General features: G+C 45.9%; 1 protein-coding gene across 2 annotated transcripts; it reads left to right on the top strand.

The window, feature by feature from the left end:
* The first annotated feature begins 61,049 nt into the window (after positions 1-61,049).
* On the top strand, positions 61,050-128,875 carry TAF1B (TATA-box binding protein associated factor, RNA polymerase I subunit B). Of its 2 annotated transcripts, none has more exons than XM_080813835.1 (15): positions 61,050-61,125; positions 62,500-62,598; positions 67,237-67,324; positions 69,631-69,728; positions 71,564-71,659; positions 76,763-76,916; positions 83,199-83,355; positions 89,517-89,616; positions 112,987-113,134; positions 114,990-115,167; positions 115,712-115,758; positions 117,399-117,489; positions 121,709-121,779; positions 122,539-122,761; positions 128,431-128,875. In XM_080813835.1, the coding sequence occupies exons 1-15, from the start codon at positions 61,108-61,110 to the stop codon at positions 128,630-128,632; spliced, it is 1,770 nt and encodes a 589-aa protein (XP_080669961.1). In that variant the 5' UTR covers positions 61,050-61,107; the 3' UTR covers positions 128,633-128,875. The 2 variants fall into 2 exon arrangements, with proteins under 2 accessions (XP_080669961.1, XP_080669962.1); XM_080813836.1 differs by having other exon boundaries at positions 127,764-128,875.
* The last annotated feature ends 12,756 nt before the right edge of the window (positions 128,876-141,631 follow it).

The following is a 141,631-nucleotide window of genomic DNA, read 5'->3' as shown; positions in this document are numbered from 1 at the left end:
TGGGATCTGATCCCAGGTCGTCTGTCTGGACACAACACGGTGGCTGAACAACCCTCGTCCAAAGAGGTGTTTCTTTATTACTTTGTCAATTCTAATTCAGGTTAGAAGAGCGGTACGGCGTTCTAGAAAGTGTGGGGAAAAGAAAAAAGCGTCCCCCACGGACCCCACTCCCCATGGTGGCTGCGTGATGTTGGCAAGTGGGGCTAGAATCCGGCCTGCCTCCCGCTCACCGCACTATGCGCCGTGGGGCTATCCAGAGGCATGTCCTCCCCTAATTCACACAAAAGGATCTTACGGGATCTCTAGGGCCATGACATAAGGAAAAGGAAACCGACGGAAAGGATCAGCAAAATGTGGGAGGTAAGAACAGGCTGCGGCTCGAACAGAAGTTCTCTGCTTCACCTCACTGGCCATGGTTGTCTTTAATTGTCTCACGGGGAAAAGCAGGAATTATTAACGAAATTAGCTGTATTTTATATTCTTGATGCGTTGTATATATTCATGGCCAAGTCAACTGGTGCATAAACTCGACCTACGTCTCCTAGAGTCCGCGCGCAGGCCTTCCCTATGAATCCCCTGCAAGAGGTTTTTTTTTTGGTAAAGATTTTATTTATTTATTTAACAGATAGAGATCACAAGTAGGCAGAGGCAGGCAGAGAGAGAGAAGGGGAAGCAGGCTCCCTGCTGAGCCGAGAGCCCGATGTGGGGCTCGATCCCAGGACCCCGGGATCATGGCCTGAGCCGGAGGCAGAGGCTTTAACCCACTGAGCCACCCAGGCGCCCCATTGCAAGAGGTTGTTACAGAAAGATCTCTTCACAGGCTGCCTCTTCCTCAGAGCTGGACTCAAGGTCACCGTGTGCAGACCAGCTGAAAGCCATAGACAACCCTCTTCCAGAATCCTGCCTGCTGTGCCACCCAAGTAGAAGCAAGGTTACCCTTTTAACTATCTTTCCCCTTGTTTTCTCCATACGCATGTTTACACAATGATTTCATCTTGCATATCGCTTTTCTCGCTTGGCATATGCTAAGCATTTTCCATAATGCCACAGAATTTCCACACCTGTCATTTGTGAAGCATAACTGTATAGAACCCCACTGAGCAGTGCTCTGTAGTGTGATTAATAATTACCAAATAGTTTACTTAGCAGAGAAATTCATTGATGAGGGACAGGTTGAGTCGGGGGCGTACTGAACAGAGGCAGCTGGACGTGTCCTTCCGGCCCCACGATTCTGGGGTTGGTGAGAGAGTTGGGGTCTTCCCCACATTCTTTAGACCCGCAAGTGACCTGTTAACAGATGGTTAACAAATCCCTGGGGCGGCGCCTGGGGAGCTCAGTCGGTTAACCGACTGACTGCTGGTTTCAGCTTGGGTCTTGGTCTCAGGGTCCTGAGTTCAAGCCCTGCACTGGGCTCCATGCTGGACATGAAGACTACTTAAGAAAAAAGAAAGGAATGAAGGAAAGAAGGAAGGGAGGGAGGGAGGGAGGGAGGGGGGGGGAAAAAGAAAGAAACCCCTGGAATAAAATTTTTGTCTTGGGCTCTTCCTTTGCAAATCTTCCTTCCTTTCTTTCTTCCTTCCTTCCTTCCTTCCTTCCTTCCTTTCTTTATAAGAGAGAGAAAGAAAGCAAGAATGGGGAAGAGGCAGCGGCAGAGGGAGGAACAGACTCCCCACTAAGCAGGAAACCCGATGCAGGGCTTGATCCCAGGACCCTGGGACCATGACCCAAACCGAAGGCAGAGGCTCAACTGAGCCACCCAGGCGCCCCCAGCCTCCAGCTGAAGCAGCAAAGTTTGCATTTTCTGAAGTAAGGGACCGTTCCCACTTGCGCAGTGGCTCTCCTCTCCAACAGGTGGGAGCAGAATGCACAGGCCTCTGTGACTGTCCCCAGCTTGGTGGGGACCTGAGGGAGGCAGACATGTATCTCCCAGGTCCTCTTGGGGTGGGGAAGTACGCCCCTCCAGAGAAGGATGGCATGCCATTTTCCATAGAACGGGTTTGCTTTGTGAACCGGGTTCCTTTGGCTCAAAGTCCACACAAGCAGAGGGGGATAGAATTTTCTAGAAATCAAGTCTCCCCTGAACCCTGAACAGCAGGAACATCTTCCGGGAGCCCATTAGAAATGCAGACTCTCAGGCCCTGCCCGGACGTGCCGAACCAGAATCAGTATTTTTAACAGAATCCCAGGGGGTCCATAGGTACAGGGAGGTCTGAGAATCCATCTTCTATGGACTTTGGTGTGTGTGTGTGAGTGTGTGTGTGTGTGTGTGTGTGTGTGTGTGTGTGGTCATGTGGTCTCCTGGTCCTACTGTGGGATCTGCGGGGGAGCAGGGTCAAAGTTTCATTTGCCTGTGAATGAAGCAGTCAGTGGGTGCTTGGGAAGTTTTTAAGGAATAAGCTCATTCATGAAATCCCTTTATAGACAGAATTGATGTTCCTAATTCTTTCCTTCCACTCGTCACCTGAGCAATGCAACGGCCTTTCCTTCTTTTCTCCTCTCCCAAACCACGGGCACGGGGGGCGGGCCCCCATGCAGGCAGCACCCCCCACGGTCCCACGCACACGCTCGCGGGCGCACAGACCCTCTCACCCGCGCCTGGTGGAGCAAGCGGAGTTGGGGGTCCCGGAGTTGGGGTCCCGGCAGGTGAGCTGAGTTGGGGGCCCGAGAACCTGCGGGCAGGTGAGGCAGAGGAGGGCAAGCGGTGGGCTGGGGCCCATCAGGACGGTCAAGCTGCAGCCCAGCAGGGTGGGAGCCCCCAGCTCGGTCCAGAAGCTTCCATGCCTGGCCTGGGCACAGCCTCAGGGCAGCCTCAGGCCGACTCCAGGCCTTCGGGGCCAACTCTAGTTAGATCCACTCAGAAATGTCCTTCCTGCCGCTGCCTCCCTCCATCCTGCCTCGCTTGCTGCTTCCTCTCTCCCCACCTCACCCCTCACCCCCTCCCGGAACAGGCCTGACTCAGCTCTGTCCTGGGCTTGCCCTCCACCTCCCACTCATTTCCCAACAGTACCCAGAGAAAGTCTTTTATTTTTTATTTTTTATTTTATTTATTTTTTTTTTTTTTGAGAAAGTCTTTTAAATAAGACTTCGGTCAGGTCATTCTCTGCTTAAAACTCAACAGTAGCCCATTATCCTCAGCAAAAAGCTCACGTTCAGCCCAGAATCCTAGAATAACCCGCTCACTAATCACTATCTCCAGGCTTTCACGTGTGCTAACATGGATTCATTTTTTAAACCCCACAACCACCTCCTCCAAGTAGCTACTAGGATTATCCCCATTTTGTAAGTAAGGACACGAAGGCATGGTGGTTTGGGACTCACATTCAATTAGGGGCAGATCTAAGTTCACACCGAGACGGTGGGACGGCTGAGCCCTCACTCGTGGAATTCAAAGCACATCCCAGACCAGGCCAGGAGCATGACCTGGGTGCTTGTGAGAAATGCAGAAGCTCAGGCACCCCCAGTCCGGCTGGGCCAGGACGCACACGCACACGGGAGTCCCAGTGACCAGCGCGCACAGGAGGTCCGAGCACCGCAGCTCCACACCCCTGCTCAGAGCCCAGGAGCCTCTTTGCTCCCGCCCTGACCCAGCACCTGTCAGCCCCAGCACACCCCCCCCTTCCCACCTCCTGATCCGGCTCTGAGGCTTCTGCTTCCTGCACTGCCCTGAATCTGAACCTCGCCTGTCCCCTCCCACACCCCCCTGCAGTGAAGTCCTTGATCTCGTGACTCTGTGAGTTATTACGCATCAGCCTGGAGGAGCATGACGGCTCTGCCATTTTTCTTTCCCTTCTGACATTTCCCTCTTTGATTTATGGCCCTGTCGCCAGCAGGGGTGAGCCCGGGTCTCCCAGCAGAGCTGGCTGGTGCCCTTTGTCCCTCTGGGCCGAGCATCCGCGGAGGGAGAGGGCTGGCCCTGGCGCCTGTGGGCAGAGCGCCAGGGCGAGCAGGTGGGAGAAAGAAGCGAAGGCTCCGGGTCAGGCTGATGGGGCTCAGCCCCGCCTCCGAGGCCGCCCGGGGGACTTCACTTCTTTGTGCTCTCATTTCCTCCTCATCGGCTGGAGAGAACGGACAAGCCAGAGGGCTGCTGTCATGAAGAGGAGAGGAGATGCCCCGCGTCGAGAGAATGGAGTATTTAGACAATTGTCATTTGATGGAATTCTGGGTAGTCAGAACTAGAAAGTCCATGAGAAATCATTAACAGGGAAACTGAGGCCCGGAGACACCGTGTCCGGTGCAAGGTCCCACGGCCAGTTGTGAACAGAACCAAGACCACATGTCCCTTCTCTCCTGACACACGACCGTGGCCCTTTCCACGGCTTCATTCTTGTCACTGGAAGATGGAATCTGGAGGTGGCTCAGGAGAGAATAGTGTGGAGTCTAAGAGCCAAAGACCAGCATCTTGTGTCCGTGGATGAACTCCCGGCCCTGGGGAAGAGCACAGCAAAGACGGCCCTGCGCACCCCTGCTGGCCCCTGCAGGGCCCCGGACTTCCGAGCGAACGGGCCGGAGCTGGGGTCCTTCTCCTGCCGCTGGGAAGGTGCGGTGAGAGGAGCTGCGGTCCCTGAGTCTCTGGCACAGACAGGCAGCTGGACCGGCCCCTCCCAGCCTCTGCCAGACACATGGACCCACAGACAGTGCCCAAACCCCGAGGGGCACAGGCACATTGTCCCACACAAACCCACACAGAGGACACACACACAACACACAGTGAGGCACTGCCCATCGCCCCTGGGCTCCGCAGACCAGAGTTGGATGACAGCACCTGCGCCTATGGGGCACGCGCACACACACACACACACACACACACACACCCGTGCGCAGCCCCGCCCAGATGTACACACCCCCCTCAACACACACACTAGCGCTCTGCCCTGTGGGGGAGGGAGTGGGTGCACAAGTGAGCGCCCAGTCTTGGCCTGAGCAGGTGCGTGGGTGTCCCCTCGACCCAAAAGACCCAAACGGGCAGCGCACAGCAGTCCTGCGGTCCTGCGGGGGTGGTGAGTGTTGCCATGGAGATGAGAGCCAGAGATGGGAGGCGGTTTCTGTGTAGGTGGCAGAACACCACAGATCCGCAGGTCGTGGGTAGGTAGGGCAAGGCTCAGAGGGGCTGGGCGGGGATGGAGGTGGGGTCCTAGGGGTCGGGTCGGGGGTACTGAGGTGCTCTGAGATGGCAGGACCAGTTGCCTGAGTTATAGGCTGGATAGGTCTCTGGCCGGCTGCACAAAGCCTGACTAGGGGGCCTCTGTCCTCCCATCGGTGCCACACCACCCCGGCCCCATTCCTTCACGGCAATCATGCCGGGTCCAACGCCAAGGCCAAGCCCACAACGAGATCAGAGCAGGGGCTTGGAAGGGCAAGGTAGTAACTAGCTTCGGGGAAACAGCAATGCAGTGAGGGTCTGGCTGGCTCCCCAGCCTCTCTGTCCTCTTCCCTCCTGCAGGCCAGTGGAATGGAAACCACACAGGATCAGAATCAGATAACAACTCCGGAGACAGTTGCTGCCAACTAATTTGGAGAGTGACCGACCTGCCCACCGCTGCTGAGCCCGAGACTTCACAGCTGTGAGATGGGGTGAAGAACACTGACCCCCACCTACAGAGTTGCAGGGCCCATCAGTGGCTCTGAGCAGAGCCTGTGGTTGGTCCCCGGTGAATTCAACTTGACAGACAATGAGCACCTACTATGAGCCAGCGCGGCGTGGAGCTCCCGGGAGTCAGTAGACAAGAGTGATGCGGCGCTCGGCTCTCGTCACGCTCACCAGCGAGCAGGGGAGAGAGCAGCACGTCAGTAACAGAGTACAAGGCAGCTTAAATGGACTCCGCTCTCAGCCTATTTAAGCAGCTCCCGGAGAGCACCTGCTAAGCGCCACGTGCATACATAGAGGCCAGAGCAGCTGTAGACACTCGGGTGCTCCATGGGAAGCAAAACACAGAGAAAAACAATGATAGTCTGGGGAGCCTCTCTCGAATGCATCCTGACCTGTTGTACCAAGCCAGGAGGCCCTTAGTCTGCGTTACCACCATTGTACAGGTGAGAAGAACGGAGGTTCAGGGAGAACCAGTAAATGACCGTCCCAAACTCAGACCCTACCCCGGTGAGGGTGCAGCTGGGGTTCAGCTCCCCTCTGGTAGGGCCCGAGAGTCCCTGCCCATCAGCTTCTCCCGTCCTCACCGTCCCAGCGCCCCCCACCCCCCACTGCTTCCAGGAAGGAGCATGTGAGCCAGCCGGGCCCTCCTGCCTGCACGAGAGGGGCTCTCCTGGCTGCTTGTCCCCGGCCTGGCCTGGGTCGGGCCATTGCCCTCCCCCAACTTCAACCTGCCCCATTCCCTCCTCCTTGACGGCCTCCGCCAAGGCAGGGAGAGGCTGGAGTCCAGGGATACAGATGCTGAGTGTTCAGAATCTGACAGATCGGCTCCCTACTTCCTGGGCCCCGCTTGGGTGAAGTCACCTTGCCTCTTCGCTGGTCAGAGAGTCAAGAGGGTTGATGAGGTCTCGGTCCACATATGGGGAGTGTGGGCACCATGGGCTGTACCCTTGCCCAAGTCAGCGCCGCACGTTCACAACCAGGCGCTCGGTCCGCGCTTCCTGATGGGGCCGTCTGTCTCCCCTTTCTGTGCTAGGGAAGGTGGAGTCCGGCCTGCAGGATACTGGGTAGAGGCTGGGCCTCGTCTCCACAGAGAGCAGGGTTCCGATCCCGTCTCTGCCACTCCTTTGCTGTGTGTCCTTGGGAAAGCCACTGGACCTCTCTGAGCTTCTACCAGCAGATTCCTTTTCTTCCCCTTGTTTCTCCCTGGCCTGAGACCTTGTCCTTTTCCAGGTGCCCCTTCCTGGCTTCTGTCACGTGAGGCCAGCGGGTCCCTGGGAGATGAGGGAAAAGGGAAGCGAAGCAAAGCCCCAGGAGCTGGCGGGTGGTAGAGTGAAAGCAGCCTGGGCAGGCCTGGGAGCCCTGCACCTTCCCCTTTCTGGGCGAATGTTTCCTGGCTGAGGATGGCGGGGCTTGACTCCCCAGTGCTGAGAGCCTGGGGTTGGGGTGCCCCTTGCTTACGCAGGGCGGGGCTGAGGAGAAGCAGGCTGAAAGCAGCTTTGAATAGGGTGGCATGGAGGAGCCCAGCCAAAGGCCCCGGAGGGAGAAGGGCTGGCCTGGGCTCAGGGGCTGGGGAGGCGGGTGTGCGGTGCGAGGAGGGGGCAGTGCGCTCGCAGACATCCACTGGGGTTTCTGTGGAAGTGTTTGCTGTGGCAGAAAAAAAATTCTGTCACCATGGCAACCTAATGTCTTCTTTACCAAGCTGAGTCCCTTTCAGGGGGAATAATCTCAGAGATGCCAGGAATGGGTAAATTTAGGGGTTTCCTGGGCACCGGCCCTAGAGCAACCAATAACATCCTTCCACCCCCCTCCTTCAAACACCCACTCCCTCACTCATTCACTCATCAACCACTTATTGGTCCATACCAGGCACTGTGCTAGGTCCTGGGGATGCGGAAATTCATCAAGGAGGTCACAGTCTGCTGAAAAGACAGGTGCGTAAATGACGAGGATTTGCAGAGTAAAGACTTTCACAGGGAAGTGGGAGAATGCTGACGGAGAGTGGGAAGGCTTCCTGGAGGAGGTGACCTTTCCAGGGAGAGCACCCCAGGCAGAGGGAACAGCGAGTGTGCAGGCAGAGAGGAAAGGGGGCGCTGACAGCTCCAGGAAGTTGCATGGGGGGAGGGGGGTCTGAGGCCCTTGTGGTGAAGGAGGTCAGCTTGGGAGCCCAGCTGGCTGTCCACACTTGAACTCCAGCTGTGTCACTCCCAACCTGGGTGACCCTGGGCAAGGCGCTTGGCTCCTTGGCGCCCAATTTCCTCATCTGTAAGATGGAGATCATAACATTAGCCACTGTTCGGGATTGTCGGAGGAGAAGTGGGACTGTGTCCACCGCTGCGCAGGCCCGGCCCATCGTGATATGATTATCAACAAGCACTCGCCTCCTTCCTGCCGTCGGAGCTGCTCAGAGAACGGGTGAGCGGGAGGGAGAGTCTGAGCCCAAGGGCAAAGCGTGTGGGATGAAGAGAGAGAGGGCGGGGAGAACCGAGACGGAGGGACCCCAGGAGGCTCCTCCAGCATCTGGAATCTGTGGAGACCATCCAGCCCAGCCCCTTGCCTGGTCCCCACCCACTCTACAGATGAGAACTCTGAGGCCCAGACTTGCCAGGGCACACAGCAAATTAGTAGCAGTGTGCTGGCAGGGTTGGTGTTCAGGAAATTAAAGGAGGCTTTCTATCTGACCCGAATGAATAATTTATTTCAGGATCTTAATAATTTAAAAACCTCCATTTCATTGGCGCCTCACCCAAAATAGAAGCTTTCTTCATTTTTGATTCCAGTTTTCTTTTTAAAGTAGCATGTGGGGGCAGGGGCTGAGGGAAGGGTTTTGGCTTCGTGGCAGCGGCGCCCCTCAGACAGTCCCCGAGCCCCAAAACTCTGGCTGGAAAAGTGACAAGTGGCCCTCCCTTCAAGCCTCCTCCCTCCTTGGCTTTGGTCAGTCCCCACTCGTCCCAGGAAGGACTGCGCGAGAGGACTGAACCCTCAGGAGAGCTGGGCAAAGAGGCCTGGGGCCCTGGGGCCGTGGAGAGAGGCAATGGTCAGACCCTCTGTCCCCCGACCTCCCCCAGCCCCCCTTCCCTCTTGGGCCCACGGGGGTCACGACACCGTCCTCTCAGAGTTACCAGGAGAGTTCCTCGGGTCCACACCCACGGTGGTCCTGTCTCTGCCCAGACATGACACACAGTAGGCCCACAGCCCACAGCCCACCGGAATGTTTGTCCCTCGGGAACAGGCTTTCGAGAAAAGTCAGGGGAGCAAACGGCCCAGAGGCACAGGAGGGCAGGAAACTGCTTGAGGGAAAGCGATCCCGATCCCGTGGCCTCTGGATCACCTCCCTTAATCTCCACCAGCCAGGGGCTCTCCTCTCCGCCCACCACAGCCCGCAGCAGTCCCTTTGCCATGTCACAAAGCTGTAGGTCGGAAAGGACCAGGGTGTTTTCCAGGGGAAGCCAGCCAAGCAGAGGTCTCAGAACATGGCCCTGGGAGCAGCCAGAGGGACGATCTCTCCGAGGCACTCAGCACCCGCCTCGTGCATTTAGCCCTCACGCTCAGCGGACTTTTCCTGTCCTGGTCCCCTCCCTGGAGCTTCCCCGGAGGGTACCCACAGCTCAAGGTGTCCCTCCTGAGCCGGGTCACACCCACATGCGCCCCTCCTGCTTCCCTCACCTTCCACCCAGACTCCCGTCCTGAGCGCCCGCGTCTCCCTCTAAGAAGGTCGTCAGGCCCTAAGCCTTTGGCCCTGAACCTGTCAGCCTGTTTGGGGCATTCATTCCTTCCCTTGTTCGCACATTTGGCTTCGAGGGTCTGTTGGTAACAATAACCCCTAACCCAGCACCCCCACCTGCCCCCGGAGAGCTCTGCCGTCTTAAAATGCTTTCTATCAAATTAGCCCCCGCCCCCATGAGTCCTGGGAAGTAAACAGTATTATTAAGTAACTCGTCTGAGGACACCGAGCTGGTAAGTGGCAGAACCAGGGCAGAAATCAAGGTCTGCCTCCCCACCTGAACTCCACACCCTCCCACTCTCTCCTGGCCTCCTTTAACCAGTTGGACCTGGACAGCCCTGGGGAGAGGTGGTTACCCCACTCTATAGATAAAGAAGCCTAACGGGCACCTGGGTGGCTCAGTGCGTGAAAGCCTCTGCCTCCGGCTCAGGTCATGATCCCAGGGTCCTGGGATCGAGCCCCGCATCGGGCTCTCTGCTCAGCAGGGAGACTTCTCCCCCCGCCCCCCCGCCTGCCTCTCTGCCTACTTGTGCTCTCTCTCTCTCTCTCTCTCTTTCTCTCTCTGTCAAATAAATAAAAAATATCTTTAAAAAAAAAAAAAAAGAAGCCTAGCAAAGTCACGTATGTGCCCAAGGTTCTGGAGCAACCTTCGGGTCATTAGCCGGGGGCAAGTCGTGGTCACCCCTATTTCTACCCGGAGAAGCCACTACAAAGGTCATAAGTCTGACCCCACAAAGTTGCTTCCCCAACTAAGAATGCCTCTGTGCTAGGTTCAGCTTCTCTGGGTTTAAAAAAAAAAAAAAAAAAACCAAACCAACAACAAAAAAAAACTCTCCTTAAAATGAGGTCAGGTTGTAAGTGAGCCTGAGTTTTCGTTCCTGGGACAGATGGCAGTGTGGGAACCCACGGCTGGTCCCCAACACAGGGCAATTCCCTACAGAGACGCTGTGTATTGGCCCCAACCCCTAAATGCAGGGTTTAGAGAAGAGGAAGAGAGAAGTCTTTTCCAACATATATAGGGGGTGCCCCTTCGCCTTTTCCCTGGGGGGCAGGGGGGCAAGACGGGAGCTCAGAGATAGACCCGAGCAAATTCAGTCACCATGCTGCCCGTGGTCCCAGGCGTCAGGCGTGCGGAGGGAGAGCTCGGGGATTCCAAACTTAGTGACTTCAGGCAACGATGTTCTCTCTCTAACCCTGATCCCTCATCTGGGAAAGTGGAGGTAACTCCTGCCCAGCTCTTCCCCGGGGTGACTGGGGAGACCAGTAGGGGCTGATGTGAAAAGACGCCTCCACCCCAGGGCAGTGCACCCAAGTGTCAGCTTCGGGGGGGGCCACAGGTGCAGCAGGAGGACAAAGGGCCACAGAAACCGTTTTGATTAGAAGTGGGGACTCGGAGGTCCAGAGAGTGGAAGGTGCTTGAGCAGCAGATAGGGGCAGTGCAAGCAGGGGTCCCAGACCGGCCATTGCCCAGGCCTGGCTAAGTGAGCCTTCCTCTGGGCTGGGGGGAGCCTGCTTTGGGCTGCAGAGATGCCCTGGGGCTCACACCCTGGGAGAAAGGCGCTCTCGGTGTGTTTGGAGACATATCTTGCTGACACTTGCTTTGGCAAGGACAGGCCAGATGCCGCACCAGGTTCCTAATGAGACACACCAGTGGGGATTGAAGATTGCTTCTACCTCCCCAGGAAGTCCAGCAGGATTTTGGGTAGATCTTGCAAGAGTTCTCCCTCCTTACCCCAGAGGGCAGCCACGCCATCCTGTCCCCCAGGCCTTGGCCAAAAACATCCCCTCAGCTGGTTTTCCTTACCTACTCCCCTGCCTGGGGAAGGCCTATTCACCTTCCAGCCTGCCCATGGCCCCCTGCTCCAGGAAGCCTGTCTTGACTGCCCCGGTGGAAGGAGGTGTGCCTTTCTCTCCCTGCCATGAAGCACGGAGCTGTGGGAAGAGTGAGACGCAGCTGCAGAAACCTGGCTTCACCTCTTGTGTCACCACTTACTAACAGTGAAACTGTGGGGAAGTCACTTGGTCCCCCTGGGCCTGTTTTCTTATCTATAAATTAAGGATAATGATACTTATTCTGGTGGTTGCTGGGGGAGGAGGATTTAATTCCTGTGCTGAAATGCTTTTGAGCACCTATTAAGTGCCAGGCTCAATTTTAAACATTTAGGATGCAGTGAATGAAACAAAGTCTTCATGGAGTTAGCATTTAGTGTGGGAGAAAGACCGTGGACACGGACAAAGGAAGACAGTGAAATGGACAAAGTCATGAGTAATAACAGAGTAGGTTAGGAGCATAGAAAGTTGCTCACGGGGGTTAGTGTGCACTCTTTTAGATGTAGTGGGGACTCAATAAATGCTGACTGGATGGATGGATGGATGGATGGATGGATGGAAAGATGGAAGGAAGCAGGGCTGGATAGAAGGAAGGATGAAAGAAAGGAAGGATGAATGGACATATGAATGGATGGATGGATGGACGGATGATGGTAGGTGGATAAATGGATGGATCCAAGGATGGAAGTCTGGGGGGATGGATGGATGGATGAATGAGTAAATGATGGATGGATGATGAATGAATGGATGATGGATGGATGGATAAATGGGTGAGTGGATGGATGGATGGAAGTATGGATAGATGGAAGGGAGGGAGGTTGGAAGGAAGGATGAATGGTTAGATGAACGGATGATGGATGGAAAAATGGATGGATGCCAGGATGGAAGAATGGATGGAAGATGGATGGATGGATGATGGATGATGGACGGATGATGGGTGGATGGATAAACGGATGGCTGGTTGGATGGATGGATGAATGGATGGAAGGCTGGATAGAAGCTTGGATGGATAGAAGGATGAAGGAAGGAAGGATGCATGGGTAGACGGAGGGATGATGGGTCGGTGGGAAAATGGATGGAAGCATGGATGGAAGCATGGATGAATGAATGGATGGACGATAGATGGATGGATGAATGGATGATGGGTGGATGGATGGATGAATGGATGATGGGTGGATGGATGGATGAATGGATGATGGAAGGATGATGGAAGGAAGGATGATGGTAGATGGATACATGGGTGGATGGATGGATGAATGGATGCTACATTATGTTTCCCTCACCTTTCATAACCAATACTGCCCACGGTTGTAGCCCATTTCATCCCCCTTTTAGAGATGTTCTTGAACCCCTAAGACTGGCTCTGGAGAGACCAGAAGGGACCTCTGGAGTAGAGGCGGGCCTACCTGTCCTTCCACACTGCCTCCTTGTCTCATTACCATCTCGAAGCAGTCTTGCTTGCATGGAGACTCTTGTACACCTGGAGAGCCAGGGCAGCCTGACGGGGCAGAGAGGCCCACACACGGCTCTGGAAAGAGCTACTAGCAGCACACAGCAAGAGCGCCAGGCACTGTGCCAAGGGCTTTTTACGCTTTCCGGACTGGCCCTCACAACAACATGTCAAGAGGACCTTATCTCCAGAATGGGATGCTGAGAGGAGAGTTGAGGGGAGAGGAACAAAGACCATCTCATGGAGTCCTGGGCCATTAGAGTCCTCAGGATCTTTAAAATCCTCTGATCTGCCTTCGTGTTGCTACAGGGAGAAATGGAGGCCCAGCGAGGGAGAGGCCTGGCCTAAAGTGGCACAGGAAGTCAAGGATGACAACGGGGTCCCTGTGGGCGAGACATCTTTTCACATCAGACTCTGTCGATCACCACCTGAGTCCCCGCCCAGTTTACCCGTGGGAGACCCAGCTCTGCCCAACATTTCTTTAGCTATACCCGGCCCTTGGCCCTGACCCCTGACATCCTCCTCATTCATCTCCCTACATCCCCTCTTACCTAAATCACAGGTCGCCCGGCTTGCGTCCTATGTCCTAAGGCCTACTGTCAACCATGGTGATGACAGCTGGCAATGCGTGACTCCTGCTTGTGACCTAAGATCAGACACAGCCCCGCCCACTCCAAATGGTCTTCTCTAGAGGGCTCCTATCTGAACCAGGGTCCCAGGAGCACCGCTGGGGGCGGTGGGCGTGGATGGAGAGGACAACGTGCCTGGGGCAGGCAGCACTTCCCAGCGTCCCGTGAAGGAGGGGCTCTGCTCTTGCCTCGGCTCGCCAGCCCAGGCCCCACATTTTTCCATCCTGCTCCCGGACCTTCCCAACATACTCTCTCCCCATCTCTGCCACCTCACACGTGACACCTGTCTGGCTGAATAGAAGAGCCACAAACCAAGCCTTCCCTCCGTTCCAGGAGAAGTCGCAGGCCAGAGGGGTTGGCAGGAACCCAAGGGGCTGATTCAACACAGCACGAATCAGAGAATTCTGGAATCACTGACTAGGAGGTCCTCCAGATCACAGAGCTCTAGAGACGCGGGCATTTCACAGCACAGAGTCATGGAATCGTGAATCCTTAGAATTACCAAATCAGATATTTTGGGGATTCCGTGGATAAAGTGGTTTGAGGGTAAGAGAATGTCTGAGCACGTCGCAGCTTGGCGAAGGGTACACTTGTCCCGGCTCTTCCCCATGGATGTGTCCCCAGCCAATGTTCTGATGCCTGGAAGTCAGCCTCACGCACCTTCTGGTCCACTGCTGCCTGCCAGCTGGTGACCTTCCGACGCACAGCCACAGAGACGGCCCCTCCTGCTCAGAAGCCTCGACGGGCTCATTCTCGTTGAGAGGACACGTCCGCAGGCCTGACATCCAGCCCACCCTGTCCTGCGGCGCCCCCTGCCTCCCCAGCCACACTCCAGGCATCATAAACAGGAACTAGCACACAGCCTGATACACACTTCTTGTTTGCTGTTGACTACGTCCACGGCAGCCCCGGGGTGGGTGGTCTTCTCTGGGGTGGCTCAGGGCTCCCAGGGACAATAACCCAGAGTGGGGACATGGAAACTACTGGCCTCTCCGGGCCTGGCCAGACACCAGACCCGCTCTCCTTCTGCTGTGTTCCATGGGCAAAGCCACCCTAGAGCATCGCGCCCAGATTCCACGGAAGGGGACACACACCTCACTCCTCAATGGGAAGAATGTCAAAGGATGTGTGGGGGTCACTGGTGCACCACAGACAGGGCTGTCCCAGGAGTGGGACGTGAGGTCCCGGCAGCTGGGGCCAGACGGAGGGTCTGGGCAGGTAGGCGGCATTTGACTACGCGACAAGCCCTCTGGGGATGCCGGCACATTTCCACTTGCTCCTCCCAAGCCCGGGGGCTTCCCTCTAGGTCTTAGACCCTGCGGGGCGGATGTGAGAACATCTGTCAAGTTCCCCGTTCTCAGCTCAAGGAGTCATGGCCGCTGTTTCTGGTAGAAGCATCACAGCGCCTGGACCACATCAGAGAAGGGCCAAGCACAGACTCTCCGGAGCTCAGGCAGGATTCTCCACCCTTCGGGGGCTCTTGGCTGCAAAACCAGAAACCCATGCTGGTGGTCTGCCGCCAAGGGCTGGTCTGTGTGTGTGTGGCGGGGGTGGGGGGGGTCGGGGGTGCTGGTTGGGAGGGTTTGTTTTGGTTTTTGGCTTCCTTGTTGTTGTTGCCATGTAGGACTGTAGAGGGGTCACAGAGAGGCAGAAATCGAGGGAGCCCCAGGGAGATCAGCCAGACACAGCCGCAGCCTGGCCAGGCCCTGCTGCTGTCACACCCTGGTCTCTTCTTCTGGGTCACGGTCATGGTCACGGCCAGCACTGGATGCCAGCATCAGGGCCTGGGTCACACCGAAGGTCCGCCAGCAGCTGGAGGCAGCAGTCGGGGACTTCTACCTTCCTGTGCCCATAGCAGGAGGCAGGCGGGTGCTGGGGACGGCCACCGGGCACGGGGAGGGGTGACGGAAAGCCCGGAGGGAAACATCAGTCCAGGGCTGGACCCTGACTCTATTTAGTGGGACATTTTTTGGAGAAATGGCTCCTCAGCAACCGGTTCTGGGAGAATGAACACAGTTTTTCCAGGAAAAGGAGGGGGAAAGGTGCTCAGACAGTCCTTGTCAAGTGATAGGAGTGAGCCCCTCTGAATGGCCTGAAGGAGAGGGTTGGATGGGGTCTGCGGTGCGGCTCTGGTTTGCCAGCGCCTGTCTCTGGAAGCTCGTCTCCTCCCTCAGAGCAAGGCCGCCCACAGGGGACACCATGTCTCAACTGCTTCTTTAAAGACACGAGCGTGTCACCCAGCAGGTCACCGCAGGTCAGGGGTGTGGGGGGCAGGTGGGGAAGGCAATGTTGTATGAAACAAAGGACCACGGTGGCAGATGGGCCGGCCAGCAGCAGCTCCCACCCCTGGCCCAGAGTGGGGGGCCCCAGCTCCCCTCTGGAAAGGACGGCTGGGAGGTCTACTTCAGCGTTCATTTCAACATGTCCCCCAGGAGTGGTACCCTGTGGCCTGCCCCCAACCCACAGAGGGGTCCCTGCTGCCTGTAGATCAGAACAGGGTGGTGCGCGGCGGGGGGCCCAGCACAGCGCCCCTTTCCAGGAGTAAGAGACGGAGACCAAGGCTGAGAGAACTCTGTGCAGCAGACCCCAAGAGGACGACCGCCCGCCTTTAGTGTCCCCCGTACACCTTCATCCTTTTCCATACTTGCCTCGCTTTACTCAGCAGGTAACCACTTAGGTTTTGCTGCTTTTTTTTCCTATGGGTCTCCCATGTACCTACAAATATCAATGTGCTTTTCTCCCATAATCCTTGTAGGTCGATTTAATTTTTAGGCCCTGCTGAAGACCTGAGAGGGGAGAGGTCAACTTTCCCCCCCACACAAGGACACAGGCCAACCGCAGGGGCTGCATGGGACCCCTGCAGAAGTCCAGGTGGGGCCTCGGGACCAGGACAGACCTCAGGCCCTGGCTGAGCAGGGAGAGAGCAGACAGCACGTCCTCCAGGCTCTGACCTCACTCAGGCCGAGCAGGGGCAGGCAGGGGTGGGGCGTGACGCTGGTGGACAGAGGAGCCCGCTGGCCATCCCCACGCAGCCCGGTCCACTCAGTTCTGTCCTCTGACCCAACCCTGCAGACTCCAGGTTTCCAGCAGCTGGTGGACGGTTGGCAGACAAGGGAAGGGGAGGTGGGGAGGCAGGAGAATGGGGAGATGTCTCCGGCAGCCCCAGACTGACCTCCACCGCTAATAAAGTCCACAAAGAAGCCTGTGCCCATCCGTCGGAAGGATGTTTCCCACGGGGCACCGTCAGCAAACGAGATCTGCGGAAATCCCTACCCCATTAAAGGCAGCCAGTTCAAGTCCTGCCCCGCCAATAAATGATGCGGACTTTGGGCAAATCAGCTCTCCTGTTGGGCTTTCATTTCCTCCTCCATGCAATGAGGGGAAGTGGGTTTTCCTCCCGGATCAGGGAACATCCCATTTTTAGGCTCTCTGGTCTCATACTGCTGTTAAAAATAAGCAATTTCTTCAAGAGGCGAAATTCTCTCTGTTGAGTTCTTCTAGAATATAAAAAGAAAAATTAGTCAGCAAGTGCGGAAATCCTGTTTCTTGGGCAAATTTCCTTTGGGTTCTAAATAAGCAGACCTCAGCGGAAGAGAGCCCGCACGCTGGGGCTGGGAGGCCCACACCACATTGCACCACCCTCCTGGAGGGAAGGACCCACGGGCCCACGGGAGGCAATGTTCCTGTTGACTGCTGTTGCCAAGGTAACACGAGGCCCGGCTGCAAACAGGTAGAAGCAGCTGGTTCTTCTTACTTACCTTGGAAATCACCAGGAAGCTGATTAAATTTTCTCAGCATCACAGCTGGGAGCCGAGGAGCCTTCTCCTCCTCCAGGCAGCACACCTGGCTTCTCATCTCTGTGCTGCCATGGATGTTGCTCAGCTATGGGACAAGTCACTGCCCCTCCGTCTCCCCGCCTGCAACACGAGGGGTCGGAGGTGTCCGTGGATAAGTCCTCAGGCTATCAGGACACACTTCACAGGGCACTATGGTCGTGAGGCTGACTTTCATCCATTTTTCCCCCAAGGGGGGAAACAAAAAACTTTCATTTTGAGCGCATAAAATGTAGAAGCCGTTCAGCAGCAATGAAAACCCTACATAGAATAAGGAAGGTTGAAAGAAAATCAAACACGAGGTGCTGATGATGGTAAAATGTTAACTCCCTTCAGTTAGTCCGTGAATTTACAGCGAAACCATTATAATGATTGACAGGTTCAGCTGGGGGTGTCATTGTGGTTTTGGGGGAGAGTTACGTGGCTTTTAAAACTCATCAGAATCTACTGAGGTGCCTACATATTTCTTCTAGAAACTCATAGCAAATCGAAACAGTTTATTGTTTCTCCTCTCCATCTGGGCACCTCCAAGTTCCAATACGGTTTAAGTAAGAGTGGATCTTTGCTTTCTTTGTCCTTCCTTCTTTCCCCTTTTATCTTTCTCTTTCTTTCTTTCTTCCTTCTTCTTTCTTCTTCCTTTCTTCTTTCTTTCTCTCGTTCTCTCTTTCCTTTCTCCCTCCTCCCTCCCTCCTTCCTTCCTTACTTCCTCTCTCCCTCCTGCCCTCATTCCTTCCTTCCTTTCTGTCTGTCTTTCTTTCTTTCCTTCCTTCCTTCTAAAGGAGATGGACATTTATTGAGTACACTGCAAGGGAGTGGTGGGCAGGACAGCAGAGAGGCTGTCTGCTGGACCTTTGGTTTCAATCAAAATACAAGCCTTATCCCATCTAATTCTAGAGGGACCAATCAAGTAGAAAGAACACATTCATAATAATTATACTAGAATCATCTATACTTGAAGAACGCTATCTTAGGAAATACAATTCTATCGGCCTTCAATAAGAGCAAGTGTGGCATCAATAAAATGGCAGCAATTAAACTAAAAATACCGATCAGAATTACTTTTTTTAAAAGATTCATTTGTTTATTTTGGGACGGGGAGGAGCAGAGGGGGAGGGGGAGGGACGAGCAGACTCTGGGCTGAGCACGGAGCCCGAAGTGCATCTTGATCTCATGACCCCGAGATCATGACCTGAGCTGAAATCAAGTCAGACACTCAACTGACTGAGCACCCCAGGCGCCCCGATCGAAAGGGCTTTTGAGAGAGAACCGAGTCCAACATTCTGCTGTGTGGACCTGCGGGGCCTGCTGCTGCGAATTGCACCCACATAAGGCCTCGGTCCCTGAGCCCTTGTGGCTCAGCCGGCCTCTTCCCTTGGGGACCTGAGGAGCCCCCAGAGCCCTGGGTCCCCCCGCCTCTGTCCTGGGCTGAGTTGGGGGCGCAAAGGCCACGAGGGAAAAACTGGGCCTTACGTCTGCCTTTACCAACTTGTGTCAGTGTGATCTTACCCGTTGAGCTGGACAGGGCTGCCCACCACCTTTCTGGATCTTTCTTCTCCTTTGAGAGAACAAGAGGTTGTAATAGAAGGAGGTGGTTCTTTCCAGATCTCCCTCCAGGTCTTCGGCCGTCTTCCCATGGGAGGCGCCCTTCTGAGGGCTGCTGACGTTGCCACGCGGCGGGGGAAGGATGTTCTCCCTTGCTCAGTGGTCCATTCCCTCCTCGGCGGCGGTGTCTCCTCAGCCTACGTCCCCTCAGAGACCCTGTCTCCCTGTGCGCCTTCTCTCCCAGAACCTTCTGCTGTCCCATGGCTTTCCCGAAGATGGGTGTTTGCATCCAAACCTCCACAGGCTCGTCTCTGAAGTTGTTCTACATTCTTCTGAGAGGCTTTCAGGAAGTTTTTTGGCATCAGGCCCTCGGGATGGGAGGGATTTCAATGCATCAACTGTGTGAAGGCAGCCAGCATCAGTCCTTGGAACAAAGCCTCGGGGGTCACTTTTCTGCTCTTTTTCCAGAAGGTCGACTGTGTCAGGTGAAGAGCTGGGTCTGTTGGCATCTGTGCAAAGTGTTGCCGAGCACGTAGTATGTGGCTTCCGGGGTCCCCTTGACTCACCACAACTTTCAACTTGGGCAGAAAACCTCTTGGCTGGCTCTTTTCCCTCCTTAAAGTATGTTGGTTCTTTTACTGTAAAATCAGTCACAGCGCTGCATACCAGAAGCTCCCAGGGAAACCCAGAGTCTCGACCCCTGCCTCAAACCAGCAGAGCACGGCACACTGGCTCCAGGACCAGTGGGAAGGGATTTTGGGGGACTGTCATCAGGCCCCCCTCAACTCCAAAGGGCCCTGTAGCTGTGTTTGCTGTATCTCTCTCTATAATAGCTAACCACAAGGAACCCTGAGGAATGTTCTAGAACTCTGACCCAGGCAAGTGCCTCCCCCAAACCCAGACAGACCCCTGGTGGGTGAGGGAGGGGAGGCCAGGTTCTACAAGACAGGGCCCTCTGCCTCTGTCCTGGTCACCGCCCAAACAGAGCAGCACTGTGTCTGGTGCATGAGGGTGGTGAACGGGGCAGCTCAGCCACCTCCAGCTCCAACTGGCCCTCTGGGAAGCCTAGGGACCAAAGCAGGGCCACACCGAGACCCGGGCGCTGCTGGTGAGCATGTCAGGGTGTGTGGTGTGTGCACTGCGGGAGGACAAATGTACCACATTCCCTCCTGAGGTTCCTTCTCCGGGCTCAGAGATTCCTTCGGCAGCTGGAAGCCCAACCTGCCCACCAAGGTCATGGGGCTTCCTTCTCTGTCCTTGCAGGCTCTACCCTGGTTCGTGTCTGCTACCTCCTCTGCGCAGGGGCAGAGGACTAAAGGACCCGACCCACGGGATTCACTTTTGACCTGCTTTCTACTCGGAGGAGGTCAGGAGAAACTCATCCAAATGGCAAAGTCTTAACCTTGCACAAAGGTTCGGTGGAGCCCCTTTGCCCTGGTCAGGCCCAACACTCCTGGATGGGACTCCCAGGTGCAGAGGTGGGGGCGGGGGGCAGCGACCCAGGGCCAGGTTCAAGTGCGCCTCTGTGGGGCTCAGCCCGGCAGCAGTCCTTCTCTCACCAAATGGGCTTCAGAAGCATCTCACGGTCCTGTCTTCTCTCTGGGAGGTTCAGACCTAGCACCTTCTCGTCCATCACCCAAATCCGCCATAAGCCACTGTCCAAAGTGCCTTTGCCTATGGCTGGAGATCCCCAAGTAGATACGGGGCTCCAGGGTGGGACCAGGCCTGGAGGGCAGGGGATGTGTGGGTCAAATATCTGGTTGGGCCGAAGTCTGCGCCCTCCCTTCCCTGCGCTTCACCCGGTCCCTCCCTGCCCGAGGAGGGGCTGCCGGTCCCTGCGCCAGCACCTGGTGCTCCACGGGGCCGCTGGCCATTGATGGTTTTCTATCAGGTTTGTGCGTAAGATTTCATTTGCGTAAATGTTACCTTAGCTATAAAAACCCATCGCCACTGAACAGAACACTTAAACATGGTTAAAATGGTAAATCCTGTTTCTAGTTTACCATAATAGGAGGTCTGACCAACAGCTGGGTCAGATCATCTCCAGGCCCCTTCCGGCACCGGATTCTACCCGCCGTCTGCTTTGCTGTGCTCCTTCCCTCATCCTCCCGGGGCCCCCCCCTTCTGCGGAGCACTTTGGAGCAATGCGGGGATTCCGTGGTTAGACAGGGGAGCAGGGCCTGCCGAAGTCCTGGGTCCCTGGTGAGCACTGCAGCCCAGAGTGGAAAAACGGGTGGGGACAGAGGGAAGGGAGATGTTTTCGCTAAAAACTAGAGAGCAGCGCTTCCCCCTGGTTTTCATTGTCTCCAAACACAGTCTCCCACATAAGATAGAAGTCAAAGGAGGAAATAGATACAAAGGTTAAATTCAAATATTACATAATGAGGTGAAAAGGATGTTTTAACATCATTTTAGCAACTGGTATCATAATGCCTCTTGGCGTAGGGGGAAGGACTGTCTTTGTTGCGGGGGGCGGGGGGGGGGTTACCTCAAGTGACCCCAGGCCCCAGGGCCTCCAGGACGGTGGAAGTTGTTCTGAGCAGGACAAAGGGGAGATTTGAGATTTTAGTTCTGAAAAGGAGAGAAGGGATAAGGGAGCCCCCTGAGGTGGGGGAGGGGAGAGAAGGGAGCCCCCTGAGCTGGGGGAGGGGTAAACAGAGGAGACACAGAAGCTGGAAAGGTGGAGAGGTGGGCGGGGAGCCGGCAGGTGAGAGGAAGGGCTCTAGGCAGAAGCTGTCTGAGCTGCTCAGGGAGGCTTCTCACCTGCCAGAATCTCAGAGAAGGGCCAAGACTCACTTGGAGGGGTAGGATCCCCAAGGCTCCCCAAGAGGGGAAATCCCGCCCCACCCTGACACCCCCTGGATGGCTCTGTTGTTTCCAGAGGGGAAAAGAGGGGACCAGTGGGAAATAGAGGGTTTTTCCAGGCCCTTCCGGGCTTACCCCTCAAAAACAAGCCAACAGACCTGCACAGCTGTGGCTAGACCCCAAATAACCTCACCTCAAGGGCTGGCAGAGCCTCCTAGTTACAAATACCTTGCAGCCACGGCCATCAGGACCGAGCCAAGGGGCCCCCAACCAGGGCAGGCCTCCCTGCCCCCCGGTGCCTGTAGGAGCCCACCAGAAGTCAGCGAGCCTGACAGCGGACACAGAATGCTTACGGAGCTGGGTGCCACTCCCAGTGAGACCCCACAACAACCCATTATTACCACCCCTTCGCAAAAGAGGAGGCATCTGCACAGAGAGGTTCGTGAACCAGCTCAAGATCACACAGCTGGGGAATGGCAGAACCAGGACTCAGACGTGGAAATCCTGACCCAGTCTGTGGCTCCAGATGTTGCCTTTTCCTCCCTCCGAGCTGGGAAAGCAGCGAGGAGTCGAACACTGTTCCCTCTGCCCCTTGGGCGAGCTGCCTCTCAGTCTTACTCTCCTTAGGAAAAGTCAGGTAAGAGGCTGAGGAGCTGGAAATCTAGGCCCGGAGCTGCCTCTGTGTCCCTTTGCTGCTCCCTCCTGGTTAAAGCAGCCACAGGCCAGTCCAGACGCAAGCAGAGGCGAGAGACTGCACCTTTCGAGGTTGGTGTCCTTGTCTCCATCCTACGGATTGGAAGATCGAGGCTCAGAGCGGCGAAGTGTCCAGGGTTATAGAACTTGGGAGACAGAACCAAGGTTCACACCCAGGACGGCAGCTTGGTCTGCGTGGGTCTGAGGCCTGGACTCCTTTCCCCGCCCCCCGCCCGTCTCGCACGGCTGACTTCAACATTGAACCCCGGGGGTCCCCAGCCCGGGCTGCAGCCTCACCTCTGTACTTTAAAATCACAAATTTTGGCCCTGCCTCCTGGAGTTCAGCTTGAAATGGTCTGACGTGGGGCCTGGAATTGGGAATTTTCAAAGCACTCAAGTGATTTTCATTGCAGCCAAGGTGGGGGGAGGACACTGTTTACACCAAAGAGGCTCCCTCCCTGCCTGTGGCCTGCATGGAGAACCGTCCCCGGGACAGTCCTTCCCTGACCCTGAGCATCCCTGTTTCTCCCTCCAGCTCGGCGGGGAAGAGGAGAGACCCCCTCGCCAGTCAGCTGCCCCCATGGAGGGGTGGACTTCTAGGTCCCCGTGAAGCTTATTTGTCAAGGTAAGAGGCTGGAGCATGGTCTAATAGTCTGTGAGCCTGATTTATAACTTTTGAATGTGTAGACATGGAGTACATGAGCCTCCAACGGCCCTGGGTCCTGACAGTGTTCTGCAAGGTCTGCAAAAGCCCGTCCTCTGAAAACAGCAGCCTGGGAACCGGTCCAGGCCGGCCTCGCGCGTGGGTCTGCCTGGTCAGTTCCAGTTGTCCCCTCGAGTGTCAGCTCAGATTCCTGACTCCCCGGGGCGGACGGAGGCTCACAGGGAACTGGAGCCTGCTTCCATCTCAGCGCTCACTCGCCAGTGCCACGGGGACTGTGGGGAGGCCCCGACCTTGGCCAACACCCCACGAATTTCCAGACCCTGGTGCAGTGGCTGCTCAGGAAAAGCACACATCACCCTGAAGCTCATCACCCGCCTTAGTCCAGGAGCTCGAGACACCCCCACTCCTCCATCCGCAACGTGCACCCCCATCGGCGAGGCTCTTGGTAAAGTGCAGACTCTGACTCAGTGGGCTCTGCGCTCGGGCTCCAGGCTGGCTCGGCCACGGCTCGCACGGCGTCCTCGGGGGACACACCCCTTCCTCCCGAGCCTCTCCAGCCGGCCCTTAACCATCTTGTTCCTTGGCCTCTCCAGGGTGGGGCTGGGTTAAGACAGTGAGGAGTGGGACCCAGCCCGAGCACCCACGGGCCCTGAGGCTCCTTGGCAGACACAGCTGAAAACCTCACTCAGATGTCCCCTCTGGCTCTGGGGCTCTGGCCTCAGAGGCCGGCTTCAGAACCCACTCCTGGGCCCTTCCCACCCTTGCTGGGCGGCCCAGGGCTCCAGAGCGGGGGCTGACAAAATGTTCCTGGATCTGGCGGGACCTTCAGCAGGGAAAGGCTCCTACTCATGAATTAGGGGCTACGCTGTCCTAAAACAGTCCTATCATGCGACACCTCAAACTCCACCCCAGCCGAGTCCCTTCCTCATTGTGTTGTCAGGGTCTGCTTCTCCTCTAGACCATGCGCTCTAACACACGGGCCATTTTCCTCTCTCTCTGATCTCGAGCTCAGCGCCCGGCACACAGAGGGTACTGAACGGACCTGTGTCCCGCTGCCATCAGACACGCACGCTCCTGTGCGGTGGTGACGTTTCCAGATCTTGCCAGCAGAGGGCAGGGGCACACAGCAGCTGGAGCGCCCGCAGATCCGTGGGGACAAGGTGGGGCGGGACGGGTGCCTCAGACCCCAGGATCCAAGCCCCGGCCCTCTGGAGGGAGGAAGGCCAGGTGGGGCCAGTCTGGGGTGGGGAGCATCTCAGCCCTTCCCGTGCTGATTGCAGCCCGAGCTCCACAGGCCTCCCCTTCCCTTCCTCCCCTCCCCACTCCCCTTCTCCCCTCCTGTCTTGCCTCTCTGCCCTCCAGGTTCCTGACTCAATCCTGACCTTGTGTGCCTTTGGGCCAGACACCTTTCTCTCTTAGTTTTCTCATCTGTAAAATGGGAAAATAACATGCGTCTCTCCCCCCTGGGGATTTGGGACCCTCAGCACAGGCCTCCCACTCCCCTCCTGGCTGAACTGGGAGCTGCTGCAGCCACTCGAGGACATAAGCTGGGTCTGCCCTGTTCCCGAGCAAGGAGCAGGAGGAATAAACAGGTGGATAAAGGTATACATGAGAGAAAAACTCACGAATTGTTCAGAGCATTCTGTTGGTAGCAAAGGTATTTTCATGCCCACTGCCTAAAGCCTTCTTAAACTTCTAAAACTTCTTGGAGCTTGGCTTCAGTCGGAGTCAACTCAGGGCCTGTCCCTCTTTTGAAGCTCCTTGTCTCTGTGGGACCCCCAAGGGCAGCGGTCCTAGGGGACCTTTGGCTGTGGTCTAGGCTGCCCTAGAGAGGCTGGGGATAAGACTTTTGAGACCTATGAGGTTTTACTTGTCCCGCTGCAGGACGAGCCCGCCAGATTCAGAGGAAGTCGCGGCCAGCGGGGACCCTAAGATGTTCTAATCCAAACCCCAGGGCATGGAGGACTCTGTGACAAAGTCAAACCTGGGCGACTGCTAAGCCCCTGTCCTCTCCTCATGCTGCCTCCACAGAAAAGGTTTCTGGGCAGGCACGGAAACGAGATGTGTCACACCAGCGGGTTCTCGGTCCCCAGCTGAGCTCACGGCTTCCTTAGAGCCGGGCCTGTCTCTCCCGGCACCGGGGGCCACCTGTAGGGACTTGCCCGTTGCTGACCCAGATTTCCAGGCCGCTCTGTCAACACCTCTGGGGCAGGGCAAAGCGTGGCTTCTCAGAGGCCCGGACAGAATCCGTGACCAACCTCACAGAGACACGGCCTGCCACGGGAGCACCTCCACCTGTCCCCGAGGAGTCCGGCTTCACACGGGGCACGGAGAGCGGCCACGGGCTTCCTGGTACCTGCCCACCCCCGCCCCCGCCAACTGTCCTCAGTGCAATGAATGAAGAACTCTGTGCCAGATGCTTCTCAGTGAGTAGGGAGTGGGCAGCACCCCACGGAGGCATTGGGGGGCCATGGAAAATTTAAGAACCTGTGATGCAGGGTGTCACGTTTGTGTCGGGGCCCGTTCTTCCTCGTGACTCCTCCAATCCCCGCTCCCCCCCCCGCCGTCCTCCTGCTCTCCTGCTGCTCTGGGATGACTCAGAGCCTCCCCATTTCTGCCGCAACCAACCCCCCCCCCGCCCCCACCCTCGGCACAACCAGTTCTCTCAGGATGGCTGATCTCGTTGCCACACAGCCTAGAAAATTCTGCCTCTGGCCTGGGGCTCCAGTAGCTGAACCAGGATGAGACATGAATCACAGGGTTGTGTCAGAGAAACTACACGCTGAGGAGTGGCCAGAAGCTGCCCAGAACCCACAGACCTCGGAGCCTCCTCCGTCAGGCCCGTGCCCCGCCCTTGCCCTCCCCGCTGGCCGCCCTCGGGCCATGACATCATCGGGCTTCTCTCAGCTCCTGTCAGCCTGCGGCAGCTCCAATGGCCACGCCTGATCAGTGCCCTCAGTGCAGGGTGGGGCCCCTGACAGTCCATGGTGGCCCCCCGCCCCAAGCCCCCCCAAACCCCCCATTATGAGAGCTTCGCTTGGATGGTCCAGAACATGCAAATGATATTCCTCTTAGATTTTTCTTGGAGTACAAGCGCCCAGTTAAAATTCTTTGTCAAGAACTCTTGGACCCCCAGATGGACTCAGGAGGACCCCGTTTGAGAAACGTGCAGAGAACGCAAGTCGGTGACGGGGGACGAGCCTGGCGTCTGGTTTGCTGCCCGCCGCCCAAGTGCCCTCTCCTCCTCCAGCGCGGACGTCTTTGCCTCTGGGATTCCTCGGACGCACCCCGGGCCCTGCGGCCCCCCGGACATGGGCTTCAGGCTCGTGGCTGCGTCCGGAGGGGCTGCGTGGCAGGCTGGCCGCCGACAGGGTCCTCTCGGAGCAACGGCGGGGCTGTGGGGGCGGGGCCGGGGCCGTGACCGGGGCGGGGAGGCAAAGTCACCTCTCTGCGGCAAAGTCACCCCTCCATCTCCAGGGAGGTCTGCACGGCGGCAGGCCGCTTTCAGAAACGCTCCGGATGTCCCCCTCCAACACCGGAGGGGAGCCCGGGCAGCACAGGGGGCTGGCCTCCGCGGGAGGCCTGGCCTGGGCCAGCAGGTGCAGGATCCCCAAGAGGGATGCCCGCTGGGTCCTCCTGGGTCCTGGCAGAGAAGTCCTGACAGCCTGTTGCGTCCACTGCGCCAGACCGCCCTGAAATGGGGCCTGGGCTCCCTCCCTGCCGGCCGGAAGGGTGCTGCCTTCGTTTTGTAAGCGATTAGGAAAGGGGGCGGGGGGGGGGGCTCATCAGCTAGAGCAGCGGCTCAGGACGCCCAGCCCAGAGCTCCCCGCGCACACTGCAAGTGTCAATACTCAGACCAGAAGGTGTTGAGAGCTCATTGGCCCAAATGTTCCCTGTGAGGGAGGCCTGGCCCCGGCCCAGGGCTTGACCAGAGGACGTCCAGCCCCCATGGGCCTGCTGGCTCCCAGCCAGACATCTGGCTGCTCAAACCGCAGGCCACTGGAGCGCCTCTGAGCCTCAGAGTCCACATCTGGGCAACCTGAGAACCAGGCCATGAAGTCAACACACACGGACCGAGAAGAGGGGTGACAGCCTCTTAAGGGAGACAAGACTGGACATAGTTGCAACCTGCCCCCATTCCCTCTTCCTCACGGTTCCCCAGTGTGCAAGAGGGGAGTGACGTCGCCCACACACGGCACGTCCTGGAGGCACCGCCCCACTGCCTCCCGCCTAACCCTAACCCCCTCCCCCTAGGATTTGAATTTTGAGAGGGACAAAACTTTTGGACATAGAGGACCAGCCCTCCCGGGAAGCTGCTCGCCCCTTAGCCCTCTTAGCCCCCCTACCCTGATGGTTCCCAGTCAGAGGGGAGGCCTGTTCCAAAGCCTCTAGAACCGCCTTGGCTGTTGCCTGAGCCTGATTCTCTATTCTCCTCTGAATTTGTCTCTGTGATGGGTTGAATTGTGTTCCCCCCAATTCATACATTGAAGTCCTAACCCCCAGGACATCAGAATGCGAGCTTATTTGGACATGGGGTAATGGCGGATAGAATTAGTTAAGTGGGACCCTCATCCACTGTGACGGGTATCTCCATCAAAGGGAAAATTTGGGCACAGGCACACGTATCAGGAGAAGACTGTGAGAACGAGCAGGAAGGCAGCGTCTCTGAGCCAAGGAGAGACACCCGGAGTACACTACTCTCCCTCAACCCTCCAAAGAAACTAACCCTGCTGACACCTTCACCTTGAACTTCCGGCCTCCAGAACTTAAAATATGAGAACAACACCACAGACGGAAGGAATTCCCCTCAGCTGCCCATGAGAGGGGCGCCAGGGGGGCTCAGTCGGTGAAGCGTCTGCCTCCAGCTCAGGCCATGATCTGGGGTCCTGGGATCGAGTCTGGAGTTGGGCTCCCTGCTCAGCTTCTCCCTCTGCCTCAGCCCCTCCCCACTGCTCTCTATCTCAAATAAATAAAATCTTTAAAAAAAAAAAAAGACTGCCACAGAGAACTGCAAAACCTGAACTTGCCAACCCCCACAACCATGTGAGACAATTGCTTAAAAGAAATCTCCTTCTCCCCCCACCCCCTCTCAGCCTCATCTGTTGCTCTGGAGAACCCAAATACAGTCTCTCACATATCCTTCCGATAAACTAACTTTTGCTTATGTTAACCGAACTTACACCTCTTATTTCTTTTTTCTTTTTTTGAAGATTTTATTTATTCAACAGAGAGAGACACAGCGAGAGAGGGAACACAAGCAGGGGGAGTGGGAGAGGGAGAAGCAGGCTTCCTGCTGAGCAGGGAGCCCGATGCGGGGCTCGATCCCAGGACCCTGGGATCATGACCTGAGCTGGAGGCAGACGCTTCACTGACTGAGCCACCCAGGCGCCCTCACCTCTTATTTCTTAAAAGAGCTCATCGGCAGGGCGAAGAGCTTATTCAACTGTGGAAACAGGAAAAAGAGAAACAACGGGGGCCGGGCTGGCCACATCCCTCAGGCACCGTCCAAGGAGCTGAGTTAACCCAGCTCGGGACTGTCTGGCTGGCAAAGCCCTCCCCGTCGAGGAGCAGACTCCTTCGGCTCGAACAGTCTGATGTTAAATATCCAGGCGGTCCAAGCCCCCCATTCTGATTCCAGTCTCATCAAGGGAACTTCTGTTTCCTAGAAATAAAAACGCACTAATCACGCCTATGCAAAAAGCGGGTCTTCGGGACGTTCGTTTCTCACCAGAACAGGACGTGTTGACATTTTATCCAACAGTCAGGTGAGCGGGGTCAGCAGGACTCCTCCTCTGAGGGAGGGATCCGTCTCGGCAAGTGGGCAGATCTGGTTCTGAGCCTGCAGGCCCGGCGTCCGGAGGCTCTGGTGGGTAAGTCCTGTCCGGCTGAGAGGCCCCGCAGCAGCCTTCCCGGGGGGCAGCAGGCCTGTCTGTGCCGGCGGTGCCCTGCCCGCACCGGCTGTTTGCTCCGTGTTCCTTCACTCCGTAGGATGAGTTAAGGTTGGGCTTCGTAGAGGCTCCCGCTGTGGGCTGTGTGTGCCCGCAGGCTTCCCCTCCCCACCACGGTGCAGTCAAAGATGAATCTTCATGGAACTCTAACTCGGTCTCCCACAGGGGCAGAGCCCCTGGTCTCCAGGCTTCCCCAAGGAAGGTGGGCCATGTTTCTTACCCACATGTCCCTGGTGGCTTCCTCCAGAGTGACACCCCCTCGAGCCCTTGGAGGATCCGTCTCACTTTCTTCCTGCTCTGTGACCCTGTGCTCGCTGGCCTCCTCTCCCCAACCCACAGCCTTTGCTTAGCCTCCCCTAGGGCTGTAGTGCCGACCTTGACCAGGAGCCGTCACGGAGGGCTTCTGTGCCAAAGCAGAGCTCGCCCTCAGTCCTGACCACAGGGGGCACTGCTTCTGCCGTAGTGCCAGGACACTGTTTGCCAGGCCTCCCGACCCGCTCGCACACCTCCATCTCTCCTGTGTCCCCTGACCCCCTGCGTTCGACTCCTGAGGGCCTGGGGCTCCATGGCTGACCCCCTGCCTCCAGCCTCCTCAGGCACGCTCCTCCGGGATGTGTCCTGACCCCACGGCCCGAGGCCTGGCCTCCAAAGGGGGCCCTGCCCAGCCACCCTGCCCCAGCTTCTGCGGACTCCGGGCTGGCCGGCCTGGCCTACCCACTTCTCAGGCTGGCCTGGCAGTCACGTGGAGACTCGGCCCTCAACCCTGACTTCTCCCTCAAGCCCTGTCTCGGCTTGACTCAGAACCTTGGCTCCAAACCCCAACTCCTCTCCTGCTTCTGACCCCGGGATGGGCCTTGGTCCTGGGCAGGCTGATGGGAGAAGAGTTAGGGCGCCAGATCCCCGTGCGGCAGCGGATCCGGCCACGTGCATATCACCCACGGTTCCCCCAGCCCCCGGAGGATGGCGGAGACACAAAGACAAAGAGAACAGTGAGTGGGAGTTCACAAACTAGAAGCAAACGAAGGCAAAGGGACGGACGTAAAACCAAAGTTTCGCATAAGGGCCTGCAGAGCAGGACAGCAGCCAGGAGACTGTCCCCTCCCTCCCACGGGAGTCCACAGTAAGAGTCCCCTAAGAGCCCAACAGGCCCAGGCTTGGAGATGGGCTGGGAGGGCAACGGGGATCAAGTCAGAGTGGGGGCCCGTTGAGGTCCAAGGATTAGCCTGGCCGGCCCCTGGCCCTTTCCTCAGCTTTGCTCCCCGTAATAGACACCATCTGGGGTCCATCCAGATGCCCCTGGGCCCCCTGGACTCCTTCTGGGTGCCCCTCGTTGGCATCTGCTGCTCGTGCTTTTCCTGGCTTGCCCCTGCCGCTCAGCTCGGAACCCTGGCCTTGGGCTCCAGAAGCCACGTGGTGGACACTCAGTCCCCAGGGTCGCCACTGGCTCCAGACTGGCTAGTGGTCGTTCTCTCCCAGGGTAGGACCGAGGAGCTGAAATCTCCAAGAGGCCATGGGGTACAGCAGGCAGCCCCGCTTCACCACTTCCTGGGCTGGGACACATCGGGCAAGGGACTCCGCCTCTCTGCGAAACCAAACAGGTAATTCCTGCCTCGCGGTTGCTGTTGACTAGATGAGCAATAGTGTCCGCAGTGGGCGAGCACACAGGCCCTCAGAAACAGCAGCTCATGTTCCCTCACCCGACGAGATAGTGTAACTGAGAAACAACAGCCTCCCACACAGGCCACAGACTCACCCTGATCCTCCCAGAATGGGGGCCGCCTTCACTACCTCCCTCCTTCAGCAAACCCCGCCTGGAGACCCCTCAGACCTGTGGGTGAAAACCAGGGGCTCCCACAACCCCCAAAGCTCGCCGGCTTCGGGGAGCAAAAAGGGATCCAGACTGCTTGGACCCAGCCTGGCAATGCTGAGGAGGACGGGACGAGGCTGCCCAAACCCCCAGGGAGGGGAGAGGGTGTCCAGGTGTCCCAGCCTGGATTCCCCCCGGGGGCTGGCTTGGGAAAGGCACGCGGCAACCTGGCAGGTGCTCACGTCCACAGCAGGTGTCCCGGCTTCACCCACCCTAAGGAAACAGATTATGGGAGGGGCCTGGCCGGATGGTGAAACTGAGTAGGACAAGCAGTTACGGGGCTATTGGGCGGGGGGGGGGGGGGGGGGGGGCGCACACGCTACCCAGCCTCGCCCACACGCTGACAGCGCAGTTTCCCCAGCGCCTCCCCCCACCACGTGGTTGCACGTTTGCTCCTCTTCAGGGCACAGGGACGCTTGTCCCTGTGTATGAGCTTCCTGCAGGGGCAGGGGTGTATGTCATTGGGTGGCGAATCTCCTGGTGCAGCTAGGTGCCCGGGGGACGCTTGCTGCGTGGATGGTGGGGAGGGGGGTTAGGGTGGTGAAGGCGCCTCTCTAACAAGGAACTTCAGGTAGAGACGCCCTTGGTAGTGACCGGAAACCACTCTCTAAAAAGAACCCACTTAACGATCTTTTAAGCAACCTCCAAATAACAAGCAGAACTAGGAACCGTGCGCCCCCTTCTTTTCACACAGACACTTGGAAGGGCGTTTCTAACGTGAGTATTTGGGAATATAGTAATTGAAGATGGTGTGAGTGGGTTTTCCTTTCTGTCTTAATGGAAATGTTATGGGTTTTGCCGGGCAGAACACTGTGTTTATGTTTCGGAATTCGTGGAATTGATTTTCTCCACAAGTACCCAAATCCTTCTCCCCAGTGTGGGAACGCTGGGAGGGCACGCGCGCTCTCTGCCGTCCTCTTATCTCCCCTTGGTCGGATGTGAATAGTAGAAAAGCTGATCAGGCAACCAGAGAACTGAGTTCTGGTCCTGCCCCTGGTCAATTAGGATGTGACTTCAGCAGCTTGTTAACCACTTTGAACCAGTTTCCTCTTCAGTTAAACATCCTGGCCTTGCAGGGTTTGTATGGGAACTAAGTGAATTTACGTTGGTTTATACTTTTCCAACTGGGCCTTAAATTCACTTGAAAAGGTTCAGAAATGCTTTGAAGGCTGGTCAAGCCATAGCTAAAGAAGTCCCTTCACCAAAATGTCAAAGATCTGAAGAGATACTACTTCATATCAAAACAAACATGAACTTATAATAGCAAAGGGTGTTAAAAATATAGGGATGTTTAAGACTAAAAACTGAGACTTCAAAGAAACGTCAAATCTGGAACTCACAGCTCCAACCTCTGTGCCTGATCTCACCACAGCTCAGTTTCTTCCCTATTATGGGGTTGGACTGTGCCCCCCACTCCCGAAAGATATGTTCTTATCCTATGAGTGTGACTTTATTTGGAATAGGGTCTTTGCAGATGTAGTCCAGGTTAAGATAAGGCCAGGCAATTTGGCCCTTAATCTAGTGTGACTGATGTCCTTATAAGAGGAAATGCCATCTGCGACAGAGACACATGGAGACAGTGCCATGTGGCAGAGACCGGAGTGACAGCAGAAGGCCACAGAGGGCCGAGGATGGAAAGCCAGAAGATTGCTAGAAGCACGGACAGATTCTGCCTCCCAAGCTCTCCCTCGTCTCCCACCCACACTGCACTCTACTTGGTGGCCACAGAGTTGGTGCAAAGCTGTGGTGTCGGGGAGGGGGAGGAGAAGGGAAAGGCATCACTACCTACAGGAACAGGACCAACAAATGAGACCTTCCCCTTCCAAGGGCTAAAACCATCTTTCCCTGGAAGGAGCCCCTGCACACCCCTAGTGGCCTGTCCTGATAGGGGTGGGGTGTCAGAAGAGGCGGGCTGGCAGAGCGGGTCTTCCCACCCAGTATCCTCGGACCCCAAGCTGTAGGATCCGCAGACGGGTGGGTCATGTCTGCGTTTGGTGCGATGACGGCGCGTGGCCACCAGGTGGTGCCCGCGTCCCCCCGACCAGAGCCAACCGAGGCCACCTGTACTGGGCGACCAGCCTGGAGGCTCTAGGCTGAGACCTGAGAATGCTGGGGCTCAGTGAGCCGGGTGATGGGGGAAAGGATTCTCAAAGCCAAGGGAGCCTTGTGAGAACCTAAGACTGAGAAAGTGTGTCTTCTCGACAGTTCCCAAGGCTGATGGTCCTGAGCCTGGATTCGTAGAAAGGTCTTAGTTTAAAATCGCAGTTCCCCAGTCATCGTGATACCTTGTCCTTGTCATTTCACATGCCTCAGTGTTGTTCAGGGACTAGTCCTAGGTCTGTGGGCAAAACTGGAGGGACAAGATCCTAGACAGACAGACTCGACAGGCCAGGGTGTGGAGTTTGCTCAAAACATGGGAAGCCTCAGAAAGGCTACATGTGAGGGAAGGAGGGGGAGAAAAGGCAGGGGACTATGCAAGACGTCGTGTCCTGAACTGGGGCACTGGGTGAGGAAGGAGGCAGAGAGAAGTCAGCAGGGACTGTACCTATCCCCCTTTTCCCAATGCCCTTTGGTCCACCTCTCTGATTCTGCTGCCCACGTCCTTCTCTGGATGGCCACACAAAGACACAACCTCCCCAGTCACTGCCTCAATCAGTGCCTCTCCAGTCCTGAGCCCATGCTGGGTCTTCCCATCAAAGTGTGTCCTCCGTACATCCCGTTCCTTCAAAGCTCTGCTAAGAGCGAGCTGACGAGCCCTCCCGTCAGTCTGTGCCACTCTGTTAGCAAGTTAGGCATGCACACACAGCACTGTCTGGGGCTGGGAGCCATTTAACAGGCATTTTAACCCCCCACGTACAGTGTTCTAGTCCAAAGCAGTGACCTAATAATGAAATATCGGGTAGGGCGGCAGACCCCAATTGGGGGATGACCAGCTGTGGAAGCTAGAAGCCTTCTGAAGTGCCTCAAATCCTATCAGAGAAAGCGACCCACAGAGTCACCAGTAAAAACAGCTTCCTTGGACCCCAGGACTCTTCTTCGGTTCCCAAGGCCATCTCCTGCTTAATTCACAGGGGACAGCGTGTTGACCAGCTGGCCTACTATCAGCGTTCAGCTCCGCCCTGCCCCAGATCCTGTCCTGAAACTGGAAGGCGGGTTATAGTCTGAACCCAGAGCAAGGGACCATTTTGCGGCTCAGTGAGATGAAGTCACTTACTCAGGGTTCTGTGATAAATCTTCATCAAGGCCAGCTCAGAACTGTGCCTCTGCAGCTCTAAGACTGATCATATTTGCCTCTTACAAAGGCAACTGTATTTGGAGGAAGTCTTCTTGTCCATTATTTGCCATAATAATTTCAGACAGAGGAGCAGATTAGCTCAGGCCAGAATTATTGGCATTTGACAAAATCTAGTGAAGCCAGTGTTTTGTTTGCAAAGGATTTAACCAGGATGTTATTAATGCCTAGCCAGCTAACACTCCAAATACTATCCAGATGCAGTCTTCAAAACCGATAAATCCAACTACGTAAATGTCAAAAAAGAAAGAAAAGAAAGTTTTATATGACAAGTATAAGGAAAGTCACAATGACATACTAGGGGAAAGTATTTATAATATATATCAAAGATAAAAGACTAATATAGTTAATAGCTAAAGAACTCTTTAAAATTTGAAAGAGGAGCATCTGTGGGGCTCAGGTGGGTAAGTGTCTTTCTCTTGATCTCAGTTCGGGTTAATTTCAAGGTCGTGAACTCAAGCCCCACTTTGGGCTCCACGCCCAGTGTGGAGTCTACTTAAAAAAAAAAAGAAATTTAAAATTTGGAGGAAGGATCAAAATTCCGATAGCAAACTGGGAAAAAAAAATCATGAACATACGATTCACCAAAAAATGAAATAAAATGGCCCTTGAAATCCATGAAGAAATGTTCAACTTCACTCATCATGAGAGAAATACAAATTGTAACGACGCTAAAATGGCATCTTCACCCACCAGGCTGGCACACTGTATGGGAGAGGCCACGGAGAAGTTGCGTTCTCATACATTATGGGTGGAAATCAAAATGGTAAAGACTTTTGGGATGATTTGACAGTACCAAACAAAGCTAGTTATATATTTAACCCTTGCCTTAGCAATCCCATTTCTAGGCATTTATCCTGAAGATATGCTTCCAACAACATGAAAATACATATGCACCTGGATATTCATTGCAACATTATATGTAACAGCAAATTCTAAGATGGCATGAATTAAAGGTGGCATTCCCACTAAATGGAGTATGAGGCAGCTGTGAAAACAATGAAAAAGACCTCTAAAAACTGTTAGGGAATTATTTCCAAAATCTATTAAGTAGAAAAAAATAAAGTGCCTATGTGAAATGCTAGCTTTTGTGTAAGAAAGAGAAATAAGAAGATATAGATATAAATCTGCTGCTTTTTGCAAAAAAGAAATGCAGGAAGGGTATACTGGAAACTAATAAAACAAATGACCTAATGGGGTGGGTCAGAATGGAGTGGGAGGGAAAGGAGAGAGAATGATAGTTCTCTGACTTCATAGTTTTAACAAACTTTGGAAACTTGTTAATGTGTAACACATTCAGCAAAAAAGATTCAATCGGTATGAAGGGGGAGGTCAGCCCTCAAATTGAATAAAGCCAAAACAACGGAACTAACCTCTATAGCAAATGGATAACATAACCACACAAGAAAAAGAACTAATTTAAATAATTTTGAACACGGTACTTTATACCCTCAATCTAAACACGAAAAGAACTGGAGGGGCACCTGGGTGGCTCAGTCAGTTGAGTGTCTGACTCTTGATTTCAGCTCAGGTCATGAGCTCAAGGTCGGAGATCGAGCCGTGCATCAGGCTCCACACTGAGCTGGGAGTCGGCTAGGGATCGTCTCTCTCCCTCTTGCTCTGCTCCTCTCCACTGCACTCTCTCTCTCTCAAATAACTATGTCTTAAAAAAAAAAAAGACCTGGAAAAAAATCTTGAATTTTACTTAATTTTGTGGTTGGGAGAGATACAAGTATAACAATTCTGCAACAATTTCTGTGTATCTTGACTGAGAACATGGGTAAACACGTTGACATCAGGAGCTGGAGTTTTCACTGTGGGAGAAAAGAGCTGGAAGTAAGGAATGGAGAAAGGTCAACGGATTGTTTCCCAGGCGACTTGAATGACGTACCACAGACAGGGAGCTTGAACAACAGACATCTACTGTCTAACGGTTCTGGAGGCCGGAAGTTCAAGATCAAGGTTCCTTCTAAGGGGCTGAGAGAGGGAATCTGTTCTGGCCTCTGGCCCAGCTTCTGGTGGTGTGCTGGCCGTCGTGGCCATTCCCTGCTTATAGAAGCATTTCCTTCATTTCTGTCTTCATCCTCACGTGGTGTTCTCTCTGGGTCTGTGTCTACATTTCCTCTTTGTGTAAGGACGCCAGCCATATTGGACTGGAGTCTACCCTAACCACTGCTTATGAACTTCATCATCTGCAAAGACCCTCTTTCGAAATAATGTCACATTCACTACTGGGGGCTTCAACATCTTTTGGGGGGAAATAGTTAAACCCATAATGGTAGTGAAAAACCTTGTGATATTGGATGGGGAGGAGAGGTATCAGAATGAACTCATGCTTTTATTTATTTTTTAAGATTTTTATTTATATATTTATTTATTTGACAGCATGACACACAAGCAGGGGGAACAGCAGCCAGAGGGAGGACAGACTCCCACTGAGCAGGGAGCCCGATGTGGGACTCGATCCCAGGACCCCAGGATCATGAGCTGAGCCAAAAGCAGATGTTTAACAGACTGTGCCACCCAGGAAACTGGGTCAGTCAACTTTTAAAACCAAAAAGAAAGAAGATTGACCTTACCAGAAATTAAGACAGACCACAAAGCCGTTTTAATAAAAATAGCAGTAAAAGAGATAAACCAAGGCAAAAGCGTGGAGTACTCAGACAGACCCATGAATATTTGGCAACCTAGCTCAAGAATCTGGCATCACTATCAATAGGGAAACGATTATATATATATATATATATATATACACACACATACACATGTATGTATGTATTTAGGTAAATGGTATTGGGAAAACTGGTTCCCTATATATAGGGAAAAAAATAAATAAACTCGTTCCTTACCTCACACCATATAATGTTTTCCAAAGACGCACTCGCACTTTACAAGAAAGAAACCTGGAAGGCGAGCAAGCATACTCTGTTAAATTCATCAGCAATCAGAGAAAAGGAAACCAGAAAAACAAAATTTTGGTTTCCCACACCAAAGAGCTGAAAAAACCAAGCGCTGGGGAGGGGCAGGAAGTGGGTAAAGGCTCTTTATGCTGTTGGCGAGAGTGTGTATTTGTGCAGCCATCTCCTGGAATGATCTGGAACGTGTTTTTTTTTTCAAGATTGATTTTATTTATTTATTTATTTATTTATTTATTTGAGAGAGAGAGAGAGAGAGCAGGCATGAGCAGAGGGAGAAGCAGACTCTCCACTGAGCAGAGAGCCAGATGGGGTACTCAGTCCCAGGATCCCGAGATCATGACCTGGACTAAAGGCAGACGCTAAGCCCCCAAGTGCCCCTGAACTGGAAACTTTTAATCGAATCATTTAACCTACTTCTCAACGAGGTTAACCCAGTGTATGACCCAGGCCTTCCAGCCCTCCCCCTGGACAAGGATGTTCTTTGCAGTCTTGCCTGTGGTTCCGTCCTTGGGGAAAGTCACGATGGATTCCAGGTCGAAGTAGGTCAGATCACAAGGAAGCGAATGAAGACATGACTCAGGTTAAAGGACGGCATCCAACCTAAAGAAACCCCTACAGGCCAGAGATAAGACGATCTGCACATTAAAAAGGTTGATCACCAGACCGATGAAAACAATCCAATGTGTTTATATTCATGAGTTTTATAATCATACTAAAAGAACAAACACTGCCAAGACAGTACTGATTCCCCCTTAGACAATGCTAGGAAACTGCTTCATCATTTTGAAAATGGATAAATAAGGGGAAAGAATGAAGTATTTTTCCTGCTTTTCCTGATATGAATTATACCTCAGAGTTAAACCAAATAGGTGATGAAGAAATGTTTCTCTTTAATTACTTATTCCAACTAATAAACAAACAAGGAATGATAGAAATTAAAATATCACTGTTGTGGCCTGAATTTTGCACACACACACCCCCCCCCCCCTGCCTCCAATTCTCATGTTGGAGCCTGGCCCTCAGGGAGATAGGGCCTTCATGGAGATAATTAAGGTTAGATGAGGGCATTAAGGTGAGGCCCTAATCTATTAGGACTAGTGTCCTTATAAGGAGAGGAAGAGACATCAGAGATCTCTTTTATCATCTCACAGAGGGTAAGGCCTCCTGAGGATGCGCTGAGAAAGTCAGCACCGTAAACCAGGGAGAGCCGTCTCACCGGAAACCGACCTTGCCAGGGCCTTGATCTTGGACTTCCAGACTCCAGAGCAGTGAGAAAATACATTTCGGTTGTTTAAGCCACTGAGTTTGTGATTTTTTTCTAAAAGATTTTATTTATTCATTCATTCATTCATTCATTCATTCACTCATTCATTGATTCGAGGGAGAGAGAGTGAACGGGAGCAGGCGCGGGAGGGAGGAGCAGAGGGAGAGGGAGGAGCAGACTCTGTGCTGAGTGGGAGCCTGACACAGGGCTCGGTCCCACGACCCTGAGATCATGACCTGAGCCGAAATCCAGAGTTGAGCCACCCAGGTGCCACTGGTTTGTGGTATCCTGTTATCACAGCCCGGGAAGACTAATTAACACATGCAGCATTTTCTGCATGAATTAACGGATCTGGACAATGATCATCAGGACTGATCACACCCACGAAAGAAAGAGAACCAGGTCTGGGTACCTCCGATGGTATCGGTTAGGTAGTGGTCTTCCCCAGACCAACAAAAACAGCAAAACAAAGCAAAACAACCCTGAGTCTGAAACACTTTCAGATCTAACCAGTAATTTACAGGAAGTACGGGGGTCAGAGGGACCTGTTAACCAATACCACAGGATGCAATTAGCAGAATCCAGAGTGTGGGAAGTTGGACAACAAAAAATTACCAGGTTTTTTCAACAAAAAATTACTAGGAAAATAAAATGGAGGAGATGCCAATGGATTGGAAGAGACTGAAAAAAAAAAGTAGCAAATAATCACAATGGAGGAAGTTTTAAGAAAACATTAACAAAGAAAAAGAATCTTAAGGTTATCAAGGAACTACACTGACTAGGTTTTTAATAACATGAAGGAATTGCATTTTACTTTATGCGTTGTAAATAGCATTGCATTTATTCTTCCTGAGGAGCGGTTATCTTTTAAAGATACATACGGAATGAAATATTGTGTCTGGCACGTGTATGAAATAGTAGGTCCATGATTTGGTTCAAAATGATCCAGAGCGTCTCTCTACTTTTAAACACCTGCAAATTTCTATAATAGAAACAATTTTGTGTGCAGAGTTGTTTTGGTTTTTTTGTGAACGAGAGAGAGAGAGAGACAGAGCGTGCGAGCGTGCGAGAGCACACCAGCTGACATGGGGCTGGATCTCATGACCTGAGCCGAAATCAAGAGTCAGTTAACCCACTGAGCCACCCAAGCACCCCTTGTGGTGAATAGTTTTAAACATAATAAGCAAAATTAGATTTTTTTTTTTTTAGCTGATCTCACTTAGGTAAATGAAACATCTATACACAAAACAGCTCACACTTTCCAAGAACACAAAAGTGATAGCATCTAACAGGTGAGGGTAGGGAACGAGGATAAAGGGAATTCATTTTTTTTCGGTTTGTTTTTTTTCCAAGTTTCTACTGAAATTCCAGTTAGTTAACGTACAGTGTAATAGTAGTTTCTGGTGTACAACTGAGTGATTCAACACTTCCAGGCGTCACCTGGTGGCCTGCAGGACAAGTGTGTTCCTTCCTCCCCATCACCTGTTTTCCCCAGCCTCCCCCACCCTCCCACCTCCCGTAACCATTGGTTTGTTCTCTATAGTTAAGAGTCTGTTTCTTGATTTGTCTCTCTTTTTCCCCTTTGCTCCTTTCTTTTGTTTCTTAAATCCCGCGTGCGTTAAGTCATCTGGTGTTTGTCTTCCTCCGACTGACTGATTCCAGTGAGCATCATACCCTCTAGCTCCATCGTAAAGGAAGCTCAAGACAGATTTTTTAAAGACCAGTGAGGACTGTCTACCACGGAGCGAGGAATGGATCGATGTCATCCTCGGCACCCGGAGTCCAGGGAAAGAGAGAACGTGGGAGATAAAGCAACGCACGATGCACCAGAAGCCCCTGGGCCCCACCACTCAGAAAGCAGCATCGTTGACATTTTGGTGTTTCCTTCTAGTGTTTTCGCTACACGTACATAACATGACCCTTTCCTTTTCGCTCGTTCCCCGGCTTCAGAGACACGTAGAAATGCATTAAAATTCCACATTTCCCGTTTTACTAGTGGTGATGTTTGGGCTGCTTTCTCTTGTCTGGTGTGAATCTTCTCATTCTGAAAGGCAGGAACGATCGCAACCAGCCTCTTAAGATTGCCTGAGGAGGAAGGAAAACCATCACTGTGAAGAGCATCTGACCTCAGTGGGAACCCGGCAGGGACGCGGTAATTCCAGCCCCTTCCTCCCTAGAGGGGCACTGGGGCGGCTGCCCCCGGGGACTTCACACACCGTCTTGCAGACAGACGCCGTGGGTCAGTATTTGTCAGACTGAAAGGAACTGAATGGTGACACAACCAGACCTCACATTTGGTTTTTCATCTCAAAGCATCTCCCTTTCCTGCCAGGACATAGACAACAAAAAAGAAAAACAGGAGATCACGCCTGCTGAGTTTTTTTTTTGTTTTTTTCCTGGGTTCTCTTCTCTGGGTTCTGTGTACAGGCAAAGGAGCTCACTTACTGGGGCTCCCAATTCGCACGGCAGTGGTGAGACACCCCCTCATTTTTGTTGTTGTTGTTGTCTGCAGCATTTTCCAGGGAAGAGTTCAGAGATGTGGAAATTGATGGAAATGCTGTGAGAAATCTTGAAAAAAGGCTTCCTGGCTGCAAGGAATATGCAGGTTCACTCTTGAGGACCCGTAGCCTCCTGGAGGTGTCCTGCTCCCAGAGTCTGTGTTTCACATGAGCTCTTCTGGAAGCCACCACACAGGGTAACGTGTCACTTTCCTGACACACGATGGGGTGGCCAGGCACAGAGCTGGGGACAGGTGCCCAAACCCGTCGTGACCCCGGCAGGGCTGCGGGTCTCCCAGGCCTCTGCAGCAAAGCTGAGCTCGCCAAAAGGCCAATGGGTCCTGTGAATGTTTTCAGTCTGTGTTTGGCATTTGTTGTTAGGAAAAGTTGTAGGTTCTGTCAGCATTTGTGAATCACAGACTTTTAGAAGTTTCTAGAACTTCTTTGCTTTTATTATTTTTTTAAGATTTTACTTATTTAAGAGAGAGAGTGTGCACGAAAGAGCACAAGCTGGGTGAGGGGCAGAGGGAGAAGCAGACTGCCCCCCCGAAGCAGGGAGCCCAATACGGGACTTGATCCTGTGACCGGAGATCATGACCTGAGCCAAAGGCAAATACTTACCCATCTGAGCCACCCAGGTGCCCCTGGAGTCTTTTCTTATCTCTGTTGAGCAGGTCTTCCTTCTTTGGTGTGTCTGCTTTGTTTGGTTCTCGTCATCATGATTTTCGTGGTTGCTTCTCCCCGTAAGAAAGCCATGATAGCCGATGCTTATAAATCACTCCAGAGCTCTGGTCCTGGACAGGTGGCTCGGTCTTTCTTAGTCTGGAAAGAATTTTTCCTGAGGGCCGTAGTTGGATTTCAAGGAAAGAGCCCTGCCTGACTTGCACCCAGCTTGTTCACACTCACAGAGGACCAGCTAGGGCCAGGCTCTGCTTGGTGTGGCGGGGGATGGAGTCGAGTGGGAATTCCTTCTTCCTTAGAGCGATCCCAGCTGATGCAAGTAACACACATGTAAGCTCTAGTTCCAGTGCTAACTAGTTGTTACTAACTAGCAGGTGCCCTTGGCAAGCCACGTCCCCTCTTGGGGCTTTAAGAACCCTCCGAGGAACGAGAAGGCGGCCCGGACAATGCAGGCGGCTCTCCCGACGTCCTTCCAGTTAATAGGGGCCGTGGCCGGGCCAGCCCGGAGGCTGGTTCTTTTCTGGGTCATCTCTGTTTGAGACGTAGACAAGGAATAGACTGCCCAGGGCTGCAGAGCCATCTGCAGGGTCGGTGTTACTGTAGTCTCGTTTCCTATTTTTAATAAATTTTATATTAACATTAAATATTAATATTAATATATAAATTTTATTTATAAATATATAAAAATATATAAATTTATAAATATAAATAAATATAAATAATAATAAATTAATATTAAAATATTAATATTAAATAATAAATATTTAATAAATGCTGAAGAGCAAACCCCGCACCCCACCCCCCAGCCCCGGGGCGGTGCCGGGCCCCGCTGATGGCTGACCCAGTACCAGCCTGCCCATTAAGGCCACGAGTGCTGGGAACAACAAAGCAAAATCAAATCTCAGTAAAAAATCATGGGCTCTCTGGAGCACAAACCTCTTTCAAACCCCAGTCTAACTGGTAACATTTCAGGATACGCAGAGGCTTTTCCTTGAGTTTTGGAGCCGCAGGGAGATTTAAACCAATCACCATTTGTTGAGTGTCACCTGTGGTGGATAGTTGGCGGTGACTGAGCCTCAGCCCCGTACGGGAATCAGACGGGGCCTACATTTGAATAGCACTTTCCAGTTTCCAGAGCATAGTCACGGGGTCTCAGATAACCCTTCCTGTAAACCTGGGAGGTTGCTGGGAGGAACCAGCAACCCAGAGAGGTGAGGTGACTTATTCAGTAAGGAGAGGCCTGTGTTAACCAGAAAGGCCGCTGCTTCGGCCTGCGTCATGCGACACAGAAACAGTTAAATTGCTTGGAGACACAGCCTGTAGAGTTCAAGAAATGTATTATTGTTGTCCTTTATGAAAGGTTCTTGGAGGTGTTAACATCTGATATAGGTCTTAAGATGAGTATGATTTTCTCCCCCTTTTTACTATTTGAATAGGTCATCATAGATTTGGAAAGCATGATAAACTAACAAACAAAACAAAAGACTTCTAATCCCAGTACACAGGTGTTGTCACTGTACATGACTTAACATTGTTCCCTCCAGCTTTTTTCTTGACATTTTTTTTCTTTAACTGGTTGAAATCACACTCTTGATGTAGTTTTGAACTGTTTTTCTCTTTACCTTACATTTTATCACATGCATTTTGAGTGGGCTGAACTCTAGTGGGAAGCAATAGTGTACGGCTAGGGAATGCCGTGCTAAGAACTTAGCTGGAGAAAAGGTGTGGGGACAGGGAAAGGCAGGGCCTACTCAGGAAATGGTGAGTAATTCTCTGAGGCTAACCTTGTGGTTCAGGGAGGATTTGCAGCGTAGCAGGAAGGCTGGGAAGGCATTCAGTGTCAGATGGTGGAAAGCCTTGAATGGCCCCTTAAGGAATCTATATTCTCATTAAAGAACATACAGGATACATTGTACACACTTAGAAACATACAAACAAGAGCATTTAGAAATAATTCACAATCTGCACAAATAGACTTGCTATTAATGTCTGATACATGTATAACCTTTCAACGTCGTTCTGTACACATATATCTTCTTTTTTCCCCAAGGACACAACACACTGATTCTTCTCTAATCTGATTATAAGTCCACAGATGTCTTTCTTGGTCATTCAAAATTTTTGGGCAATAATGATTTTTTAACATTTGATGCACTGGGAACTCTGTGTTTAAACAAAATCCTACCAGGAACCGCAAAAGCCAGAAAGGATAAAAATAAGGCTACTGTGATCAGAGCATGAGTGGAGACTCTGACGCCGGCCTGACCCTGGAAGACACCCTGACCCCATTCTGAAAGCCACTATTGCATCATGTTATTTTTATGGCTGCATGGTAAGAATACAGCACCATCTAGTTAATCAGTCTGCTCGGCTGTTCCCAATTTTCTCCTTTGTAAATTGATACTACATTCTTTGAGCACATCCCATAATTATTTCCCAATGAAGGTTTTTGAACATGGGCATGACATAATCAGAGCTATTAGTGTGAATGCCAAATACAGTAAAATCTGACTTAACTGGAATTCAGCTAACCACAATCCTTAATTACCCAATTTTCTTTTACTCAACTTTGGGAAACATAGAGGAAACTCCCTCTCTTCCTCCCTCCCTCATTTTCTCTCTCTCTCTCAAACATACACACACACACACACACATACACACACACACAGGAAAAGAGAGAAAGAAAATTATGAAATATGGATAAATTTAACAAATATGTGCAATAAATGTATTCTGGAAAGTACAAAACATTACTGAGAGAAATTAAAAATAAGTATAAATGGTGACATATACCATATTCATTGACTGGAAGATTCAATATTGTTAAAATACCAATTCGTACCTCTACCCCCCAAATGCTAGTTCTCCTGAAAACTCATTTATAGTTTAAACACAATGAGATTCAAAATATGAACAGGGTTATTTTAAAATTCAGTAAGCAAAATTTAAAATGTATGTGGACAGCCAAAATAATATCGAAAAAGAGCAGAGTTGGAGGACTTACACTATCTAGTTTTCAGATCTACCATAAAGCTAAGAGTAATCAAGATAGTATGGTACTGAATTAAAGGTGACATATAATATAAACCAGTGGAATAGAACAGAAAGTCCAGAAAGAGGTCCCCACAAAAATATGGTCAACTGATTTTCTAGAAGATGCCAAGACAATTAAATGGGAAAAGGATAATCTTTTCAGTAAAGGTGCTGGAATAATTGGTTGGTTATATGCACAAAAATGAACTAAAACTATAAACCTTATTTTGAAAAAACAGCAGAAAATCTTAATGACCTTGAATTAGGCAAAATTTTAAAAATAGGACACATAAAAAAAATCAATACTTTGGACCATCAAAATTAAAAATGTGTGATTTTTGAAAGCACAGTTAGGAAAATGAGAATGCAAGCCACAGACTGGGAGACTATGTTAGCAAAACATACATAAAATAAAGGATTTGTGTTCATAAGATATAAAGAGTACTCACAACTCAATAATGAGAAAAGATACTTAAAATCAGGCAAAACATTTGAGTAGACATTTTACTTTTAAAATACAGATGCCAAATAAGCACATGAAAAGATGCGCAGCATCATTAGTCATTAAAGGGATGTAAATTTAAACCAAAGGGAGATACTATTGCATATCCCTTGAAGTGAATAAAGCTTACAAGATTGACAATGCCAAAGTTTGGCTATGATGTAAAGCCACAGTTTACATTTACTTACAAAGTTAAACATTCCTTTACCATATGACTCAGAAATTCCATTCTTGGGTATTTTTCAAGTGAAATGAAAACATTATGTCCACACAAAGATTTATACGTGAAGACTCATAACCGCTTTGTTCAGAGTAACCCCAAACTGGAAGCAATCCAAATGCCCATCAGTTGGTAAGTAAATAAAGAAAAATCTGTATCTTAATGGAATCCTGCTTAACAATTAATAGGTATGAACTACTGATAGACCCGATACCATGGCGGAATCACAAAAGCATTACTAAATGAGAAAAGCCATATCTAAAATGAATACACAATGTATGTTTTTTTTTAAGATTTTATTTATTTATTTGAGAGAGAGAGACAGTGAGCAATGGGGAGTGGAGGAAAAGAGGGAGAGGGACAAGAAGATCCTGCACTGAGCACAGAGCCTGCTGCAGGGCTCGATCCCACAACCCTGAGATCATAACCTGAGCTGAAACCTAGAGTCGGATGCTTAACCAGCTAAGCCACCCAGACACCCCTACACACACTGTATGGATTTATACGAAGTTCTAGAAAAGTTCTAGAAAAGGCAAGTCCAGGGGCGCCTGGGTGGCTGAGCCTTCAGCTCAGGTCATGATCCCAGGGGTCCTGGGATAGAACCCTGCGTCCTCAGGCTCCTGCTCAGTGGGGAGTCTGCTTCTCCCTCTCCCTCTGCCTCCTCCTGCCCCCCCCACTCACGTTCTTGCTCTCTCTCTCTCTCTCTCTCTCAGATAAATAAAATCTTAAAAAAAAAAAAGGCAAGTCTATGGTGATGATAGTAGATCAGTGTTTGCTAGGGGTTTGGGGCTTGAAGATGGGAACTGACTGCAATGTTCTAAATCAAATTTTTTGGTAGTGGTTGCATATGTGTGTATATATATATGTACATACACACACACATATACATATATATATATGCCAAAACTCATCACGTACACTTAAAATCGGTGAATTTTATTATAATAAATTATACTTCTAGTGGGATTTGGATTCATCTTTGTTCACTTGTTTTTTGTCATTCGTGATTCTTCTAGCCATTTAGCTGCACGTGTAAAGGTTCAGAATTGCAGTGTGTTCTAATGTCCAGGATAGAATCTGTGTTTCTGTTCATTATTTTCTTTGTTGTTTTGAGGTAGTTTTTGAGAAAGAAAGAAGTAGGAATGTCTTCCTCTCACCATCTTAAACTTGGAAGTCTTACAGATGATATTTAAAACCATGGGACTGGAGCTATCCATGTTTCTTAATGCATTACTTAACATTTCAAGATGCTATACTGAGTTCCTACAATGATAAATAAGGACTGAGATCTCCTATACCTCCCTACTTCCCCTTCCCTCCCCCCAACACAGTTATAAAACAATTTTAGTTATATAGTCGGTATATATACTTGATCATGACTACACAAATGACGTTTACTAGAGAACCACATTAACACCATATTCACACCAAACTTCTTATTCAGTTCCTCACTTTTACTGGATTTACTCGTTTCCTCCTCTTCTTTCCATATGCCTGATTTTCTACACATCATTCATTCTTCCTAACATTCTAACAAAGTCTACCTCAATTCTATCAATAATGTTTTCCATAATCTCCAATATGTCGTATACTCTACTCCCAGAGACTGTTGTCTCAGAGCTTCCCTACCATGCTCTTCAGTTTAGACTGGACACTATACAGATGCCATCTGGAAATTTCCATTCACCATCATCACAGGGACTCTTAAGCTTTAGAGTCCTTGCTTCCTTGATTCTATGGGTTCCTTCCTTGGTTTACTCCCTTCTTTGTTGGATCATCACCTTTGGTAGTCCACTAAAGGTACAAGGAAAGGGAACAAGGGAAGGAAATGATATTAGATCTTGCATGCCTGACATAGTTTACCCTATCTGATGGACAGTTTGGCTGAATATAGAGTTGTAGGGTGTGGACTGGAATGCTCAAGTCATTGGTCCCTTGTCCACAAGATTCCAGTGTGTTGTGGAGAGGGCAATAGATTCTGATTCTTTTCTTTTTCTCCTTAGAAGTTTACAGCCTCTTCTTTGTATCTCTGATATTCAAAAAGTTCCCATGGTGTACCTGACTCTGGGCCTTTTTCATTATTTGTGCTAGCTCTTTTGAGTTGGAGATATATGCTTTAGTTCTGAGAAATTTCCTTGTATTATTTCCTTGATAATTTTATCCCCGTGGCTCTCTATGTGGCATTTCTACCAGATGGTTTTCAACCCTGCAGACTTAACTTTCTTGCTTTATTTTTTCTCTACTATTTTCCATCTCTTTCATCTTTTTGTTCTGGAATGATCTCAGAATTTATTTTTTATATTAAGTTTTTATTTTGAAGCTGTCTGATTTCTCCCAATTCTTTTTTCTACTTGTTATCTGCTTTTCAAGTTAGAAGCCTTTTCCCACATCTGGAGATGCTGGGCCATCAGCTCTCAGGAGCCTAGAAAGCTCTTTGCACATAAGCCAGATGTGGGCCTGAGGGCTTCTGCCTAATAGGACAGAGTTCAAGCCCACTCACTATGAAGAATCCTAAATGGTAGCTTCTGAAATTTAGACCAGAGAAGACTCTCGTCTCCTGCCTGGGGAGCTGTAAAACTTGCTACTGACATTCTGGAAAGGAAGTTAAGAGCAGTATTCAGATGTCACTCAATTCCCCAGTTTCTAGTCTGTGATTCCTCCTGCCCCACCCGCCCACTCTCCAGTTCCTCTCCAATTACCATCACCTCCTCCTTCCACTTCCTTGGTCCTTGTGGACTTGGCCTTTTATGTGGTTGTTACTTTGGTAGAAATCGGAAACAATGCATTATTCAGCCTGCTCTGTGTTGTTTCAGTAATAAGGAGACTGAAATCCAGAGAGGGGTTGCCTTCTCTGTGGGACCCCATGACTCCCCAAGTCACTGCTTCTGTCCACTTCTGCCTGGATCTCAACTTCCTCATCCATAAAATGGAAGAGTAGTTCTCCGTGACTCTCGGAAACTTTATATTCTGGAATTGTATGCTTCAAGAAATCAGACCCTGATCTCCATGGCTATTTAAAAAAAAAAAAAAGATTTATTTATTCATTTTTAGAGAGGGAAGGAGTGTGTGCACAAGTAGGGGGACAGGCAGAGGGAGAGATTGGTGGGGGAAGCAGACTCCCTGCTGAGCGGGGAGCCTAACTTGGGGCTTGATCTCAGGACCCCGAGGTCATGACCTGAGCTGAAACCAAGAGTCAGAAGTTTAACCAACTGGAGCTACCCAGATGTCCCTCTGCAAGTATTCAGTCGGTCCTATTTTTGGTGGTTTCATGATGTCCCACCAATCCCCTTCTTTTTGGGGGCGGAGAGGGGGAGAGGGAGAGAGAGGATCTTAAATAGGCTCCACACCCAGTGCGGAGCCCAGACATGGTGCTCGATCTCACGACCCTGAGATCACGACCTGAGCCGAAATCCAAAGTCTGACACTGAACTGCCTCAGCTACCCAGAGCCCCGTCCACCCAATCCCCTTCTAAGATTTCTTCTCCCCTCTCCCAAATCAAGGACTGCAGGCAAAGGCTGGCTTCGTGGGCGTGCGGCCTATCCGGTCACACAGGACCTTATACGCTTATTTAATGATCTGCTGTCGCCCTCTGAAAATTCTTACTCATTTTTGAACCAGGGGTTCCACTTTGATTTTCTGCATAAATTATGTAGGTAGTCCCGGCCACAGGATGGTCACCAGCCGGGATTTCTCTTCCAAGGATTTTCTAGCCCATAGCCCAAGCTACAAGTCCTGCGGCTCTGCTGAGTTCGCTTCCTGAAAGGGAGGGAGCAGGGAGAGGAGGGCCCCAGGACTAGAAATGGGTGAACCAGCCCTCAACAGGTTCTGCAACTTGCCTGAGATCTTATCACTCAAGAGTCTGGGAAACTCCTGAGTTATTTAAGGCAAACTCTGAGCACCTCACACAATCTTAGAAGGTTGTTTTGCTTCTGTTTCATTGGGGCTGTGCCTTCGGGCAGTTGATGTCCTTTGACAAGGCAGTTTTGGATCCAGAGAACTTTATTTATTTATATGCATCTACTCATTCACGAAACGAACCTTTAGGAAGCACCTACCCAGGGAGCAGGGCGAGCAGGCTCTTTGGGGCAGACAGAACTGAGTCAGAGTCCCCCTCGTCCTCCTGCTGGCCGCGTGACCTGGCTCGACCTCCTGAGTCTCCATTTCTCTTCCTGTTTGATGAGAAGAGAACAATTAGCCCCCTGCTCAATGACGGGATGACCTGTGCAATGGGTCTGGTGCCGAGCCTGACACACCATGGGCCCGCAAGTCCTCATTCCTCCAGCCGTCTTCCCAGCGCTAGGCAAACCACAGAAGATTTCAGCTTTGGTTGTGGACAGACCAGGCCGTGAGCAGGCCTCGGAACACCCAGAAGGTCCGTTCGTTGGGGGATGTGCTAGAGTCTCTCTTCCTATCAGCAGAAATGCTGATGGGAGCCCAAGGAGGAAGGCTCATACATCTGAGAAGTGTCCAGACGGTGTTTGCTTTCAGGAACACCCCTGTGCTTTGTGATTAACATTTAATAGGTTCCAAGAAAGCTTTGAAGTTAATAATATGTCTCCCCTCCCTTTCAACCTATGATGATCTTTCCACCGATGATCTTCAAGTGATACACTTAGGTCTGTAATGAAATTTGGAGGGTCTTGCAAGCAGCAAGCTAAAGACTTCCTCTTATCTTTATTGAAAACAAAAACTTAAAAGTCTAGTTATGAAAATCGAGCCCACAGAGAGGCGTGGCCCAGGAATGTGTCCTTAGAAATGCCTCTTCCGCAAGCTGCCTGTTCAGGGAGATAAATGGGGGAATGGCCTGGTAAATTAAGCCTCATGACCATTTATGGCATGTTTTCACTTTCCAGTTTACAGAGCTTTGACAAATTCTTTGTGCATCTGTTACCTCCTTTGTACCCTACAGTCTCAGAAGGCGTTTTGTTGAAACACTGCAGAAGAGAAAACTGGGCCCTGGAGAAGTGACTTCCAGGTCACGTAGCTACCCCGTACGTATCAGGGCCAGGATTCAAATCTACTCTCCTTACAGAGTCTCTGCTCTATTGCATCCTTGAAATGATATTTAGCTATTTCCATGCTTAGTAGAACCTCCTTAAGTGAACTTGCAGTGGAGGTGTGCTGGGTTCCAAGCCCTGGGATGCTGGCAGCATTAGGACGTCGGGACGAGGCAGTGGGGCCAGCTCTAATGTGGCCACTAGGGCCCCCGACAGGGGCCCTGCCTGGTGGAGTGGTGGTCACATTCCTGGAGTTGCCACAGCCTGGTCAGGACAGAATAATGCAGCCCCTCAGGCTCATCAGGGGCCAGATCTGTCCCTCTCATCCACTCAAGGGCTTTGCCTGGACTTTGCCTGTAATCTCCCCTCTCTCTCCTGCTAGCCAATATTGCTTTTCCACGAGCACACGAACACGCTGCAACCTTCCATGTTCAACCCCACTGCGTCTCCCTGTACGGCTGACCAATTCCTTACTCTTCCTTTCAGCAAAATTCCCACAGGCCTTGTCTACTCTTTCCTGCCATTCTGCCTTGAATCCGTGCCCATCAAACTTCCACCCTTCCTGCTCGACTGAAACCATGTCGTCCGTGATGACTACCTTGCCGGGTGCTGGGCTAAGCTCACCCACCTTTTGACCCACGTTTGACCTTTCTTCCTTCCTGAAACTCTAGTCATATGGCTCTGGTCACTGCCCTCCACTGGTTCTCTCCTGCCACCCTCTTTGCTGGATTGTTCTGTTCTGCCTAACTTCCCCCTGTTACGGTGCCCTCGTCTCAGCCCTGGTCCCTTCCCCTCATCGACCATCTACTCTCACTCCCTAGGTGTCTGCATTTAGTCCTGGGCTTTAAAACTCATGTCTACACCACGGCTCTGAAATTCACATCTCCAGCCAGAACACCTCCCTTGAACTCGACTCATTTGTGCCAATCCCTATTCAGTATCTCCTCCTATATTTCTCACGGTCATTTAACATGTCCCAAATCTAGATCCCTGCCCCCCACTGACCTGCCCGTCACCATCCCAGTGAAGGGTTCCACCATGACCTCACTAGGCCATCTTCGATTCCTCTCTTCTTCTCACAACTACACCCAGTCCTTTGTTAACTCCACCTTCAAAGTGAATCTACTTCTCCTTGCCCACTGTGGCACCCAAAACCAAGTCCTCGTCCTCCCAGTGAGTCATCTTCATGCCTCCTTCTCCTCTGTGGTTCGTTTCCCACAGAGACCTGAACAGTACTTCAAAGTGTAAATTAAACCTTGCCACTCCTCTGTTCAAAATCCTTCAACGACTTTTCAGCACACTTAGCATTAAATTGAAGTGTCTAATCGTGGCCTCAGAAGGAATATTCAAAACACCCATATTCAGTGATATATTCATGTATAAGAGTCTGTATAAATGGAAATTTAAAAATGTATTCCCTTTTAATTTTTAAATAACCCAAGCTAAATCTGTTTATAGAATAAAACTTGAGCACCTGGGTGGCTCAGTCAGTTAAGTGATCAACTCTTGATTTTGGCTCAAGTCACGATCTCAAGGTTATGAGATCAAGCCCCGTGTGGGGCTCTGTGCTGGGTGTGGAGTCTGCTTGAGATTCTCTCTCTCCCTCTCCCTCTGCCCCTTCCTCACCATCTCTGAAATAAATGAATAAATAAATATTTTTAAAAAGAATAAAACTGCCAACAAAGTAAATTAGAACATTCACCAAATCAGTCTAATAACCTCTAAGTCATTTGTTGGTTTTCAGAAATTATTGGTGTGAGCTTTTGATATGTTCTCACAAATTAAGTAATGCCCTTATCGGAGCTATGGCTTGGCAGAGGGAAATGCACCCAACTTCTCCAATAACTTTCTCAATAAATCAGTAGCCACTAGGTTAACTTGTAGTCTCAAAATAGAGAATTTCTCTCAATAACGATATTGCTTGTGGTAATGAATTGTCTCTCAGCTGTTATTCAACCAAGAGCAATTATGTTCAAATATTTCCTGATCCTTCCAGTGTCATCTATTCTTTCAGATTCAATATCTTATTGGCTAAGTCACGAAAGCCTTTTGTGGAGCACCAGGTCTAATGGCGTTGAGCTCAATCCTTCCTGAGAGGCTCTGGGCATGGCGGCCAAAACTGTGGGCCCTACTAGGCTACTTGGTTTTGGTTCCTGGCTTAGACACTTACACAAATTTTAGATAACCTTTGATTTCATTTTCTTGTCTGGAAAATGGGGCTCATCGGTAACCAGTCTAGAATGGTGCCTGGCTCAGAAAATGTTAGATACACATTAGCTCCCACTTTACTAAGAAAACCCGGTGGTTAATGCCCTTGAGTGGAAGGCCTGTGAGGAGTTTTGACAAACATACACCCTTCAATGCAAGTGAAATTGGGTACGAATGGTGAAAAATGGGAGCTACAGTCCAGAATCCTTGGGCCCTTCCTTCCTTGCAGCCTCCCACCCGTGGAGGAAGCACTGCTATTCCAACAAAGCCCCAAATGCTTGGCTAGTACTTGTGTGGGGCCCCCACTTGTCTGCTCCCCCAGGCTCTCCCCAGCCTCTCTGAGCCAAAATTCCATGAAGGCCATCATCCCCACAGGCCGGCACCCGGTTAAGTGGGAAGTACAAGGCAGCCATGCCCTGCTGACCGGCCCCCCCTTGACCATGAGGTGTCCCTTCTCCCTTCCTTCTTCCCTGGTGGGAGCCAATGTGGTAACCAGGAGGTGCGATCTACCAGGAACCTCTAGTATAATGCATGGGACAGACTATGGATGTATTGGCTGATATCAGTCCCGTGTGGCCAGGAGACCTCCAGGCAGTCAGGGCCCTGCCCAGTGCTCTCACCCTGAGGCCCACAGCTCTACCTCTTACCCATTATCCTGGCCACACTGGCTTCCTTTTGTTTCTCAAACACACCAAGCCTAGTCCAGCCGCAGGGCCTTTTCACTCTCCCTGGAATACATTTCCCCACATTCCTGCATGGCTCTCTCGGCATTCCCAGCTTAGGTCGACGGTCCCTCCTTTGGAGAAGTCTTCCTCATGACCCTATAAAAATTCTATTCACTTCACCCCACCCCAGTCACCCTATATGCTTACCTGGCTTTAAAGCACGTATCACTCCCTGAAGTTATATTTTATATTTATCTCTTTTCTATCATTCTGCCATGATAGATATGGTGGAAAGAGCGGATGACAAATACTGTTGCAAATACTTTTAAAAGACGCAGAAACTGCTGCAAATTCAGAAGAAAATGAGTGCTAAATGTCTCAGGTTTGGGGCGCCTGGGTGGCTCAGAGGGTTAAAGCCTCTGCCTTCGGCTCGGGTCATGGTCCCAGGGTCCTGGGATCGAGCCCCACATCGGGCTCTCTGCTCGGCGGGGAGCCTGCTTCCTCCTCTCTCTCTGCCTGCTTCTCTGCCTACTTGTGATTTCTGTCTGTCAAATAAATAAGTAAAATCTTAAAAAAAAGTCTCAGGTTTGCAATGTGAAGGTCTGCCATCCAGCAGGAAGAAATATAGATATTTCCAACAAGTCCTTGCTCCTGGTAGTGGCTGGATTCCATTTCAGTCACGGAACATGGGAGGGGCCGTTCTTCTGAGGGGCCGTTTGTGGGAAGGTGCATCAGAGAACGTACGTTCTCCACAGTAAATCGCATCTTTTATACAAGAGCACCTCGGAGATACCATGTCCATGGAACTACCCGCTAGAACCACTTTGACAAAATGGCGGAAGAGCTCTGGGATGAGGCTGCAGACCGCCGGGGAGATTCGCTGGCACCTCCTTCGCCAGCAGTGCAGGGCAGTGGAGGCAACAGGCAGAGGGGCGCGCGTGGCTGTGGAAGGCCTGGGCGTAGTTGATTTTATAAACTCAGGACCTTTCAGATGTCAGGAGATCCTTACCGTAACCCATAATGGCCGAATGTCCACAAACGTCCTTTGTTCCACACAGAAGCCCGTTGTCTATCTCGTGGCAAAAGACTCAGAAGACCCGTCAGACTTACAGGGGAGTTCTCTCTTTTCTCGTGAAACAAAAAGGCGAGTATTCCTGCAGTGACGAGAGGCTGTCAGTACTAACACCACTTGGCAGGTGTTTTCAAAATTGTGAATACACTTAATTTGTCCCTTCGGGGGTAAAGGGGTTGTTTCGACAAAGTGAGCAGCCGAATGGCTGGGTGTGTTGACTGGCCTTATCTTTACATTTACGATCTCAGATGTCCAGGGGGGCCCCTAAAGGTGCCTGACAATTTAGCAGATTTCTGATTTAACTCCCATTCCCCAGAGGTATTACACCTCTGACCTCTCCTTGGGTCTCGAGCAACCCTCCTGACTCTCACACTCCGCTCATGACCTCCTTGCCGTCTCACCAGAAACAGTCAGAGGAGCCCTTTCCTCATGTCCCCACCGTGCCTGTGCCACAGGCCCTCCCTTCCTGGTCCTGTCATGGTTGAATTGTCTCTGCTCCAGCCAATCCCTCTGCCTGAGCTGCTGACCCAGCCCCTCTCCCCAGCTCGGTGAGAGCCCCTAGAATCATTCCCTGTCTTTCCATGTCTGAAACAAGAAAGCCAAGAAACCAAACCAGACAAGCAAAAATCTGCCTCAGCTTTACGTGGCCTCCCAGTGATGACATTCTCAGCCTCCTCTTTGCTCCCTACTTCAGTATGTCGGAGCGGCCGGGTCTTGGTCCTTGGACCTTTCCAGCCACATACCCTTGATGATTTTATCCACGCTCCTGACTCCCAGCCGTTAGCTTCCCCCTGCACATCAAACTCACCTACTCAACAGCACCATCAACATCCCTGCCTGGATACTGAGTGCGCATCACTAACTTAAACATCCCAGCAAACTCTTGATTCTGGCCTCCACTCTGTCATTAAGCCCACACGTGCCTTCCCGGTCTCCACAGATGGCAACTGCATTCTCATGCGGGTTCAGACCCAGAACTTTGCAGTCACCTTCACTGTCCTCTCTCTCACCCCCCGCCCCACATCCGATCCATCAGGAAGACTGTCCACGCCTTTGAAATCTGTCCAGAGGTTGACTGTTTCTCCTCAGTGTCTGCCCCTTCACCCTGCCCTCAGCCCACACGTGAGCTACTTCAGTGGCCCCTTAAGTGATCTCCCTGCTCCCTCCTGCTCCCTACATCCCTGACGTCCCCCCTACTCCCCCTTTACTCTCCTTATCCCTAGAGAGATCCTTCTAAAATATGAGTCAGCTGCTGTCACTCTTCTCTCTTCCATCTCACTGAGAATAAAACCTGATGTCCTTCCTATAATCCCCAAGACCTTATATCCCTGATCTGGCCCGGTCCCCTCTCTGACCTCATGGTCTCAGCCACAGACCTCCTTGTTTTCTCAGGGCCACCGCACTGTCTCAAGGGCTTTGCACCTGAAGTGCTGATCTCCCACCTATCTGCATGGCTCAGTCCCCCACTTCTTTTAAATCTCCTCTCAAATGTCACTTTCACTTGACCAGCCTTCCCAGACCATTCTGTCTCAAAGAGCAACTCCCAGTGTGCCTGGATGGCTCAGTCGGTTGGGTGTCTGACGTGATTTCGCCTCCGGTCGTGATCTTAGGGTCCTAGGATGGAACCCTGTGTCAGGCTCTACACTCAGCGGGGAATCTGCTTGGGGATTTCTCTCCCTCTCCCTCTGCCCCTCCCCTTTCTCTAAATTTAGTAAATAAATCTTAAGATAAAATAAAATAGCAACTCCCACCTCCAACCTTTCTTCCTGTCTATTCTATTTTCATGTTCTGCTTTCTCCTCATGGAAGTTTTTAGCCTCCTGACATATTTTTTTAGTAATTTGCTTATGTATTTAGTGTGTCTCTCTGCCAGCTAGAATGTAAGCTTCATGAGGCAGAGACTGTTTCTGTCCATTGCTTTATTCCATGTGCCTAAAACAGTGTCTGGCACATGCTAGGCTCCCCATTGCTTAAGGAATGAAAAAGTAACCACTTCTTTGGAAGACATGTGTTCTATGGAGAACTGCATTTTGAGAATGAATGTTTGCAAATGTTTCCATTGGCGTGAAAATATTTTCTGTGTCTTTGTGAGGTGTCTTTTTCTGTTATGATCCCTTTAAAAAGAAGTACTAAAGTAAACTAAATTTAAGACAAGAACTACAAATCTCTGTATCACGTAGTGTTAAGACAAGATTAGTTTAATAACAATGTTCCTAATACTTTCACTGAAAGGGAGGTTATTTACATTAATAAGTTATATTTTGGCTTATATTGATATTTATGAGTATCCTATAATATACATCATTATATGCTCAAAACTCTTTTCTGAGAGGTTGCTGTCCAGAGGAGGAGGCTTTTGGATTGGATTAGTTCTGGGCGTGTATTTTAGGGTTTTGTTATAGAACATTCTAGTTTGAAAACCAATTCCTGTGGCTTATCCATTACTTTGCAACAAACCACTAAGTATTATAACAAAGTACATCAGATTATTGGCTTAAAAACAACCACCATTGTGTCAGTCAGGAATTGGGGCAGGACTTGGCTGGGTGGTTTTCTGTTCCACGTAGCATGGGGCAGGGGCTGCACGTAGCTAGTGACCGGCTAGGCTGGGAGATCCCAGAAGACATCACTCATACATCTGACACTTCAGTCCTCCATGTCACCTCCCTAGTACACATGGCGCGATTGGGCTTCCGGACAGCATGGCTGTCTCAAGGGAGTTGGACTTCTTGCTGCTGGCTTTCAGGACAGCACATTTGAGGAAATGCAAAAGCTGCAAAGACACTGCTTGGAAGTTAGACAACACCATCGACTCAGCATTCTGTGGCTCAAAGCCGGCTACAAGACGACGGCTGATTCAAGGGGCAGGGAGAGGGACTGCATCTTCCAATGGGAAGACGGCAAAGGACATACATCTACTTTAAATCCACCACAGGCTTCTTTTGCAGGTCATAATTCTGTGAGATGCATCCGTGTTGTTGCCTGTAGCACGAATTCATTCTTTTTTTTTTTTTTTAAAGATTATATTTATTTATCTGACAGAGATCACAAGTAGGCAGAGAGGCAGGCAGGGGTGGGACGGGGACAGAAGGCTCCCTGCTGAGCAGAGAGCCCGATGCGGGACTCGATCCCAGGACCCTGGGATCATGACCCGAGCCGAAGGCAGAGGCCCAACCCACTGAGCCACCCAGGTGCCCCAAATTCATTCTTTCTTATTCCTGTATAGGATTCCATGGTATGACTATCACAATTTGCTATTGATTCTCCCATTGATGGACATTTGGTCGTTGTAATTTGGGGTTATTATAAAGAAAGCATAACAAAGATACTTGCATGTATCTTTTGATGAGCATATGTACTAATTTCTCTTGGGAATGTATCAAAGGGTAGAATTGCTGAGTCGTAATTAGCATACAGTTAGCATTTCCTCCAAACAATTTTCCAAAATATTTCTGCCAATTTATACTCCCTTCAGCAATGTAGAAGAGACTGAGTTTATCCATGTTTTTGCCAAACCTCGATATTGTCATTTGAACTTTGGCCATCCCAGTGGATGTGTTGCAGCATCTCACTGTGGTTTTAATTTGCATTTTTCTGGTGAATCATGATGTTGAGCAGCTTTTCATGTATTAATTGATCTTTTAACTATCCTCTTTGTGAAATAGTTGTTAAAGTCTTTTGCCTATTTTTTATTTATTTGTTTATTTGTAGGAATTTATTTGTAGTGGTTCTAAGTCTTTTGTTGAGTTTATCCATTGTAAATACCTTTTCTCAGTCTTTGGGTTGCCTTAACAATGTCTTTTGATGAACTAAAGTTCTTAATTTTAATGAAGTCCAACATAGCAATCTTTTCTTTCATGAATAGTGCTTTCAGGACTGTGCTTTTCAGGAAATCTGCCCTGTCTCAAGTCAGAGAGATACTTTCTGATTCTTTTCCTAGAAGCTCTATAGCTTTACTTAGTACATGTGGGGCTGTGATCCATTTCAAATTAATTTTTGTATTGCCCAATATAACTAAGGACTTGCATTCAATTTGCTGATATTTTGTTTGGAATTTTTACATCTGCTTCTGAAACAGAACGGACTTTTTTACTTTCCTTCAAATATCCTTGCCACGACTTGATGCCAAGGTTATGCTAGCCTTATAAGATGTTCTGGTAAATGCACTCACTTTTCCCATTATTTAGAAGTCTGTGTACGGGGATGCCTGGGTGGCTCAGTTGGTTGGACGACTGCCTTCGGCTCAGGTCATGATCCCGGAGTCCCGGGATCGAGTCCCGCATCGGTCTCCCAGCTCCATGGGGAGTCTGCTTCTCCCTCTGACATTCTCCTCTCTCACGCTCTCTCTCACTGCCTCTCTCTCAAATAAATAAATAAAATCTTTAAAAAAAAAAAAGAAGTCCGTGTACGATGGGTACTATTTCTTTCTTAAACATCTGATAGAATTTACTATCTCTAACTCATATGAAATTGGGGTTTTCTTAGTGAGGTTTTTTAATATATAGAATATACTTCTTAAGTAAATTGTTCAGATTTTCTATTTCTTTTATATACCTTTCAGTAACTTGTATTTTTCTAGGAATTTGTCCATCACATCAAAATTTCAAATTTCTTGGCCTAGAGTTACTGGCTCTATTACAGAATTGAGTAATGATTAGTGCTGGTTTCTGTGTCTGTTACTTATGTGGAACCTTGGGTATAGCAGCTTCTTGTGCATAATAGCAGAGCTGGGGTCCTTGCTAGGATTTAGGTCCACCTTTATTAGTTTTGGAGGGTTAAACATATTTCTTTCTGATGTACACATTCTTTCTTTAGACATGTTAATACATTCAGTCAAGGTGTTCAGTAAAATACTGGCCCAGACTCCTCAGTCCCTTTAAAGATTTATTATCTCTGTCCTAATTTTATTTCCCTGTTTCCTCTTCTTGGGGTTACCTCGATATTGCTCCACCATACCCCTCTATGTAGCTCAAAAGTTTTCCAGAAATTTACCTATAGGGCACCCGAGTGCTCAGATGGTTAAGCATCTACCTTTGGCTCAGGTCATGATCTCGGGGTCCTGGGATGGAGCCCCCTGCGCAGCAGGGGGGTCTGCTTCTCCCTCTCTCTCTGGCCTCCCCCTCATGCTCTCGCTCTGGCTCTGCCTCTCTCAAATGGATAAATAAAATCTTAAAAAAAAAAAAAAGAAATATACCCACATTCAAGCTCACCTGCGTCATAAGGCAGAATCCAGTTCACTGAGCACTTCCACCATTGATAATTTCCATTAGACCAAAAAGAAAAAAATATCTGTGCCAATCTGATAAGCAAAAATGGCACCTGAGCCAGAGGTTTTAAGAACTGCATACTAAAGCTTTTCTGCTAAAACCGTCCCTTTAAGTCTTATAGTCTAAGAAAACATTTTCTTCCAAAGGGCTGACTTTGCTCAAAACACTCAATTTTTTTGTGAAGGAATGGCTGGAAAAATCTGTGATTCATTTCTGTGAAATCACATGTCCAAAGTCTCATATCAAGGTATGTCATCTGTTTCAACCATTTTGCATATACATGAAAATCTTACAAAGTCATTCATCCACTCAACAAATATTTATTGATCACATCCTGTTAGCTAAGTACTATTCCAGGTCCTGGATATATTAGCAATAAACAAAAAGACAAAGATTCCTGATCTCATATTTTAGTTCAATACATTAACTCTTCAGCTGTGCATTCAGTACTGTCCCTTCCTGTTCTAATATTTCAACATCTGAAATCACGAGAGATCTAAAAAATAAAAGGTTTATCACCAAGCTATTCTTAGGGCAATCCTCATGCTGTAAGGATAGGGAAGGTTTTTCAGAAAGAGTCTGAAGTTGCACAGAGCCACGCCTCGCAAATGACATGGGTGACATAAATGGACAGAACATTTGTCTAGTGCCATGCTAAAATAATGAGACGGACTTCTCCACTGGACTGGGGGGGTCTCCTGAAGACTGGGACTCTTTAGCTCTCATTTCCCAATTGCCCGCACGGTGCCTGGCATGCAGTGGGTGCTTAATTAACGTGGGGAAATAAATGAATTGACAAGTAAATGAGGAGTGAGTGAACAGAGAGCCAGTCCCTCTCTATACGCCTCTAGTCTCATGACTTTAAATACCATCTGGACAGAGAGAACTCCCCAGTGTACATCTCCAGTCCAGAATCCACCTGAGAATGCTGGACTCCAATGTCAGATGGTCTTTTCATCCTGCCTGGAGGTCTTAGCAGCATCTCTAACTTAGCAGGTCCAAAATCAAACTCCTGGTTCCTCCTCTACCCTACCCCCAAACGGTCCCACCCACAGCCTGCCCCTACTTAGACCTCGCCCTTCCAGAGCTCAGGGCAGAAATCTTGAGGTCACCCTTGCGTCTTTCTCCTACCGCCCTCCTCCTGTCCATCACGATACCTTATGGCTTCCCCTTCACAATCTGTATTCCCAGAATCTCTGTAATTCTCACTGTCTCTAGTGCTTTCACCTGGTTCAAGCTACCACGGGATCTTGTCTGGGTTATTTCACTCGTCTCCTCATTTGCCTTCTGCCCTCGCCCCCGTCAGTCTTCTCCCCACAAGGGTCACACTGGTCTCTCAAACGTAAGTCGGATCGTGTAATTCCTCCAACAGCTTCCAAGTAAAATCCTCGCCCAACACGAGTGCTCAGTGGCGGATGCTTACAGAGGAGGAAACTGAGGCACGGGGAGCAGGAAACGGTGACTGCACCCAGGTCTACCTCAGCAGCCTTGTTCCTTCCTCCAGAGCCCCATGCCTCTCCCGTGCCAGTGAGAGCCGGGACGGAGCGGACTCGGGGAGCCGCCGCCGTCCAGGCTGGGGCCGGCGGGCAGCCACCGCCTCCCCGGCAGCGTGCAGGGGAAGACGGTCCCGCAACACGCCGAGCGGGACCGAATCAGCTCCGCAGTCGGCGCGCCGCGTTTCTTCCCGAGGTCGACTCCAGTTACCTGGACTGGGGAAAGGCATGAAGTCTGGGAGGGGGCTGCAGGGGTGGCGGAGCTTCCTCCCCGGAGCGAGCGGAGACGACCCCGCGTCCCCAGGCGTCCGGAACCCGAAGCCGCGGCCTCGGTTTCCGCCCGGCGGGCTCCTGCCGGCGCTCCCGGAAGCTGCGCTCGCTGCCCGGGTAACGGGCCCGGCGGGGGCGGCGGCGGCGGCGACGCGGTTATGGACCTGGAGGAAGCGGTGAGCGAGCCGGGCGCCCTGCGGGCCCGACGGCGGGGCGGGAGGGGAGTGAGGCCGAGGCAAGAGGCTGGAGGACGCCGACTGGCTGTGGGGGCGGCCGCTGGCCGGAGGAGGGCGGGCGGAAGGCCGCGGGGCGGGGAAAGGGATGGGGCTGGCGCGCCGGGTGTGCGCGCGTTTTGGGGCGAGAGGCTGGAGTTTCTGGCTGGGTGAGGTTGTGGGTGAAGGGAGGGCGGGGCGTTAGTCCCTGTGGGTGTGTTTCAGGAGGGGGATGGAGTTGTGGGTTTTATGGGGTGGCCACCCACGAGGCCCATCCCCTGTGGACCGGGCCACCCACAAGTTCCCTTTGATCCCGGGGTGGGCGTGGGAGGGCCGGGCTGGAACGGGCTGGCCTCTGAGTAAGTGCCCCCACCCCCCCGCCCAGTGTCTCCGCGGATCCCCGCCGCGGTCTGGGGAGGGATTCCAAATTCGGGTTTGACTCACTGCAGGTAATGCTCCGGAGTCATTGCAGACTTTCCCGACTTGGTGAAATAAATTCGGCGTTCAGTTTTGACAGACGACATAAAGTGCTGCATTCTCTGGCCGTATTCGGCAGTTAGATCAGCGATGAGGTCAAAGACCGGAGAGCTCGGGACCAGTAGTGGAGTGCCGGTCTTTGTGCGTGCAGACGCATTGCGGTGGTAGAAGGCCTTGCTTGTTGCAAATGTTCAGTAAATGTTTATGGAGTGATGGATGACTGACGTCTGTACGTGCTGGGTTAATGACATTAATAGTTATATCTCACCGCTGACCTGCATTTGCTGTAGCAGGGATCGTGTCTCTTTTGCTCACCACTGAATCCCTGGCACCTAGTTAAATGCCTAGTGCATACATAGGCGATTTTCCTTATATTGCTGAATGAATAAATTGAAACTTGGAACAACCCCAATAAAAAGCTGGTTCTTTTGTGGTATGTGTTTTTAGTGTCATTGCGAAAGGTCCAGATGGTATGCAATTTTTATTTTTAAAGTCTTCTCTTTTCTTAAATCTCGTCCTCTTTTTTTCCTCAGGGTACTCCCCAGGAGTTTTATTAACTCATCCTTTTTTCCATTTTACCCCCACCACCTTTTCTTCTTTTTTTTTTTTCCCCCTCCTCACAGCGTATTTTAGAAACTTTTTTAATCGTTTCATTCCATTTCAGACTATTCAGAAGACTGAACTGTTCTTCTCTTTGTTTATAGTTAGTCTCTCTGATACATTTTTTATTTTCTATGTTTTTGTTTGTCTTTTATCTGTAGGGGTAAAATTGCAGGGAACCCTTTAGGTAGAACTGCAGGGTTTGGGTACAATGTATTGGATATGGTTTACTGGTAACACCTTTCCTGTCTTCTCCTATAGAAAGAGTTCAAAGAAAGATGCACTCAGTGTGCTGCTGTCTCTTGGGGTCTTACTGATGAAGGCAAATATTATTGCACTTCTTGCCACAACGTTACAGAAGTAAGTAACATATGTCATTTATGAATCTGCTGAGGTTTTTAAAATTACGGTTTTAGCCTGATAGTTGGCATAGTTGCCAAATAATCTGTTTTTGTCACTCTTGCCGTGCCCAAACTCCAAGAATAAAAGTAGTCTTCCAGGTGCTTACACGTGAGCTAAGTAGTGAGCAAATTAGATGTAGGATGGGTTTTTGAAATGATGTTGGGCCTCATTTGTAAATAATTTCATGATTCAGACTGTGTAGTAAGAGGGAAAATGATTAAAGTTATACTTAGAAGGTGAGGCAGTTTTTTTATTAGTTAATACTCATGGAAGAGTTTTTAATATATTGGTAGCTTAAAGGTTTGGAACATAGAATGTTAGAAAGATTGAGGACTTTTGGGAGTGTTGGAAATAAGCTTCATTGTCATTTTATCTTTGTATAGTACCTTAGAGATTACAAAGTGTTTTCTTTATCCATTATTTCATTTCCTCCTCACAGCCACCTGTGAGACACACTATTGTGCCTGTCCATCGATGGGGCAAGTAGGCCTCATGATGCGTGAGCTTGCCAAAGTCACACAAGTATAAAGTGTTGAGCCAGGACGTGAACCTGAGTCGTCCGACTACCATGGTCATTTTACTCCATCACACCTGCCTCTTAAACTAGAGATTGTCGTTCTGTCTTGTGTATAACCTTGGTAGAGAAGGCCACCTTCTCTAGGAGTGCTGGGTCCTGTTCCAGTTACCACACGTTCCAGGCAGTATAACCAAAATAATCGAGGGGTGTGAACAGTCTGCTACTAGACAGGCTGAACGGGCCAGGACTCCTCTCTGGAAAAAGATTGGCTCCAGGTCTGTAGAGCCCGGAAGGAACAAGTATTACATTAACCATAGAGACTTCAGAAAGGCAAATTTGGGACAGAGGAAAGTAACCCTGTAGACTTCTGCTTTTGGTCAAGGTGGAGTAACAGGAACCAGATTTACCTTCCTACCTTAAACAAACAAAAACTTGAGCAAAATATATAAAACAACTAAAGAAAAATTTCCTTTGAGGAAAAGTGGCTAATTTACGTTGTTGATCACACAGAGCTTTTCTTGAAACAATCATCGTTCTTCAGTATACAGCTGCAGTCCTTACGCCCGCTTCCCACTTAAGTCACACAGAATGTTAAAAAAGTGCTAGCTCAATGAAATTTTGTGGGTGGTGGATATTTCAGTATCTTGATGTGATGGTTTCATAAGGATGTGTAGGTATGTGTAGATACACATGCATATGTATACACATGACCTTGTACACTTTATTTTTTATTTTTTTGAAAAGATTTTATTTATTTATTTGACAGAGAGAGAGAAAGACCACAAGTAGGCAGAGAGGCAGGCAGAGAGAGGGGGGAAGCAGGCTCCCCGCTGAGGAGAGAGCCCGATGCAGGGCTGGATCCCAGGACCCTGAGATCATGACCTGAGCCGAAGGCAGGGGCTTAACCCATTGAGCCACCCGGATGCCCCTATTTTTTTTTTTTTTTTAAGATTTTATTTGCTTGAGAGAGAGCATGCACACATGCAGGAGAGAAAGAGTGCGTGGTGGGGGTGCAGGGGGTGCAGAGGGAGCAGAAGCAGACTCCCTGCTGAGCAGGGAGCCTGATGCTGGATCCCAGGACCCTGGAACCATGACCTGAGCCGAAGACAGATGCTTAACTGACTGAGCCACCCGTCGCCCCTATACTTTTTTAATTATTTTAAGATTTATTTATTTATTTTAGGGAGAGAAGGTGTGTAAGCATGAGTGGGGGGTGGGGCAGAGGGAGAAAATCTCAAGCAGACTCCTCGCTGAGCGTGAAGCCTGACCTGTGGCTCCATCCCATGACCCTGAGATCATGACCTGAGCTGAAATCAAGAATCAGACCCTCAACCTACTGAGCCACCCAGATGCCCCAACATGTACACTTTAAACATGTGCAGTTTGGCCCTCTCTGCTTTGATGCAAGGGAGGCACTAGCAGTGTTACCCAGGATTGTTTCTGTAGCAGCAGTGCAAACATAAACCCAACAAGGGATGGTTGTGTCTAATTGGACTATTTGCCATTAGTACGTGAAGTCAGCGTGCTATTTTTGTGGAAATTAAACTGCATTAACTAATTGCTTCTTTTATTTCTGTCTTTGATAATGTTCCTGTTTGATTCTGATAAAATCTACTGCAGTCATTTTAACTTGAAAGATCCTAATAGCACTACACTAACTAGTTCCACATTTGAAAGACAGCCTATATAGAGTAACTTGTCAAGAATGTAGCATTCTTTCTTTTTTTAAAGATTTATTTATTCATGTTAGAGAGGGAGAATGCGAGCCGGGACAGGGGAAGAGGGAGCGAATCTCCAGCAGACTCTGAGCTGAGCGCGGAGCGCGATGTGGGGCTCAGTCTCACGACCCTGAGATCATAACCTGAGCTGAAACCAAGACTCCAACACTTAACCACCTACACCACCCAGATGCCCCAAGGATGTAGCATTCCTAAAGCTGGGCGGAATCTCTATATAGGCCAAGAACCTAACTCAGGGCCTTCCGTATGATAGGCAGAGCTATGATTGTACAACTCCAGTGGTTATTCTTGGCTTCGTGGTACCCCAGGCATGTTCTTTGTATAGCATGTGATGTGATCTGTGCTGCCTGGAGTGGGGTGCTGTGTGCCGGCCGTGTTGATATCTAGTGGGTGGAGGATGGCCAATGAGACGTAGTCCTAGCTGTGTAGAGTAGAGGTCATGGTGCAGGTTTCTCTGTTTTTCTGTACCCTCATTGCCCTCCAGGTGTTACCTTGTTTGTAATTCTCAGGCTGTGGATACTTGCTATAATCTGGAAAAAGGCCTTCTGAATTAGTCAAAGAATAAGAATGTTACATTGGTGTATTTTAAATAGGAGAACCTTTTTCAGGTCTTAAATCTAGCCAATTTAGACAATGGATGTTCTTGTAGATATTTTATAAAGGTGTAGGCTAGAATTGTGTGAGTTCAATAGATTTTTATGACTATAACATTACATTTATTGTAGAAAATTTAGAAATTAAAAAATAAATGAAATAATTGCATATGCTTTCAGAACAATGTATATATCTGTCTGTAATACCTGTAGAAAATGTTCATAACAGCTTGTTTTTAGGCTTTTAATAATGTTTATTGATACCTGAAGAAATCTGTCCATAAAAATAAAACTTATGTACTATTTGAAAAAAAAAAGAAAATTTAGAAATTATGAAGATGAAAGCTAAAATCACCAGTAATCTTGGGGTACCTTGGTGGCTCAGTCAGTTAAGCATCTGCCTTCAGCTCAGGTCATGAGCCCAGGGTCCTGGGATCAAGTCCCATGTGCAGCTCCCTGCTCAGCGGGGAGTCTCCTTGTCCCTCTCCCTCTGCCGCTCCCCCTGCTTGTGTTTTCTCTCTGTCAAATAAATAAAATCTTTAAAAAAAAATAAAAATAAAATTACCAGTAATCTCAGTAGTCAACATTTTAATTGCTTCCTTTTAGGCCCCTTTTTTTTTCTATGTATGGAAGGGAAAGGGGATGTGGGTGAGCACTTTTGAATCTCCTATCTTAATTAAATATTTTCTTGTGTTATTCTAAACATTTGTGTACTGTCTTTTTGCCTATATAAATATCCCACAATATAACCATTCAGTATTTTAATTAATTATAGATCCAGTTTTACATATTTAGTTTTTTCTAGCTTTTAGTTATTTCACATTTCATTTAGTCCAGATTTTAAGCCTTTTTATCCCTGTTTACTCTTAATACATTGTACCCATCTTTGTAGGGTAACTGCTTTGGTATGTATTATTGTGTCTTCTGTTTTCAGTGTGGCCAACCCAGTGCATCAGAATGGCTTCAAATGTGGTTTTTGTGACTAGAGGAAATACATTCCCCAAATCCTCTTGTTAAAGATGTTTCTTTTACTCTTAATGAAGGCTGAAGATAAACTTCATTCCAATCTCTTAAGCTTAGAGAAATAAACAAATCTTGCCTGTTTTCTAAAAATCTTCACCTCTCCTCCCTTATTAAGACTTAATTCCTTTATTCTGGTTGTGAGAGAGGCAGAGTACGAGGTACCAGCCCTTGAGAGCACTTGGAGTTGAAGACTGTGGGATGAATTATACTCACCATTTGGTCATTCTAAAGTTGTGTAGGTTTGATTAAAAATAAAAAGTAGTACTTTCATAATTTCAGAAATGAAAACTGTATTATCAAAATATGTAGAAAAGCAGGATGAAATGAATCTGTATGTAGCATAGTCATTGTTGGTTTTAATAAATACAGTTCTCTTAATTCTGGAGTGTGTTTGGATGGAGGAAAGAGGGAACAAATTTGATTTTAACATTAGGTTTTGTTTGAAAAAATTAGAAAGTGACTTAAAATGAAACTTTATTTATTTGCCAGACTTTCTTTAGTGTTTACTGTGTTCCAGGTACTGTTTTAATTAATGAAAAATTTTGAATGAAAAAGCAATGTAAAGGTTAACCAAAATGTTACAGTTGATAGAGTTTTCCCAAAATGTTACTATCCTTAATCCTGGCACTCACAGTTTGGTTCATTATACTTCCCAGAGCATGCTTGGAAATACACTTAGGGAGATGTAAAACTACTGTTTTAATGGTCTGTCTGTCTCCTGCAGAGATCTAAGGAAGTCATAAACACTGGGGCTATTCCTAATACTAAAATACAAGCCATCAACCGAGGACTTAAAAGAAAAAGAAAACTTGGTAAGCCCTTGCTTCATATGTGCTTAGGGATGTGCAATGGAATTCTAAATAGATTCTCAAGAAGTTGCCAGATTTGTAAACCGGTCATCCAGAGTGGAATGAAAGTGGGTAATTGTTGATGGTAAAATTGGAAGTAAGTGTCTTTAAGCATATTCTGTTTTCATCCTGCTTACGGTTGTGAGTTGCTTTTCAAGTGGAACAACTATTATGCAAAAAATAATGAAGTGTATTCCCTCTTATCTGTTGGCACGTTTCTGTTCTTGTGATCTATTCGGAATATGATTTTTCTGTGCTTTTAAAGAAAAATGCTTACTTTCTGAAATGATTCAAGTATGGAATTGTCAGGTTAGGCAAGTTTAACGTGATGTTCAACTTTTAGAAACCCATTTCTCACACTCAATTTTGAACACACCCTTTTAAAATAGGAAAATTATTTTCCTTAAAATAATCTCAGCAGGGGTGTGCTGTGAAAGGTAATCTACTTCATTAATCCAGTGAGTACATATAATTAGTCATGATTGAGAATAATCTGAGGTAAAGTCTAACTGATGCTTTTTATTTCTGTGACTATGTAGGGCCAGATTCTCCAGTTTGAAAAAGGCTAATGATAGAGGGGATTCTTGTAGGTGAGGTAGCTTTAAGGATGCACACACATGAAATACAGATATATCAGTGTTTGTGAAATATCTCTATGAAATACATTGTTATTCTTAGATGAATAACAGACAGAAAGCCTAAATGCTAACTTTTGTTTCTGTTTAACCTTTAATAGTGACTATTTTTGTTAGGCTAGAAGCTGGTTACTTTTTTTTTTTTTTTTAAGATTTTTTTTAAATTTATTTGCCAGAGGGAGAGAGAGAGAGAACACACAAGCAGGCAGAGAGGCAGGCAGAGGCAGCGAGAGAAGCAGGCTCCCTGCCGAGCAAGGAACCCGATGCGGGACTCGATCCCAGGACCCTGGGGACCATGACCTGAGCCGAAGTCAGCGGCTTAACCAACTGAGCCACCCAGACGTCCCGAAGCTGGTTACTTTTTAATTAAATTTTATTAGAGCAGAATATTATTAATTTGGATGCGACTTAAGTAACTAAAATGTAGATTTTCAACTTAAATTGCTGCAGGAAATTTAGGTACTTCAGATTAGCTGTTAAGTGCCTTCCATTCAACTTCTTTGACCCTGCATAGTTTCTAAGTCTATAAAATGAGAATGTTAATACCATTTGTTATGAAAAATAGAAACTCTGAATTTAGAATATGCCTTACCAGTTGCAAGAGCAGTGTTCTGGAAGAAGAGTGCACACGGGCACAGTTTGAAGAGTTTTGCTCAACTTTAGAATGCATCAGAAGCAGAGGCTTTCTCCTTTACTCATATATGACCCAAGAAACTGAGGTAGTGAGCGGGGAGCGAAGTAGGAGCCCTGTGCAGGGAAGGGGGATCTTGGAGTCCTAGTGACAGACTTCATAGGCTAAGTGTAAAAGGTGCAGATGTCATGTTTTTCAGAGAGTTGTAGTATTTACCCAGCAGAGAGGAGTGAAACATTAGGCTCTTAACAGATTCTAATATTTTCTTTACTTTGTAGCTCTCTTTAAACAAGTAGCTCTAGCTGTGGTGGTGGTACATTTCTTCACAGTCTCTTAGGGTTATTCTGAGGATTAAAGAAAATAAACCTATTTAAAATACCTACTGCATACCTGATGCCCAGGCAGGGCTCAGTAAGCATTAGTCTCCTTGCTTCCGGTGTCTCCCTGTAGTCTAGAACTATTTCCAGAAAAGCAGAGTGCCGTTGAGCAGTTTGCTTTCTCTGAGTGTTCTCACTGCCCTTTCCTATACTCCTGGACCATCAGATCTTGGCTTTTGTTTATTCATTCTTCAAATACTCATTGTTCTCTTTCTTTGTGAGTTGGAACAGAGGAGGGGAGAAGCAGAGGCTGAGTACTGAGCCTTCTTTTCCTTAGGATTCTGCAGGGTATTGTCCAGTACAGTACATTTCATTGTCTAGTACATGTTAAAACTTACTTCATTTTTTAACTTGGTGACTATTCATTTTTCTGCCTTTTACGTTAATATTTCAGAAAAATTGCAGATAATTTAAAATATTTAAAATCTGAAAATTTATAAAAATGGGGTTTAGCTTTAGCATTTGTGTCCATATTTGCTGGCTAGGAAACAGGAGAGTATAAAGATGGAAATCCTCTTCAGGAATATAAAACACTTCGTGCTGTAATGTGTAAAACACAGTGTAACTCTGTAGTAGCATGTAGTAAATAGGAGTACAAGTGTCTGAACCGTGTTATCTGTCGTCTAGAGAAAGGCTGGGATTGGTATGTGTGTGAAGGTTTTCAGCAGATACTTTATCAACAAGCAGAAGCCTTAAAGACCCTTGGAGTAGCCCCAGAATTAAAGGTAAGTCCATCGTGTCTGGATGCAGCCTTATGTTTTGTTTGGAGAACAGTAAGATTTGGAGTGAAACTAAGGAGACAAGTCGGATTATCAGTAATGATACTAGGACTCCTGGAGGAATCATCTTTTCTGATGTTTTTGCTTTGCTCCTTGTATTGGGTTGATAATTCTCAGAGTGTGTTCTACAGGGTATTAATAAGCAAAGAACCAAAAGAAAATTAAAAAGTTTTTAATCTTCAGATATTTAGGAAACATTAAGTTAAATAAAGTAAATAACTTTGCAGACGTTTTGGTGTCTTTTATGTGTTAATGTGCTTGTTTCATTTCCAAGGGGATGTAGTATCCAGTATTCACAACTTGAGAACAAAGTCCTTTAGTGTGGTATATACATGTGTAGCATTGATCAGGATTTTGAATTCCAGAATGTGCTTTGGGGAGTGATAGATTAGGCCAGTGGTTCTCAATCTTGAATGTGTACCAGAATCACCTAAACACAAGTTACTGAACCTCATTCTAGAGTTTCTGATTCAGTAGGTCATTTCTGACAAGTTCCCAGGTGACACTGATGCTGCTGGTCCAGGGACCACCCTTGGACTTTGCTGCCCCTCCAGAGTACCACAGTATTCCTGCTGTTATGTGAACTTCATGTTTTTTCATCTGGTTGAAGACATTTCAAAAATTCTTTAGAAAGCCATTTGGTTCTCGTATACTTGCTTTGTACCCATTATTGGAAACGGGGTGTGAAGAGAGCCAGCCTAGTTGGAGAGAGGGTTTTATACATGTGTGGAATGAGTAAACATGAAATGATAGGACAGTGTGCTCATAAGTGTCATTTAGGGCAAAAAGAGAAGGTGGAAAGATCAATGCGGATTGAAGTCACCAAGGAAAGATTTGTAAAGGAGCCTTTGTTGTTCAAACCAGTGTTTGGGGCAAGCCAGCAAGAATGCCCTCTAGAATGATGCATGGCCTAGGAGGACTCTGGGCCTACCCTGAGAAGTAGTATAGGATTTAAAAATACAAAAACATGAGTGGGGCACCTGGGTGACTCAGTTGGTTAAAAATTCAAAAATGTGAGAGACCAGATGGCACCCACAGTGGTGATCTGGGGGTTTGTGAAATCTGGGGGTTTCTTTCAAGTCATCCTATGTTATAAATGCTTTGTAATTTATAGTTTCATATAGTTATACCAACCAACTACAGTAGGGTTTACTCCTATATGGTTTTCTACCCACTTCATCAGGGTTAATCCTGAAAACAGTTCTGTCTGAAATTAGCCAATGAACATACCTGTTTAGACCTGACCATTTAAATGGCACAGGAATGGCATTATGCTAAGAACACAGGGTTTTCTATTTACCGGGTGGGTCATTTTGGCCAATTTACTCAGTTTCTTCAGTGGTAGAATGGAGATGGTGGCTATCTTGCAGTGTTGTGTTCGAACTAATGGATACCTCATATCTAGTAGGTGATGAATAAATAGAAAAGTTGTTTTGTTATCTTATTTTACTTCCACTTGGACCCAATAGCAGCTTTGCCTCTAATTAGAAGTGTGGTCATATAGGAGTTGCTTTTTTTCTCTCATTCTTAATATACTAAACAAAAGGAAGGGATTCAACTAGGTGATCTGTTTGGAATTAAGCTCTTCTTTAAAAATCTAAGGTTATGAAGAATTTATTCAGTGTTTCCCACATACCTGATTTTGCGATGATAATTCTTTCTGAGAAATGTAAGTAGGAAGGTAAGAAGACATTTAGATGGAGGGCAGTGTATAAAGTGTAAGTGGTCTGGATGGACCAGTGTGCTTGCCGTAATCACTACTCATTTCCCTTCTACCTTAGGATGAAGTTTTGCATAACTTTTGGAAGCGCTATCTGCAGAAGAGCAAGCAGGCCTATTGTAAGAACCCGGTGTGTACCAGTGGAAGGAAAGCTACGGTAAGTCACGAGTGAGAAGTGGGACGAAAAACCATTTCTGGTGTGACGCAGAGATGAAGACTGGTCCAGTCTCATCTGGATTTATGATGCTTGTCAGAGAATTGTCAGGGAAGAGGTTTCTCTTGTGTCCAGAAGGAAAGCGTCACTGAGCTAGACACTGGAATTAATTTTGACTTCTTATTTGACTAGTTGAAACAAATTTGTAGTTAACTTCTAAATAGAAGCTTAAGGACTTTCCATGAATTGTAGTATTAAAAGTTTTTTTTGCATTGTTTTTCCTTTTGCTTGGAATACCCACTTAACTGGCATTTCATGACACAGCTCAGTTATCTCTGCTCAGCAGGCTTTATGTGAAGAAAAATAAGTCTGGATGCCTCACCACCCGCTCCCACCGCCCCCCAGAGCATTTACATTACTAGTTTGCTTTTAACTGCGTTATGGATGTGCCGTGGGACATTTCTTTGGGGATATGGGAAGATTCCGCCTCTGAGAAAAACACGTTTGATAAACTGTGCTGTGTTTGATGTGTGGTACTTACTCTCCAGGGCTGAGAAGAGTTTCCAAATCTATTTGACATACATTTCTTAAGAGCTTGGAGACTTGGCCCATTGGATCCTTGTTTGGTTGGAGTCGCTGGGGTTCCACATGCAGAGCTGAGTGATCCAGGCCTGAGAAGTCCAGGTCTGAGTGAAGGGAATAGGTCCTGAGAAGGAGAAGTTTAGAGCAGTGGAGGCGTGTGAGAGAGAATGATGGAAGGGGCACTGACCTAAGCAATTCGTTTAGGAAACTTCCTTTTTGCACCTGGGACGGTGCATTTAAATAAACTCAAGAGGAATAACTTGAACAGACAATTTTACAGTGATGAAGTTATGAAATACCATCTTCTCTTGATGCAGGAGGCGGGTGCTGCTCAAGAAAACAAAAGATGCCATGTGGGTCTTAGGTAACACTTTGAAAGAGAAAAGAAAAGAAAAGAAAGAGCCATCCAGGCTGTTAAGAATCTGATCTTGGGGCACCTGGGCAGCTCAGTCGGTTAAGCATCTGCCTTCCGCTCAGGTCATGAGCCCAGCATCCTTGGACCGAGGCCCAGGTCAGGCTCCCCACTCAGCAGGGAGTCTGCTTCTCTGTCTGCCATTCCCCCAACTTGTGTATGTGTGTGCGCGCACATGTGCGCACGTGCTCTCTCTCTCTCTGTGTCAGATAAATCTTTTTTTAAAATTTTAATTTTTTTTAATGAAGGATGGGTCATCTATTTTATTAGTGTTCTCCATTGGGATTAAAATCAAAATCCATTAAAATCCTAGAGGAGAACACAGGCAGCAACCTCTTCGACCTCTGCTGCAGCAACTTCAAGATAGACACGTCTCCAAAGGCAAGGGAAAGAAAGGCAAAAATGAACTATTAGAACTTCAGCAAGATAAAAAGCTTTTGCACAGTCGACAAAACCGAAAGACAGCTGACAGAATGGGAGAAGAGATTTGCAATTGTCTTATCAGATAAAGGGCTAGTATCCAAAATCTGTAAAGAACTTACCAAACTTAACACCCAAAGAAAATAATCCAATTGAGAAGTGGACAGAAGACATGAACAGACCTTTCTGCAAAGAAGGCATACAGTTGACCAACAAACACATGAAGAAAATGCTCAACATCACACAATCAGGGAAATACAAATTAAAACTACAGTGAGATACCACCTTACACCAACCAGAGTGGCTGAAATCAATAAGTCAAGAAATGACAGATGTTGGCGAGGATGCAGAGAAAGGGGAACCCTCTTACACTGTTGGTGAGAAAGCAAGCTGGTGCAGCCACTCTGGAAAACAGTATGGACGTCCCTCAAAAAGTTGAAAATAGAGCTACCCTACCACCCAGCAATTACACTACTAGGGATTTACTGCAAAGATAAGAATGTAGCGATCCAAAGGGACACCTGCACCCTAATGTTTATAGCCTCAGAGTGTCCACAATAGCGAAATGATGGAAAGAGCCCAGATGTCCATCAATAGATGAATGGATAAAGAAGATGTGGTTTATATATACGATAGAATATTATGCAGCCATCAAAAAATGAAATCTTGCCATTTTTAATGAAGTGAGTGGAACTAGAGGGTATTATGCTCAGTGAAATAAGCCAATCGGAGAAAGACAGTTATCATATGATCTCATACATGGAATTTAAGAAACAAAACAGGATCGTAGGGGAAGGGAGGGAAAAATTAAACAACATGAAATCAGAGAGGGAGACCAGCCATTAGAGATTCTTAATCATAGGAAACAAACTGAGGGTTGCTGAAGAGGAAGGGACAGGCGGGTGGATGGGGTAACTGGGTGATGGACATTAAGGAGGCACGTGATGTGATGAGCACTGGGTATTATATAAGACCGATGAATCACTGAACTCTACCTCTGAAACTACCAATACACTATATGTTAATTAATTGAATTTAAATTAAAAAAGGATTTAAAAAAAGAAACTTAGTCTTCTTAAATATTCAGTAATTCCTTCATTCTTTGAATGTGACTGAACCAAGAATAGTAAGAGGTCTGCATCTGAATCCTGGCTCCAGTGCTGTGACTTGTGTGATCTTGGGTGAGATAAATTACTTAAAACTCTCAGAAAAAATGAGCAAGCGATTATTAAAAATCAGGGTAGGATAAGGGAGATGGAAAATGGGGTGGCAGGAAAGGGTGTTATTTGTGGTGTGATCAGGGAATCTTACGTGGGAGTGAGCCATGGGGATATCTTGGGGAAGAAATGCAGAATTTCAGGCCTCCCCCAAACCTACTGAATTAGAATCTGCATTTTAACACAGTTCCTAGGTGGTTCCTGTGCACACTAGTTTGAGAAGCCCTCTTCCAGATAAGACATGGTGGTGGCTGGGATAAGATGGTAGCAATGGAAGTTATAAGGGCTAGGATTCTAGATAAACTTAGGGTAGGGTCATCAGAATTTCCCGATTGGTTGGATATAGGGTGTGAGAGAAAGAGAGGAGTCATCAAGGATGACTTAAGTTTGGGGCCTCATACAGCAGGTGGAACGGGAAGAGCTATAGTTTGGTTTTGGACATATTTTAAGTTTGAGACAGCTGCTGGACATCTGAGAGGAAATTCCAAGTACTTAGATTTCCAGGTCTTCAATTCAGGAGAGAGGACTACGTTAGAGATAAAAATTTGGATGTTGTTAATGTACATTATAATTTATCACATCTCAAATGCCATTGTTTGGAAGATGCTCCATTATTTTAAATATCCCCAAGAATGAAAATAACACCACACATCAAACTGTGACATGCCATTGGTAATAAGATGCACCCTGATGTCAGGGACACTAATATATAGGGGAGAGGCAGTGCATTTTGGAGTCGAAAACAACATAGTAGGTGGTGTTTAAAATCAAAAGACCAGATGACGTCACTGAGGAGTGAAGATAGAGAAGGGGACCAAGGACTGAGCTCTGGGTCCCTCTAGGATGAAGGTGTCTGGGTAAAAGCAGAACGTGCAAGGGAGTCCGAGGAGCAACTCGTAAATTAGGAGGAAGCCTGGAGAGTGAGAGGGCATTCTGGAATCCAAGGAGCAAAGTGTTTCAAGAAGAGAGAAGTGATTAACCTTGAAATGCTGCTGCCTGGTCGGGAAGGAAAAGGGCTAAAAATGGATGAGCAGAGCAGTGGAGTCGCAAGTGTGAGTCGAATGAGGTTTAAGATAGACTGGGAAGAGAGAAATTAGGGACAGCGAGTCTGGATAACTCTTCCAAGGCATTTTGCTGCAAAGAAGTACAGAGAAATTATATGGTAGCTGGAGTCAAGGAGAGTCTTTTTTCTTTTAAGTGGGATAAATGATAGCATATTTGTGTACTGATAGAAATAATACAAGAGAGAAGAAATTCTCAATGGGGAGAGGGAAAATAGAAATGAGGGATAAGCTTTGAGTAGAAAGGGTGGGATTGGGTGCTTAGAGGGGGAAACTGGCTTTTTTTTTTTTAAGATTTTATTTATTTATTTGTGCACATGAGTGGTGGGGAGGGGCAATGGGAGAGGGAGACGCGGGCTCTCAACTGAGCAGGGAGCCTGATGTGGGGCTTGATCCCAGGATCCTGGGATCATGACCTGAGCCGAAGGCAGACGCTTAACCAACTGAGCCACCCAGGCGCCCCGAAACTGGCTTTTTAGATGGCAGCTTGGATAGCCCACCAGAAGAATCAGACAGAGAGTAGATTATGTGGTCAGGTTCCTGGCAGTTGGTTGCTTGCCTAAGCTTGTGGACATTTTCTTCTAAAGTTACTTCAGATTTCTCAAAGATGACACAAGTATCTCATCCCTGATTTTTTTTTTTTTATTTATTCTCTTGTGAGTTTCCTTAACATGAATCTTATCTCCTCTTGATAAGATTGAGTTTCCCGGTCTGCAGGGCTGATAATGTGGCTTTTTAGCTGTGATCAGTTTCCCCAAGGTTATGTTAGCTAATGAGGCCTTTAGGTAGCCAGCCAGCCAACCTTTCTTAGGAACACTCTGAACCACCATTTCAACAATACACGTCTGAAAAATTAAACAATGGTTATCAGTGTATTTATCAATTAAATGTTATAAATAGTAAAGGTACCACAGGAGTTCAGGGAATTGAGAAGTCATTGAAGAAGAGTTGGTTGGAAAGACAGCATGACAGTAAATAACGAATTGGAGAGAAAGAGAAGAAAGGATAGTCCAGGCAGGAGAAATGGAAGTAGCAAAGATGCAAAGCGAAATTTCCCAGGTAGGCTCAGTGAAGAGAAGCCAGCATTGTGCCGGAGTCATTATTGATGTTTTTATTGGTGTAGCTAATAGGGCTACAAGAGAGATACTAGTTAGAGGGAGAAGGAAGCCTGATGTGTCTGCTGTCAGCCTGTTAACCTTGCTCACCCTTATCTGTAGACATTTTCCAGGAGCAGCCTGGAAAGCCAGGAACACAGTATAGAGGTAAAACTCTTTTAGTCTTAGGAACATGGCAAATGTTCTCTAGAGTAGTTTATTTTATGGTGTTTCAGATGGGCGGGACTTGGTAGCTCGTGGAAATGAATTGCATTTTAAATTCCAATGTAATAATTTTATGTGTGTTATTTTGCAAATAGGTATTAGAAGATAACCCGAGTCATTCAGACTGGGATAGTGAGCCTGACCTGCTGAGTGACTTTAGCTGCCCTTCTTTTGTTGAAAGTGGACCAGACTCTCAGCTCGATGGTCACACTCAGAAGCCTTTCCCCATCAGCAAAGTGTCACAATCAGGTAAAAATGAGAATCCGACTATCTAGAATTTTAAAGCTGGTAATGCACCTTAAAAGTAGTTTAGTCCAATCTTTTCATATTCTAGGGAAAGGAACTTGGGCTGGCAAAAAGAATGATCTGCTAAATCATTTGGCTAGAAGATAGGTAAATTAAATGAAATCTTAGTGCAATTTTTAAAAAGATACATTGTTTCCACATGAGTATTTTTGTGTAATTTTTAAAGGAACTTAAATAATACGTGGATCCAGAGAGAAGGAAGCTAGCACAACTAAGATCATATATGTGTGGGCTCAGAATTTTCAAAGAAAAGTTGCAATAGAAAGATGACAGATCTTAGTCATATGGTGAGATAGGTAAGAGTCAAAGACAGTATGTCCAATTTTTAAGTATAGACTAAAGCAAAACTTACCATATTGCGTGTATGTGTGTGAATTTTACTTTCTGATTTAACTCCATAATCTAAAATAGATAAGGAGTATATTTAAGGCAACACATATAGACCTTCTCAAGGCATTTATTCATGGTTTTCATTGTTTCCACACTACATTTTTTTTTTTTTAAACATGATGGAAAACAGACCTGAGAGAACAGACCAGGCTCTTACTATAGATTACTAGGATCTTGATGCGTGCTGACGGGGTTCTTTGGTAAATAGCTTCCAAACTGTCTGGTGTTAGGGATTGTGGAAATCTGGGTTGTGTAACATTTTTTAGCAAAACATTTTTTGTATGGATTGCGGCTTTGCAGGCCTCTTGCCCTCCAAAGAGTAAAAATGCCTTTTATCAGTATATCCGCATTACTTGCTGGACTGCACAGTGACACAGATATCAGATAAGTTACTTTCTGTGTCCAAAGAAGTAAAGGACGTAGGATCACAGAATAATTGGGCAGCGGTGAATCTTGAGCTTCTGGCTTGGTGCTTTCAGGCCGGCCCAAGCTCACACTGTCCCAGACAACTCGGACTCTCAAATCATCCAAGCCTTTTAGAGCATCATGATTGTTTACCTATGTTAAGTTTTTGTGTGTGCGTTTGTTTTTTAGTAAATGAGGATCCTTAGAGCTTTATTTTATTTTGTACATTTAGAGTAACTACGAATATAACCCTTATTTCAAAAATCTAAAATACAAATAGTCACAAAGGAAAAATGACCAGTTATTATGTCATCCAAAAATAACCGTGTTGCCGTGGTAGATCATTCCAGAAAGTTTTTTATTCACATATAAAGAGAGAAAAAAGGAGTTTTATTATTTGTTTTTACAAAAATGTGTGCTATTTCTTCATTCTTAACATTTTTAAATCAAAATCCTCCATGCATGTAATTAAAAAATGTTTATAAAGCTTGTTACGAAAGGATTATAGTCCCTTGTTCACCGAAATGTGCCATTCCTAAGAGGCATTCATTTTCAGCTCTTCTGCAGCTTCCATAGCTCTGTAGCACACGCTTGTGGTACTACATCTTGGTTTCTGCTTTTGGACATTAGCTATTAAATTCCCATGATGAAAGATGAATTCTTGGCTCTTTCACACAATCCTCACTGCCCCTCTCCCCATGTAGTCACCAGCACACAATTGTGCATTTTTTTTTCCTTTTTTTTTTTTTAAGATTTTTTTTTTTAAATTTATTTGACAGAGAGAGATCACAAGTAGGCAGAGAAAAAGGCAGAGAGAGAGGGGGAAGCAGGCTCCCTGCTGAGCAGAGAGCCTGACACGGGGCTTGATTCCAGGACCCTGAGACCATGACCTGAGCTGAAGGCAGAGGCTTAACCCACGGAGCTCCCCAGGCACCTCTATGATTACATTTTCTGTATATATTTTTGTTTTCCCAGAGTCGATAATTACCTTGTTACTTGTTCAGTTTTCTATTTATTTTATTAACAATCTATAATTTATTACTCATGTGTCTCCATATTTCCTCCCAGTTCTGATAATCTCCCAAATTCTGAGATATTCTACCAGTTTCATATTCTGGAAGAAGTCTTTGTGGAACTTCTGACCTACTCTAATCTGCAATGATATATCGCTAGACCTATGACCCGGCTATCTTTGGGATCTCTTTACCAACATCCTGAAGATTCTCTTACCGCTCTTTTGTTAAATTCCTTATTTCCTTGACTGTGTTTCATCTTTTCCTGGTTTACTCCCTTGTTTTTGTGGTACATCTTTTCTTATTTTACTGAGGATATTAATATGTTATTGATAATATTTCCCCTTGACTTGACTCTTCTGTTCTCTGCTTTTTGTATTAGAGGGTTTCTTCAAATGTTTATGAGCCTAATATGGCTCGTCTTCTTAAGAATGGAGACTAAAAATTGAGTAGAAGCCTTATACCCACAGTGAGTTTTGTCAGTTGTGCTGTGCATGATCTAGCTGGACTATTTTCTTAGCAAGCCTCCAGCATTATCATCTTTAAATCTTTTCCCCCTGAGCTGGTAGGATTTTCAAGAGAAATCTCTTTGAGTCATCTGTTTGGAGGGTGTAATGCTGGCTGTTCTAGGAACCAGGTGGGTAGAAGGCCTGAGGGGGGGAGTGTGGGGCTTGGGTGCTGTCTCGGTACTCAGTATGTACACTTTCACTTAATCTTCCTGTTTTTAATAATGTACCCTATTCTCAACTGTGTGTATGATTGACATGCCCTATTGCAGAGACCTTTTGTTTTACCCTCTCTAGAGGAGAAATTTCCAGTTGTGTTCCCAGATTGGCGGGTGGTGGGCGGGGGGGAGGCAAGCATTTGTTGCACGGAGTTGGGGCAGGAGTCTGAGCCTCTGACTGCTTCCCAGTCAGCTCTCGGGCAATCTTTCTGGTGTTAGACCTACTTTCACCCAGTTTCCAGGATTTAACCAATTCTGGAGCTTTCTTTATTCGTCCCCAGGGGAAAGTTCCATTGGCTTGTGGTTTTCCCTTCTGCCGGCTTTGAATCCAACTTTCTCAACACTGCTAAAGCAATAATCACCTGGACATATGCTTTCCAGCTTCTAAAATTTTATTGCTGTTGTCTTCCTTCTCCATGTTATTTGTTCTTGAGTTTATGTCTGTTTTTCAAAAATTCCTGTATAATTGTTGTAGTGAGACAGAGCAGAAGCTACTATGTGTTCTCAATCTGCCATCTTCACTGGAAGCCGCCATATGTTGGAGAGCCCCCCTCTCTCTCAATTTTATGTGTGTGTGTATATATATTTATGTGTATATGTATATATACATATATATATGGAAGCCTTTATATATATAGATTTTTTAAACATAATACTTTATTGAAATCTGCGTCTTTATAAATTCTTTAAAAACAGTCATCTTCAAACTTTAACATTCCTCAGAATCTCCCGGAGGCCTTGTTAGAGTCCAGATTGGTAGGCTCAATAATTTGCAGCTCTAGTAAGTTTTCAGGTGATGCTAATGCACCTGGTCTAGGGACTGTACTTTGAGGACCACCGACTTAAGCACTGAGTGAATTGGTATGTAGTTTTCCATTGTGTAGAGTTACTTATTTAAATTTCTACTCCTGTCGCTTTGGTCGTTTTAAATTTGTTTCATATTATAAACGGTACTGCCACAACATGCCTTGAATCTTTGCATGTTTTATTTATTTATTTATTTTAAAGATTCTATTTTATTTGTTTGTCAGAGAGGGAGAGAGAGAAACCAAAAGCAGGGAGAGAGGTAGAGGGAGAAGTAGATTCCTCGCTGAGCAGGGAGCCTAATGCAGGACTCAATCCCAGGACCCTGGGATCATGACCTGAACCCAAGGCAGATGCTTAACCTACTGAGCCACGCAGGCTCCCTCTTTGCACATTTTAAAAATCTTTTCACTCTGGTGAAAATCTTGAACCACTGGCCTTTTTGTCACCAAATATTTATTGGATTCCTCCTTCGTGCTAGAGCCTGCTTGGGGCCCTGGGGACACAGCAATGAGCAAGGTTGTCTGCCTCCAGGGTGCTTAGATTGTTGTAGGAGGAGCTGGACAGTAAGTGCACACATTTATTTAAAAGTTCAGTTATTGATAAATGCTATGAAGAAAGGATTTATAGGACTTGGAAAGGGGGATTTTGAGAAATAATTTAGAGAGATTTGTCCAAGAAATCATGGAGTCTCTTGGGATCATTCTTAGTCCTGCTTTCTACTTATCCTGCTTCTGGCTTTAAATGCCAGCTACATGCTGATGACTCAGAAATTTCTGTCTCTAGATTCTCTTGTGAACTACAGATTTTTTTTTGGAACTACAGATTTTTATATTCAATTATCTACTTACCATATCCATTTGTACAGTTAATAGGATCTTACACTTAACACATGCAATTCTAAAACCTTGATTTCTTTCATCAAACCTGCTCTTTTGCCATCTCCCTTGTCTCAGTAAATGGCATTTTCATTCTCCTGGTTGCGAAGGCCCAAACTGTCAGGATCACACTTGTCTTCTTCTTCTCTCATACTTCATGTTCAGTCCACTGGCAAATGCTGCTGACCCTGGCTTCAAAATATGTCCAGATTCCAACCACTTCTCACCACCTGCACTGCCACCACTCCAGTCCAAGTGCTTGTCATCGCTGTCCTAGATGATAGTGTCCTGTGTCCACTCATGCCCTCCTATAGCTCCATTCTTCCTACAGCAACCAGAGAGAGCTTTTTATTTTTTATTTTTTATTTTAAGATTTTATTTATTTATTTGACAGACAGAGATCACAAGTAGTCAGAGAGGCAGGCAGAGAGAGAGAGAGGAGGGAGCAGGCTCCCTGCGGAGCAGAGAGCCCGATGTGGGGCTCGATCCCAGGACCTTGGGATCATGACCCGAGCCGAAGGCAGAGGCTTTAACCCACTGAGCCACCCAGGCGCCCCCAGAGAGAGCTTTTTAAAAATACAAATGAAATCAGGTTGTTCCTCTGTTTAAAACTCTCCAGAAACTTCTTACAATATCCAGAATAAAATCCAAAGTACAGAACACGACCTACAAAGTCCTGTGTAATATGGTTTCTTTCTCACTTTTATTTATTTGTATTTATTTTTGAGAGAGAGAGGGACAGGAGAGAGAGAATCTTAAGCAGACTCCATACCCAGCACAGAGCCCCACATTGGGCTTGATCTCACAACCCTGAGATCATGACCTGAGCTGAAATCAGGAGTCAGACGCTTAACCAACTCAGCCACCCAGGCGCCCTCTTACTCTCCTCTCGTATATCATTTCCTACCACTTTCCCTTTACCCATGATGCTCTCACCACACTGGCTTTCTTGCTGTTTGTTTTTTTTTTTGCCCCCCGAAGATTTTAGTTATTCAGAGGGTGTGTGAGCGGGGCAGGGACAGAGGGAGAGGGAGAGAGAATGTCAAGCAGACTCCACGCTGGGCTTGCGGCCTGATGCAGGCTGGATCCGTTGACCCTGAGACCGTGACCTGAGCTGAAACCAAGAGTCAGATGCTTCACTGACTGAGCCACCCAGGCGCCGCGCCCCTACCCCTGCTCTCACTCTTCCTTTAAGTTCACTCCTGCTGATGAACTCGGTGTTCTTCCTGAGACTCTCAGGAGTTATTCTGAATTCAGTCAGGTCTCCGCCTAGATGCTGTCTTCCCCAAGAGGCTTCACTGAGCACCCATATAAAGTCGCACCTGTCTCTTCTCTTCCCATCACTTTGTGTGCCCCTACATGGCTATTTTTCTGTGTGGCACTTATCACTGTCTGTCAGTTGTGATTTTTTTTCTGTTTAGTGACCATCTCCCGTTACTAGAATGTAAGTGGGAAGGGATGTGAGACACTTCGCTGTCATTTCTCCAGACCTAGAATGGTGGCACAACAATGAGATGAGGGAGTGTTGAGTGAATGAACGAGGGCGAGTTATGTCCTATGGTTAGGGTGCTTGGAGGATGGGAGCGGGAGGAGGTGCTGCCCTAGCCAGTGTTTTGGAGAGCCTCTCAGACCTTCAGAGGGACATGTGGGGTAGGGCCTGCATCAAAGCAGTTACATACTTTTTGTTTTGCTTTGTAATTGTTTATTCTTGTATTTATTTGAAAAATTGTTCCTATTCACTCTAAAAAATTCAAGCAGGTCACATACCTCTTTAGAATCTCTGGCCACTCCTCTCCTATAAAGAACCAGTGATTACCTTTTTGGTCGATTTCCTCTAAGCCATCATTGCTCTTTATTGCCAAATTGTTCTTTTAAAGATTGTATCAATTATAACTTGATTTTAAGATATTGAAAATGTTTCCTTGGATTCTTTTTGTCGTTTTCCTTCTTTTGTTGTCTAAATAGTTACTTGCACTTTAAAAAAAAAAAAAAACTGTCTTTATCCCCTAAGAAACAGCATCCATCTGTTCTGGATCTCTCGATGGAGTCGAATATTCGCTACGAAAGGAGAAGGGAATCGTGAAGATGACAGTGCCAAGGACACTTGCTTTTTGCTATCTGTCTTTACTGTGGCAGAGAGAGACAATTACTCTTTCGGATCTTTTGAGGTAAGCTCGACCTCTTGTATAATGATGTCTTTGCTGATTATCTGTGTGAACCAGGGGACAACCTTTGGATATCTTGAATTTTACAAGGCTTAAATTGAGGGAGAGGCAGGAAAGATTGGGTAGCCTGAGTTCTAGTTCTGAAATGTAATCTTCTGGCTGGTAACTCATCTCCTTGGTTTCCTTACTCATATAGTGAAATGATGGTATTTACCTTACACAGGATGTTGGAAGATTAATTATCCCATGTGAGATAATTAATGTGAGTCTAAAGACAAAAAGTGACACTTAGGTAGCTTAGTGGTAGTGTTAAGTATTTTGCATTTCTAAGAGAGAAGATGAACAGATGACCTTCCTGTTGGCAAATGGTCATTAGTAGCCCCACAGCAGCTTGCCCTGGTGTCGGTAAGAGCTACAGTGTAGGTTCTCTGTGTTTATAAGATAAACTGAGAACAAAAGTATTAGAAAAACCTGTTAGTGAATGGTCAGTATTTACTTTTTTTCAAGATAATTTACAGTGTTTTATAGTTAATGAGTTAATTAGGGCATCATGTATAAGACTTTCTCATTAAATAGAAGATATGCCGAAATCATTAATGGGTTCATATTTGCCTTGCGTTATATGTATTCTAAACAATAACACTTGCATTTACTCAGTGCATACAGTGATTTTTACAAGCACAGATTTGGAACCAGACTCCTGGGTTTGAATCCCAGCTGTGCCACTTAATGTGACCTTGAGTAAATTATTTAATTTCTCTCTGCCTCTGTTTCATCCTTGGTGAAATGGGGCTGATAATAACATCTACCTCACAGAGTTGTAACTACTTCCAGTAATTATTGCTGCACAAAAAGCACTCAGGACAGTGCCTAGCACGTAATAAGAACTCAGTGCTAGCTATTATTTTGTTTTCTTCTTCTTCATCATCATCATCAGTACTAGGCTCTTTGATTAAATAAAATAACCTCCAGTAAATGATGATAGTGCCTTTGAATTTGGCCACATCAACCAACTAACAAGGCTTTTCTCAGAGGTGATTAATTCTGCATGCAGATAGTCCATGATTCAGTGAATTTTACTGTTAAGTTAAAAACCTCACCTTGCTCTATATGCCTTCATTGGGTGATCTCATCTTCTTCCAAGGCGTTAATTACCATCTAGATGATGATGACAACGCCCAAATTTATATCTACAGCCTAGACTTGTCTAGTGAGGGTCAGACCCATGTATTCATACATACAACTGCCTGTTGGACACTACGTAGGTGTCTTTATGGTATCTCAAAATCAGAACGACGAGAAGAAGTTCATCTTTCATCATCTTTCTCCTCAGTCCGGCTCATTCTCCAGTGTTCTTTTTTTTTTCCTCGTAAATATCCCACACTCCGTTTCTTCCTGTCCAGAAACTTAAGATTCATCCTTGACTCTTTCCTCTCCCCAGAGCTACAGTCAGTCGTTACATCAAGGCAATTATCCTTCCCAAACAACCCTTGAAACCATTTTTTCTCCCCATTCCCTCCATATCTTCACCCAGATTCCTTAGCAACCTCCCAAGTGGGCCCTGTGTCCCACGGTCTTGTGCCTCACCTGTCCCTTTTCCTTTCCATAGCCCAGGGGTCTTACGGGAACAACAGTCAAATCATGTCGCTCGAGCTGGGTAGAGGGGCAGCCCAGCTACTCAGGGCAATCTCTAAGGGAGAACGGGACTCCTAGACGCCTAACAAGATGGACAAACACTATTCACCCGTAATTCTTCTCAGGGAGAATATTAGCCGTGGTTGGAAGGGTAGGGCAGTAAGATCCTACACATTTGTCTCTCGCTCTCTCTTACTGTTCCCCCTCTTCCTTCTTTCCTCCCCTCCCTCTAAGGAGAATTCCGAAGTGCCTTCAGGGAGATTGGATCTAATTAGCTGGAGGGCTTCTATTTTGCTCTGTGGGACACACACATTTGGAAACTGAGCCTAAGTGCTCGGAGCAACAGGAAAGGGACCATTCCCACTGCTCCTCCTTCTCTGTGTGTCTCAGAGAAGGAGCTCTAAGCCACAGCGTCTCAAAGTGTGGCTCCCTGACCTCCAGCAGCAGCATCCCCTAGGAGTTACAAGTATGTAAATTCTAACCAGATTCTAACCCATTCTAATCTGAATCAGAAACTCTGGGGGAAGGGCCTGGTAACTCTGTTTCAATAGCCATCCAGGGGATTCTTACAGATGCTGACATTTGAGAACTACCGCCAAACGGAGAAAAAGTATTTAAAAAACAGTGATGTGAAGGAAATACATCGTTAGTCTAGCCCCAGTACCCCCTATACCTTATACTCATCCTGTATGTCATTCCCCAGTTTAAATCCTTTAGCAGCATCCATAGTCCTTAGTATAAATTCACAACTCCTAAAGTAGCCTTTAACTGACCCTGTCTACGGTGCCTGGGTGGCTCAGTTGCTTGAGCATCCAGCTCTTGATTTTGGCTCATGTCATGATCTGAGTCATGGGATCGAGCCCTGTGTCAGGTCTGTGCTCAGTGGGGAGTCTGCTTGGGATTCTGTCTCTCCCTCTGCCCTTCCTCCTGCTCGATCACTCTGTTTCTCTCCCTCTCCCTCAAATATATTTTTTAAAGATTTTATTTATTTGAGAAAGAGAGAGAGAGAGCGCGCGCACAATTAGAGGAGAGGCAGAGGAAGAGGGAGAAGCAGACTCCCTGCTGAGCAGAGAGCCCCATGCAGGGCTTGGTGTCGGGACCCGGGATCATGACCAGAGCTGAAGGCAGACGCTTCATCGACTGAGCCACCCGGGCAGGCATCCCCTCAGATAAATAAATCTTTAAAAGAATGAAAATAAAGAACCCTGCCTACCTAGTGATAACAACAATAAATAAAAATAGTGAAAGCGTACTCATTCCACAAATACTTACTGAATACCGACTAGATGCAGGCATTGTTCTAGAGTCTAGACCCTTGAATCACAGTGGTGAACCGTAGAGAACAGGTTCCTGCTCTCATGAAGTTCAGGACTAAAGGAGGAGATAGACAAGCATATAAACAAATAATGATGAAACAGTGGAGTGCTATGCAGGAGACTGAAATCAGACGGTGGCTGCTGCTTTAGACTGGTCGTGAGGGAAGGGCTCACGGAGAAGCACTGTGAGTGGAAGTAGCAGGTGGATATCCGCAGTGCTAGCCCCGAGTAGAGGGAGGTTGCTAGTGGCAAGCCCTCAAGCAAGAGCAGGGTCTGTGGGATCAAGGAGCAGAGGAGGCTCGTGCCACAGGAGTAAGAATTTGAAGGGGCGGTCTGGGGGGCGGTCCGGGGGGCGGTGGGAGGGTGAGGGTAGAGAGAGACTAAGCGGGGACCAGGGACAGGTCTTTGTGAGCCAGGCTGGGCGTTTGGATTTTTTTTTAAATTGAAGTATAATTCATATACAGTAAAATTCACCCTTTTAAATGTGCAATTCAGTGGTTTTCAGGGTATTTACAAGGTTGTGCAACCGTCACCTCTATTTCCAGATCATCACTTTAGAAGGAAACCCCTTAAATACTCATTAGGAATTTGGCTTTTGAGTGCAATAGGAAGCCCCTGGAAGATTTTAGCAGGGGAGACGTTCTCTGACCATGGAGGCAGCTAGGAAGAAAATGGATTCTAGGGAGGCAGGGGTGAAAGCAGAGAGACCCAGGTGGTCTTTGCTGTACTTCCGGCAAGAGGTAGCGGTTTGGAGTAGGATGGTAGCAATTGAAATGGAACAAGGTGAGTGGGCTCTGGATATGTTTTGCAGATAGACACGACCTAATTCCAGTGCAGTGCTTCTTCAGTTATCTGTGATAAAGAATCCATTTGTTTACTGCAGATTGAAACTTTTGAAAAGCACAACAAATTATAAATAGAGACTGTTTTCAGGTGACAGGGCCAGGAAGGGCATATGGGATGCTTTTAGTCTATGGCAGTTCCTCTGTCAGCTTCCTGGATTGATTGAGAGACTCGTTTGATAATACTTAAGAAAATGGAATTGATTATTCGGAGCTTTGATTCAATAGCTATTTTTTGAAAAAGGATATTTTTCTAAAAGGAAATTTTTAAGAAACTGATCGAACTTGAAAAGAGATTACGAGCAGCACTATTATAAATGGTGAAAATTGTTAAAACCCCAGATGGCCAAGACTTCTCTGTGTAGATGTCTCTGCTTCCCCTCGTCAGGTTTGTCATTCCTCCCCCTGCTCCCACAGCACTGTGCGTGTGCCTCTGTGGGGCACTGTGGCACTGTCTTTACTGAGGCATCCACTGAGGCTATCTGCCTGTCCCGCTAGCACCGTGGTGGGGGCTTTTCATGTTTTATTGATTCTCAGCTAACCCTCACACAGGGCTGGCATATGTGTATTATCACATGGGGGCAATGACTGTGTAAATTATGAATATATTAACATCATGGAACACTACATAGTTATAAAATGATAAGCACATAATACATCCTATATTTGAAATAATATTAAACCAAGAATATAGTTCTAAAATAATATGAATACTGATTACTACGCACACATACTCTTAAGTAAATTAAAGAAATGAATGAAAACCTAGATGAGGATGGTTTTCCCTGTAGCGCTATTCTAAAGAAGCCTGCTTTATCGTTAAACTTCATAAAACACCATTTTTACATAATATTTAATTCTCAACTTTCAGTAGACTAAAAAATTAAATCACATTTTTTTAAGATTTTTTATTTATTTATTTGTCAGAGAGAAAGAGAGAGAGAGAGCACAGAAGCAGGCAGAGAGGCAGGCAAAGGTGGAGAGAGAAGCAGGCTCCCTGCTGAGCAAGGAGCCTGATGCGGGACTCGATCCCAGGGCCCTGGGATCATGACCTGAGCCGAAGGCAGTGGCTTAACCCACTGAGCCACCCAGGCATCCCTTAAATCACATTTTTAATTTGAAGTAAAGTTGAATCAATATTGTTCATTCACACACAGAAAGCTAGAAGCTTGATGTCAGTTTAGCTGTAACAATAACAAAGATTTCAGTGTAAAACATTTGTATACTAACTTATTCCTGTCTTTATCTTATTTTTTTAAACTATTGTCATATTTTTAAAATCTTATAGTTGGGGTACCTGGGTGGCTCAGTTGGTTGTGTCTGCCTTTGGTTCAGGTCATGATCCCAGGGTCCTGGGATGGAGCGCCATATTAGGCTCTCTGCTCAGTGAGGAGCCTGCTTCTCCCTCTCCCTCTGCTCCTTCCCCAACTTGTGCATGCTCTGTCTCTCTCTCTCTCTGCCAAATAAATCAATAAATAAAATCTTAAAAAAAAACTAATAGATACGCATATATGGCCTAGGTTACAATACCCCCATTCCTCATTCTGTGTTCTTCCCTACTTTATTTTTCTCCTTACCATCTTTACCTACTTAACATACTATAGATTTCATTCATTTGTTTTGTTTGTCATCTCTTTTCATGAGAACATAAAACTCCTTGGGAGCAAGAATGTTTTCCTATTTTGTTCACTGCTGTATGCCCACAGCCTCAAATAGTGCTGGGTTTTAGTACTCGATAAATTTCTGTTGACTTAATGCATGAATTGTAAATAAATATGTATGTGTATTTATTGATATATATGTGCTATTTTCTCCCTCCTCAACCATTTACTCAAAATATTTGATCAGCTGCTGTGTACTGGACTTTGGGATGGAGTGGTAAGCAAACGGGCAAGGCCCCTTTCCTGGATTACCTCTAGGGGCAAGCATCTGTTGTGCACTGTCATAGGGACTGAGGGCAGGCGGGTAGACAAGGTCGGTTTTCTAACAAGGAAAATGGATCCAGGAAGGTCTCCTTGAGAGAATGATTTAGAAGAAGAGTGGATGCTCATCATGTGAAGGTGCTAGGGATAGAAGGATGCCGTGTCTTCAAGCCTGGTGGTGAATTGACAAATAAGATATATACTTCATAGAAATATTTCATCTAGTTAGTCAGAAACTTCAAGATATCATTAGACAGTTGGCTGAATGTTATCTCCACACATGGGTGCAGAGACTAATCTTTTCAGATTTATCCTCCCTAAAAACATGTGGGAGACGCAGCGGGCTCAACTGGTTCTCACCTCGTCTGTGAAACGCATCTCAGCTCTTTTGTCCTGCTTTGCTGAATCAGTACATATCTCTTACTGACACTTTCTTTTTGAAAATACAGATTTGTTGAAGAGGGCCACATTCCTTACATAAATGCTTTTCAGCATTTCCCAGAAGAGATGAAATTATATGGGCGCGACAAAGGAATTTTTGCTATAGAGGCAAGTTATTTTCTTTTTTACTTTGTAGTCACTAATGAGACACAAAAATAATATGGTGATTTGTATTCCTTTCCTGACTTATTCTTTGGTGTTGGGAGTTTAAAAAATGGCACCTAGTTTTTGTTCTGCCCACATGTAGAACATTAGTCATAATTTAATGAGCAGGATTGTTATTTTTTAATTTCCACATGTGGTCTCTTCTAATCCTTTAGGTTGTCCTGAACATACAGCTACGGTGTGAGGTGTGTGTACTGTCAATAGCTGTTTGGTTGACACTGAACTTCAGAAGTTTTCTATAGAGACCTTTAGGTAGTTTCACATTTTTAAAAAACGTTTTTTGTTAGTTGCATACTATACTGCTTTTGAGAAAAGAGAAGAAAGTTATTCTCTTGTTTCAAGAGGTGCTATTTTAAGTCCTTCGCTTCTTGGTCTTTTTCTAGATCTGTTTTCAGATGTCTCCAGCGGAAGGACTTCTGCCCTTTAATTACGAGTTCTTTATCACTATGTGTAGTGCTCAAAGATTATCTTCTCTTTGTTCTTCATCAGAAGGTTTTCAGTATACTAAATATTAACATTAAATATTATCCTGTTTGCCCACTTAAGGAATTATTTTTATAGGCCCTCCTAACCTTCACAGCCTTACATTGTTTGTGGTTTAATTCAAGAGACGTTTGTAATTCTTACCAAACCCCTGCCTAAGTGTGGTTCACTGTCATCCCAGTTGTACATCTGAGTAGACACTTCGGGAAGACAGAATGAATGCCAAAGCCGTACGGTTAGTGATCCCAGACTTGAAACCGTAGTACCTGCAGCCTTTTACTCATTATATCATCTTTGGCTCTGTGTGCCTGCCACTCTGCCCTCCTTTTTACACTTGTTCCTCTAAACACTTAAGTAGGTGCTGTGAAAATATAATTATATGAAGTACTATTTTTGAAGCATTTGAGCCAGAAGTGATGGATGATTGGAAATGCAGATAAACAAGCGCACAACATTCCGGAACATTGTACGTCTGCATTGAATTTAGAGTACTGGCCACTACGAGTGATTCGTAGGTCACGTTAGATTTTTAAACCAGAAACGGCTTTACTTGCAGAACCTCTTGTGCAGGAGCAGTTCCTGGGGATTTAGAGAGAGGAAGCAAGTTTGGGGCCGGGTCCCCAGGGCTGCTTCCGCATTGTCACCATTTATTCCACAGCCAGGAGAGATGACGGGACAGCTCCACGCGCACTTGTGGTGGCGCCCGTCCACGGCAGCCCAGGGAGGCAGGTATGGCTGCCGAAGAAATAGTAACAGTGGTGGTGCTTATTCTGTACGAGGCCCTCTTTTACGTATTTTATAAACTCTTTTATTATTTATATCAACCCTATGAAGTGTGTATTATTATTCTTTGATTTTATTTATTTGAGAGAGAGAGACAGATAGTGACAGCGATAGCAAGAGAGCACAAGCAGGGGGAGAGGTAAGGAGATGGAGAAGCAGACTTCCTGCTGAGCAGAGAGCTTGACATGGGGCTGGATCCCAGGACCCTGAGATTATGACCTGAGCCAAAGGCAAACGCCTAACCACCTGAGCCACCCAGGTGCCCCCATATTATTATTATTATTATTATTATTATTATGCTTGTTCTACAAATGAGGAAACTGAGACACAGAGAGATTAGGTAACTTGCCTGGTCCCCTCACTCTGAGCATAGTCCAGCATGGCCAAAGCAGCCTTAGTTTGGAGGGAGACAAAAAAAGTGGGACCATACTGAGCGTTGAGGGTAGGGTGAGGGGTGGGGCAGGGAGGGCAGGGCCAGGAAGTGGAAGTAGGTTATTGAGGTAATAAAGAAGCTCCAGATTGGGGGGGTGGGGGTGAAGTGGCGCCTGGGTGGCCCGGTCGGCTAAGCTTCTGACTCTCAGTCTTAGCTCTTGATCTCAGGGTCATGAGTTCGAGCCCCTCACTGGGCTCCGCCAAGAGGTGGGCCTGTGGAAGAGACGGCAGCCAGAGCGGGAAGGCCGGGGATAGAGGATCCAGCTGGAGGTTGGCCCAGGCTGGAAGTGAAAGTGTGGGTACACGTGTCCTGGCATGAAGCACAGGCTAGGTAGCCAGAGTAGCCTTCCTGAACGATGGGTCTTCATGACAATTTTCTTAGCTTGGGCAGAATTGTGATCATTTCTTTTTAATTTTTATTTTTAAAAATTTTAGGGGTGCCTGGATGGCTTGGTCGTTAAGTGTCTGCCTTAGGCTCAGGTCACGGTCCCAGGGTCCTGGGATCAAGGCCCACGTCGGGCTCCCTGCTCAGCGGGGATCCTGCTTCTCCCTCTCCTACTCCCCCTGCTTGTGTTCCTTCTCACTGTGTCTCTTTCTGTCAAATAAATAAAATCTTCAAAAAAATTTTTTTAAACCTGACTGCAGTTGACATACGACGGTCCGTCAGTTGCAGGCGCGCAGCAGAGTGGTTTAGCTTGTCTCTGCATTTTGCTGCGCTCACCACAAGTGTAGCTTCCATCTGTCACCATACAAGGCTACTACAGTGTCACCGACTGTAGTTCGTGTGTTGTACTTCTCACTCTGGTGACTTCCTCATTCCGTAACTGGAGGGTTGCGATAATTTATGTTAAGGACTAGGGACACAGAGGACACACCGTTTTTCCAGTCAGCCCTCCAGTCCCCAGCAAATTTTTTGGGGATGTGGCGGGATAGATGAACAGGCGTCCCCTCTGGCAGGCGTTTACCAGGCACAAGGTGCCCCTGCCACCTCCGGAGCCCTGCCAGCCTCTAGGAAAAGAAAAGCACAGGTTTTAGAGGTTGATTCGTTTTTCATCTCTTTAAATAGCATCCCATGTTCAGTGAGACACGTCTGGATTTCCTGGGCATGCCTCGGGCAGTACTGATGCTACCCTAAGACTGTCGCATAGAAGGTGGTTGTTTTTTGTTTTTTTTTTCTTTTTGGTAATTGATTTGAAAATCTGTATAATTCACTAATTAGTAATTTCAGTTTTAGCTGCTAAAGAGTTGTTCGTGGCTAGACATTTAGTTCAGTAGTTCTTGCTGTGTGTCTTTACACTTCAGTGTTTCTGGAGGGACCAGTGGAACTCAGTTACTGTTTTTGCATTAATCTCCCCGTGGAGTTTTGGCTACCAAAAAACTCTCTCTCACTTCTCGTCGCCTCACTCATGCTCCCAGCCCACCCTTCCTGCCCTGCCCTCCCTTCTCTTCTCCCTTAGCCTCCAGTCCAGTCCGTATCTGTCGTTCTAATGACTAGGCTTTAGCCTGATTCCTCAGAACCATTCACCACTCAAGTGACATTGATCATTTTTGCTAGGTTTAGGTAATTCTTACTTTTTGCTGGTGCCTCAAATTACTCGTTTTTTTTTTTTAAAGATTTTATTTATTTATTTGACAGACAGATCACAAGTAGGCAGAGAGGCAGGCAGAGAGAGAAGGGAGGAAGCAGGCTCCCTGCTGAGCAGACAGCCTGATGCGGGGCTCGATCCCAGGACGCTGGGATCATGACCCGAGCCGAAGGCAGCGGCTTTAACCCACTGAGCCACCCAGGCGCCCCTACTTACTCATTTTTAACTCCCTAGCCAAATGATAAGCTTCTCAGGAATAAACACCAGAAACTTTTATATGGAATCATGAAATATTAAAGCTGGAGGGAAATTTAAACTTCACTTAGTCCACGTTTCTTCGTTTTCCAGTAAAGAAAGAGGTCTAAGGAAGAATGTGATTTGGGAATAGGTAAACCTCTACTTACTTCAGTAGTTTTTGTGAGGATTATTTGAGGTAATATCGTCAAAATGTAGGTATATCATAGACATTGAAATGGGCATTCCTTCCAGATCCCAGGATGCAAAAGCTTTTCCTCTAAGGAAAAAGTTAAGAGTTATCCTCAAGCTGCTCAGAGGAAAAAAATGTATCATTTTTGGAAATTAAAATTTTCATTTTAAAGCTCTGTTATAAACAAACAAAAAAAAAAACACCTTTGAATGTGCCTATTTCTGAGTTTGCTGCAAGGAGGTGCCAGAAGTTCAGGGGTATGACTCTCGCTTTTCATTACAGTGTTTTATAATTTTAGTTACCATAAATTCAGCTTCTTGCAAAGGATCTTGCTTCTTCTGCTAACTTTATATTCTTGGGAGTGGTAGCTAACCAGTAATTTCCTTTTAAATTAAGAAATTTGGTTTCACTTTGTACTCAAATAGACACTCAAATCTCACTCTATAAAAATAATTATTTTAAAAAATATATACCTCGTCCTTTCAGATAGTAATAGATCCCATGATTGCCAAACGTTGAAGTCACTGCAGGAGTGATGTATAATACACAGAACCAAGGGACTGCTGTGGGGCTCGCCAGTGTGGCTTACGTTTCCCAGAAGCGTCGCTGAAGCCTTTAGCTAAGGTTGGCTTTGCCCTCCTCTGGGCGGCGTAGGAGGGAGTGCCTGCCTTTACAGCCATGTTTATTTGTGGTGCTGTTTCGGTCTTGCAGCCTGGAATACTATCTTCTCACTATGGTATCAAATCTAGACTTTTCTCTGCCCCTGCTAAATTTTTGTAATTTGAGACTTAAATTTTATAAATTAAGAAACAAGATTAGTTATTTTATATTTACTTGCGTGTTTCATTTTTGCTCTGAAATCATTCAGATACTAATTTTTACTCATCCTATCGGTTACCAAGACAGGTGGATTGTAATCTCCGACTCCTAGGATTACAGCTTCTTCTTTCACGTTCTGTCAGTCTTTGCTTCAGGTATTTTGGAGCTCAGGTGCATAATAATTAGGATATTTAGTCTTCTTGATGAACTGACTCTTCTCACTATGTAATGTCCTTTTCTTCCCCCCCCAGAATATTTGTTTTCATATCTACCTTGTCCAAATGTTAATTTAAAAAGAATGTTTGCCTAACATACCTTTCGGAACTATTTTATTTTTAACCTATCTGTGTCTTTATATTTAAAATGGCTTCCTGATAGTCAGTTTGTAGTTATCTTAATTTTTTAAATTTATGCAGTCTGATATTCTCTGCCTTAGAATTATATGTTTGACCATCAACATTGAATGTGATTATAGATATGATTGGGTTTAAATCTACTGTCCTGCTGTTATGTGTTCCATCTAGTATTCTGTCTTCTTTTCCCACCTTCTTCTGAATCGACTTTTTTTTAATGATTCTATTTTATCTCCATTGTTGATACATTAACTACACCTGTGGAGTTTTGTGTGCGTGAGATTGCCCTAGAGTTTAGAACATTCGTCTTTAACTTACCACAGTCTGCCTCAAGTACTAGTATACCAGTACATGTATAAAGTAGGACCTTTTCAACAATATACTTTCATTTCCCTCCTCCCATCTTCTAGTGTCAGATATTTTACCTTTTTTTTTTTTTTTTTTTTTACAATTTATATGTTTTATATTTGAGAGAGAAAGAGAGAGAGCTTGAGGGGGGAGAGGCAGAGGGAAAGGAAGAGAGAATCCCAAGCAGACTCCCCACTGAGCGTGGCACAGACCCCAGGCTCAGTCTCATAACCCTGAGACCATGACCTGAGCCAAAGTCAAGAGTGGGACGCTTAACCGACTGAGCCACCCAGGTGCCTCTCAGACATTCTACCTTTATCTGTTATAATTTTCACAATGCATTAAATTATATTTGCTTTAAAAAAATCATTTACCTTTTTAAGAAATTAAAATGGGTAAAATGATTTTGTATTTACCTACGTATTTGCTATTTCTGGCATTCTTCTTGTCTAAAAAAGTCCTTTAACATTTTCTTACAGTATAGATCTGTTGGCAGTGAATTCTTTTTTGGCATTTCTTGGTCTAAAAAAGTCTTTATTTGCCCTCATTTTTTTAAAAGATCTTTTATTTATTTGAGAGAGCGAGAGTGTGAGCATGAGCTGGGCAGAGGGGCAGAGGGAGTGGGAAAAGCAGACTCCTCGCTGAATAGGGTGCTGGACGTGGGGCTTGATTGCAGGACCTCAGGATCATGACCTGACTTAACCTACTTAACTTACTGAGCCACCCAGGCACCCCTTGCCCTCATTTTTGAAAAGACATTTTCACTAGTACAGAATTCTGGGTCTGTACTTAATTTCTTTCAGCACTTTAAAGATGTTTCATTTTCTGCAGGCCTGCCTGGTTTCTTTATTCCCCCCACCCCACCCCGGCCCCTGAACTTTATTGAAGTATAATGGGCAAAATGGTAAGATATTTAAAGTGTACATCATGGTGGTTTGCTCTGTGTGTAGCTCGTGAAGGGATTCCCCCTTCGAGTTGACTAACACATCCATCACCTCACACAGTTGTCTTTTTGTGTGTGTATGAAGTCATTTAAATTCTACCTTCCCCCAGCAAATTTCAATTGTATAATATGGTGTTATCTTCTGTAATCTCCATGTTTTACATTGGATCCTCAGACCTTAGTTATCTTATAGTTGAAAGTTTGTAACTTTTTACTGACCTCTCCCTGTTCCCCCAAACTCCCCCCCCCCCCGGCGGCAACCACTTTTCTACTCACGGTTTCTATGAGTTCAGTGGTGTTTTTGTTTTTTAAGATTTGACATATAATTGATACCATGAAGTATTTATCTTTCTCTAGATTATCCAATTTAGCTTAATGTTTTCAAGGTCCATCCGTGTTGTCACAAATGGCAAGATTTCCTTCTTTCTTGCAGCTGAATAATGTTGCATTTTGTGTGTTGTGTGTGTGTGTGTGTGTCATGTGTTCTCTATCCATTCATCTGTGTTTGGATGCTTAGGTTATTTCTTTATCATGGCTGTTATGAATAATGCTGCAATGAACATAGAAGTGCAGGTATCTTTTTGAGATCCTGTTTTTATTTCCTTTGGATGTATATCCATAAATGGGATTCATGAATCATATGGTAATTATATTTTTAATTTTTTTAGGAACCTCCATACTATTTTTCATAGTGGCTGCACCAAATTACATTCCCACTAACAGTGCACAAGGGTTCTCTTTTCCTCCACAATCTAACCAACACTTGTTATCTTGTTTTTTTGATGGTAACCATTCTAACGGGTGTGAGGTAACATCTCATTGTGGTTTTAATTTGTATTTCCCTGATGATCTGTGATACTGAGCGTCTGTCTATGTACATGGTGTTCATTGGTATGTCTTCTTTGGAAAAATGTCTACTCAGTTCCTCTGTTCCTTTTTAAATTAGATTATTTATGCTATGAAGGCTTGTGAGTTCTTCATATTTTTTGGATAAATCAGATACAGGATTTGCAAATATGTTTTCCCATTTCATAGGTTGCCTTTTCATTTTATTGGTGGTCATCTTTGCTGTGCAGAAGCTTCTTAGTTTGATCTAGTCCTACTTGTTTATCTTTGCTCTTGTTGTCTTCACTTTTGGTGTCAAATCCAAAAACTCAGTGCCAATATTGATGTCAAAGAACATACCCCCTATGTTTTCTTCTGGGAGTTTTGTGGTTTCAGGTCTTAAATTTAAGTCCTTATTCCATTTTGATTGATTTTTGTGTATGGTGTTATATAGTGGTCCAATTTCACACTTTTGCCTGTGGCTGTCCAGTTTTCCCAGCACCATTTGTTGAAGACACTATCCTTTCCCCATGTATATTCTTGGCTCCTTTGTTGTAAATTAATTCACCACATATGCATGGATTTATTTCTGGGCTCTTTATTCTGTTCCTTTGATCTGTGTGTCTTTTTTTGCCAATACCATACTGTTTTGATTACTCTAGCTTTGTTATGTAGCTTGAAATCAGAAAGTGTGACGCCCTCAGCTTTCTTCTTTCTCAAGATTGTTTTTGCAAGGGCGCCTGGGTGGCTCAGTGGGATAATCCTCTGCCTTCGGCTCAGGTCATGATCTCAGGGTCCTGGGATTGAGCCCCTCATTGGGCTCTCTGCTCAGCAGGGAGCCTGCTTCCTTCTCTCTCTCTCTCTGCCTGCCTCTCTGCCTACTTGTGATCTCTGTCTGTCAAATAAATAAATAAAATCTTAAGAAAAAAAAGATTGTTTTTGCCTATTTGGGGTCTTATGTGGTTCCACACAAATTTTAGGGATTCTATTTCTGTGAAGAATGCTATTGCAATTTTGATAGGAATTGCATTGAATCTGTAGATTGCTTTCGATAATATGGACCTTTTAACAATAGTAATTCTTCTGATCCACATGCACAGAATATCTTTCCATTTAGTTGTGTCTTCAGTTTCTTTCATCAGTGTCTTATAGTTTTCAGTGTACAGATCTTTTACCTTCTTGGTTAAATTTATCCCTAAGTATTTTGTTCTTTCTTTTTTTTTTTTTTTTAAAGATTTTATTTATTTATTAGGGAGAGAGAGAGAGGGAGCACCAGTGGGGAGGAAAGGGCGACAGGCTCCCTGTGGAGCAGAACCCTGGGATCACAATCTGAGCTGAAGGCAGACACTTGACCAACTGAGCCCCCCCAGGGGCCCCGTCCTCTTCTTGATGCCTTTGTAAAGGGGCTCTTTTCCTAATATCTCTTTCTGGTAGTTTTCGGTGAGTGTATAGAGTGTATAGAACCACAAATGATTTTCATATATTGATTTTGTATCCTGCAATTTGCTGAATTTCTTTGCTAGTTCTATAGTGTTTTGGTAGTCTTTAGGGTTTTCTATCTGTAATATCATGCCATCTGCAAATAGAGACAGTTTTACTTCTTTCTTTCTGATTTGATGCATTTTATTTGTTTCTGGTGCTTAATTGTTCTAGCTAGGACTTCTAATACTATCTGGAATAAAAGTGGTAAGAGTAGGCATCCTTGTCTTGTTCCTGATCTTAGAGGAAAAGTTTTTAGCTTTTCATCATTGAGTATGCTGTTAGCTGTGGGCTTGTCCGATATAGGCCTGCCTGATTTCTGATTCTTATCTTTTCTATTCTGTCAGTCTTATCTCTTCTATTCTCCATGTAATGTGTCTTTTTTCCTCCAGCTGCTTTTAAGAGTTTTCTTTTTATCACTGTTTTTCATCAGTTGGATTGCGATATGCCTTGGCATGGTTTTCTTTATGTTTCTTCTGCTTGGGGTTCATTGACCTCAGATCTGTGACTGTATATCGTTTTCATCAGATTTGGAAATTTTTCATTCATTATTTCTTTAAATATTTTTTTCTGTCCTCCCCTTGGTTTTTTTCTGGGATATGAGTTACATGTTAGACCATTTGATAATGCTCACAGCTCACTAAGGCTTTGGGGTTTTGGTGGGGGGGGTTGTTTGTATTTTAAGGATTTTATTTGGCAGAGAGAGATCACAAGTAGGCAGAGAGGCAGGCAGAGAGAGAGGGGGAGGCAGGCTCCCTGCTGAGCAGAGAGCAGGGCTCGAACCCAGGACCCTGAGATCATGACCTGAGCCGAAGGCAGAGGCTTATCCCACTGAGCCACCCAGGCACCCCCTCCTTTTTTTATATATATCTTCTTTCTCAGTGTGTTTTGTTTTGGACAGTTTCTTTAGTCATGTCTTCAGTTTCACTGATTTTTACTTTTTTTTTAAAAGATTATTTATTTATTTATTTGACAGACAGAGATTACAAGTAGGCAGAGAGGCAGGCAGAGAGGAGGAACCAGGCTCCCTGCTGAGCAGAGAGCCTGATGCGGGGCTCGATCCCAGGACCCTGGGATCATGACCTGAGCCGAAGGCAGAGGCTTTAACCCACTGAGCCACCCAGGTGCCCCAATTTTTACTTTTTGAGTGTCTAATCTGCTGTTAAATCCAATAAGTGTGTTTCTTATTTCAGATCCTGTGCTTTTCATTTTCAGAAGTTTCATTTTAGTTTTATTTTCTCCATTTCCCTCATTATGTTTGTTTCCTTTTACATCCTTGAGCATATTGACCATATTTATAACAGATGTTATCAATAACAAGGGTCTTATCCACTGTATTCTGTTGTCTCTGTTACTGCTCGGTATGTTTCTGTTGATCGCTTTATTGCTTGATTATGTGTCGGATTTTCCTGCGTCTCTTCATGCCTGGTAATTTTTGATTGGATGCAGACGTGAATTTCATGTTGTTGAATACTGGATTTTTGTTCTGGTATAATTAGGTAATATGGAGAACATTTTGATCCTGTAGAAGCTTGTGTTTAAGCCTTTTCATTGCCGGTGCAGGGCCTTTATTCTGGGACTAACTTATCCTTGCTGCTACGGCGTGTTCCCTCAGAAGGCTCCATCCGGTGCCCCCAGGGTTACGCAGTCTTTCCACTGCAGCTGGTGCCTTGTCTGAGCTCTGGAAATTGTTTAGATTCATTAGGAAAGAATCCAGTGATTTTTTTTTCCTTGGCCGTAGGTTTTTCCTCATACAGCATGAATCAGTCCTCAGCCAAAGACCTGAGAGGACCTCTTTGCAGATCTCCAGAGTTCTCTCTGTGTATGGTTTTATCCTTGCGGTACTCTGCCTGCAAAGTGTAGCCACCTCAGCTTTTAGGAGCTCCAATCTCTGTCTCCTCAACTCAGCAAAACCACGTGGCTCCGCTTCAGTCCCTGGCTCTCTGCGCTGCACCTTGGAAACTGCCTCCAGGCAGTAAACTGGGCCATTTATTTCTGCTCTTTCAGGGATTCTAGTCCTATACTTCCTGTTGTCCGTTGCCTGAAACTGTTATTTCATGGGTTTTTCCATTTCTGTGTTTATGGTGGGAAGTCAGTTTCCATCGTATTTAATCCTTGATGGGCAGAAATGGAAGCATGGCAAATACTAATTTTTAGACATTTAGAAGTAGACTCAGTATTCAAATGTTTTTTTAGGGACATGTTACCTAAAAAAATTCTTTCTTGAATGCCTAAAATATCTCACTGCTCATTCATTCTTGGATTTTAAAAAAAATTACAATCTCTATTAATGAATGTTATCACTAATCTGATCTTTAAAATTTTCCCCTGGCTGGACCATATTATTGGAAGGTCATGGTTATGGATTTTTGTTTACACAAAATACTTGCCCTAGTGATAATATCTTTTGTTGACTATTTTAAGTTAATCTTGAGTGAGGGGACAGGAATAAGATGGGGGAGTGATTTCTTCTAGAGATTTTGGTAGAAAGTATAAACATAAAAATAATATGAGATTATGTTTTGGTAAGAATAACCATTGCACTTTTTGCCTTTTCTGCTTGTATCTTGGAGAGAGTCTTTTTGAAATAAACTTTTCATTTTGGAATAATTTTAGATTTACAGAGAAGTTACAAAAATAAAAATAGTACAAAGGACACCCGTATATCCTCAACCCAGATCAACTGCTGTTAACATTTTATCCCATTTGTTTTCTCATTTTTGCTGTTCTCACTGTCTGTCTATTGGTCTGTCTGTGCAGTTCTATTTCTGAATCATTGAGGGTAAGTTACATCAATCATGGCCCATTACCCCTAAATATTTTAGTGTGTATTTTCTAAGAATAGAGATATTCTCTTAGATGACTACAATTTAGTTAACTTTTCATTTTTCTAAGAACTGAACTATACCATATGCCACAGTTTACTCGTTCTTTATTGATGTAGTTTTGTACTTGGTGATAAAAGGCTAAGAAAGGCAGCTAGGTAATGAACAAAAACAAAGCACACAGAACTAGAAACCATCTGAATGTCTGTCAGCAGGAAAACAGATAAAATGGAATAGTCAGATGCTGGTATATTAAACAGCTTCAGCCACCGGCAACATGAATGAATCTAAAAGACATTCTATTGCGTGTAAAAGGCAAGATTCACAAAACTGCACACAGTGTGATGCATTTGTATGCATTTGATGCATTTGTATTCAGTTCAAAAGGAAGGTGAACTATTTATTTAGATATGTTTATGCATATGATAGTGTTTTTTAAAAAGTAAGTTTGTGATCAGCAAAATTCAGGACACTAGTTCTACCTCTGGAGGGAGGAGGGGCGGGGGAGCGTAGGGAAGGAGTGTACCAGTAGATGCCGCGCTGTTGCCCACGTTCTGGTTCTCAGTGGGGTAGTAGATTCATGGGTGTCCGCTTTATTATCACGTGTCAAGATTACAGGTGTGTTACATGTATTGTTTGTATTTTTCAAGATTTTAAAGGCAACTAGAGGATGTTTGTCCAATTGAAATTTCTAAAATGGAAGCAAAAGGCAATATGTGGTGTGAGGGTTTGTCTCTGTCCTGCATCCCCAGCTACTCTTTGAACCGTATTTAATGCTTCTATTTTTTTATCCTTAAGACCTAATACAATTTTGTAAACATGGTAAGGATTCAGTCTGTGTTTACTGATTAAATGGTCTGAAAGAGCTAAGAAACAGTAAGTTTAAGTAATTAATTTTCAGGAGATTCCAAATTGATCTATTGGGGGGTTTTTTCCACCTAAGTGTAGGAAACTTTCAGATGTATTTATTACATATGATATGAGGAGGCCATTAAATAGTGCCATTTGACGGAAAAAATTTAAAAAATTCTAATATTTTAACGATAAGTGTATAAGGGATGTAACTTCGATGTATAAGCAAGGACATTGGAAATGTGAGTTGTGGGGTGTATCACTATCACTCATGAAAACCAGTGTGTGAAATAAATTATCTCCTTGGTTAATTTGTACTGTTCACCAATATACTAAAACCAATAATGAATTACCCTGGTCAGAAAATACATGTGTGAGGCTACATTGAGGATACTTCTTTTGGGAAACTCATAATTCATATTTGCTGTGTGAAACTGGTGATTTCACGTGGATTGTCTGTGACTTAGTTTGATCCTTGGCCAGTACCCCCAGAACTGGGCATGCTCAGCCCCAGTCTCCGCTCACCTCTACTTCCCAGGAGAAAAGAGATGGGACCTAGGTTTTACATTAGCCAAAAGAAAACTGGGTAATGACAAAGGTCAGTCCGTGGCAAAAATAGTTACACAACGCTCCCAGAATCAAATAGAAACTACTTGAGGATCATCTGCTTTTCTGGATAATAGTTTTTAATCTCTGTTAGTACGGGTATGTGAAATTTGAACATTAGGTGTGCTACAATCAGGAGAGTGTTTGGAGAACAGACAGATCTTTTTTTTTTTTAAAGATTTTATTTATTTATTTGACAGACAGAGATCACAAGCAGGCAGAGAGGCAGGCGGGGGGGGGGGGGAAACAGGCTCCCCGCCGAGCAGAGAGCCCGATGCGGGGCTTGATCCCAGGCCCCTGAGATCATGACCTGAGCCGAAGGCAGAGGCTTTAACCCACTGAGCCACCCAGGCGCCCCAGAACAGACAGATCTTAAGAAGGGGGACTCCAGTAGGTTTTTCCCAGCTCTCATCCTGGGCTCAAATTGTGATTCCCCATTTGGTTGGCAAGTCCTCGTTTGTTATCAGTTCATGAATTAGTGTTTGTTCATAAGGTTTGTCTTTGTACAAGTTGACAGCATATTTCTAAAATAGTCTCATCCCCAGGACCAAGACCATATTTCACATAAGGTGTTCACCACAGACTTCCAGACTAGACTTTGAACATAAAAGTATTTTATGTTACTACGTGGTAGATTACAACCATTAGGATAATTCCAGCAGACTAAAAATGTAAAGTGAACTGTTTTGTGAATCATGATAATGTGGAAATCATTTATCCTTCCTCCATAGACAGTATATTACGTGCTTTGTCATTACTTCTGACATTACTTTGATTTCTTGTTAATTTTCCGTTGTCATAAAAAGTCTTGCTTTAAGTCTGGACTAACAGGTGCATGTAGCATTAGCTTTTTCTCAGCTGAATCTTTGCTTCAAAACAATCATAATAATAAGTAAGGGTGAGGCACTGTACTTTTTTTTTTTTTAATAACTAAGCAGGAAGTTCACCTCTGACAGGGTATTGTAATCAGGTTTATCACCAGAGCCTGCTGTTGTGTAACAGAAACTCTAGCTTGTCCTTACCTGTCTCAAGGCATTGCTTCATGAAGGAAAATAAACTCGCTGGAATATTTGTGAAATTCAATAAAATGCTTTCCCAAGCCCTTCGTTTTTAATGCATGCTACAAGAATTTATTATAGCTTTGTGGTCTTTTAAAAAACATATTAACTTTGTGATTTCTTACGATTGTAATTAAATGAATCTGTCTCACTCCAGAAGCCCTATGTATCGTATTTGCTCTACCTTTTACACATCTTTGGCCATGTCTAGTGATAGTTCACATTCCGTCTCTCCTGTCCCCTCCTTTTTTCAAGAAAAGGGGGGAAGGTTTGGGATGTCTTCACATGACTGTTTATTTAATTGACAGACAGCTTTTCCTCATTGTACGCTTTGCCTTTGCTCACAAAAGTGCATTCACTGTTCCACAGTATGTTGAAACTTTTCAATGGAAATGGCTTTTTGTTAACAAAGGAAGCATTTTCTTCCCTCCTTCAATGTCTTCGCTTTCTCCAGTAAGTCTTGGCTTCTTCAGCAGCTGTACCTCCAGCAGAACCGACAAAAGGTGCAATTGTTCTAGGAGATGGCGGTGCAGATAATGCTGGTGGAGTGTTTTGTGTGTGGGCTGCCGGGGACGGTCTTTCTGCTGTGTTTGGTTTTGTTTTGTTTTTGTTATTCTAGAAAGTTGAGCACACCTTAAAAACAAGCCACCACTCCCAAAAAGAGGTTTAAAGACCCTTAAACCTTTATCCTGGGTGACCTCCTTTTTTCCCCATAAATTGTTCTGTTACTGTTGAAGTGGGCCCCCCTCTGTTCCAGTGACAACAAATCTGACAGAACGCACTTAAACCCGAATGGAACATGGAATACAGAGTATTGGTATGATTTGTTTTCTTTTAACAAGCGGGCCATGAACACTTAAGTCTTCCTGCCATTAGCCTCCCTGCAGAGCAGAGCTCAGAAGAAGAGGTTGAGCTTTAGTGCGAGTTAAGTTTCAGTGTTTCCCACCATCTCCTTTTTCCGAGTTACGATCCCATCTCTAGGTGGACAGGCTCTTCGTCTTACTGACTTAATTTAAAGGTAACTCCTCCTCCTTTTTTCTCCCTCTGCCTCTTCTGCTGCTTTATTTATGACTTTCGTTTCTGGAGTATGGTGCTGATTCCAAGCATCGTTTACTTCTAGCAAAAAATCTTGCCATCCGTCTGGTGGAATAAGCTAAAAATGTAGTTTCTTTCAGGGACCATCTTTATGGTCGCAGATCGCAGCTCAAACCAAAGCTGGGCTTGGACATGCTTGTGTGTCCCTGTCATAGATCCTGCTCAGTCTGCTGGGGACTTACATGTATCTTTTCAGTATTGATTGTCTTTCTGTTTGGATGCGTTAAACCCACAGACCAGTTTCTACACAGAGAATATGTCACATACGTGCTGTTCCACTGTGCCCGGTGACAGTGTTTCTAAGTCCTCTCAAGAGGCAGGCATTTCGTCATCCCTCACTACACTCAGCAAGAAGGGATAAGAAGGAAACTGCAGATTCGTCTGGAGCTACATCTCCAGCCTGTTGAATGTCGGTCAGCAGCGTTCTGATCTTCTCTCCGGAGGAGTAAAAAGAAAAGATGGAATGCTGGCGCGGCCCGGCCCACTGTGTGGCCCTTTGCCAAGATGATTCACCCTGCCTCGCAGCGGTCTTACACCCTTTGTGAAACCAGGTCCCTGTCTTTGAAGGAGGAAAAAGACTGCCCCAGAGCTGTCAGTTCCTCCCCAAGCACCTCCGAGTGAAGGTCTTTGAGTCTTACGGCTGCGCTCAGCTTTGCTCGCTGTCTCAGTCTGTAGGCCTCCTGCAGCGCAGGCTTCGTTAGGGTAGTGACGTGGCGGGTGTCAATGCCCCCGAGGGAAACTGAGGTGAGTGTAGTGAGAACAGGTGTTCTCAGTTTCCCTCACTCCCACTCCTCCTTCCAGAGTCACCGCTGCCAGACGGCATGAACAGAAACCGACCGATGTTTTCTTTTGTTCCTCTCCTCCCACAGCATCCTGACCATCGCTGGGAGTTGTGGGCGCGCTTCTCTTTTCAAGCTTGTGGACTAAAGCCATCTGAGGCTGTCTGCTGGGCTGCAGGGAAAATGAGGATGGGAAGCCACTGCGTTTTGTTGTATTATTTTTGGGGTGCCTGCGTCAGAATGTCCTGGAGAGTTTGTTGAAAGCACAGGTTCTTCAACTGGATGTCAGAGATTGATTCGTTAAGTCTGCAGTGGGATCTCGGGATATGAATTTTTAACAACTGTCTTGCAATGATTCTGATAAAGGTGGTGCTGTGGGCAGTACAGACGAGTCTTCCCTCTCTGCCGCTTGCTTTCTTTTGTTGTTCTTCCATCTTGTTGCACAAAAGATTTCAGGTAGAATGAGACACGTTAGATAACCAAAGGGCCAGTATCGAACAAAATGTCATTATACTTTACTACACCTGCAGAGTTTCAAAGAGGATTCTGGTAGTCCTCTTATTCCACTTGAATACACCAGACATTCCGCACACCAAGTGGAAACGTAGTACGAATACCAGCAGCTTCGGTGAGACCGTTCCTTGGGTGTGCTCTATACACGAACGCGGTTTCTAAGTCAAAATAAGTCTATACTAACACAGCCATTAAATGTTCACCGTAATTATTATATGGTGGTTACCCGTGCTTTAGAATCCTGTCGGAATTAGAGCCTGATTCCCCTCTGGGCTGAGGACAACAGGACAGGAACAAAAAATGTTTCACTGTGGTCTTATCCTGTAAAAGGGTGTCGTGTAACTCTGCTCCCAATCTCCTGCCTGAGGCTGGGGCTCTGCTGCCCAACAGACTAGCCTGTCTTAGTTGGAGTGGAAGCAGATCCATGTATAGGGAGGTTAGTCCATAGTCAAGCCCTGTAGGGACAATTGGGCCACCATTTCAGTTGGGGTTGGGGGCAGAGGGTAGCATTCTGGGCCTTTTCATGCTGTCCTCTGGGACAGGAATGGCATGCAGTGGTCACGTTCCGTTCTGACTCTTCCCTCATTTGAGGCATTGAGAAGACAGTCCCTTTCGGTATTGTACTAGAACCATTAAGTAATCATTTCTGTATAAAGAGACCTGGAGCAAGCGATTCTGCAGATACTGTGTTTTCTTTTTTGCTCAGTTTATTTTGTCTTCTGGGAAAGGCAAACCCATACTTGAGTGTTACATGTCTAATAATTACAATTCCATAGACTCTATCTCCCTGATGTAGGGTTCTTTTGTTATGGTATTTTACAGATGATAAAGGTAGATATTAGCGAGTAGTTATAGATTTTGAATGTTTGTAGTAGATTTTATATATGTTGATTTTTTTATAATGTTCATCTTTTTTTTATTACTTCTAATTATGACCTCTCTAATATGTTGTGGGTTTTTCCCCTCTATACAGATGTTATTGAGGTTCCTCTTTTATACTTTTTAAGAATTGTGGCAGGGATGAGCAGGGGTGCCTGGGTGGCTCAGTCGGTTAAGTGTCTGCCTTCGGCTCAGGTTGTGATCCCAGGGTCCTGGGATCGAGCCCCACGTGGGGCTCCCTGCTCAGCAGAGAGCCAGCTGCTCCCTCTCCCTCTGCCTGTCTGCCTACTTGTGCTCTTTTTATCAAATAAATAAATAAAATCTTTTTTTTAATCAAATAAATAAATAAAATCTTTTTTTAAAAAAGTCATTTAAAGAATGGTGGCAAAATAGACATAATGTAAAATTTACCATTTACCATTTAAACCATTTTTAAGTGCGCGGTTTGGCGAAATTAAGCCCATTCACATTGTTGTGCAACCACCACCACCGTCCATCTCCAGACCCTTTTCATCTTCACAAACTGAAACTATCCCTGTGAAACCCCAGCTCCCCACTGCACCCTGCCCCCCAGCCCCTGAGGTCTGCCATTCTGCTTCCTGTCTCTGTGAACCTGACTCCATGTAAGTGAAATAACACCATATTTGTCTTTTTATGTCAGACTTATTTCACACAGGATAATGTCTTTAAGATTTCTCCATGTTGGGGCCCCTGGGTGGCTCAGTGGGTTAAAGCCTCTGCCTTTGGCTCGGGTCATGATCCCAGGGTCCTGGGAACGAGCCCCGCATCAGGCTCTCTGCTCAGTGGGGAAGCCTGCTTCCCCCTCTCTCTCTGCCTGCCTTTCTGCCTACTTGTGATTTCTCTCTCTTTCAAACAAATTAAGATCTTTAAAAAAAATAAAAAAGATTTCTCCATGTTGTAGCATGTCTCAGAAATGAAAATTTCTTTTCAAGGCTCAATACTATCCCATTGTTTGTATATACTACATTTTGTTGATCTATTCATCCGTGGACATTTGAGTTGTTTCCGCCTTTGGCTATAGTGAAGGATGCTGCTGTGAACATTAGTGTGCAAATACCTGTTGGAGGCCCTTTCAGTTCTGGGCATCCACACAGAAGCAAGCGCAGTTGCTCTGTCGTATGGTAATTCTATGTGTGATTTTGAGACCTCTGTAATACATTTTTGAATACTTATTTTAGAGTGATTAAAAGACATGTAGAAAAAAATGTATAAAAAAGGAAGTAAAAATCACCCACAATCCAATTACTCATGGATGCCATTAACATTTAACATTGGTTTTTTTGATTGTCTCATTTAATGTACATAAACATATTTGCCAAATTAGGCTTGAGCACTATATACACATTTCTCTCTTGCTTTTTTAAAACTCAGAATTGTACTGCACTTTTTTCATGAAAGTTGTCCTAAGTCATATAAACTATGAAAGTTATCCTAAGTCATAGAGCAGCCTATGAAAACGCTTTTTAATAGCTGCTTAGTATGTGTGCATGTGATGTGTATCTGACACAGATGTCCAATAATAATGAAGTGATGGGTTCATAGAGGGGAGTATTTTCCAGTCACTCAAAATGATCCTTTCAAAGGCTATCTCCTGACATTAGAAAATACTCACAAAATATAACAAAATATATAACAAATAACAAAATATAACAAATATAACAAAATATATAACAAATAACAATATAACAAAGTATAACAAAAAATAACATAAAATATGTTAAAAAAAAGTGTAGGAGACAAAACCATGTACATCTAATTCAGTTTGTACACTGGTTCTCAGATGGGAGCTTAGCCTAAGAGCGAGGTAGACTGTTAGATTTTAGTAGAGGAGTGACATACCAGACTTGCATTTTGAAATATCCCTCTTGGTGGTAGCTTTAAAGTGGCAGAAGCTAGTGCTTTAAAGGGGGGAGTTCGGGGATACCGTTTGTCTGGGAGTCCAGTATGGGATGATGGAGGCTTAGAGTAGGAGAGTAGTTGTAGATGTGAGGAGAAACAGCAGCATTCCAGACCCAGCTTTGAGGCAAACAGACCGGGTGCATGTGATGCACAAGGAAACTGAGCTGCCAAGGGTGATTCCTAAGTGTTTGGTTTTAGTGACGGGGTAAAGAACCTTGATGGAGGGATAAAATTCAGGGGTATGAGAGATGAAAAACTCAGTCTGGAATACGTACATTTGGCACAGTGGGAAGGTGTTCCAGTGGCAGTGTCGAAGAGGGTGTCGAAGAGGGTGTCGAATTGAAATCCTAGTGTTAGAAATGTGGATATGCCCCAAAGGGCTGAGAGAAAAGTCCTCCAACATGCTAACAGTGGCCTTCTCTAAGTTATGAGCAATTTTTATTGTCTTTATTATAGTATTTTATAATTCATAAATTTTCTGTAATCGTGTAGTTTTATAATCAGATTACATCCATCATGGAATTATAATAGTATAAAAATTGGAAACATATGTATAACAATTATAGCAGATTGGTAAAAAATAAGTAGGATGATCTTGAAAATCCTGTAGCCACCTTTTATTTTTATTTTTTTTAAAGATCTTAATTTGTTTGAAAGAGAGAGAAATCACAAGTAGGCAGAAAGGCAGGCAGAGAGAGAGGGGGAAGCAGGCTTCCCCGCTGAGCAGAGAGCCTGATGCGGGGCTCGATCCCAGGACCCTGAGATCATGACCTGAGCCGAAGGCAGAGGCTTAACCCACTGAGCCACCCAGGCGCCCTGAAAACCCTGTAGCCACCTTTTAAAAGAAAAGGTTTTCAGTGTTATTCAAAAAGGAAAAGTCTTTAAAAATAAATGAAAATTTTAAAAGTGAAGTCTGCTGTATTAACTTGAGACTAGGAGAATCTAGAATCTATTGTAAACTATAATATAAATCAATAGACTTGCATTATTAATAATTAATATTTTATCCTCAGTTCATACATGAAAGAATCGTAGCCTGTTTGTCACCAGATTTTTAGTTTGACATACCAGCTTTTAGTGTGGACATTTGAAATATATTAAATCTTTGTAGTTTACCAGATTCCTTTTCATCAAGGGCCTTACAATTACTAGTCATGAATTTATCATAATTAAATTGATTTTTTGAGGTGATTATTTTTCTAAGGGGATCATTCACTGCTCTAGTGTTTATTTTGTTTGCAGATAAAAGTGCTTAATTACATCTCCTACCTGCAATATTTGAAAGGATTAGAGTTGCCATAAATCTTGTCAGCAATGTTAAAATTATTTTAACTTGAAAAGATGCTTCAAATCTTGTGCAAAATGAAGCCCGTTTGTTTACCACTCCATGCCAGCGTTCTAAATGAATTCACTTTGTAAAGAAAAAAAGACCACTTCTTCCCAAAGTTCACTGAGAGTTTATGTTTTCCTTTTTTCATTTTTAAATTCACAGATTAGAATACAGTTTATAGTACTTTAGTGTACAAGTACAATCACTCTATTTCAACACTTAAAAAAAGGTTAAAAGGCAATACTGCTACTTTGGATTGACAGAAATTTACTTCGTAGCCTTCAGCTACAGTTAATCATTTAATAATACAGCATAAACCAAAGGCCTTTTTTTTTTTATTAAACTCAAAATAAATATAATACAAACGAGATTGTAGCTTCAGGCAAAGTAGAATCAAGCATAGTTTTAATTTCTAGAAATTAACAGTATGATTATCTTTTATAATGCAAAGCATTTCCTTGTGCTTTACAATTGCATATGAGCTGAATTTACCAAAGTAAAATTTAACGGAGAAATATTTATTCCTATAGTCGGCTCCCAGACACGCTCGCACATTTAAAGATGGGCCAGGCACGATTTAACAGCGGCACTTTCACAAGCGGCTGGGCCGATTTTAACGGACTATTAGCTCAAATTGGGGAACTTTTTACTTAGAATACAGAAGAACTTTCTAATGACTAAACCCGTTAAAAATGGAATAGCCTAACTTCGGGGAAGGTATTGAGTTCCTGTCCCTGGACACTTGTAAAAAGGGCCAGACATCTGCCTGCGCGGGATTTTGTGAAGTTGGACCATAGGCTTCCAAGGGCGTTTCCAACTCTGAATATGCCGACTCGATGATTCCTCCCGCAAGGCGATGTATGAAGTATTTCTATCACACGAAGTGGTTTTCTAAACTGGTATTGCCTTTCTTGCCACTTTCTGAGGGGGAAACTAGACATACAGAAAAGTGAACGTGTCGCACATGTACATAGTTTGGTGAATTTTCACAGCCGGAACCAGTCCGTAGAGGGAGAAACCCCATGACCGAGACTCGCTCCCCTGAGCTCCACCCGGCGCCCCACCCGGCACTACTTGCCCCTGCTCAGTGCTCGTGTCTCTCTCTGTAGAAGCTTCGAGCGAGGTCGCTGAGGGTTCTACGTTATATACCAGGAATCATTCTCTTTTGCATCTGGCTTCTTTCTTCTAACGTGACGTTTTGAAGATTCATTCATGTCGTTGCAGGCAGAGCGTTCATTTCCGGGCCATGAAGTGTCCCATTATGAGATTTGTCAAAATCTACCGATCATTAATGGCGTTTGGGTAGTTTCCAGCTTGGGGCTTTTACAAATAGTGTTGTTAAGAACTTTCTAGTGCGTGTCTCTCCGCGGACATCCTGCACATTTCTTTGGGGCTTTGTAGCTAGGGGTAGAACTGCTTTGCCACAGAATGTACACATGATCAGCTTTTTTTTTTTTTTTTAATTTTTATTTATTTGAACAGAGAGAGAGAGGTCACAAGGAGGCAGAGAGGCAGGCAGAGAGAAAGTGGGAAGCAGGCTCCCTGCCAAGCAGAGAGCCCGATGCGGGGCTCGATCCCAGGACCCTGAGATCATGACCTGAGCCGAAGGCAGAGGCTTAACCCACTGAGCCACCCCGGTGCCCCCATGATCAGTTTTAATACGGCCAAACAGGTAGCCAAAATGTGTGTCTTCAGGCCCAATTTTAATAGGGTCCTACCATATGAGAAGTGTTAGTTTTTCCGAGACTCCATAAGCCATATAAGGAAAAAAAAAGTCTTACTTGAGGTACTTGATAACTCTCTATTTTATACTGTATTTTTGTATACCTTATCTCCCTTTCTAGGTTATAAACTCCTTGAAGGCATTTTTGTTTTTTGTTTTTTGGTTTTTTTAGAGTATGTATTTTTGGTTTTCATTTTTTTATTTTTTTATAAACATATAATGTATTTTTATCCCCAGGGGTACAGGTCTGTGAATCGCCAGGTTGACACATGAAGGCATTGTTTTATTCATCTTTACATTTCCCAAAGTCGTTTGTATTGAGTGATTCTAAATTTAATATTTTTATGTGAATGGATGAGGAAATAAGGAAAAATTTTATGTAGTATTAATTTCTTTTTTTTTTAAAGATTTTATTTATTTATTTGACAGAGAGATCACAAGTAGGCAGAGAGGCAGGCAGAGAGAGAGAGGGAAGCAGGCTCCCTACTGAGCAGAGAGCCCAATGGGGGACTCGATCCCAGGACCCTGGGATCATGACCTGAGCCGAAGACAGAGGCTTTAACCCACTGAGCCACCCAGGCGCCCTGTAGTATTAATTTCAAGGATGTTTATGAATTGCAAAACTAAAAATAGCATACCAAATAAACTACAGGGGTGATCTTTAAGTGAACAGAATAAATGTATTCATAGTAGCTAATAGATTTTCCTGGATTCTATAAAATTTTATATGTGGTTATATGGGAGAATATGAAGTTGAATTGTGTATTTTCAACTATCAGACTTAAATCCGGTGTTAGCTCCCACATAGAAGCTTGTGAATATTGTGAAACAGAGAGCTAAGTTTGTTAGACATGAACTTGAAAGTGAATGAGACAGATGTGGTGAAGGAGTGTGAGAGGGAGGTCGTGCAGTAGAGCACTCGTGAGGGCTCTGGAACTTCAGTTTAGGTCACAGCTTTGTCCCTTCCCCTGGTTCTTCTGTGACTGGCAAGAAGTAATGATTTCCCTCTCTCATGGGGAAGGCCAGTGAGAGTTTTATGAGCCAAATGGAATTTTAGTGGCTTTTTAATTCAGCGTTACTACTGTTTAAAACTGCTAAGTTAGGATATTAGGGATTTATGGGTGGTTTCCCCGTAATGCTTTTCTCCACATTTCAAGTTTCATTTAGCAAATACGTATTACTTTTAAAATTAGAAAATATTTTTAAAAATAATTTATGTTGCAAAAGTTGCTACCTTGATTATTTTTTATTTCAGTCTTGGCCTACCTATGAGGATATCTATAAAAAAATGATCGAAATTGCCAAATTCTTAGATTTGCCACGTTTTCCAGATGTAACTGAAGACTGCTATCTTCACCCAGATATCTTGTGTATGAAATACTTGATGGAAGTCAATCTCCCTGGTAAGTGTAGTGTATGTGGTAAGGAAGCCTTTACAGACTTATAAAATGACAATGAACAAAATGGAGAATTCCTCTCAGATCACGGACAGTTAGAGCCTCCTGACAGGGTCTGTTTTAACATGAAGCTTAATTTCAGAATCCTTTCTTAAAATATTTCAGGCTATCTGGAAAGGTTAAAAGGACCTTGTTTAGAAATAAAGAATCCGGTTTTGATGTGAGGGATACGCTTGGTTTTTACAGTAAGTTTGCTGAGTGCAATGAAAGTAACAAATGTTCCAGTATGTGTTCTTAACGAGCTGGATGCCCCCCTTCTGAAAAGAAGGCAGTGCTTCGTCATTTGCAGGATCATAGTGAACTCTTTAAGGCGATGAAGCACGGAATGTGGAGAGAGCCTCACTAGACCTTGTTCACAATATACCAAGATGCAGGTCACCCAGTGGAATCTGCCAATGGAACCCAGTCCTGAATTTCTTGCAAAACTAGAAATGTGAGAAATTCAGGACTTATATTCTAAAGAGAAAATGCAGACATGGTGTGGTTAGCCTATTGCTTAAGCAGTATAAAACATGCAGTTGGATATATTTTTAATAGGGAAGGAAAATGCATATGTTAATGAAGAAAGCGATATACAAAACTGTGTTTGTTGGGGCGTCTGGGTGGCTCAGTGGGTTAAAGCCTCTGCCTTCGGCTCAGGTCATGATCTCAGGGTCCTGGGATCGAGCCCCGCATCGGGTTCTCTGCTTGGCAGGGAGTCTGCTTCCCTTCCTCTCTCTCTGCCTGCCTCTCTGCCTCCTTGTGATCTGTGTCTGTAAAATGAATAAATAAAATCTTAAAACAAAACAAAACTGTTTGTAGGTATGGTATAACTCCAATGATAAAAATAAGTATAAATATGTGGTAGTGTGTGTATATATTACATACACACACAAATGTAATGGTAGGTAATAGAAGGACCACAAGGGATTACCAGGATGTAACTGACGGGCTGGCTCATGGCAAGTGTCTGGTTCCTGTACTTGCCGTTGGATGGAGAGGGGGAGAGGAGTCCACAGGACATGGTGACTGAAAGCATGCAGGAAATGTTACTTAATTCAATACAGTTGATTGTGCTCTTATAAATACTAGCTGTTCACTTAAAAATAGAATATTGTACATCTTGGGTACTTAGATTAGTGAGTAAAGAAATTTGCTTAGTAATTGAGAGTTTTTGAAGTATATTCACTTATTTAATCTCAGTTTATCCTCCCACAGCTCAATTTACAATTGAAGAAACTGAGGTTAAGTGACTAAGGCAGAGTCACAAAGCTAATGATTGGAAAACCTAAATATATAGGCCCTGGCTAGGCTTTCTGGTGCCAAGTGCCACATTATTGAGCTTTGAATAATAGAGGCTAAGCCGACCGTATGATTTCCTTGGGAAAGCAGTGCCTCAAGTTTAATGTGCGTGGAGGCTCCTAGGGTGCCAGCCAGCGGGTTAGTGTGCATTCCTAGAGAAGCTCTTGGTCTTACAGGGGATTTTGTTTCAGGCAAGTGCAAATTGCTGTAGAATACAGACAAGGGAGGTGTGGGAAATGGTAGAAAACGAGCGTGTGGCTGTGTGTTAGGTACCAGAATATGTCCCATACGTAGTAGATGTTTTGGGAAGTCCAAATAGGAAAAGGCCTTGCCAGGATTCTACCATTTGTGTTTCTATACAGATACCATTTTTTGGTTTATTTTATTCACAAAATGTGTTCCCTCAGTTCTAGCATTATACCGTGTTTTAGGATAATAAAGCTTATCTTACAGAGGTACACATTGGTATGGTCTAGTTAGGCAAAGAATTAATTCACATTTTACTCTTGTTCTTCAACAGATGAAATGAATGATTTAACCTGCCAAGTGGTAAAAATGACCGGAATAGGAGAAGTGGATTTTCTGACGTTTGATCCTATAGCTAAAATGGCAAAAACTGTTAAATACGACGTACAGGCTGTCGCTGTCATTGTCGTAGTGTTGAAACTGCTCTTTTTATTGGATGACAATTTAGAATGGTGAGTGTATGTCAGTTTTATGAGGGAAAAATTATACTGTTTTTACCTAATTAGTCGGAATACAGGAATCCTTATATTATCTCAAGAGAAAATAGAGCCTCTCAGTTGCAGAACACTGAGCAGTACCAACAATTACTTCCTACGTGAATTTTGACTCAGCTAGTTGTCAGAGAGTTAATTCTACCTTAGTAAGTTGTTTGTCTCATGTTGGGTTCCTGTTTTTTAAGCAGATACATGTGTTCTCGTTGCTTCGCTGATTCCCGACATTAAATCATACAGAAATTCTAAAGAATCTTGTAGCAGTTTATCTGTATGTCTTTAGGCTCCTGGCGCTATGCGACTTCAAAGATTATTATTTATTATATATGTCATTCCTCCCAAACGCCAATCAACAATGGCAGTGTGTAGAGTGATTGCTTCTCCCTTAAAAGTTAGCATAGGTTTCAAGTGCTAGTCTATATTTTTCTTTCAGAAGAACTCAAAATTTCACTGTCTTCAAATAAGTGACTTCCAAATAAATTGACGTGCTTTATGGTTTTTCCAGGACTTTGTCTAATATTGCCGAGAAATATAATGAAAAGAACAAAGAAGGTACTTAATTTTTTGTCATTCAAATTCAGAGTGATTGTAAGTGATGGATTAGAAGATACAGTAAATGTAAGGAAGACTTGGAAAAATACACAAGGACACATAGACAAACACGTGTATGCAAATTGTGCCTAATACCAGTTATTTCTTTATATAATTATCTAATTATACATCTAGGCTGCTAAACTTCAGTGATTCCCTGCGATGTGTAAAGACCAGCCTGCTTTTTGATTCCTGGCTTCTCCTCCCTAGCCGTGCTAGACCAAGAATGTCCTGGCAGTTCCCTGACTGTACCATCTGTTGTGATGCCTCAGCCTTTGCTCATGCTGGTTCCTCTACCTGAAATTTTTCCTTCTTACCCCCCAGCTCCCCCAATCCCTGACAGATCAGCCTTTATTCTTCAAGATTCTACCTGCTCTTCACACCCACTCGCGACCTTACCACTTCCCAGATCAGAACTAATCATTCCTGCCACAGCTGCTCCTAGCCAAACATCTGTTAGAGGTTAGCACACTGAATCAGAACTGGTGCACTAAATATGTCTATCCTGGTTCACTTGCCAGTGTCTGTAGAGTGCTGAGAACAGCTGACATAGAGTAAGGCCCAACATAAATGGTAGAAGGATAGGTAGATTATAGCTTCTAGAGGCAGGGACCATATCTTTCTTTCTTTTTTAATGTTTTAATGGATCTTTAGTGCCTAACATAGTGTCTGGCCCAAGAGCAATTCAGTGAAGTTGGGTAGGTGTATGAATTCTTAAATACAATTCTAGTTTCTTAGTTCCCTCATTAGGATTTATAGTCATTGTGTTTTTTATCAGCTTTATTGAGGTATAATTGACATACAAAAATTGTAAGCGATTTAAAGTGCATCTTGTGATGATTTGTACTATGTGCTATGAAAGGATTCTCTCATCTGGTTATATATTCATCACCTCACATTTTGATCTTGTGTGTGTGTGTGTGTCTGTGAGTGTGTGTGTGAACATTTAAGTCCTATTCCCTTAGTAAATTTCCTTGATATAATACACTGTGATCCACTACAGTCACCATGTTTTACATTAGATTCTCAGACTTACTTATCTTAGAGCCAAAACTTTGTACCCTTTTACCAACCTCTCCCTATCTCCCACTCCCCCAGCCCCTGGGAGCTACTTTCTACTCTGTTAGAGTAGAAACTACTGTTTCTAAGAGTTTTACTTTTTTTTTTTTTTTCAACATTTCACATATATGTTCATGGGTTTTAGGAGCTTGGATTTAGTGTAGAAATCAATTTGTGAGTTCTTTCCAGAATACATGCTAAATACTTCTTTCTACACATCGCTTTATGTCAGCTTCTACTCAGAGTGAAAGGTTGACCAAGGTGTCTTCCAATGTCCCTTGTCATACTCCCCATGTCTATAAATAAATAAATAAATAAATAAATGGTTTTAGTACGATCTAGTTAGGGCCACAGTATAGATAGGAACTCCATGATGGACTGCTCAAGAGTCATGTTAAGGTATGGAGACAGTGACTCCATAATTCCCATAAAGCTGACTCCATAATGTTTAGTTATACCAAAGAATGAAGACTCCAGTGAATAATGTATATGGTTATAATGTGACTTATTTGGGTACTAATCATGGATTTCATTTCTTTCAGATAAGCCATGGTTTGATTTCAGAAAATGGTACCGAGTTATGAAGAAATCTGTTGATGAGAAAAAACAAAAGTGGGAAGAAGCCAGGGCAAAGTATGTTGTCTCCTCTGGTTTTAAGTTTACCTGCTTGATTTCCAAGTCTGTTACCTTATATTTAAATGCTAAAGTTTCAGCAGCTAGACTACTTAGCATTATGACATTTTTTCTGGAAATATTAGCCCCTGTGTTCTAATCTACTTTTTTTTTTTTGGTGTTACTATTAGACTCTATATTTTATTTGGATTTCATCAGTGTTTCCATTAGTGACCTCTTTCCAATCCAGGATCCAATCCAGAGTACCATATTGTACTTAGTTATTAATTTTTTATAATTTGCATGAGTCATACCTACATTTCTAATATGCTTCCTTCTTTTCTCAAAGTTGATCATTTCCCGTCTGCTTTCCAATATTACAAAGATTATAATTATCAGCCTGTGATGTACATAATTGGAATATTCCCCCAAATAAAAATCCCTACAAAAATCAAAATGGAGGAAAACACAAAAAGAGGATTTTTAATTCAGTCAGTCTCATCATTTGACTTTGAATTCTCGTTCTGATGTAGGTTCATTGTGATAGAGTGGAAGGAGCAAAGCTGTAGAGACAGACCATTCTGGGTTTGAATCCTGATTCCAGTACAGACTAGCTGTGTAACCCTGGGCAAGTTACTTGATTTCTTAGCCTCAGAGCACTGAAATTTAGTTTGCTTATAAATTTTCATAGATACTATATCTTACATAATATAGAGTATATTTCTATTGATCTCTGATTTGAACAGTTTGGTAACTGTTTTTAGAACTTTGAGTCTTTACAAGACTTTGAAGAAAAAGTTAACATCTCTGTATTTTATGTAAATTTATATTAATACTCAATTGATCAACTAATTTTATATACTTTGAGAAAAATCAAGGCTCCTAGAATTAGTTAAACTAATTCGCTCAGCTCCAGGTTCCTCGTCAATGAAATAGGGATAATGCCTGCTTTGTGCCCTAAGAACTAAATTTTAGTTTTCACAGGTAGAACTGCATTGTTTTTCCTCTACATTTAAGAGAGCTTTTAAGTAGAGAAACAGACTTACAGGGATAAATAAAGCACTGTGGGGAAGAGGATCCTTGCCAAAAAGGGGAGAGGGGTAGTCGTTTCTCACTGTTCTGGTTTGATACATAACGATGAAAGAAAAGAGGTGGGGTGCGAACTTACTCTGACAGCCTGTGGGTGCCCAGGAAACTGGGTCCTTCCTCCTTCTTTGTCAGAGAAGGAATGTCTCTTTGGTCTTTGGATCTCAGTGGTTACAAGAGTAACAGGAAGAACGGAAGCTCATTCTGTCGCCTTCGGTCATCTCGGGAGTACCAGCCACGAGGCCTGCCTTTTTGTGGTGCCAGCAGGGGCTGGCCTGGCTGACGCCGAGAGGCCAGGTATTCAGTGACCCTTCCTCTCAGGCATTTCCGCGGTAACTAGGAATTCACTAGCACAAGCCAAGCACCAGCTTACACCGCAGACGTGGCTGTTGGAGCCCAGATTGATATTTTAGCATGTAGTTACACATCTTAGGCTTACTGACTTTTAGGTACATTAGGGGAGAGTTTAATGACCAAAGAGAGTATATCTGTTTCCAAAATGGCGTCTTCCGGGGAGAGACCAGGGCTCAGGGAAGAGATTGTCCAGGGGATACACCGCCAAGATCCTTCTGTGTGGAGTAGGTGATTTGAACTAAGTGAAATCCCACATGTAAATCACTACTGACTAGTGCTTAGGCACAGAGACCTTGTGTGTGTGGTCTGTTACCTGCCTGTTTCACCCTACTCCACCCCCACTGTTGACATTAATTGGTAATTTTTTCTCCTGTTACTCTGAACATCACCTTCCATGTTGTTAGATGAAAGTTATTAAAGCATTTTCCGTAGCTAAGTGTGGGTCCCTATGTGGGAGATTATGAAAACATCAGTAAACAGTAGTTGGCAACCTAATAACCGCTTAAGAGGTTGCTTTGATGACTTCCAGTTGTCATGGAAGATGTTGGGAGGAACATGGAAGAAAACTTAACAGCATGGGCAGAAAATCTTTTTAGCCTTTTGGGTTAGGGAAAATCTTATAGATATGATACCAAAAGTATGATCTATAAAAGAAAAAAAGTATAAATTGGACTTCATCAGAAGAAAGAATAGCTGCTCTTCAGAAGACACTGTTAAGAGAATGAGAAGCCGTTCGATGGGAGAAAATACGTGCACATCCCGTATCTGATAAAAGATTTGTGTTCAGAATAGAGAATTCTCATACAGTAAAAACACAAAAACCCAGTTTTTTAAATGGACAAAAGATTTGAGCAAAAGAAGATTGTGAAATGATGCTCAACATCATTAATTAATAGGGAAATGCGAATTAAGACCACAGTAAGGTGTCATTACACACCAGTTAGAATGGTCAAAAACAAAGTGAAATGAGCAAAAAAAAACTGACCGTACCTAATGTGGGGATTTAAAATGGTGCAGCCATTTTGGAAGTTTGACAGTGTCTCATAAAGTTGGATAAACATTTATTACAATACCTATAGTTCACTCTCTTTACCCAAGTGAAATGACAGCTCCACGTAAAAATCTCTATTCGAATGTTCGTGGTGGCTTCATTCGCAGTGGTCAAAAAGTAGCATCAACCCAAACGCCCTTCAGCTGGTGGATGGATAAACCAAGCAGAGTTTATCTGTACAATGAAATATTGTTCAGCAATGAAAGGAACAAACTTCTGACACATCCAACAATATGAATGACTTAAAAGCATTATGCTGAAAGAAAGTCTCAAAAGGTTACCTATGGTATGACTCCCTTTATGTGACTTTCTGGGAAAGGCTATAAATTGCAGGGATGGAAAAACATAACAGTAGTTGCCTAAGGCCAGGGATCTGGGAGCTTGGAGAGGGATTGACTGTTAAGAGGCGTGAGAGAGGGGAGCCTGGATGTCTCAGTGGGTTAAAGCCTCTGCCTTCGGCTCGGGTCATGATCCCAGGGTCCTGGGATCGAGCCCCGCATCGGCCTCTCTGCTCTGCAGGGAGCCTGCTTCCTCCTCTCTCTCTACCTGCCTCTCTGCCTATTTGTGATGTCTGTCAAATAAATAAATAAAATCTTAAAAAAAAAAAAAAAAAAGAGGCGTGAGAGACTTTCGGATTGATGGGCCTGCTCTGCACGTTCACCGTGGTGGTCATCACAGGACTGTTGTTTTCCAGAGCCAGCAGAGCCGCACACTGAACATAATGGGTTCGTATGTACATTATACCTGAATTTTTAATAGTTGGGAAACAAAATCCTATGGGAAAACTGGAGAGAAGGATGCAGAATTCCTGCAGAAAACATTAGGACTTTGTGACGTGTCTCTGTTTTTCATAGCTTTTGGGGAAGAGGTAAGCAAAATAAAGTACATTTTTAAAGAAGGAGTATCTGTACAGAAGGTTATTCTAGATCACTTTTCCCATTTTCTGGGCATATGGCCCCAAGGAAGTAATGCCCTAGTTGCCACCAGTATAGGCATTATAAATGCATGAGAAAATCTGTCTAGGTTAGGTATTTGCAAGAGATTTTTAATAGTGGGTTTATCCACCGATTGGGATTAGACTATTCAGGAAACTTCTTTATTATTTTTTTACCTTGAGTATATCGTTACATTTATTATTTAAGAAAACAAATTAAAAAAGATATTTGAAAGAATCACAAACCTCCTTTACCATAGGGTCCGGTGACAAGTTCTCTGATATATTTTAAACGTGTATGTTCATTAAGATTTAGTTCACACATAATTGTCAGGAGAACTGTCATTATGAACATCGATCACATCTTTATATCAGAAGACTGGTACCTACTGTTCACTTCGTATCCGTTACCAGACGTACCTCTGGTTTAATCCTCAGCAGAAGGGGAGCTGGGCAGCTGGGCAGGGGCAAGGAGGAACAGTTGTTTCTTAGGTGGTGGATTCCCTTTCTGAGAACAGACAGCGAGAGAATTTTACAGTGAGAGAAACCATTTCTACATTTTTGTATATCTTCTTCAGGACCTTATGACATCTGGGAGGCTTTGGGGATGAGCACATCATTCTGTTGGCCTGCCGTCCCCTTCAGAGCTCCTTGCTTGCATCTGTGACGTAAGACCTGTCAGTGGGTCGTTCTAAGGCTGAGCCCTTACGCAGAGTATTAGGAATTTCAGATGTTGCTTCAGAGAAACGTCTCTGAAATGTGTTTAGGTCCATTTCTTCTCCATCCTGCTCCAAATGTTTTTCTGCATCATACAGGTACGTGTGGAAAAGCGAAAAGCCACTCTACCACTCATCCATTGACAGAGCAGTGGCATATAAAAGAAGAGGTGAGTTGCGTTTTCTCTTAAGGCCATTTAGCTACTGTTGTAGAAAAGCTAAATATCTTGACTTCCTGAAAAGTGAGTGCCTCGGGGCACTTGACCGGCTCAGTCTAGCGAGCCTGCGACTCTGGATCTCAGGGTTGTGTTTCGAGCCCCATGGCAGGTGCAGAGATTACTTAAATAAATAAATTTAAAAGTGTCTAAGGGATTATTTTACTTCTTGAACGAGTGTTCCAGTGTCCATCCAAAGAAACAGTCCTCCTCCATAAGAGACCTCCAGAGGAATGTTTCAGGAACATTGTGCTCTTTAGAACAGAACTTAAGTTCCCACCAAAATCTGAAATCATCCTGTATTTCTGTGACTTTCAGAACTCTTTCTGTGGAGAATTGCCTGTAAGGTGTCTTGTTCATTTTTTTTTTTAATTGTAAAAATACGTAAGATTTACCATTTAACCTTTTTTTCCCTTTGCTGATTTTATTTTTTTAATTTAATTTAATTTTTTTCGGTGGTCCACGATTCATTGTTTATGCACCACAGCCAGTGCTCCATGCAATCCATGTCCTCCTTAGTACCCACCACTTTAACCTTTTTGAAGTAGTTCCCCAATTCTCCTCAACTGCTTTCATCTCCCCAGTTGTTACCCTCTTCCATTATCGTGGTGCATTTGTCCAACTAAGAAACCAACGAAGTACATTGCTAACAAGTAAACTCATCTGTGGTTTAACTTTAGTTTTTATTCCTTTCCTTTTTCCTTCCGTTTCCAGAAATGGTGGTGAGTCTACAAAAACAATTCAGCGCACTGACTGATTCAGCACCAACTGTTGAAAAAAAAGGTCCTTCAAGTTTTCAGTTCAGCTGGACTGAAGGAGACTCTGCTGGAACCTGTTTCCATGGCCACAGCCTCCAGGGGTTCCTGAAGAAGAAAGGCCAGTCACTGACAACCAAGAATTCACTCTATTGGCTTAGTACCCAGAAATTCTGTAGAAGGTATGTGATGCTTTCAGAAATACGGGATAAAAAACATCATGAAATCTCTAGTTTGGCATGAAGTAGTATTCTTTCCTCATTTGAAAAAGTCACATAAAATTACAGTTGACTGTATAAGGACCGGATAGGTTATTTGTTAGAATTAGAAGACATTGGGCTTACAATCAAGAAAATTGGAATTATACGTTGCGTCTTGTTCAAGAGTTTTAGGGATGGAAGTGTTTTGCTGACCTTACTGTGGTAATCACTACACGACACACGTCGCACACTTTAAACCTAACAGAAGCTATGTCCATAGTATCCCGATAAGGCTGAAAAAGGGTTTAGACTTTAAGGACTTTTTTCATCGTGCCTTTTTAATTTTTTTTAAAAGATTTTATTTATTTATTTGACAGAGAGAGATCACAAGTAGGCAGAGAGGCAGGCAGAGAGAGGAAGGGAAGCAGGCTCCCTGCTGAGCGGAGAGCCCGATGCGGGACTCGATCCCAGGACCCTGAGATCATGACCTGAGCCGAAGGCAGAGGCTTTAACCCACTGAGCCACCCAGGCGCCCCATGTGCCTTTTTAATTTTATACTAATTTCATTGTATACTAACTCAGTTTTTGTCCCAGAACCTGTTCACAGGCCATGTCCCATAGTGAGGAGCCCGGGCCGTGAACCAGGCGTTTGTCTGCCCTGCTGCTTGCACCTTGTGGGCAAGTCATTTACCGTCTCTGCAGCTCCATTGTCCCCTTACAAAGCAGCGTGCAAATGAGCTTGGGGCAGCTCGTAGCTTTAGGTTTTCCCCATGGCACAGACGCGTGTCCTACTGGTCTTTCTCCTCTTCTCAGAACCTCCGGAGGCTCCCGCCTCACACAGAGTAGAGTTAAAAGACCCTAAAGAGCCTACAGGCCCCTGCGGTTCTCTGACCTTCCCTGCTCGCCGCCTCCGCTCCACGTTCCGCCCCGTTCACGCGGCCTCCTTCGCTGTTCCTTGAACTTGCCAAGCACACTCCCCGCATGGGCCTTGGCACCTGTTGTGCCTCCGGCACCGTCCTGTCCTGTCCGGAATAGCAGTCGCTCCCCCTCCCCCTCACACACACACCTCGCCACTCTCTATCCGCACCCCGCCCCCCGCCTCTGTTTTATTTCTTACGGCTCTTGTCAGTGTCCAATAGATTATTATATATTTGTTTTGCTTATTCGCCTGCCCCTCCACACACACACTAGAATAGAATAGAAGGTCCCTGAATGTCGGGATGGACTGTCTTAATGAGAAATCCCAGAGGCTCGAACAGGGCCTAGCACGTAGTAGGTGCTCACTAGTTAACGTGTTGAATGAATGCATGAGAAATAGAGAATGAGGATTCAGTGAGATTTTGGTGTCTGTCACATAGTAAATCTCAGTACATGATAACTGCGATCATTACTTAGACTAAAACTGATTTTCTGTTGAAGACTCTCTTCCTCAGTATCAAAGCTAAGTAGAATCTAGAAAATACAATAGGAGAGAACAAAATGAAGGTATCGGTATGAAAATTTCCTACTCAACAAAAGTTTAGCTGCGTCTAAGAACGACTACAGAGTGGCACGGTCCCAGAAGCAACAGGAAAGGCCAGAATCCAAACCCCAGGCTCCACTCCGTGTCTGAGCGGGGCACGCGTTCCTGTGCAGTGGTAGCGCAGTGGCTTTCCCCGATGTTAAGATTTGATCAAAAGGAAGAGAAATGGTGGTAGTCCTGGTCGGTGAGGGGCACCCGCATGAGACCAGTAAGCTGGGAGGTAGTGTCGTGGCGCCTTCTGTCTCTCACGCTTGTGGAATTGGTCCTCAGTTAGCTGGGGGAGCTCGTACCTTTATGCTTTTCCCGTGGGGCAATCAGTGGATTTCTAGATCTTTCTAAATCTTCACGGATATAATACAGTTGTAGTTACATAATACAGTTAGTCACAAATAGACCTTGTAGAGTGAGAGATGAAACAGCTGGGATTTTTTTTTCTCTGCATGAACTATAAGACTGAAAATTACAACCTGGAGACAAAGCCTCAGTGATACCATGACTTTATGCACCAAAATTCTGTCCACTTTGCCTATTTAGACCATAGCCTAGAACCACAGAGTGGGCCAAAAAGGCTTCCACCAACCAGTAAAAATGTCACAAAGTCCATGACTAGAGCTAATGCACTTTTCTCAGAAAGCCCCCGAGCCCCTCACTCAGAGCCGGTTCGCTCTGCCTTCAGGTGTGTTTCCGTCAGGCTGAGTTGTCTGATTTCCAAACTCCTAATCATCAAAAACAAGTCGGAGGGAGCCTGAGAGGTGCTCCGCTGATAGTCACCTCGACAGCAGACACAAGTGCGCTGCGAGCCGCAGCAGCCGCCGCAGACAGCAGCCCGCGAGTCACAGCAGCCTGCGGCTCAGTCACCACACCGGGCAGTCGCTCCACCTACCCAAGCCCGGGGGGGGGCCTCTGTTGTACCGCAGAGCGTGACCCAAAGTGCCGTGTGCGTTCTCTTTGGGTTTGTGTTTCCTAGCTGCATTTTCTAATATTTTTACAGTAAAACTGAACAACTTAGAATAATATAATTATACCTTGTATTTTTATACTAATTTCATTTCATCCTAATTTATACTATGCACTTATAATTTACGCTAGTAACATATAACTCGGTTTTCAGAGATGTCCATACAAAATAAATGCGGTGTTCTGATGCTTAAGAGAGCAGACCTCCAGCTGTGTAGAGAATTGTGTTACACAGAAGGACTCCCGTCTGAGGGTTCGAGAGATAAGCGTTGTACAGTAGAATACTTGCGAGAGCGCTCGGGCCGCGAGGACTAAGCAGAGAAAGGCCGTAAGACCACTTCAGACACGAGAGGTCGTTTATGCTTCTTACCTGAGACAGAAGGACAGTCTCCGTGAATGTAAATGCCTTCCCGAATGTTCCGCGCGCGTGTAGAAGTACGCGTCTGGAGGAGGCCGGTTACTGGCCGGTCTGAAGACCCGTCGCGGGCCCTGGCTCATCAAGCGTCTGTCCCCGGCCTCCCTGAGAGGGGCAGGTGGCTCGGCGCTCCTTCCCCAAGAAGAGGGACGGCCGAGGTGCTTCAGGTTGCCAGCCACAGGAAATGGAGAGGCTTTGGATGCCCCCTGCCCCCAAGCGCACACACATTTGTTTGGGTCCCACAAAAATTTGATTTGAATTTGAAAATTTTTATTTTAACTAATATTTTAAACTAGAGTTAAAAAAAACAAACAACCAGTCCTCAGATATGTATGTCATATGCCAAATTTGAACATCTCTCAGGCGCCAAAACGTGCACTTGTTTTGGCAGGCTCATTTAATGCTGCAGGTGTGCCGACTCGAGGACTGCTCTGCATAGGTCCGAACTTCTCACGAGGAAGTTCTCATAAGGAAATTCAGATGTACCTTACACCCTTCTTTTAAATATAAACCTGTGCTTATCCCTTCCCATAAAATTATTTGTATAAACATATTCTTACAGCATCCATTTGACACACTCGTTTCTTTCCCGGTCAGAGCTCAAGGAACATCTGTTGGCTCATATTCTACTTACAGCAAAATACTTGGCAATCACACATTATTGTATGTTCTGTTTGGTTTTGTGGCTTATAACTCTAGGATAGTTCCCTGAATCTGTGGTAAAGAATGTAATCCTTATAAAGTATTGTTAGTGATTCGACTTAAAAGTCCTTATGGGAGCAAATAATTTATATACCTTTTCTTATCTTTCTTGTGTAGAAAAAGAGCTTCCCTAAGTAAGAGAAATGATATTTTTTACCCTTTTTGTTAACAGTGGTTTGTCTGGAAGACTATCTCACAATAGCTGAAATTGAAAAGAAAATTACCACCTCTTGGTGGCAAGAGGCCACCAAGTTTGTGAGAATTCCTGTGAATGGCTTATACTTGATTTCTGTTAAACCAATCAGTGAGTAGCTGAGGCTTTTAAATGTCCTGTTAGTGAATATGGCAGGGTTTTGGCTTTATTACAGATTATTAAAGTAGCCTTAAGATTTTAAATGAAAACAGAAATCAATTTTAAAGGAGTATTGCGGAGGTGAACATTTTTGAGCCCTTACCATGTGCTGACCTTTGGGTTAAGTGCTTAATATATATTTTCATTCGATACTTTTGTTCACTCTTTGAGGTAGGCAGTGTTATTTTTTCCCATTTTGCGGGTTAGAGAGCCAAGGCTAGTTATCCATAGTCACAGCTGTGGGGACAGAGTTTTGTGGTGCACACATAAACTTTCTTTCAGGAGCTCAGGGCCATATGTTATATAAATCCAATATCTAAAATTTGTTTCCCTGTTTTTTTTGTTTGTGTTTTTTTTTTTTATATTTAGTGCTGACAATAATTTTTTGCTAAAGGTTAACTAGCACTCCCTGTTTTTTAAAGCCTTTTACCATGGAAAATTTCAAGTATATTTCAAAATTACAGAGAATAGGGCTGCCTGGGTGACTCAGTCGGTTAAGCAGCTGCCTTTGGCTCGGGTCATGATCCCAGGGTCCCGCATCGGGCTCCCTGCTCAGTGGAGAGCCTGCTTCTCCCTCTCCCTCTGCCTGCCACTCTGCGTACGTGTGCTCTCTAGCTTTCTCTCTCTCTGTCAAACAAATAAGTAAATAAATCTTAAAAAAAAAAAAAAAGAATAGTATAATGAACCCCCCTGTACCTGCCGTTCAGCCTTAACAATTGTCAGCGTGACTAATCTTGGCTTCGCCTCTGCCGACTCACTCCTCCACCCCGCCCCCAGATTATTTGGAAGCATATCTCAGATGTCAATATTTTTAAAAGCAAAACCATAATAAACATTGATCAGACATTAAAAAGCTAATAGTAATTCCTTAATATTACCAAATATGCAGTCAGTGTTTAGATTTTCCCAATTGCTATGAAATTTTTAATATAACTCGATCCAAATAAGGCCCATACATTGCAAGTAGCTAAGATATCCCTTAAGTGTTTTGGTGGGTAAATTCCCCTTTAATGTCTTTTTTTCTTTCCCCTTGCAGGGAAAAAACTACTTGTTGAATAATCCAGGTCTTTTGTCCTATACAATTTCCCATAGTCTGCATTTCGCTGATGATGACCTATGACACCATTTAACATGTTCCTCTGTCCCCTGGATTGCCTGCACCTGGTCTAGTTAGAGATGGAGTGTTAGAGATTCGTAATTAGAGATTTGGTGGTAGTTGGAGACTTGACCTTCTACTTTTAAGATAAGTGGAACTGCTTTGTAAACTCTTCTTTCTGTGATAGGTACAAGATTGTAGGCTACATTATCAAGTCTGGTGTCTTATTTTGGGTGGGGATTAGGGATTATTTATTTTCTTTTGTTTTAAAACTGTGCCCAGAATCTCTGCTTGTGTGCTGTTGTTTGCTCTGGGCACGGTAAAAAGAAGCAGCACATCTGGAATGGAAGGACTTCTGGGCAAGGAGTCGTGAGCGCTTGCTCTAGACCGTCTGTTACCCTGGCCTGGTAGCTACCCGGGCATGGTGCTACCATGTTTTCCTCTGTAAAATTGTTTTGCCAAATTGTTCCACGTTTCCTTCCAACTCTGAGTACTGTTTTCAGCCTGACCGTATATATATGCCAATTGGGGGGATGTTTCAGGGACAGATGCATACATTTTAAATGGTCATTTAAAGATAACATCTTCCTTTATCTTCCCTTTCTAGCTATTGTAAACACGTGACAACCTATGAAGAATCAAATTTTTCGCTGAGTTATCAGTTCATAATAAATTTCTTCTCCTTCCTGCTGAGAATAAAGGCCTCTTCTCTCCATGAAGAAGTGAGCTTAATTGAAAAGAGACTTTTTAAAAGAAAATACAGTAAAACGAAAAAAAAATCAAGATCCAGGAAACGGAGAAAATACTGAGAAAAATGAAATAGAAACTTTCTTGGGAAAATATTTTATACTGACGATAAGGTAAACCTTAATATTCCAGAGAATTATGGGAAATAGAATTTTGTCATATATCTGCACATACATAGATTCATAGATATGTATCAAATCGCTTATAAAAATGTGTGTTGGAAAATAAGTGAATTGTGTTTGAATTTATTTTTTAAATTATGAATATTCTTTGAGAAGATTAAAACAATAAGTTTCATAAATGGTATCCAGAAATTTGAATTCTTTGTATTTTAAAGCCAAATTTGCTTTTTTTCTTGGGGGGGGGGCTAAATTTGCTTTTAAACTAGATCACGTCCTTACTCTTTATTCCCCAAAGGAAATCCCAGATGCATCAGAGATCTAAACATCACAATCTTTTACATATACATATATTGCTTAGAAGAAAACAAGTATGGCTGCTTTGATGATCTTGGAACAGGGAAGGACTTTCTAAGCATGCCCCAAAACCAGAGGCCAAAAGGGAAAAATTGGTAATGTGACTACAAAGTCACAGGCAAATAGTAGCATAGGACAGACAAAGGAATAATTTTTCAATGAATCAATAGCTCTTGCAAAGCAATAGGAAAAAGACAAACTGTGCAAGGACTCTGAAAAGATAGCTTTCTGGAAAAAAGAAGTACAAAGGTCAACCCAAAAAATGATACAAATTAAAATAGATTACTAAAGATATATAAAGGTTTATAATATCCGGTAAGGATATTAGAAAACCAGGCGTTCTTGTACAGTTTATTCATGCAACAAACACTGAGCAAGTGTGCTCCAGGCATATTCTAGGCACTGGAGACACCGCAGAAAACAAGGGCCCTGCCTTGGAGGATCTTCTCATTGGGTGGGGACCGAGAGTAAACAAATGGATGGGAGTTGGGCGAATGAGGTGCAAACAAAGAAAAAGCAAGGTGAGGGTGTCAGGTGGGCCTTTTTGGAAAGGTGATTGAGGAAGGACCTGGGAGGTGACCTTGAGCAGAGATCAAGTGGGTGGAGAAGCCCCGGGTGCTCTCCAGGGGAAGGTTATGCGGAGCAGAGGAAACGGGCAAAGGCTCTGAGCCGAAGTGAGCTGGATGGAGTCAAGTTGTTCAGGGCAGCCTGAGTGAAATGGAAGAGTTCACATTCGGGGCCGTGGTAAGAACTTGGGCTTATATCCCAAGGGTGCCATGGGAAGCCATTAGCAATTTTTGAGCAAAAGAATGGTGTGATCTGGGGCGCCTGGGTGGCTCAGCGGGTTAAGCGTCTGCCTTTGGCTCAGGTCATGATCCCAGGGTGCTGGAATAGAGCCCCACGTCGGGCTCCCTGCTCAGCCGGAAGCCTGCTTCGTCCTCTCCCTCTCTGCTGATCCCCCTGCTTGTGTTCTCTCTCTCTCTCCGTCAAATAATAAAATCTTAAAGAAAAAAAGAAAAAACACAAAGAATGGTGTGATCAGACTTATGTCATAAAAGGAGCACGTTGCTCTGTGGTGAATAGATTGCAGGGGGAAGTGGGCAGAGGTAGTGCCCACAACAGAGACTACTGTTTGGTTTGGGCAAGAGGCGGTGTGCACTACAGAGGTTGTGATGGAAGTGGTAGGAAGGGATTAGATCCCAGATACAGTTTACATATGAAATAATAAGGATTTGGTGATGGGTCGGTTGTAGGTGTGAGAAATCAAAGTGCCTTGATTTTTGCCCGCTGTACCATTTGTTAAGATGGGCAGCTTCGATCTCCCCCATTCACCCTGTTTGGGAGGGACGTATACTGGGTTGGTCCTAGGGCTGTGGGAACCCAAGATTGAATAGATGAGACCGACAGCAGCGCAATCCCACATACTTACACCTGGGAGAGGATGCCACACACTCTGCAGGGCCCGTGGGGTCACACTCGGGAACAGAGAACAAGGGACAGGGAGGCAGGCTTTGTCCTGTCGGAGGAATGGAGTGACCCCTGGTTCCTGCAGGAGCGTATGAGTGATTATTTGAATAATCCCATGGGCAGGCAGGAACTCCTCTGATCTTCCTAATAAGGTGTTTTTGGCTAGGGAACCCTATCCATGGGAGCTGAGTGGGGAGAGGAAGTCAAAGTTAGGCCACTTCGGGGCCCTCCCAGTTTCACCAGATGCCAAGGGCACACGTGGTACCGGGCCTTGATTTTAGGCAGTCCACGGCAGGGGAGCTCAGAGGAGTGGGTATGGGGAAACCAGTGTCGCTTGGGCGTATTGAGTTTGAGATCCCTGTTAGTCACTGGGGAGACCGCAAAATCTGAAGTTGGAGGGGCAGGGGTCTGGGCTAATGTAATTGTAGGAAACATCAGAATATAAGTACTATTTAAAAACTATGAGGCCAGATGGGATCTCCTAGAGGGTTTGCATAATGGAAGAGATCTCTGTGAATGCCGCTCCTGCTTCAGCAAGTTCCCTTCTACTCCTGGATTGCAGAGTGGGTTTTTTTGTTTTGTTTTTTTTAAATCAGAAATTAATGTTGGTTTGTTTTTGTTTTGTTTTGTTTTGTTTTTCAGATGCTTTTCTTGCATCTGCGAGATGATGGTATGGTTTTTTTCTTTTTTAGCTAGTTAATATGGCATTTACAATATGGTTAATATGAAATTCAATTGAGTTTCAAATGCTAAACCAGCTTTGCCTTCCTAGGATAAACCCCACTTGGTCATGATCTATCATCCTTTTTACATATTATTGAATTTGATTTGCTGAAATGTTAAGATTCTTTGCATCTATGTTCATGAGAAATATTGCTCGGTAGCTTTCTTTCCTCCATTACCAGAAGGAAGATTTGTGGACATTTCAGTAAATATAATTCAATAAAAATGTCTTGATTATCTATCACAGTGGTTCTCAAAATGTGATCCTTGACCCAACAACATTGACACCCCCTGAAAACTTACAAGAAATGCCAAATTCCAGGCCTTATCGCTGACCTGCCAATTTAGAAACTCAGCGTGGAGCCCAACAATGTGTATTTTTGTACAAGCCCTCCGGGAGATTCTGCTGCACACCCACTAATGTGAGAACCACTGTTGGTTCTATCACATAACCGTCACGTTCAAAAACAAATGACACAGAGTGGGAAGTAAGGAATGCTTTCAGGCTGCAATTAACAGACTCTCCTCCAACTACTAAACCAGAGGTATTTATTTATTTTTTTTACATAACAAAAGTTCTGGAAGTTAAGTCATACCAGCTTTGGTTCAGTGGCCCAACTGTTCTTGCTTTGCCGTTCCCAGCATGTTGGCCTCTAGTTCTCAGCTTGCTACCTCATGGTCACAAGATGGATGCTGTGATTCCATACAAACAAATCCTGGTAGAAGAAGAGAACTATGACTAAACATTTTCCCAAGAGTGTCTAGTGAGAAAACCTTTTCTAGAAGCCCCCCGGTAGAGTTTCCTTTACATTCCATCGGCCAAAACTGCACCATCACTGGCAAAGGGGAATAGGATTACCATGACTGCTTTAGACTATCCTGATGCATTCGTACCTTCCCTAGGATTAAGGATCTTTCTCCACTATTTGAGCAAACTTAGGGTACTATTAGCAGGGAAAGGCGGGGTGAGGGGGACTGTCTGTTGATAGGCAATAAGCAATGTCTGCATATGTGGTCTCTCCTCTCTAGTTCAAAGTCTCAACATCTCATATGTGCAAAATATGACGCTGTGGCATTAATGGGCAAAACAATTTCTAACATCTGCTGATCATCTGCTATCAGGGCATTCGGTTAGAAACTTTCCAATTACTGGCATCCGGATTTGTTCTATCTTTTTTTTTTTTTTTAAGATTTTTTAAATTTACTTGTCAGAGAGAGGGAAAGCCCAAGCACGGAGAGCAGCAAGCCGAGGGAGAATGAATATTTAGCAACGTGAAAGTTGAAATCCCTATGAAGGCTGTTCCTCCCAACCATTCTCCTTCCCTAGATGGCCTCGGGTTCAACGGTGAGATGGAGGAAGAGCCCCCATCCTATATGTGTCCTTTAGGTCCTTGCCAGGCTCTGACGTGGGTGCTGATCGCTCTGCCCGGCTCCCACTGGCTGGGGTTGTCCACAAGGAATGCAGGCGCTCAGCTCCACCGGCGCCCCCCATACTGGGACTGTGAGAATGACGGTGTCCCTGTACCACCTCCACTCTCTGGGTGCTGTTTCTCCTTTGCTGCAGCCCCCCCCCCATGGGCACAGGGCACCCAGTGGGTGGTCTCCTCAAGGTCTGTCTCTGCCGGGACACTTGGCTCAGCTCTATCTAAACTAGAAAGGTGCCCCATGATGCAATAAGGCAGAAGTAGGCTGAGTGGCACGACGGTGCACAGATCAAGCCCCGGAGGAGCGCAGAGGGGGAGGTGAGAGCACAGGTGGTAGGGCCGCAGGCGGAGCCGGGCTCTCAGGAGGTGTGCCCAGGTCCCAGGCTGCCCCTGCGCAGAGCAGGAAGCAAATTTTTAATCTCCTTTCAGGAGAAGCCATAAATTATTTCGCCACCAGAGTGACTTGTAATCTTTGCGGATTTGGGTGGAATCTCTTTTCTGAACAAAACTTATTTTATGTTTTTTTAAAATTAAATTCCTTACTACTGCAGTGAAATATAATTTTACAGATTAGGGGACCACCCTAAAAGGAAATAAAACCAAGTAATATTCCACATGGTCTCAGCTCCCATAACTATTGTAATCGTATGAAAGCAGATCCTTCCGGGAGGGAGGGGTGAAAGCAGAATGCCATGGGTATTTCTAGAAAAACAGTCTTTAGATTGTTGTGTCTGTCAGTGCCCAGTCTATGCTCACAGCCGTGCCAATAGAGCATATATGTACTGAAGTGGGAAGAATGTCCTGTTCTTAGTTGTCTGAGCATCAAATTTGGATCCTCAGAACCTCATGGAAAACACAGCCGGGAAGCACACTTATTCCACACCTGCCTACCTTCCAAACCTTTTGCGTGTTTTCTCATTTACTATATCTAGATAAATCTACCCATCCACATCTGTGGCAATTAAAAGTTTGATCATAGTAGATTAACAAAAAAACTTCTAGATTTTTAAAATTAAAAAAATTAAACAGATATGATGAGAATCTTTTCCCATAAGAATACAGAACACTGGCTTAAATATGTTGTTAATCTACAAGGCTACCTCATAAATTTTTTTTTAAAATTTATTTAACAGAGATCACAAGTAGGCAGAGAGGCAGGCAGAGAGAGAGGGGGAGGTAGGCTCCCCACTGAGCAGAGAGCCCGATGCGGGGCTCGATCCCAGGTCAACGGACATCGTTGTGGAAATGCAGGGGGGGAGCTTGTAGGTTATGGGTAAGGAGCTGCCATGTGCCTTACCTCCCCGAAGGGGCCACAACAGGCTTGTGGTTGCCACGTAGAAGTGGGACCTTCTACAGCCCGAAGGAAGGAGGAGAGCCCGGGGCCAGGGCAGCTGGGGCTGAACCTTTAACCATAGACTGTCTGTAGTTCTTTGGTATCTCTTTGTTTCCGTTTTTGTTTTCCCTCCATTGGCACAAAGCCTAGGAGGGAAGAAGCAGTATTAATTCAACCCTGTATTTACACAGAAAGCATTACTGGTTGGGAGAGAAGGAGCATTATTTCCAAGTCTTCAGGAGAACTGAGTAGAATTTCCAAAGTTCTGTGAATCATTATACATCGCAGCTAGTTAAAACTATGTATTTTCATGTTGGGCGGAGAAGCAGTGACTTTTTTTTTTTTTTTTCATTTTAAATACCTCTCTATTCTCGAAAGCTGAGTAAGTCCCATAGTATTAAGTCTCTCACAAAATGTTTTCTTAGTGTGTGTTCCCTTGTTTTGTGCCCTTATGAAGTATTTAAGCATAAAGTGATTTTAGTGCCAGACTTAGCTGATAATAGGCTACGACTTGAGAAGAACTTACAAAAGAGTGCTTTTATTGACTTTATAAATTAAGAACCTGGTATTTCAGCTCCCCTGGCCTCTTGCCCTTCTGCAACAATTATTTCCTCTGGAACAATTAGTACATGTTTTATGGATATTTGCGTTGAACCAGGTGACTCACAGATATTTCCAAAAGAATTTTTTAAGTTAGAATTCCACTTAAATGTAATTACCTTTTGTCACCATTGTTGTCTGCATTAAGTCAGATTACGTGATTAAGTTAAACATTACCTAAAATGAAAGAGATGGTCTCTGGTTTTAACTCAAAAGGTTAAAAGTAGGAAAGATGTGTTCCTCACCACGTTGGAGGATAAGCATATATTATAAACATGTTCACTTATTTTTACTTTTCCCTCCTTAGAAATTCACACCACAATAGAAGTCTCCCTGGGACAGTCTCCTCTGCCCGGGGCCCCTTGTCATTCTGCTTGGGCCCTCTCCTCCCACTCCCCGTTTGGCCATTCTGCCAAAACACAATGGGCCCGTGCCAGCCCCTCTCCACTTCTCCGGGTCTAGCCCCAGAATTTCTCTGGGCACAGCCCAGGGATCTGCGTCTGGTCAAGGTGCTGCGTGTTTAGACCCCCTTGCCTCCTCCTTCTCAGCACCGCCTGGGGCTCCGAGTGGGTGGGGTGGCCCTCGAGTCTGCATTTTATCACCTGGCCTCCCACGCACCCTAATTCTGCTGTCTGTTCCCGCCACCTGGTCCCCGTCTCCCCGTCCCCAGCTCACTCTGTCCCTCGCTGATCTCGTCCTCCCTGTGTCTGAAAGGGCACAGGGTCCTTCCACAGCGTCAGGGAGGGCTCCTCGGCGCTCACAGCTCACCCCGTGTTTGGCATCTAGGGGAGCCTGCTTCTGCATGCATCTTGTCCCAGGCAGGCGGACGCCTTTGAGATGGGGCGGGGGGTGGGGGTGCTTTCTCATGCTCCGTAGAGAACCCCACCTCCCACAGACCCTCAAGAAAGGGCTCCGAGGCGGGGGATGGACGTGGGGGAGGGTGTGTGCCTTTGGGAGCGCTGTGACCTGTGTAACATGACCATTCACGGACCTGGACCCCTGGGGCAAATAATATGTTATGTGTTAATAAAAAAAAATAGTAATAAAAAGAAAGGGTTCTGATGGAAGGAATGAGGATAAAAAGGGAAAGGTTACGAAAACCTTCCTATTTTCTTATTGGCTATGCACCGTGAGGATCACTGCTGGACGAAGGAGGCTGGTTGTCTGCCCCCCGAATGTTGGTTTTGAATCGGATGGAAGTATTTTTAAAACAGGAGGAGGAAATGCAGGCCTCACTTTTGCTTGAGGTACCCCTGAGCAGTACCGCAGAGATCTCACGTCTCCTCAGTGCTGGGAATATGGCAGGCATAGGTCTCAGCACTTACAGAGCCCTCCGCTCTCAGCCCCTGACGGATCCCATGATGCACTACGTTATCTGACAAATAAAGACACTGAGAAGTCCTGATCCCAGGCAAACTGGCTAAGGAATCCACGGGTTTTGGCTTACATCCCTGCCTCTCCAAGCTCCCAGCCCTGGTGATGTCAGTTTGGAATCAAAGGAGCCCAAATGTTGCCATGAAGAAGAAAACATTAGTGTTTATGACTGATGTGTTTCCTCACCACCCCCTCCTCCAAACCTCCGCCCCGAACCTGTTCGTCCTCCATGTTTCCTGACTCTCAGTGTTGGCACCATTCACCTAATCACCTACGCTATAAATCGCCAACCCCTCCCAGTCTGTCACCCAACATCTCTGTCACTCAGCCCTGACAGTTCCACCACCAACAACCTCTCTGGCCAGTCTCGAGTCCTCTGACAACATAGTCGCTGCCCAGCTCAGACCCTCATCATCTTCCTCCCGGTGTGTGCAAAACCATTCTCATTTCCCAGCATTTGTCCCTGTCCTGCCCCTGCCAGTTACGTTCCCCAAATAGATCTAATGACACTCTGACGCTCGGCAGCCTTTGATGACTCCTTGCTACCCACAGCCTGATGGCTTAGCCTGGACGGTCCGTCTAAGTGTGGCTCCTACATAGGACTTCCTGTCACCTGCCCCAGCCCAGCTCCCTCCATCCCAGACAAGGCAATCCTGAACAACTATGACATCTCCCACCACAGGGCCTTTGCCCTTGCTGTACTCCGTATCAGAAATGTCCTCCCTCATCTCAGGAGACCCCTAATTCTTCCTTAATGACCCTGCTCAATAGTAATGTCCTCCCCTACCCCGCCCCCACTCCCCCAGGCAGAATCCATCATTCCCTAAGCATTCTACACACGTCCCCTTTAGGGCATTTACAACGTTTGTCCGAATGTGCCCAGGTCTCCGGATCCAGCGACTTGGGCACCAGACCGTGAGTTATTCGTGGATACATGCACCCATGCGCTGGGTAGGAGACTCTGAGGGTAAAAATCCTGAGATCTTATATGAAAAATAGAGTGCACAAAGATTTAAAAAGGATAAGTAACCCACCCAAGAAGAAGCTCATTTAGACGTCACACACCTGATTTATAATAATGAACTTCATACAATTAATTTTTTAATGCAAGCATGCATTTATTTATTTAGAGAGGGAGGAGAGGGCAGAGAGAGAATCTTTTGTTAAAGGAGATTAGTTAGTTATCAGAGAGCGAGCGAGCAAGCAGGGAGAGCAGTAGAGGGAGAGGGAGAAGCAGGCTCCCCACTGAGCAGGGAGCCTGATGTGAGGATCGATCCCAGGACCCTGGAATTGTGACCTGAGCCCAAGGCAGATGCCTAACCGGCTAAGCCTCCCAGGTGCCCCCCTACAATTAATTTCCACTTGTCACCCACCAGAAACTTCGTAGGGTCTCTCTTCTGTGCATCCTCAACGCGATGCCAGCACGTAATTTTGCTTTGTTAGGGATTACGTGCGCGCCAGGAAGCACTGTTCGTGCTTTGCCGTCTCTGTGTTAAAAGCCCTCTGATGTCCTGTCTCAGAGCTCGCGTCCCCGTCTGCTGATCCCCACGACGGCCCCAGAGTCGAGTCCCTTGGAGTTTTGTGATGTCCTGAGGGGCTGTGACTAAGAGGATGGAAGGATACCGGAGAGGTAATGCCTACTGCCTCCCCCAACTCCGAAGCCACCGAAGCAGCGTGGTGCTCCAGGAGGTTTCGGACCGAGCCCACAGCACCCCAGTCCCTTCGTGGGATGCAGTCCCGCAACTCTGAACCCTGCTTCTACGTCGTTTCTCTCTCTGGGTCCTTGATGTGAAATTTTCCTGAATTATTTTTTCTCCTATTCCTTTTTTCAAGCCCTAGTTCTTCCTTTTTCTAACTGTCGCCAACAAGGATAACTCAAAATTCCAGATATTGGAATTGACAGTTTCGGGGTGTTTAGGAAAGATAATCAAAGGTGAGTCACAAAATACTCAAACTGCAAGTAAAAAGAAACCCAGCTGGAGAAGAATTACTGGAAAAATTGAGTTAATGAGATGTTAACTTTGGACCAGCAACTTAATCCCATGTTTCCTTCCTCTAAAGGCAGGGTGATCCCTCCCTCTCGTATTAAAATGTGGTGAGATGCTACAATTTTAAACACCCATTTCATCACGAAGATGTTTTACCAGGAGTAACCTCTTCTTCAAAGAGTGAAATATGCAAATGGAAGCCAGCCAGCCCAGCCAAGGCCTCCCACTCCCGAGCCTGGAGCTGTTTCTTGAGATGGCTCCAAAGCACGGTGGCTCCTGCCCGCTCCGTATTAGTCACAGACAGGAGAGGTGTAGCAAAGGGTAAGGCTGGCGTGTCTAAGCCAAGGGCTTTCTGGCAGCCGTGTTGCAACTGTGGAGCCTTCGCTGGAATGATCGATCTGCGTGAGGCCATAAGAAAAGAATGTGAGATATCTGGGTTCCTGGTGCCAGCAGGAGGGTGACACCCAACTCGACACGGCTTCTTCTGCCTCCATTCAGAAACGGGGAGAGAGTCTGGATCAAGTCCCAGGTACTTAACAAGACTCACCGGAGACTGCGGTCAGCCTGGCATGACAGGCAGACCTGGAAGGGAAGGGGCGAAGCCTCCGGAGCGAGCATGTTCAGGACAGTGCCGTTAAGGACATCGGCGGCTAGAGCGCTGGACACCACAAAATGGAGAGTTCTGCGAGTCACCATGTTCTCTGAGTTGGAGAATCAATGTAGAGACTAATCCGACGCACTGTCCGCCACGCCAGGTGTTGTCACTGGAAGCCCCGGGCAGGGCTCTGTCACAAAGTGTCCAGGTTGCTTTATAATGGGGCGACAGGTTAAACCCGGAACGTCAGGCAGAAATGCTCTCATTGTTGGCCGGACCTACAAGGGGAAAGTGAGGGATTTGAAACAAGGGTCTGGATTCAAGTCCTGAATTTACGGACCATGAGACTCTGAATCTATCTCTCGATGTCTCTGGACCTCGTTTCTTCATCTGCAAGGTGGGACATACAGATCAACGAGTGTTGCCCAAAGCAGGCTGAGGTCATCGCCCCCTGAATGACAACTGTCTCCACTCTCGAATATGCTTATTGCTATGCTGGATGATGAGGGGGTTTTTTGGTATGAGATACAGTTTCTGTCCCTTAAGCAGCTTATAACAAATACAGTGAGGAAAAACGGGAAGGTGGAACCCTTCGTATTTACTGAATTCCAACAGATCCGGCAGAGCTCAAGACGCTTTTCACAAACCAAAACAGATAAATCCCTTGGTGATGGGAATTAGTGCCTCATACCCCCCAGTTGTGGAAACTGGGGCTCAGGGTTTCCGTCACTTTCCCAAGTCACAGAGCTGGGAGGCGAGGGTGGGGATTCCACGCTCTCCCGTCCACACCCCGTATCTCCAGAGCGGAAGGCTTTCCTGTCACAACGGTGAGAGACAGGGTGGCGGTGGTACGCCGGGCGGGACCGCTCTCGGATGGCAGGCATGGAGGCCCCGCCATCACAGCCACCTGAGATGTCTCCCCGATACGGGCTGCTTCATCAGAGTGAGGTCCCTGCCTGCGATGGGCCCTGCACGCGGCCGGTCGGGTGATGGTGAGGTGACATGGTCAACACGGAGGCACGGGAAGGAGCCAGACTGGCTTCCGACCACCTGACCTCCAACCGTCAAGTGTCTTTGTGTCAGGGATTGTGGTGGCTTCTTTGACCACGTGATCTTATTTAACTCCACAAAATCTGATTTTTGTTTCCCTCATTTTACAGAAGGGAGAGCCGAGGACTGGCCGTGAGGTAGACGGCTCGAGGTAAAAATATGAGGCAGATCTGAGATTTGAACCCAGATCTCGTGGCCTTAAAGTCACTCCGTCGAACTCACGCAGAGCTGAGCCAACTGAGGGGCAGAGCAGCTTGTGAAGAGCCATTTAAGAAGGGGACAGCTGAGGCGCTGCGGGCGTTGTTCGGGTGGGATGGGAGGGATGCCCGGAGGAGACGCCATCGCAGGTGGCCTCGAAGGCAGAGGTGAGCGAGGTGGAGAGGAGGAAAGGAATAGCCGAGGCAACCAGGGCCCGAAACGGCGGGACATATTCAGGGAACACTGTGGGGGGATCCAGAGCACTGGGGACTCTTCAGTGGGACGTAAATTCAGAAATGTAGGCCGGGGCCAGATGGAGAAGGAACTTAAATGCCAGGCTGCGGAGGCTGGACTGCAGTTGTGCGGACGGTGGCTAGCTAAGCTCAGAACCACTGCTAGCAACGCTTCTCTTGAGTCATGAGCCGTCGGAGCTGGAAGGGACCAGATGTCCAGTCCAACCTCTTCCTTTTTCTGAGGCCCAGAAAGCAGAAGAACCTGGGCTAGAACTCACTCAATCTATTCAGTCCTGCCTCCTAACTTCCACATTCCCGACTTGGAAGCCCACGACTTGAGAAGGTGCCTCAAAGATCCTCCTTCTCTCTTTTTTTTTTTTTTTTAAGATTTTTATTCATCTACTTGACAGACCGAGATCACAAGTAGTCAGAGAGGCAGGCAGAGAGAGAGAGAGAGGAGGAAGCAGGCTCCCTGCTGAGCAGAGAGCCCGATGCGGGGCTCGATCCCAGGACCCTGGGATCATGACCTGAGCCGAAGGCAGAGGCTTTAACCCACTGAGCCACCCAGGCGCCCCAAAGATCCTCCTTCTCTTAAAACAAAAACACAACCCCACTCATGAGCTAAAAAGAATTATTGCCAAACAAACAAAAAGATGCCAAACCTCACTCATAATTTTTGAAAATGCAAATCAGAACAACAAGATAGAATTTTTCATCTAACAGACCGGGTCAGCAAAGTTTGATAATGCCCAGGGTTGGTGAGGGTGTGGTGCTTCAGACTCTCTGATATCCTGTTGGTTGGAACCCAAATATGGGGCAACCTTTTCGAAAACAATTTGGTAAAATCTATAAAAGTTGCAACTTTGCATGCCTTTTTCACGGAAGTTCCAATTCTGGGATTTACCCAATAGCCATACCTGTGAAGTGTGCAAAGTGTATAGTTAGAGGGATGTTAACCGCAGGAAGTTTATAACTGTGAAAAACTGGGGAGAAAAATCCTAATTGCTCACCCATAGGGTCTCATTGTCACCCATCAGTACAAAGAAATATGTAGTCATTTTTTTAAAAGGCAGTAGATGTGTATATGCTCACATGGAAAATGTTTGAGACATAAGATACAGAAGCAAGCACACTGAGAAGGGTTGTGCACAGTGTGAATCCCATTCGTGTAAGAAAATAAAACATATGTATGATTGCAGACACATAAGCATTATCTAGGAAGAGATACAAAAACTTCACAGTGATGATCTTTGGGGGAGAGGGACAGGATGAAGAGGGAGGGACTCTGTGCTCTAAACCCTCCGTGTTACTTAAATTTCCTTTTTTCCATTTTTTTTGTTCCTTTACTTCTCCTTTTCTTTTTTTCTTTTTAAAAAAAACGATGACCATGCACGATTTTTGTAACTTAAAAAAATAGTAAAAAAAAAAAAAGATACTGCCAATAGCTAGACGGATCATTCATAGATCTGGATCTTAACTTCTGTTTTAGAAAACTCTCAGAGACAAGCTCAATAAGCCTGTATGAACATTTACAAAAGAGACCCACTGTTTTTATTAATATATCTAAGGTCTAGCAACCTCAGGCCCTTACTGTTCCTGT

The sequence above is a fragment of the Martes martes genome (assembly GCF_963455335.1).
Source record: "Martes martes genome assembly, chromosome: 9".
NCBI classification, from domain to species: domain Eukaryota; kingdom Metazoa; phylum Chordata; class Mammalia; order Carnivora; family Mustelidae; genus Martes; species Martes martes.
Note: the sequence above shows the minus strand (reverse complement) of the source record. Positions and strands in the feature narration are given on the sequence as shown.

Bases quoted from the DNA above. Each gene is read 5' to 3' on its own strand.
- TAF1B (XM_080813835.1), top strand. The intron at 67,325-69,630 runs GTAAGCCCTTGC...TCTGTCGTCTAG, and splicing joins TAAAAGAAAAAGAAAACTTG to AGAAAGGCTGGGATTGGTAT. The intron at 113,135-114,989 runs GTAAGTGTAGTG...GTTCTTCAACAG, and splicing joins GATGGAAGTCAATCTCCCTG to ATGAAATGAATGATTTAACC.